General features: G+C 32.8%; 11 protein-coding genes across 11 annotated transcripts in view; 5 read left to right on the top strand and 6 right to left on the bottom strand.

The window, feature by feature from the left end:
- The window catches only part of HELRODRAFT_189781 (hypothetical protein), a gene marked incomplete at its 5' end in the record, with an annotated part of 13,017 nt that extends 12,998 nt beyond the window's left edge, over window positions 1–19 (top strand). Inside the window, one exon of the mRNA XM_009032282.1 lies at window positions 1–19. This exon is cut by the window's left edge and continues 646 nt beyond it.
- Window positions 20–23,925: 23,906 nt separating this feature from the next.
- On the bottom strand, window positions 23,926–27,923 carry HELRODRAFT_165779 (hypothetical protein; the record flags this gene model as incomplete). The annotated part of the gene is made up of 4 exons (XM_009032281.1): window positions 23,926–24,008; window positions 24,151–24,245; window positions 25,462–25,597; window positions 27,872–27,923. 4 exons carry the CDS (start codon window positions 27,921–27,923, stop codon window positions 23,926–23,928), a joined length of 366 nt encoding a protein of 121 aa, XP_009030529.1.
- A 3,604-nt stretch (window positions 27,924–31,527) lies between these two features.
- On the top strand, window positions 31,528–56,420 carry HELRODRAFT_108467 (hypothetical protein; the record flags this gene model as incomplete). The annotated part of the gene is made up of 6 exons (XM_009032280.1): window positions 31,528–31,703; window positions 39,841–39,867; window positions 47,729–47,816; window positions 49,573–49,812; window positions 53,980–54,291; window positions 56,184–56,420. The coding sequence occupies 6 exons, from the start codon at window positions 31,528–31,530 to the stop codon at window positions 56,418–56,420; spliced, it is 1,080 nt and encodes a 359-aa protein (XP_009030528.1).
- Window positions 56,421–59,935: 3,515 nt separating this feature from the next.
- Window positions 59,936–61,797, top strand: HELRODRAFT_108466 (hypothetical protein). Its single transcript, XM_009032279.1, has 3 exons — window positions 59,936–60,083; window positions 60,696–60,853; window positions 61,405–61,797. Exons 1-3 carry the CDS (start codon window positions 60,011–60,013, stop codon window positions 61,483–61,485), a joined length of 312 nt encoding a protein of 103 aa, XP_009030527.1. The 5' UTR covers window positions 59,936–60,010; the 3' UTR covers window positions 61,486–61,797.
- A 2,320-nt stretch (window positions 61,798–64,117) lies between these two features.
- HELRODRAFT_70230 (hypothetical protein) lies at window positions 64,118–82,363 on the bottom strand (the record flags this gene model as incomplete). Its single annotated transcript, XM_009031857.1, has 45 exons — window positions 64,118–64,256; window positions 64,386–64,522; window positions 64,612–64,782; window positions 65,221–65,485; window positions 65,684–65,861; window positions 66,042–66,177; window positions 66,524–66,620; window positions 66,748–66,965; window positions 67,084–67,227; window positions 67,439–67,647; window positions 68,003–68,123; window positions 68,358–68,495; window positions 68,740–68,871; window positions 69,099–69,242; window positions 69,351–69,506; window positions 69,746–69,857; window positions 70,066–70,157; window positions 70,451–70,513; window positions 70,911–71,087; window positions 71,254–71,394; window positions 71,655–71,753; window positions 72,061–72,268; window positions 72,856–73,007; window positions 73,210–73,335; window positions 73,481–73,570; window positions 73,898–74,011; window positions 74,312–74,419; window positions 75,053–75,177; window positions 75,559–75,647; window positions 75,979–76,079; window positions 76,216–76,335; window positions 76,510–76,613; window positions 76,845–76,956; window positions 77,250–77,340; window positions 77,861–77,989; window positions 78,076–78,240; window positions 78,948–79,100; window positions 79,196–79,299; window positions 79,524–79,674; window positions 79,883–80,208; window positions 80,595–80,761; window positions 80,889–81,111; window positions 81,653–81,747; window positions 81,910–82,050; window positions 82,246–82,363. Coding segments are annotated over 45 exons (6,381 nt in total), but the record flags the coding sequence as incomplete, so codon positions are not given.
- A 6,918-nt stretch (window positions 82,364–89,281) lies between these two features.
- On the bottom strand, window positions 89,282–90,385 carry HELRODRAFT_69944 (hypothetical protein; the record flags this gene model as incomplete). Its single annotated transcript, XM_009031824.1, has 3 exons — window positions 89,282–89,478; window positions 89,693–89,831; window positions 90,257–90,385. 3 exons carry the CDS (start codon window positions 90,383–90,385, stop codon window positions 89,282–89,284), a joined length of 465 nt encoding a protein of 154 aa, XP_009030072.1.
- Window positions 90,386–96,008: 5,623 nt separating this feature from the next.
- Window positions 96,009–97,541, bottom strand: HELRODRAFT_165769 (hypothetical protein; the record flags this gene model as incomplete). Its single annotated transcript, XM_009032278.1, has 2 exons — window positions 96,009–96,072; window positions 97,222–97,541. The coding sequence occupies 2 exons, from the start codon at window positions 97,539–97,541 to the stop codon at window positions 96,009–96,011; spliced, it is 384 nt and encodes a 127-aa protein (XP_009030526.1).
- Window positions 97,542–100,111: 2,570 nt separating this feature from the next.
- HELRODRAFT_165768 (hypothetical protein) lies at window positions 100,112–105,573 on the top strand (the record flags this gene model as incomplete). The annotated part of the gene is made up of 6 exons (XM_009032277.1): window positions 100,112–100,265; window positions 100,342–101,625; window positions 102,937–103,031; window positions 103,260–103,526; window positions 103,654–103,978; window positions 104,459–105,573. 6 exons carry the CDS (start codon window positions 100,112–100,114, stop codon window positions 105,571–105,573), a joined length of 3,240 nt encoding a protein of 1,079 aa, XP_009030525.1.
- A 231-nt stretch (window positions 105,574–105,804) lies between these two features.
- Window positions 105,805–109,299, top strand: HELRODRAFT_165767 (hypothetical protein; the record flags this gene model as incomplete). The annotated part of the gene is made up of 5 exons (XM_009032276.1): window positions 105,805–105,871; window positions 106,108–106,871; window positions 107,216–107,347; window positions 108,116–108,175; window positions 109,189–109,299. The coding sequence occupies 5 exons, from the start codon at window positions 105,805–105,807 to the stop codon at window positions 109,297–109,299; spliced, it is 1,134 nt and encodes a 377-aa protein (XP_009030524.1).
- Window positions 109,300–112,501: 3,202 nt separating this feature from the next.
- On the bottom strand, window positions 112,502–115,396 carry HELRODRAFT_189778 (hypothetical protein). Its single transcript, XM_009032275.1, has 5 exons — window positions 115,205–115,396; window positions 114,512–114,653; window positions 114,173–114,359; window positions 113,382–113,397; window positions 112,502–113,285 (listed from the first exon to the last, which is right to left on the bottom strand). Exons 1-5 carry the CDS (start codon window positions 115,267–115,269, stop codon window positions 113,072–113,074), a joined length of 624 nt encoding a protein of 207 aa, XP_009030523.1. The 5' UTR covers window positions 115,270–115,396; the 3' UTR covers window positions 112,502–113,071.
- A 1,321-nt stretch (window positions 115,397–116,717) lies between these two features.
- HELRODRAFT_70039 (hypothetical protein) lies at window positions 116,718–120,379 on the bottom strand (the record flags this gene model as incomplete). Its single annotated transcript, XM_009031839.1, has 9 exons — window positions 116,718–116,979; window positions 117,355–117,430; window positions 117,794–117,963; window positions 118,095–118,321; window positions 118,715–118,818; window positions 118,887–119,081; window positions 119,405–119,578; window positions 119,661–119,793; window positions 120,242–120,379. The coding sequence occupies 9 exons, from the start codon at window positions 120,377–120,379 to the stop codon at window positions 116,718–116,720; spliced, it is 1,479 nt and encodes a 492-aa protein (XP_009030087.1).
- Window positions 120,380–144,179: the final 23,800 nt, after the last annotated feature.

The raw sequence follows: 144,179 nt of genomic DNA, 5'->3' as shown, positions 1-144,179 counted from the left end.
GAATGTTTCATTTATTAAACTCACTGCCACGTCTTATATTGATTCGATAAGTTAGTTGATTCAGTACAGACACTCTAAATCTCCAATTACTTTTTTGTCTCATTGATGATCCAGTTGAATAAAATTTTGTTATTTTATTGTTGTCGAACTTGTTTAACTGGCGAAGAGTAGAGTTGTCATCCCTCATTTGAGTTCTCGTGTCAGCTCTCTTCTTCAAGCTACTTGAAACATTCTCACGGCCCAGCGTTCGAAAGATTTAAAAATGTCCACAGAACAAATGGTCATCGAAATAATATGTATGCCCTAGTTATATATATATATATATATATATATATATATATATATATATATATATATATATAGTTTGGAATCTAATATATGCTGATGATATCGTTTTAACAGCCCCGTCTGAGCTGAGTACAGCACAGATGTTTGAAGATTGGAACACCAGACTCGCCGATCATGGATTCAAAGTCAACATCAGCAAAACCAAAGCAATGAACACTGGTGAACCCATCCAATCCACAGCTACTGGACGATTGCCCTGTTCAGTTTGTAAAGCTGGTGTAGGTAACAATTCAATCAAGTGTCAGCAGTGTAACCAGTGATGTCACAAACGTTGTTCAAAAACAGTTGGTAATTTGTCTAATGTGTCCAATTTTGTTTGTCTTGCTTACATCAATCCACAACAACAAATTCGAAATGGCACTGTTTTTGAAGCCATTAAGGTAGAGAAAGTCACATCGTTTCAATATCTATGGGATGTTCTGGATTGTACTGGAACAGCTGAAGCTGCCGTTCGAGCACGCATACGTGCAGCCTGGAATAAATGGCATCTCCTTGCCTCTATGTTGATGCGGCGTGACATCCCATTACCACAACGTTCAAGATCTTATAAATCTGTGATACGTCCGGTCTTGTTACATGGTGCAGAAACATGGCCAATGACAACCAAACTGGAACAACAACTTCAACGAACCGACATGAAAATGCTCCGATGGATGCAACGAATTAGTCTGAAGGACCACATCAGATCTACCGAAATCCTGCGTCGTGCTGGTTTAGATGATATAAAGGACGAATGCCGGCAACACCGTCTGCGGTGGTTTGGTCATATCAAACGAAGTGGAAACAGTGCCATAACTTCTCTTGCAGATGTTGAAGTACCTGGCACACGTCCCAAAGGCCGTCCAAAGAAGTCCTGGTCGCAAACAATCGAGCAAGACATGAAAGCTCTAAATTTAAATGAAATGGATACAACTGATCGTCTAATTTGGCGCAAAAAGTTGATGGCAAAGAAAACAACGTCCTACCTCATGGAACTGGGTCTCTGGACGTTAAACGAAGATAGATATAGAGTTTTGATTTGATTAATTTTTAATTTTAACATTATAAAAGCTGACTTGGTTAGTTTTTTTGTAGCTGTTATGTTTGTTTTTCTGTTTGCATTTGTTTCGTTACTCAATAATCTTAATATAAATTTGATTGAAAACGATAGTTGCAACAGTCATTTAATCGAAATTCCTTTTTAGAATTTTCCCACTATCTTGAAATTCATGAATTTGAAATAATGTGAACCCTGTAACATTTTCTGTCCCAAATGTTTAGGTCAACAATTTCTTGACCTATTAGTTAATTTTTTGGGCCGCACCACAAATAACCGAACATTTCCTATGCTAACCGTATTTATCTTTATATCATAATTAGGTATATTTATGTTTCACAAACTCTATAAAACGCCGGCATTCTTCTAACAAGATCAGTTAATGTCATAGATATATATATATATATGCATATTACAAAATATTTGTGAAAAAAGACATTGTTATTTATTTATTTTGGATCCCAAATGATCCCAAAAATAATTTTCATTTTCACAAATAGACGCCAAATCTTTTTAGCTCGCAGGCAAATTATTTAAACATTGCAACGGGTAAAAGTTGGTCACTCAGTAAGTGTCCTTTGAATGTAATACTTGTAACATTAATTCTGCGGAGATGCAGTTATGAGATGTAAAACGAAAATTTTGAAAGTTCCTCATCAAAAAGACATCTTAATAATAAAAATTATGATTTGAATAAACATAAATATAATATTAGTTTAATATACAATTAATTTTTGTTTATTCCATTAACAAACGCATTTAATTGCGATTTTATGCACGAACATTACAATATCCATTAACATTCCAAACCCAAACAATTATTTTTTTATTAAAAAGCAAAAAATTGTCAGGTGGCCAGCGTAAAAACGCGGCAGATGTTGTGACTTGCTGCAATGTTCATTCATACATGCTGAAGGTTTTCAATTTTGCGCTGCTGTCTATCTCGTTGGTTTCGTGCGTTACCGCACCGTATATCATGTATTCGTATTTGAATACTGGTTGTAGCATGTTGAAACTGTCGTTTGAGGTTGTTGTTAAATCTCTGCTGTTGCGCTTCTTTGTGTTGGTGGAAGGTTAATGTGTTGATGTACTGGTAATTATTAAGGATTATTTTCACCATCATATCCGTTTTACGGTCTCACATCAGTGTGGTACTTTTGTTTTATAAAGTGAGAACAATTTAAATGGTGCTGGCTGGAATTTATTCGCAGAATTAAAAACAATCCCAATCTCAAATGAATGCTGTTGAATTTTCGTGCGTTACCAGTCAGCTATTTGGTAAACTTCTTTGATAATTGCATTCGACATGACTGTTGCTACTAAACCAAAGCAAAACTCCATCACATGAAATCTGCAGGTTTATCAGCATCAACGTCAGCAGCACCATCAGCGTCTCACATCTTCTAAGCTAATACATAACCAGCCTAAAACTCATTTAGGCGTGCTAACGCCGATGTACGACCGCCCCAAGCCATACAAAACACAAAAACATTACATCACATCACGCAGACCATGAATAGAAGCACAAACTCACAACCCACTAACGCAGGCAATTTATGCTTAGGACGCACTTACCTACAATAAACATACACAAAACGGAACATCCATAGGCAACTTTAAAAAATATTCGCTTTTCCATATAAATATTTACAATTATCGTCAAAAAATCCAACATGGCCAAATTGGTTGCCAAAAGAAAAGCACGCTCGAAATTTAAGAGATATTCATTCTGCTGAAAAATTTAAAGAACACTGGTTGAGATGTGTTTCAATTTTTATTTGGAATCAAATTTTTTTCTACTTTTCAGTACTTGAAATGTAGTATGGGGCGGCGTTGGATCCAGAATCTTTCGTTGGTTGGAAGGGATTATTTTCAAAACTATAAAGTGGATGACTATATTTTTGCTTTTTGCTAATTTTGTTTTAACTTAGAAAATACTACATAAATACTGAATTATCGCATAGTTTTTCTTACAAAACCGTCAATTTTTTTTCTTTCATGGCCTTGTCCTGGGCCCGCCACTGGCTGGTTATTGTACATTTAACCCTATTTAGGTCATCTACATGAACGTGTAACATACGGCATGCATCATTAAAAATTGTGTCTTTGTAATGTTTGTTGTGATTTATAATGCAATTATTCTTATTACGTACATAATCATTGATTCCTTACGTGCAAGCAAAATAATAACTGAACCAGACAGTTCGACGACAACAACGACAACAACAACGACAACAACAACCAAAACGACGACGACAACAACATCAATAACAACAACAGCAACAACAACAACAACAAAGATCAGGTTGCATTCGATATAAATTTCGTTTCTTTTACTTTTTTTGAAAATTAAATTTTCAATGGTTGATGAAAAGATGAAAGAAGAGTGTCGGCGATTTATTTAAAAAACTATCAAAAACTTTTAAAATAAATTTCAATTGTGTTTTTTCTTTTCAACAAAAACGTTTTTTTCATTTAAAAAGTTTGTCTGAATTTATGTCCTACTCTTAAAAAAATATAGGCTGGTGCAACATTGAAACGATGCTGTATGAAGGAAATGGCGTGTAGTCTGCTATTTCCAACGTGCATGTACTTGGAACAAGCAGGCCTAGCAGCATCACATACACGTCCAGAGGAAACGTTCTCAACATGATTTTTTTTTTATTCTTTAAAAATCAGGATCTGACAGACGCAGAAACTGTAACAACAGAACAACAGAGAGAAGTTGAACCTACAATAACGTGCCACACTAAAGTTGTAATGGCACACTGGATAGCGACGCATTATACAGCAACACATTCTAAAGCTAGACGTCATACAACGACTCGATATAAAACTACACACCAAAAAACAACAAACACACCATTCAAGCAATGTCGAAATACGCAAAAAACACGTGTTACAAAAAACATATCATAAAACGACTGATCATGCAACAAGAAACCATGCACCACAAAACAACAACATACCACAACAACACGCCACAACAACACGCCACAACAACACGCCACAACAACACGCCACAACAACACGCCACAACAACACGTCACAACAACACGCTACAATGCAACACAAACATAACAACACACAACATCGCTAACGCCTAACAAAGCATTGCAAACAATTTACAACATTCAACCAACAACAACATATGCGACATGTTGAACAACACGGAATATCGCGCTCTTCCATTATAACTTCAAAGGTTCAAGAAATGGTTTTCCATTAAAAAAAACATCCAAAACTAAAAGAACAGACGTAACAAATAATATATCGCAACTAATTTCGACCATAATGTTACTAACATGACGTAAACTACTACGTTGATACAAACTTCGATATAAACGGGTATTTTCTTCTACTATGTTAACTCCGACGTATCAACGCCATAACCTCCTAGCATAAAACAGCGTATAACACAACGTATAACACAACGCAACGTAACGTAACTGCTGCTTGGTTATAAGTTATTCATCCGATATCTATTATCAAATTACCCATTGTCTTTTAAATCATTATTAAATATTAATCCTAAAAGAAGAAACCAATTACAGAAATGCTGCCAACCACTACTACTGCAACCACTACTGCTACTACTACTACTACTGCTGCTGCTGCTCTTTCCTCGTTTCTTCCACATTCTCCTCCACTACATCCTATTAATTTTCTTGATGCCATCACGTGCCTCATCATTTTCCATCTCGCCGCGTTTATTTCCAAAAGCGTACCTCTATTAACGGTTCATTCACCTACAATTTTGTGAAATTAACGTTGGATATTTTGTAGGGATGTGCAAGGATGTTCAGAGGTTTGTGGCACTTGCAACTCGAAACTAGCACGCTATTCTATTGCTTGTCACATAATTACATTTTTTCGTCATATTCCATAATATTTCGACAAAATTGAAGCAAGTTGCACTTTGTAACAACATCATATCGATACCAATGGAACATTTGGATTAAAATATTATCACCTTAATAATTTTTGTGTTTTTTTTACATGCGAGCATCGCTTTACAGTCAAACTGAGTTACCTACTATATTCACACAATACAGAAAGATATTTTAGACTATTTAACATAAATATATGTGTTATGTTAAAACCTAAAATTTATACCAATTCGCTAAAATGATTTCAATTTTATAAAAAAAAGTACATTTTTAGTTCGTTTTTGGCCTCACTGTTCATTTCATTTCTCTCGCAACCAACCTCTAGTGCTTCTGTTGAAGTTGTTGACGGAAGTGTCGCCCTGTTCTGCCTGTGTGTAGCATCCTGATCATTTCTTGTTTCATTCTTCTTTAATAAAGATCACTCCAAGTTTTGTGTTTATATAGTTTTTTACATTTTTTCGGTAACGGTTTCAATATTTGAAATTTTATACACAATCTAAAATTTGAAATATTTATGTCAATAAGCTTTTAATTTATGTTCGAGCTTAACTTAATGCCTAACTGTTACATTTTGATTATTTTTAAATTATTAGTGCGTGATTTAATGTATAACTTTTGCCCAACTTTGAATGCCAATGTATAAGGGGTAGGGATCGTCATGTTGTTTCATTTACTATGCAGACTGTAATACTTTTGAAATAAATGTTAAAATCCTGTGAAACTAATGAAACGGAAATTATTTAATTTCATGATAGAGTGAAGGAGATTGTAGTTAAGAAGAGTAAGAAAAAATAATACCACACATAATCAAAAGAATATCGATTTCTATTCGTGGGTTCATCTTTACATATAATTAGCGATGTTGCTGTGATGATGTTTGTTGTTGCACGTTGTTGCTCGTTGTCGCAGGTTGCAGCACGTTGTAGCACAATGTCGCAGGTTGCAGCGCACTGTTGCTTGTTTGTTGAAGCCATCCATCACTATTCAACGTTGTATCTGTGCACTACACTGACGAAATGCAATTCAATCGCAATCCCATCTTTCTACATTTCTTTCTCTCTCAAAGAATTTTTTAAATTCTACAAAAATATTCCAACATGAAATTCTAAACACGTTGAAAGTATGCTGGAGTTCCAATTGCTGGTGCTGATATGTGGCAAACGAGTGCATGCGATCTTGAAGTTTTCATTAAATTTGTCTGCCTTCGTATCCATGTGCTTCGTTTAAACGGTTTTGGTTGAAAAATGCGTTATTGTGGTTGATTTTAAATACATATGTTATGTTAAACGGTAATATAATTTTTTATAAATAGCAACTAAATAAGCAATAAAGGTAATGGATAGATAACGTAGATAATAAATAATGTAAATAACGAAAAATGATAAACTAAAAACGAATAGATAAATTTAATAACTCACACATCTCGTCACTTATGTAGATCCAGTTAAAAATATCAAAGGTAGACCTACAAAAAAAAGACAAACATGATGATATGATATCATTGATGAATTAAACCGTAAATTCGATGCGTAGTTGAATAAAAGTCAAAATAAATCAAATTTTTTAAATTTTAATTCTCGCTAAATAATTTTGTGTATTGAAGTGCTGCTAATGAATTTGTTGAACGCATCCAAGCGTTATTTCACCGAAAAGAAACCATCCACTTTATTTTTTTCAATTTTTGTGTGTCTTATCCTTCTTAATTTTTTGCAACCTATCGTAAATAATGAAAAATCTGAAAAATTTTTCTTACATACTTTTATCTATTAGCCACATTAAAAGTCTAAAGTAAAATAATTGTGAAATATTTAAATATTTGAAAAAATTAATTTGAAATTTATGGATCTAGATTGTGATGAAGACGGGAGTGGAAAAAGATCCTATATATTAACGTCATCCAGTCAAAAATATCCCAACTGTACTTTTTAATTTTTACTTGCACCTAAAAACGAACACACACACACACATCACACATACACACACCACACACCACACACACACACACACACACACACACACACACACACACACACACACACACACACGTATATACATATATATACACGTATGAAAAAGTCAAATGAAATACCATGGCAACTTATCTTTTCATTTTTATCTTCAAACATTTCAATTTCATAAATATTGAAAATGATTGAAAATTATTAACAGCTGTTAAATAAGTTTTTAATTTTTAATTAAAATTAAAATTACAAAAAATTTAATAAAAAAGTTGAAAAGTCAGCTTAAAGAGTAAATCTTTTGAGGTAGACTCTTCAATACATAATTTGCTTCAGCTGTTGACTGTGGCCGATCTAGACAACTTTGACGGGAGGAGCCAAAAACTTGAAAATTTTTAAATTTTCACAGGGGTGGGGCAAAAGTTTTTCGGTTAAAGATTTGTGGTAGTGTGGCTGAGGACCTTTTTTTGCTTATTACGTTCAATTTTTGGTCGATTTTACCCATAAAACGGTCCTATTTCTGACTTTTATTAAAAAACTGCTCCCAACGAGGGAGGCCAGCCCGGCTCCTTTTTAGATTCACCACTGGCAGCTGTCAAACACTGCAGTCAAGTCTTACGCAAATTTTAATACAATTACATACTTACATATAGAGGTGCCATCTCCCACTGAACGTTGGAGACAAAATTCCCGCCATTGCGTCAAACTTTTAAATAATTTAGAATAAAAAGGGTGATCCAGTTAACGTTATTAGTAACCAATGATCATTATTTTATTGACATCTACAAAAATTGAAATATAAAACTCTCCCCTAAATTTTAGTGCAGGCAGGTAAGCAATCATTTAACTGTAAATATTTTTCTATAGAAACGTATAGAAAACTAATAAATTTTTAAATAAAATAAACATATGTACAATTGCGATGTACAATATTAAACAAATTTTTTTTTTCGAATTTTAACAAAAATTAAGGACAAAAAAGACCACCTGTTTAACAAAAATAGCACCTGCCATTTGCCTAAATTTCATATAATTGATCAGGTTGTTTATTCAAAAAATTCTGTTATTTGACATTTTAAGAAAAAAGTTGCTAGAAAATTTCAAAAATTTATTTTTATAACGAAAATAATCATAAAAAATTCAGTTTAATTTCATAATTTGGTGAAATAAATTGTGGCAAAGTTTCAAGGCCAGGATGATTGCACGCGAAAACATGAATGAAGATAACAGCTGAAATAAGCTTTTCACTTATATAAAAATTTACTTTTTTATATGGTTGGTAAAATATTGAATTTTTTTATGAAACCAGTTTGATCGCTAATAAGATTTATACATTTAAGTTGTTGAACTATATTATAGTTTTCGTCAGAAATGTCCGATCAATGTTTGAGTTTTCCTCTTCGTCCCGAATTTTGCTTTCGAATTTTACTGGTTTTTTTATTTTTTACTTTCTGTTGTTAAGTCCTGCCAGTGTTTTTTAAGCCTGTGGTGAGAAATTGCAAAAAATGAAAATAAATGAATGATCCCACCATATGGATTGGATTTTTAATTGATAATAATCATATTAAGTGCACGCGTGTTTTTGATCCACATGCAGTCTAAACAAGACCTCCTCGATTTAAGGGGATCAGTGCTACTTCATCATTTTGCCAGCTGAATTTCGATATAAAATCTCAAAGGGGTAACTCAATGTTTCGTTTCGCTAATCTGTTCAATCAAACCGTTGAGTTTTTTAACAGCTGTAACAATTCTTTGAAAATTTGTTTGAATTTGTTATTTCAATCATCAACTTACTAACACACTCAAATATATAAACTTCAGCTGCATTGCAGTTATAATAATAATAACAACAGAAACAACAACAATAATAATGATAATATTTGTAATTTTGCATATAATATTTTAAAACGTGGTTTTTTATTACAAAAATCGGCCAGCGTTGGATACGATGAACGAAATATTTCATCTCCCTTTCATGTGCGTATATTCTGTTGACCAGCAAATTGGCTCGTAGCGTAGACAAAAAATATAAAAATACAAAAATACATTTTGTTTATGTGACTCAAAATACACCCACACTCACACACACACGCACATATACACACACTACACACGCACACATACCTACATATATGTATATGTATATATATACCTTTACACAATACCCGTATACATTGCGTATACATATATCAAATGGTATAAAAATACATGTTGAAAGCTTGCATACAGTAGTACCTAGGTAGATGCAATGTATTGCACGGAGCTAGAGGGAGCACTCCAGCGTTAAAACATAAGCGAACGTGGACGGGAGGACGGTGCATCAGTTGTTGTTGCTGGTGCTCTTTATTGCTGAACGGTTGAAATTGCTTGCTGCTAAACATTTATAACTTTATGTAACATTTCCGATTCACTTCTTCCGGTTATATGCCCCGTACATAAATATTTTAAATGTTACATGTGTATATATTTGCACGTTTATAACTTTATATTAACGATTGTTTGTACTACATATTTTTCTTGCGTAGTACCAAAGTAACATTTAAAAGTGAATAAGTTATTAAAAAATTAACTGTTATAGATTGTGACTCTACTTGAAACATTAGTTAGCGCGTTGGTTGGGTTGAGATTTTTGTCAGCTGGCGAAGAAAACCATGTTTAACTTTATTTCAAATTGAAAGTGCATCGTGCGAGCAGTTAATAATAAACTTTTATTAACTCGGTAAGAAGGTTGCAACGGCAATTAATCCTGGAAAAAGAAGGTTGGTGAAAGTTATTTAATAATCTACTTAATAATTCACACAAAACAAACACAACACATGAACTCATACACATACATGTATTTCCATTCATTCTTTCGCTCGTTTGTTCGTTCGTTCGTTCGTTCGTTCGTAATATATTGTATGCACATGCTAAGAGTTTGTTTTGCGTCATGCTTGCTGTTCATTCATCATTGACACACACGCTTTTTCATTATTTACATCGTTCACTATTTCGTGAAAGTGTTTGTTACAATTATTTTGAGGATATATTTTTTGTTGTGTTTGTAGTTTTTTGAAATGTGATGACAAACAAGATAAAAAGTTTAAACATAAAATTGACAAATGATAAGAGTTATTTAATTATTATAATTGATGTTTCATCAGCATTATTCAACACAGCTGTTTGATCTGGTACAGTTGTACGCTGCAAACAACAACCAAACATATCTGCTGTAAGTAAGTAAACATTCTCATCTGTGCTCGCATGTTGGTTGGTAGGCCAGCAATAATAATAATAATCAATGCTCGTCTCTGAGGCTTCATTTGATCGAATCAAGCTCCACTGATTTGAGATAAATAGATGCACGTGGGTACATTCTTTACGAATGCAACTTCGCAAATACGACTTCGCATTGTACAGTTCATTGATTTATACACATTTACGCAACAAAAAGTTCTAACCCTGACAAACAAGCACATAAACATTCCTGCCTGCCAGTTCGTGTTTCTACGCTGGTTTCTCTCTCTCTCTTTTTCTCCTTCTCTTTCTTTTTCCCTCTCTTTTTATTGAATGGTCAGCATCTTTATTTATAACTTCTGTCCACTTTCTAAGCGCTCTTTCGCCAAGCAAGTCGTACGTTGAAAAAGCGTCACTTCAGCCAACCAATGAATGGAAACGTTGAGAACATGCATTACAGGATGGAGACATCGCAGACGACAACAGAGTCCTAGAATTATTTTGTTTTGCTTTATTTATTCATTGTGCTTTTGATGATGCACTGGACGCGGCTTCAGGCAGTGTGTGTGTGTTAGTATGTGTGTGTTTGTGCAATAATGTATTCATGTTTACATGTATCTATGTATCTATATATTTGTTTACATGTATCTATGTATATGTATCTATGTATCTGGTATGCCCGTTGTTTGTAAGTTGTACTTACGTATGCATGCATGCGACTTGCGACTAAGTAATATAATTATGGAATGGTCAGCAGACCACTTTCTAGAACGTAATTTTTTGATGGTCATTTTGAGCCGCAAGCAAATTTGCCAACCAAACGTTAAAAAGCAGAAATGTTCAACAAATTAATAGAAAAGAAAGTTCACATTTTAAAAGTTGAAGCGAAACGAATAAAAATGTTTCTATTTAGTAATGTAATGAATTTACTTGAATGTTGCGTCGAAGCAATTTGCATCGATGGCATGTTGTTAGTTCCCCTAAGTGCTAAGACGTAACGATTTTCTTCAATTTACAGATTAAATAAATTCACTCTTGACATTTGAGGACTTTCAAATTTTTATAAAATGAAACATTTTTTAAAATTTAAACTTACAAAATCAATATTTTAAGCACATTACTAACATGAGATGTGATAAAACCAACAGACTTAATGTCAAAGTGTCAGTAAGCCTATGTAGGCAACGTTTTCAGACTCAAATTCATAGTGGGCTCGAAAAAACATTACAAAATTGTGATCGAAAGTCGTTAATTTTAAAAACACGAATAACAATGGACTAAAGTATAACATGATTTGCAAAATGAAAAACCACTATTGTTCATGAAAGATGTTAAAAATTAAAAAAAAAGTTAAAAATTGCATATTTTATTTTTTCAAATTGAAAAATTTAAAGATCGACCAGCACCTAGGCACAACTCGCACAACCATTCTGCATTCAAACCACAACAACTCAAGAGATTTTTATTTCAGCACGTGTCGTTTGAACTCGTTTTTTTAAATAAAATAAAATCAATCAATTATTTTCATGCCATTGTCATTTTTTGTTATTAAACATTTTACATGCAAACGCAGGTAGGTACATTTGAGAATAACCAACGAATAAAAGAAAAATCTAAATTTTTTCCCAGCTCTAATTTTCGTTGATATGAACAACCACAAATAAGGATGAACGACTCTAGTTATTAGATGCCATGTAAAAAAAACTTTTTCCTCCTCTTCTTGGGTTTTTGATTTTTATAAAATATTTTATGTATGAACACATGTTGGTGGTTGAAGATGTTATAATATATTTACCTAGTTGAAGATCAGCATTAGAGTTACATCTACTTGATCGTCTATTGTATTGAACTGCCACAATCTCACAGTGACTTTTGACTGCCTGTACCACCTCTATCTCGATGACTCTAGTTAGTTAGCTCTGGTGGTTTTGTGCTTTCGGTTGTGCTAGATGACAAAACAAGAATGAACGAATACAACGAAAAGGTAGTTCTAGTGAAACAAACCCGCACTGGATCCGACATACACGCACTTACACAAATCTATATTTCACAAAAGTTCTCATCATTTGTTTTTATTTTATTTATTTTATGTCTGCATGATGACATGATACACACACGCACACATACACCTACACCTACACACACACACCCGACATACATACACTTACACACACACACACACCTACACACAAACACACACAAAAACAAACACACACACATTTACAAAGTTGCAAAATTTTCTCTCGTATCCCTCTTCAAACAATTAATAATGTAATCACACATTAAGCTACGCATAGACAAACATAGTCAAGCATACTTTTGTTTCGAACGCACTGCACAAACCTGCTTATAATTACTGATAAAGCACACAGGTTTTTTAACATATTTGCCGTTCTACACACACAAGCCACACACACACACACACACAAACACACACACAAACGCATGCACATACACGCACGCACGCACTTGCAGGCGCGTACACGCACGCACACACTTGCATGCAACCTCTTAAGAACCGACTTAGGATTGGAAAATTATTTTTTATCTCATGAAAACTTTCGTTTCAATTTCGAGTACTTGGATTGAATTCTCTCTAGAGTCAAAACAGAGCAGAAAAAAAACGTAATGCTATTGTGATTAAACTGAATAAATTGCAAGTAAAAATCTAAAAATCTTACATAGTCGTATGTTAACATCTCTTATCATCATACGCACAAGCAGTTTTCGGATCTGTTAATAAAATCAACCTCAAAATTATTATTATTATTATCGTTATTAATGTTATTATATGAAATATATTATCGATAACATTTTTTTCCTTATATTACCATAATTGATATTATCACTATCGTCACAGTATCATTGATATCACATCACTGATTATCATCACAGTATCATTGATATCACACCACTGATAATCATCACAGTATCAATGACATCTTTGTAAACTTTATTTTTATCTTTCCATCGCTTACTTGTAAAATTTTTCCGGAGACATTTTGATTTTTATTAACGTTGCATTTTTCCAGTGCCACCACCGCATTTGAATTAATTTCGTTCGAGTTTGTGAATAATGCGGAAAAATTATGAAAATCATTTTTTATGATCTGATGTTACTAGGCTGACTCTGAGGCAAAGCATCACGCCTACAACTATGTCTCGCAACTCCGAACTAGACAGTCTCATTGGTATACCAATTAGGTAGTCAGCATTGAGAGAAAAGTAACTTAGATAGGTGAGTTTCAAATTGGGTATAGGATATTTTGGACTGAAAAATTTAAATTTTACAAATGAAGCAAGTAGAAATTTGTTTTTGAAATAAAAAAAAACTTTAAAACCAAATTTTGTAATATAAGATTTTAAAAATAAACACACGTGAAACAAAATTAAACTACAAAAATCTGTCATGTCATTATTGAATCAGAGAGAAGAGGAGCAATTGACACGAAGATGTTGCCATGCATCAGATGTATAAGGGGGTAGGTTTATTGGACCTGATTGTTCAAAATTTAATTGTTGAAGTTCAAATTCTAATCAGATGCAATAAAATATAAAAATAATAATATTGAAAATGCCCGGAAAAGAACAAATTTTTATCATTTCAAAAAAAAAATTTTATTTTTGATGGGATGAGAGCAATAATGACTAAGCTGTAATGATCAAATTTGCAACAACAACGATGGTGATAGCAAGATGATAACAAGATGATGACGACACTATCAATGTTACTGTAGATGTTAGTGATAATGAAAATAGCGAAATGATAACAAATGCGAGTAAGCTGCTTTTTATAAAAGAGTATGTATGTTGTTCTTGTCTGTTAGGTTTTCNTGAGTCGAACATATGCTTCAATCTCCTAAGAAAACTATGTAAGATGTTAAATGTTTTTTTTTATAAAATGCGAGCGATGCGAAATAACTTTTTGACAATAATGTTTGCTGTTGTACTGTCATTGGTATAGCGTGTGAATTATGTAACAGGTTTGGAATAAATAAACTTTAATGTTGGAATGTATGAAGAAATGGTTGTTGTTGCTGAGTCGCCAAAGTTATTTAAAAAATATAAAAGATGAATTCGCCTTAATGAATAATGTTGATGATTATGTGACTATAGTGATTATGATTGTAGTAATAGTGATTATTATTTTAGTAATAGTGATTATGATTGTAGTGATAGTGATTATGATTGTAGTAATAGTGATTATGATTGTAGTAATAGTGATTATGATTGTAGTAATAGTGATTATGATTGTAGTAATAGTGATTATGATTGTAGTGATAGTGATTATGATTGTAGTAATAGTGATTATGATTGTAGTAATAGTGATTATGATTGTAGTAATAGTGATTATGATTGTAGTAATAGTGATTATGATTGTAGTGATAGTGATTATGGTGAGTGACGACGACGACGATGATGATGATGATAAGGGCGCAAAGATGCAAAAATGTTTGTTGATGTTTGATTGAGGAAATGAAAGCGGCAAAAAAAAAATAAATAAAAGGACGCGAGTTTTTGGTTTATTTTTTTAGGTTGAGGACATTGGCTATGTTAATGTGCGTGTGGAAATAATCGTTTGCGTCAAGTTTTTTTATTTCTACGTCAAGTTTTTCATTTTTGCGTCAAGTTTTTTTTCGATCATAAATAAAAGCAAAAGGTATCCTGACTGTGAAAAGATTGAAATGATTAGAAGCATTCCAAACTCTTCGCGTCCTCTTGACTGACGTTTTAGTGGCTGCTGTCGTTGCCACTGTGGCATTCTTATTTTTATTGTTGTTGGCGTTGTTATTTATTTTTTGTAACATTTTTTAAAGTGTTTTTCAGAAGTGTCAATCAGCAACAAGCATGTAGGTACCACAGCCATATATTTACATGGCTGTGGTACCTTTATATGGCTGTGGTACCTTTGTTGTTTTTTATTGTCGATGTTGAAAACAAGATGACGATAGAAATGTTGATGTTTATGACGTCATCACGAGGTTGACGATGCTAATCATGACTGCGATACAATTTCGAAGATAACATTGCAAATAATGTAGACAAAGAAGACCCAACAAAATGATGATGTTAATGATGATGGTGATGATGATGATGATGTGGATGGCAAGAGTAGTGGCAATTACTACGATGTTTGTGATGATAATCAGGATGATGAAGAAGATGACGATGAAGAAGATGACGATGAAGAAGATGACGATGAAGAAGATGACGATGAAGAAGATGACGATGAAAAAGATGACGATGAAGAAGATGATGATGAAGAAGAAGATGATGACGATGCAGATGGCAGTAGTCAGTGCATCTACCATTGCATCGCATAGATTGTCCTTTGAATAAGTGATTGAGGTTGAAGTTGGTCGAAGGATCGTTAAAACCTTTCACACAAACACGACAGCCTGCCTACTACACAGGAACTTGCCAAATGGAGTCCTTAGGGTTGATGGCCACCCCTCACAACAAAAAATTTAGTTAGGATTAAGGTGAAATTTAACAAAATTTTTGTAAAAGTAAAGTAATATGAATGTGGATGAAGCCAAAAAATACTTCACCACTTTTTTAAAAATCCAATTCCATACAAAATGTTTGGCTATTGTTAGATTTTACTTATTATTTACCTACACTAATTACCATAAAATATTTACTAATTTTGAAAGAGTTACTCAGCAAAACTGCAGTGTCATTGTCTGCATCTTAAATGCTAAATTATAAAAGTTCGTATCTTACTCTCCGACATAATATTCCTTTGAAATTTCTCAATAGACCAAATTTTTTTTCGCATCTTATTTTATTTTCAGTAATAATTTTTTTACCGGTATTTTGATTTGCACGTTGAAAAACAAAATTTCCAGAATCAATACAATAAACTCAATAAGAAAATATTCATACAGCAAGATGGAGAGTGCAGAACAAATGAACCAACCTTGAAAATTAGACATCAAGGAAAAAATTTTAAAGCAAGCATTACGAACATAAACTTTAAAAACTATCGTCGAAAAGAAATAGAAACATAAGAACAAACTAACTAAACGATCCAAAGAAACAATTAAGAAACCAACCAACAAACAGACAGACAGACAAACACACAGACGAACAAACAAACATTGAAAACAAAGTTTGATCCACTTCGCGTCATGTTGCCTGGTGATTATGCTGATTGATAGCAGCTACCAATGAATGGGATCTTGATGACGATGATGATTGTGATAACACTGATGATGATGATGATGATGAATACTATCTTGATTGTGATAATGTGATGATGTGATGTTGGGATCTTGATGATGATGATTATGATACCACTGATGATGATGATGAATACTATCTTCATACTGATGATGTGATGTTGCTTGACGACGATGATGATTATGATGCCGCTGATGATGATGATGAATACTATATTGATAGTGATGATGTGATGTTCGGATCTTGATGATGATGATGCTGATTATGATACCACTGACGACGATGATGCTGATTATGATACCACTGACGACGATGATGATGATGATGACTACTATCTTGATAGTGATGATGTGATGTTAGTTATGAAGAGGAATGTATGTGACCTTGACGATGACGACGACGATAATAATACAATGATAATAATGATAAACAATGATGGTGATGATAGTGAATGTGCTGGTGATGACGCCGACGATAAAGGTGATTATGTATGATGGAGAGAGACAGAAGTGACAGCTAGACTGCAACAATGATGATACGATGTATCTGCGATGCTGATAATACAAATTAAAAATAATGACGAAACTGATTAACATAATGATACAAACATGTCGATCAATACCAAAACAACACTTATCATGTTAATACGTTAACGATGATGATTAGAATGATGAAGCAGTGATGACATGACGAAGCTGATGGGCCGATAATTGATTGGAATGTAGCCATCTGAAGTGCAAATTTAAGTTTATTTGCTGCCAATGTGATTGTGATGGATCTGGCAGCCGATGGATTACAATGATGATGAAGATGATGATGATGATGAGGAGGATAATGAAGAAGATGATGATGATGATAATGATGATGAAGAAGAAGATGTTAATGATGAAAAAAAAGATGAGGAGGAGGATGATGAAGAGGATGATGAAAATGAGGATGAAGATGATGATGATGGTGATGATTATAATGAAGATGATGAAGATGGTGATGTTGGACGAAAATGATGATGAAGATGATGATGACGACGACGATGATGTTTATAATAAAGATGAGAATGACGATGATTATAATGAAGATGAGAATGATGATGATGAGAAGGATGATGATCGATTAATGGCGCGGGGCACTTACTTCCAAATATTCATTACATCAGTTTATTCATCATCTCCATTTTCATTCCAATCATTCCTACAAATCATCATCGTCTTCGTCATCGTCATCACCGTCATAAATTTAATAATCTCGCCCGTCTTAATTATTTTTATACTTATACGTTTCTACATACTGTACTTATATAATTTTATACTCTTACGTTCACCAATTAATTTTCTTCACTTCACTTCTTCATTTACTTCTTTACTTCACTTCTTTACTTCACTTCACTTCTTCACTTCACTCTTCACTTCACTCCTTTTCCAGCCCCATCATCCACGTCTCGTCAACAGTGGCAATGCAAATAGGAGTTTCCATCTGCTGAAGACGATGCTCCATCTAAAATTTAATGCTTGTACGCATTCGAGTGAATGTATTTACAGCATGTGTACACAGGCGTTTGTCAGTGCAGACGTACAACGATTTCCTGTACTGACTGAGTGTACAAAATGAATGAGTGTACACGTCAATCCACACAAACATGCGGCTTAATAGCTGTTGTCCAGAAGAAGCAGGGCGATGACTACATGATGTGATTAGGAATGGTAAGGAGGTAATTATAAAAGAAAAAATTATCACGATGACGCAATATTAAGATGATTAAAAAATTAAGATGGAGGTGTTATTGATGTGATGAAACAGAATGACAGCGACGATGACGATGATGATGATGACGACGACGACGATGATGATGACCTGTTCTGATCATTATAATATCATCGCGCGATATTTTACTGCGCCACTTGATAAATAATTGATAATTATTTACTACCACAATCATGCTGCTGTTTCTTGATGTACTGTTAACGAGGCTGGAACGACAGCCTGATGGAATTAGGAGGATTTCGTGGGGACAGAAAGGTGATATAAAATTCGTCGTAATATTTAGAAATATTTTAACGGCATTGCTTGACGTAATTGAAAAATGACGTTAATACGACATGTTTAAGGTTAGCTGGTAATGATGATTAAGTTGTTTTCTTTGTTGTATTTGTTGACAACATTGTTAGAGTTAGCTGGTAATGATGCTTATGTTGTTGTGTTGTTGTAGAAGATAATGATGTTGTTGCTGCTGCTGATGATGATAGTAGGGATAACAATCAGCGATGATATTGATGATGATAATGATGATCGTGACGTCATCGACCATGTTGATAATGTTGTCTGCAATCCTCCTCTCTACGGAATTCCACGTCATTCACGCTTTATAAATGGGACCATGATGTTTTCATTTTCACGAAGCGACCAAAAGATGAGTGAGTGACTCTGTGCTATTGCTGCAGTGTTGAAAGTATTGATCATTTGATTTATTCTGCCTGCTTGCTTTCAGAGTTATAATGGTGATGGTGAAGAAGATGATGACGATGGTCAGAAATGATGATGAGACGATGAAGCGAATAATTGTCAAGAATAGTTTAAGATTTAAAATTTAGTAATTTCATGCTGATCGAGACACGAATGAATAGTTGCAAAGGCACATATGAATATGACTTTATTACTAAACAAAAATATTCTTGAAACACACTATAATAAAATCTAAAACAAACAGCTAAATTATAAATTTATTATAATCATATCGAATATGACTTTATTACTATACAAAAACATTCTTGAAACACATTATAATAAAATCTAAAACAAACAGCTGAATTATAAATTTATTATAATCAAAAAACCTGGTAAATGGTCAATGACTCATTGACGAGGTTGAAAATTATTCCCAAAAAAACCTTTCAGTTAAGAATCTTCTGAGATACCACGAAAACCTAATTTAAGCATTGCTCCATTCAATCACAAACTTCAAAAGAGAACGAGTTAGAGAATGGTCGCCTCATGTTAAAAAGGTACATTAGCGGATGTAAGTTGTGAGACGCAAGGGAGCAGATGGTGGTGGCAGTAGGTCGTTCATCTGCTTCTAACGTTGAGATGGTTCACCCCATCGGTGCAACAAACCATGAAATGAAAAATTGCCGCAAAAGTAAATGCTTGAAAAATATGAGAATGAGAAAAATGAAAAAAAAGAACTAGAAAAAAAAACAATTTCTCATGAAATTCATTTCTTGTTTGTTTTAACGATTTTCGTTTGATTTTTGGAGGTGCAAAAATGCAAAAAATGAATGAAACGCTAGGTGGATTGTCTCGAGCATCTCTGGAGTGTGATCCGAAAAGCTAAATATATTAAACAACAGAAAATAAATGCAATTCAAATCACGTATGATTCTATAAATTGAAAATATATTTAAAATTTAAATTTAATTAAAAACTTGTCTTTACAAACGATGTTTTGATTTTTCTTAATAAAAAATGGAGTAATGGAGCTTGTCAGTTTTCTCAAATGAATAACATTTTAATTGAAGTTTCGCGAGTATAATGCAAATGCAATGCATTAGATGGGTGGATTGTACAGTAGAGACAAACATTCTGGCTCGGCTCAACTGATAGCAGACAGCCTTTTAGAAACAATATTTTTATTCAGAGTAGAACGCTAATTGATGGCCTAGCGTGACCTTGCCGAAGAATGCACGTGTCATAAGTTCTGATGAATATAAAGTGCCTTCGTTTCACAAGTAAAATTCTTTGACGTATTTTTATAAATGTAATAATATCGTAAGAAAAAAAATGAACTAGAAAAATAAGAAAAAACTCCACCAATACTGATACGTACATTTTAGTGATATTATTCATTCCAGACGTGAAACTTTGCTGTCTCGTGCTCTTCTTTTCAGAAATATTCAAAAATATAATCGGGCAAGATTTTTTTTCTGTTTGCTTAGTGAGATCGATGTGCGGATTTTTAAAATAAAAAAGGTCTAGTTGTCATAATGTTTGGTTGTTTGCTGGAATTAATGATAATTTCATTATAATAATTCGACGTTTATTCATTGTTTGTTCCCTGCAAACATCTTTTAATCATTCGGATTATAAAATCCAAGAGTTCAAGTTCTTAATTATATACAAACATTTCTTTCATTGTTCCTGTTGCACCAATAAATTTTTTACAAATTTTAAAATTCGTTGGAAATTGCTGGACATGTTTTGTGTGTAATATTATTTAAATTAAAAAAAAATCAAAAAGTGGTTGATTCAGTTTAATTACTATAATTAGTAAGCAAATTTCAAAGTGACACATATGAAAGTAGAAATTGAAATGTGGAAGTAAAACCTGGTAGATGATTTATATAAAAACATTAAGTTGCATCTGACTGATAATTATTCCTTGAAACATATTGCAATGTATTTAAATGTTTTTGAGAATTCTAAATCTCTTTTTAAATTTAAATTGTAACGTAAATGCTAAAAAATTTGAAATAAATTCATAATTTTATTAGAAGATAATTTGAAAAGCATTTTGAAAGATAACTTAAAGTGATTTTCAATTTTTTAAAATTTGGTTTAAAATGTAATTTCATGCGATCATCTATTTCCTTTCAACTAAGTTCTCTTGGAAGATTTAATCAAAAATTAAATGATTAATCAACCAATTAAAATAAAATTAAATAATTTATGGACGCGAGAAATATATTTTCAGTAACGGAGAATGTAGAGAAAAGTAGTATTCTTGGGATACGTGATTTTAAGTGATTTTAATTGTTACTTCCCGGCCGTATATCGCATGGTAGCCTATCCTACCGCAGAACTTATAAAGCGCCTCTCCTGAAGTGACTTCAATCAAACGCACTCGCTTCACTTTCTTCGCTGTGGTAGGTTGAATAAATGAATTGTTAGACTCTTTTTGAAGTCACTTCGAATTATAGTTTTAAATTTCTTCAGATCAGCAAGTACATGCAGTATTATTAACTAAACTGAAAAACATTTAACTCATTAAATCAGGCGAATTGCGCAACATAGAGTAAAATAATTAGTTGATAGATGATAATAACCAATGGTAACCACACACACACGCGCGCACACACACCTTCACGCACACAAACAATAAAAAATTAATCCATTTACTCGCCTCAACTTTCAGAAAGTTGTTAAAAATGAATATAATTCAACCCTGGAGGTACATCTCACGAGTACGTGAGTGTAACATCTATACATAGTGAAGTTGATTTAAAAAGCGCTATATAAATGCTTATTATATATGTCATATATAATAACCTATATGTGTATTTATAAATCAATATTAATATTTATTATTAATATATATATATATACATATATATATATATATATATATATATATATATATATATATATATATATATTTATACAATATTCTATAAATTCTACCGAATAAATATAAATTCTAACATTCGGTAGAATTTATAGAATATTGTAAAAATTATGGTCTATTACCAACATATATATATATATATATATATATATATATATATATATAAAGTTATAAAACATGTAAGAATACCAGAGTTAGAAGGCAGTTAAAAATGGAAGAGATTTAAAAATGAACTTTCAAGACATCGGGGGGAATGATGACAATTTATTGAAATCTCTGGTTAAGTCAAAGAATTTAAAATGAATAGATGTGATGGAAAATAAAAGAAACAATATTCACTTTAAAAACTTGTCCCATTTATATTCATGTTAAACATTGGAAATATTTCTTGTCTCACGTCTCCTGTCGTTTTGACCCTAATTTAAAATCGTTACTCTTCGAATTTGAGAAGCAAGCTCGACAAAATGATAATTTTCGCATTGTAGTTGCTTAAATTTTAATAGAAATCGAATGTGAAAATATTTTTGAAGGTGGTCTATTATTTTTGATAAATTGAAAAAATTGACGTTCCTACAATTTTGAACCAATTACAAAACTAATTTTACAATACATTTATAAATACTTTACAATGTGTCTTATAAACTTCACAATGCGTATGACTTGTGAAGGTAGGTTCTTTTCGCATAGATAGATAGATAGATAGAAACGTGCATGCCAGCCAAGAGAACCGTGCGTACGATGGTTGAGGTAACATCTTCCGGCCAGATGCAACATTTGCCTGGCTTCCTTCACTTCGCACCTCCATCACATCTAGAAACATGCTTTTTGTGCTTGCTTTCTATTCATTTGATTAATCAATTCATTCACGGCATTCATTTGTTTATTTTAGTCATTCATTCATCCATGCATGCATCCATCCGTCCGTCCGTCCTTCCATCCATCCACCCACCCAGCTTTGTGCTATTGGTGATTTTTCAGTTGAGATTATATGTCTACATCTATCATTCCTGGCAAATTTAAAAACAAGCAGTTCGTTCGTCAAGACACATTTAAAAAGATCATAAATTAATTTGAATTATTAGATTAAATAAAAAATATAAATATGATAAAACATAAAAATATAAATAACATGAATAACACACACTCTAAAGACTATTTAATTTTATTAACCGTTTATTAATTAATTAATAATTTTTTAAATTAATTCATCACAAAAATATAATACAATCGATCACCATTATTCAATATTGCCATGCCTCGCTGTACAACTACTTGTTCTTCATCATAATTCTCTCGACTTTTTTGCAAAAAACATAAAACTCGTCGTATAGATTATTATTTACTTTTGAGTTTTCATAGTAAAATTTTTAATAAAAAAACACAAAAGTGTGTTAAGTATGATTATTTTTCATAAGTAAATATACGAAATTCATTAATATATTTTGCATTAGCATAACGCGTCATGCCTCGTTATGCCATCCTCTTCCTCCTCATTATCTTCATCATCATCATCGTTGTCGTCTCATCATCATTATCGTCAACATCATCACAGCATAATCGCATAATCGATTTCATCATCACATAATGCGATGCAATCATCAACTTATAAGTTTGCAAATAAAATATTGAAAAATAGCAAAGGCATTTGTTTGTAATTGTTGAATTTTGAATTACATTTTTGTTTCAATTTTATCATTTTAGTACAAGCAGCAGAGTTTTCAACCATTTGCATTGTTTTGATGTGTTTCCTTCAAACAGATGAAAAAATCAAAGTGAATCCCAAATGAAAAATAAAATTCGGGCAATTAAACCAGATGCTCGTGTATTCAGATGCATGCAACATAAAGAGTAACAGAGTGTAACAAACACAAATAATTCACAAAGACATTACAAAGTACCGTTTTGAATATAAAACTTGCTCGCTTGCTAGTTAGATCATAAAGGATACAAATATTTATTTCATCGTATTTTGCCGTCCGATAAGTTTTTAATCACAATCTGATGCTTCATGGGTTTACATGTTCCAATTTTGTACACCAGGCCTGACACAAGTGAAGATGGTTAAATAACAAAACTCCGAGCAAACATTACTATTAAAGAACTCGAATTTGTTTTGATGATTTATATGGTGGAGACCACCGTACGTACGACGTTCGTTCAAGGAAAGATTCAATTTAAAAATACCTCTCAGTGCACACTTGATTTTCATGTTTTTAAAAATTGATAATTTTTCAAGTGCACATCTGCCTGTTAGAAGTGGCAGGTCTATGGTAGGGTGCCTGCAGCAGTGTTTGTATTAAAAGTCACCTGTAAGTGAATGTTATAATGGAAGAAGTGTTGAAAAGTAGCGTTTTTGACGATAAATACCAAAAAGGGTCGTAAGCCTAATCTTAGCCTCCCCGATCAAGGCAGATATTTTTGAAATATCCCACCGGTCAACGTGTTGTGCATGTGACAAATTATAAATTGCCCCTCCCCGTCAAAGTTGTCGAGATCTGCCACTGCCTGTTAGCAGAAAACATTGAAACTATTATATAAAAAATGCAGTTTTCACATGTAACAAATTTATCAACATGTTGTGTTGCTGCCTAGATTAACATTATCATTTTGAAATAAACCTATTATGCGAATTTGTATTTAGTGTTCAATCAATCATAGTGAAACATCTGAAAACTTAGGCTCTGATAGTTAAAAAATGTGAATTTTTTTTTATGAAATCTATCAACAATGAACACAGTGTACGTACTGCAGTAGTTTTGATGTGGTTTGACACACACCTGTGTTCTATAATGAAAATGTCTGCGGCGCTAAGCACAAAGTCAGCAATGATTTTAATGTCACTTTGATTAATTGCAGCAAATATTAAAATAATTTTAGATAGAAGAGTATGCTGGTGTATTTGTTTGGTCGATGTATTTCTTAACAAACATTTGCAAATCAATCACGTATATACATTAGCGTACCGTCTCATATTTTACACCCTCATACCTTCAAATCTCAAGTTTCACCATTTCAACCCATTTTCAGTTTCAATGTCTCGATCATTTTTGAAATATTAACTGTGGCAAACTTTTTTTGCCTAACATTTACGCTAAATAATCATTGAAATTAATGGCCAAATTAAATGGATAGTCAGGCACCGAATTATCAAAATTATTATTATGAACAGTAAAACGTTGTCTACAATTTTTGGCACAAAATAATAGTTCACAAAGTTTACAATCCAATGTATTTTTAGATTTTTATTTCTACACAGAACTTTGAGGGTTGTTAGTTATCTATAGACACGTCGCTTTACATCATCATGATCATCTTTTTCGTCATCTTAACATCTTCATAATCATCATCATCGCCACTGTCGTCATTATTATCATTATCACCACCACCACCACCATCATCATCACCATCATCATCATCATCATCATCATCATCATCACATCACCCAAGACTGTATGTTTACGTAAGAGATTAGGCGTGCTATAGCCACGTTGGTACGTTTTAAACGGGCACTCTTTATATTTTAATGCCGCGTTTGTTAGCGGAGTGTCCTTCTTCACCAGTTCATCCCACACGACGTTCTGGTTTAATGAAGGTTTTATATGGGCGGGAATGTGTGCCTGTACATACACGTCTGATTATGTGATTATATGCATGTATTTAAGTATGTATGTATGTATGGATGTATGGATGTATGTATGTATGTGTATGTGTGTGTGTGTGTGTGTGTGTGTGTGTGTGTGTGTGTGTGTGTGTGTGTGTGTGTGTGTGTGTGTGTGTGTGTGTATTATGAAAAAATCTGTTGGTAATTTTTCAAAATCATTTTGTTATACTGGTTGGTTGTTATATTGGCTAATTGTTTTTGTGTCACATTGATTGATTGTTGAAACTTTGATAACATTGAAACAAACGCAACGAAATCCAAATTTTTATTTTACAACTTTACGTTCCAACTCAACAGAGCATAACAGATATAAATTTTTAAAGCAAACACTTTCTAAGACACTTGAGATTAACAGACCATCACAATCACAGTGTTGTGCAACACCGCGATGACGTCATTACTCCGGCATTTAATTTTTATTATCTTTTTTATTTTTATCATTATAAGATATTTATATAGCGCCCGTTTAATGTATAAATTTTCAATAGCGCTAAAGAAAATAAAACATCTACAATACAAGCCACGTGAAGTTGAAGGGCAATGAAGGCCAGAGCAGGAATAGTTGGAAAGATGCATTAAATAAAATCCAATTAATTTATTTTGCAAATAAAGAAAACGACTTTTTGCCAGTCAATCAATCATCACGGCAGAATGAAAAAATCTAAAAATGTTGTGCGAGATCGTTTTGTCATTGTTGGGGAAAAATTCATCAAACGAGGCAGCACCTGTTACAGCAGGCGGTTTTTCAGGACATTTAGCTCATCAGAATTCAAGACAACAAATTTCTGCTTTGGGGAAATCTATTTAATTTCCATTGAATTAATTAAATAATGGATGGATGAATTACAGTAGATTATCCGATCATTGCTAACAAAATCTTCGAACAACACCATGTTGTTTGGACCCGGTTCGAATAATTCGCTGTTGAAGTGTTTTTGGATATCTTACTACCATCTATTCATAGGTCAATAAATAATTGAGTAAGAAACTCTGTGACGCCACATTCACAGAACATGTTATCATCATGCCGATATTGGATAAACTTATGCTTGCGCTTGATGTGATAAGAAATTAAAGGACGGTTTTTAATTCTTTTAGAAGTTGACGTTAGTAACTAAACTAATTAATAAAATATTATTATCGACAAAACCTGCCTAAGACTTCAGTTTAGGCTGAAAATAAAATAAAACCTTGGATGAAGTTGTGAACTAAAAAACGATCAATTAATGTTTGTTTCACATAGGATTAAATTGATTGGATCAGACAATGGCACAATTATGAACTGTCATTTGCTAATAGTGATGCAATATTCTATAAATTCTACCGAATGTTATAATTACTATAGTTACAATAACATTCGGTAGAATTTATAGAATATTGTAAAAATTATGGTCTATTATCAACATTTAATAGTGATGCATAAACATTCGAAATGTCCTTTTCTTCAAATAATATAATTTTCTAAAATTAAATCTCAAATCTAGAATCAAATAAATGGAATGTTCAATAGCTGTTCTTCTGTTACATTAACTGACATGACTGCGATTTGTAACGAATGTGAATCAGCAGACCATATTGAATCAAAGTTGAATGCGCGCGTAGATATGTACGATACATTGTTTCGTTGTGTTATGCTGTTGTGTTATGCTGTTGTGTTATGCTGTTGTGTTATGCTGTTGTGTTATGCTGTTGTGTTATGCTGTTGTGTTATGCTGTTGTGTTATGCTGTTGTGTTATGCTGTTGTGTTATGCTGTTGTGTTATGCTGTTGTGTTATGCTGTTGTGTTATGCTGTTGTGTTATGCTGTTGTGTTATGCTGTTGTGTTATGCTGTTGTGTTATGCTGTTGTGTTATGCTGTTGTGTTATGCTGTTGTGTTATGCTTTTCATGATGCTAATGTTGCACTATAGAAAATTAAATAAACAGCTTAGAAATCATATAAAAGTTAATAATGAATTAGATTGTAGTTTATTTTATATCCCAATTATATGGTTTTATGATGTAGTAGTCGTAGATCTTTTAGCTGAAATGATTTCAAATTGATTTGATAATCGCCATTTAAAAGAACCTGACATTGATTATAGCCCCATCAATGGCTTTTTAATCAACGAAGAGTCAAAGATACATAAACACATACTACCAGTCATATTACTAACACACAGACAGACACGCACACATGCACACGCACATATATACGCATACAAACGCGTGTTTCACTGTATACATTCATAGCACGTGTTCAACTTCCTTCGAATGTGTCCTTTTTTTTACTCAGACGAAATAAATCATAGTTCATTTTTTAATTTTTTCTCATATATGTTTATGCTTATTGATTTATTTAAATTTATTGCTTTTTATTAATATTTATTTATTTATTTTTTAAACATTATTTTGAATTTTCAAATTTATTTATATTTCACCGACAAGTTTTTTCCACTCCAAAGTTTTTCTTTCCTCGAGCGGTGTTTGTCTTTTAAATGAAGATGAACAGTTGACAAGATTCTTGAACTTTTCCATCTATCATTTTATACCGGGCTTAAATATTATATGCTTTTTGTATTTGTGTGTATAAACTAATAAATATATAAATAAATATACTCATAAATAGATATATATATGTATGTGTTTGTGTTTTTGTGTGTGTGTGTGTGTCAGCTATTTATAATTTTATATTGGTTTGCATTGCTAGAACAGAACATAATGAGTCATTTGTGTGCATTTTTCATTTATTTGTTTATAGTAAACATTCCACTTCATCTTTAAATGCATATTTTCAAACTATTCATTCACATCATTCCAGACAGAAATGCTTTGATTTAATTCTAATAAAATTTAATCATTTTTACTTCATGAATAATAAAAAAATCATTCATCCACATACATAAGCTTTTGTGTCGATGATTATTTGACGCCAACACACCAGCTGAATATTCTACACACCCATTCAAGTAAGGAACGGGGCTAATTTGTCAGCCTTTGTGTTGGTTTGTTAATAATTCGGCCAATATATCATTGATCATTTTCCATGATTTCATTTTATGTCATTCTGTCTACTGGCTAACATCTGAGCTGAGCAATTCACTAGTATCTATATTTACTAGCTGAACATTTTAAGTATCTATATTTAGCATTGATTAAAGTTCAGTATCATAACACACGTAACCACATACACACACACACACACACACTCATGTGCACAACAATGATCAACACAGATGACGATGAAATGTTGTTGTGGTGAGAAAACACCAAAAGACTCAATTCCTCTGTCGCAGGGACTGGATTCAAATGCAAACATATCCTTGTCTATTATAAACAACGTATAGGATGCGTATATTCATGTGTAGATTTTACGTGCATAGTGCTTGTTTAGCATTGCGTATTAGAAAATACCATTACATTTTATTACACACACACACACTTAGATACACTCACTCACTCGCGCGCACGCACACACACAGACAAACACACACACACATACACGCACACATATGAGTGTAAAATTTGTAATGACATTCTTATTATCTTTGAAATTTAGTCATCATCGTGCATCTTTTGGCAGAAGCCAGCCAATCAACCGCAGGGTATATTGTTTCAGAGCACATCTCGCAACATGATTGGTTGCCAGAATTTCAATTTAGATGCACTGGTCGCTGACCTCAAGTTTTTGATGTTATTTTTTTTACAGAATTGAATGCGGGAAGCAAAATGTGAATAAAAAAAAGGGCGAACAAGAAATGTTTTTAATCCCATCAAACAATCAATTGAACATTCTTGAAAACAATTTCCTTGCATGCTTTCGTCTTACGTAGAGCTTTCAACTGAAATCCTATTGATCAACTATCTAACAGCTGTTTGGCATTTGTCTTAATTTTTACAATTATTATTATTATTATTATTATTGTTATTATTTTTATTTATTTGAAACAAAAAATTTTTCTTAGTACATTTAATTACGCAAACAACTCCGAATGAACAGATCTTTCTTCGAGACCATCTTTTGTAATGGAGTGGATGGTGGTGAAAAGTTGCCATTTCAAAACTTTTCAATGTGTTGTCGGAAAATCGTAAAATTATTAGACAAACAAAATTTTAAGCTTTTTTTTGATAAGTTAATATATCACGATTATTTTTCCCAAACATTTGTGTTCGCTTAAAAATTGTTAAAATGTGCAAAAAACAAATTGTTGCAAGTTATCATTAGTTGCAAGCAGCATTGATTGCAGTTAACATTGGTTGCAAGTACCGTTGGTTGCAAAAAACATTGGTCTCACGATGCGCCAAGTTAGGGCGGTGTCGAGAAGTTTCCTCGTTAATGACGTCACGTACTCTTCAGAATTCATCATGGCGTCTGTTTTATCAACATTTAATTGCATGCTTGCTTCCCGCTGCTGCTTACCAGGTCCATTGCAATAAATTTCCTCCTCACTCTTCAGCATGATGCGAATTTTAAGTTGAGCAAATTAAATTTTGTGCGCGAAAACATGCTGTAAAATCGAACGGGAAAGTGTATGCATGTTGCATATTCTTTTTATTCTTGTTAATTAGTTGATAAAATATTTGTTACGCATATTCACATGTGTGTGTGTGTGTGTGTGTGTGTGTGTGTGTGTGTGTGTGTGTGTGTGTGTGTGTGTGTGTGTGTCATTATACATTGAGAGAAAATAAGTAAGCAAGCATTTGTCAAGTGGTATATTATATTTGTCAATTTTTCAATTTTGTAGCATCCTTAAAAAAATTATTTCTCAAAACATATAAAGAGTTATTTAAATAGCTGATTAGGATGTTTGCAGACCTGTTTGCAAAAGATATCAGCCAAGTTTCAAATTTCTTTCGATTAATCAATCAAAGACGAAGCTGCTTGGTTTGTTTGCATGTATTTGTACGTGATTGTATTTGTGACTGTGCTTTTGTGTGTACGTGCGTGTGTTTGTGTACGTGTGCGTGTCTAATTTCATATGATAGTGTGATATATCGGGGATGTATTTCTATGTATATGATTTTCAATGTTATATAAGTCATCTGATAATATTAATAATAATAATGTAAGAAACTTTTTTTTAAACTTTTGTATCATAACTTCATCTTACTATTATTGTTAAATAAAAATTACTTTAAAACACTTAAAATCAGTTAATGTAATTGTTTGTTGTAGTAAATTTTTTTATTCTTATGTTTTCAAACATAAAAAAATCCGACTTCTACATCGGTCCCCAAAAAAAATCTCCAGCGAAAATTTCCGACTACTACCTAATGGTCAGCAGTGTTTTAAAATTAAAAATTAAAAATTAAAATTAAAATGCGGATTAAAATGAAAATCTGACGTCACTTCAACACATTTATGCTACTTTTTATGACAAAATTTTTATAATATATAACATATGATATGTTTGACTCATTTACGAAAAGTTAAAATAGCACAATTTCATTTTTCGCAGAACATTTTAAAAAATATTTCTGGATAAATAAATGTTTGTATGTTTGTATACAGGTATGTATGTATGTTTATATGTTTATTTAAACAAGAGCCATGGTTGGTGTATTATATCATTCCTACAAGAATCAACATGGCCTGTGTTTGCCGATATGTTTGCTGAAGTTTTAGGTGCAAAGCTTGCACCTCCTCTCTAAGTTTTTTGTGTTTTCTTTTATCTCGTTTTTAAAACATTTTAACAGTTTAAAATTACAGAATTAAAAGTTTGAAATGAAGACAAACGGTCATAATGAGACAGCCAACATCAACATTGATATTGTTTATTATTTCATCATTTTTTCAATTTCTAAAAAATGGACATTTTTAAAAATAACTTTATTTTCATCGTTAGTACGATTGTTAATTGAATATTTATTGTATATTTAATTAAAAATTACATGTTGTTTGTTTGAAGGGCAGGTTACGGATGAATAAGCACGAGATCCCAGCTGGTCTCAGTCTGATGCTACGCGACTTCACTGTGGCAGTCCTCAGACAGAAACCTTCCGACCTCTACCTCTTCGCCGCTGACTACTTCCAAAAATTATCAGAAAGAAACAGAAACAACAACATTCCTAGCAACACTAACAACAACTGCAACGAGTCAAACGACAGCAAACCTGAACAACAAGCATTCAAACCTAAGGTTAGGGAAAATTAACCTTGAAGCGATTTTAAAACTTTTGTTGTAAATGATTTATTCGTCGCAAAACATTTCATTGTTCAATATGTTTTGCCACTTCAAAATAATTGTCGATAAGTTTTTATATTTTTGGTTTTTATTTAATTGTTCAATATGTTTTTTCATTTCAAAATAATTGTCGATGTATTTTCTATACTTTTGGTTTTTATTTAAATGTTAAATATGTTTTGTCATTTCAAAATAATTGGCGATACTTTTTCATATTTTTTTATTTTCATCTGGTGGCTTGGCGGTTTAACGACTGTTGAAGACACCTCTGTTGCAGTTATACAGGATTCAATTGATCCATTTATATTCATACACTCTGTGTATGTGTTGTTGACATCTCTTAGTAGAGAGAATAGTGAATAATTATTACTATTTGTAGAACATATTGTCATTGTTTATAGTTGATGTTGTCACACTCTACAAAATTTCCTACACAAATATATTCATAGTAATAATATATATTTTATATTTTTTGTAAAAAATAATTAACAATTGTACAGCAATAAAGACACAAAGCCATGTAAAAAAAATTAAACTGTACACAAAAAATCTTTTCAGTCCCATCTACGCAATGCAAAACATTTTTGAGGAGAGTTTCAACAACATTCGCAACGTCTCCAGCAACAAAACCGCAAAAAACCATTGCTTTAACACTCGACGCAGTTCTCGAGACACCAACAATCTATGAAAACAACAACAACACACAACAACACTTCAACATCTAGATCAACAAGTGAATGAAACCACTGTGCAATTGCATTAGTACCCTAAGAGAACCGCTCTTCAGAAAATCACTTTCGATGTAAAATGATGGGACTGACTGCTGATGCTGATACTTGCGCTGATGTTGCAACAAAATGAATGTTGCGGCAACAAAATCAATGCTGCGGCAACAAAATCAATGTTGCAGCAACAAAATGAATGTTGCGGCAACAGAATGAATGTTGCAGCAACAAAATAAATGTTGCCGCAACAAAATAAATGTTGCCGCAACAAAATGAATGAGAAGTATATATGTCATATTTTTTGTTTTTTCTTTTTTTTTTAAATTTTAAAATTTATTGTTTAAAATAATTGGACAGGATATTGGTAAGAAGAAGGCGGTACATAACTCAAAAAAAAAACAATTTAAATTTGTTAATTTTCCTGATTTTCCAACTTTCGTTGGAAGAGTAATTTGAATAAAAATGATTGATTTCGTTTCTGGTAAATTAACATTTTTTAAAAAAGGACTCTGCAGTTTCATTGAAAAATAACGCAACGTAAAAAGTAAGGATGGATTTTGTTAGCGTAATTACACGGCTGTTGAAAATTTTCTTTCTTTTGCAAATTTTTAAATAACTTTAACACCAGCGTGTGTCTACTTTCATGTTCAAAATCCAATTATTTAAAAAATTATTTTGTCCCTACATATAACTGCAATAAAATTTTATGTTTTTCTCTTTTTCTTATCTCAATTATTCATCAGTACATATAAATAATTTATGTTAAATATCTAGGATGCCAGCTCGTTGTAAACATTGAAAATGTATCGATCGTAAATTTTTGTCTTACATTAATATTAATCACATTAATTTAATTTTAATTTAATTTGATTTAATTTATTTCTTTTTAATCAATGATTAACGTGAAATTTGAAGCAGACAGATCACTTATTTGCTTACATGATATATTAACAGGCATATCTACAGCTGGCAAAATATTTTCATAAATTTTTTTTTTTAGAAAAATTTGGATGAATTGAAGTCATCATTGAAACGTGTGGTTCAAAAAATGGCCGAACGCTGGATCTTGATTAAATCGGAAATAAGCCGGTAATAAATTCCGACATCTTGTGGAAAATTTTGTCTCTTTTTTAAGTTTTTTCTAAACAACAAAAACTCAATTTTGAAATTTTTACAGGTTTCTTTGATTAACTGTTGCCAAACTAAATATAAGTATGTTTAGAGTAGTGTTCATATTATAAAGATATACAAATACATTTGAAAATGTAAATAAAGGTCTTTGATGAAAGGTCATCTGTAACTTTCAAACATACATAGATGCTATAAATTGGGTGTATGTGTTATTAATGCATACATCACATGTGTTGTCAAGTTTTTATTTCTACTGCATTCAACAAGCTCAAACGAAATGATAAATCACGTGATGTTTTTGTTGGTGACGATGAAAGAGACGTTATACTTGTATGTGTGTGTGCGCGTGTGTATTTTTGTATATTCGTGTGTGTGTTTTTGTTTGTGTGTACGCATGAACCTTGTTAGTGTGTGTAACTATTACGCGCGTTATTCATGAACAATTATTTGAGATGTGGTCATGTTCCATCGGTGCACCTGCCCTAATGTTTTCAAATTGCATAAAGTTTTGTCTGATTGGTTGGTTTTGTTATTTTTGTCATTTTATAACATGGGTTTATAGAAATTTTCCTATTTTTGTTGTGAAGACTTGAATATAAGTTATTTAAAAAATTTTTTATGAATACAAATTGATTTTTTGTTTATGCAAAAAATGTGTCAAATCACGAGCAACATTAAATGCAGTTTCAATAACTACAAACAACGCATTTCTGTCCAGACTAAAAAAAACCATTGAATAAAAAGTTAAAAACTGTAGAAATATTAAAATTAAAACAAAAACTACAATGATGAACATAAGATACTATATAGCATTGAATAGTAATTTTTTATTCTGATTAATGTGAACAAAATATACGGTTGTCAATGAGGCGAGAAAGAACACGCTGGAACATTTAATAACAAGAACATTTAAAGAGCAATGCATTGTACGTGGTGATGATGGATGCTTTGTTGAAATCCGCCAGCATTAAATCACCTTCCCTTCCACATAACGTCAACAGCATCTCTCGTCTGTTGAGAATATAAATATAAATAATAATTGCGTAGGACTTTTGATTTCTTGGACAGTATTTGTCCGCTGTCTGCAGTCTTATATAGGGGCAGAAATAGAAATAAGAGCAATAAAGTGTTGTATCGATCTGAATGGTCGGTGCTTGCATTGGTCCTAAAAATGGTCCTGCGAATTCGTGAAGTTATTTCACATGCAGTCGGACCTCTTACATCGTTGTAGGTGGTTCAACATGATGGTTCCAGGATGGTTGTTGTATAGAAGTTTGTTATAACTCCTCTTACTGTATTTTGTTAGTTTTTTTAGCTGATGTTTGTTTGTTTGTGCGAGCGTGCTAGCGAATTTTGCGTTTTTAAAAAAATTTAACAATTAGACTAAAAAAAAAAATTAGCGAATTTTTCGTTTTAAATAACATATTTAACAATTAAACTAAAAAAAATCATGCGAGTACTGCGCTTCATTTATTGTCTCTTCTTTTTTTTATTCAAAAACGGAAAAAAATCAAAAGGATGAATACAAAAAAGTTTTAATAACTTAAATATACAATTTTATTGTAACTTTTCAATTAAATTAATAATAATAAACATAAAATAACAAATTGTTAGTTAGCTAGTAGTAGTAATATAAAAAATTTTATTCCTTCATTTGTTAAATAAATTATAGGATCGATAAAATTTATTAAATTCTTGTTGAAAATATTTTTATTTACTACTTTTATTGTATTAACAACTTTTTAGTAGCAAAAGTAGAGTTAAGAATTTTATTAAAATCCACTTGAATGTTCGAACTGAGGAATAAAATATATGAGGCTCCGTCATGTAAAACAAAAACTTGTTTTCCATTTATTGTAAATGACTATTAAAAAAACATAAAATTATACATTTGAAGAGAATTGGCAACGCTAATAAACAGGTTGATTAACTTCTATATTTTCGTTATAAATGTTTCATTTTTTTATAAATTAAGGAAACAAATGCAACTTTTAAGCCATTTTACTTCTAAATTGACAATTCTTCTTATTTTCTATTTTCTCATTGGTCGGGTATCTTGGTGCGGAGTTGTCTTTGCAGAGCAGACGTCATGGGTGGTGTTAGTCCTTCATCTTGGTACTATGTACCAATCATTCCATTGCACCTCGGTCGCTCGGTCGGTTGCTTCATGTAGCACATTATCCGCACCCGCCATCAACGACAATTTGTCAAATTTTGAAATCAAGTCTCACTCATTCCACGTCATTCCAGTTAGACGCATCCAGAATCGTCATCTTCAGTCCCGATTTTACAATCAATATTTTTTATCTTAATTATTTTTTAACAGATTGGTGAATTCTTTTACTAATATATGTATGTATATGTTTACATATCTGTATTTTTAAAATTACAACCAAAAAAAATGACAAAAAACCTCGTTAACATTTTCATTGTTCGTAAATCGTCTTAATTTGTTGTCATCAATTTTTGACAGACAGGTAAACTATCACGATTTTAGCGCTATAAGATTCTACCGCAATAATTATTGCTCGCCATAGTTACTGCAACTTCATTCAGACGCTGGATAACTTCAGACGCTCTTACTATTAATTCTTATTATTTCAATATATCTCACTTAATCTGAATAAATTATTATAATTGGCAACTTAAATTTTAACAAAATATTTCTTTATTTTCATAACTCGCTAGAAAAACGATCATTGAACTTGTGCATATTTCAGATTGAACTACTGAGTGAATACACTTGTTCATATTTCAGTACTCACAGCCTGAGCATCCATCCACCCAAACACAGAAATGAAGGCAAGTGAAAATATTTATGGAGCCATCATCCCATCTATTCCAGTTATTACCATCATCGTTGTCAGTCAAGCTTCTGATGTGCAGCTTATTCAGCATGTTTTGTATGCATGCATATTTTTATACGTATTTAAATATATACGTTACGCGTATCTATCTATCAATATTATAATCGTTTACATTATTTTCATCTTCATAATTATTTGTTACATGTGCACACAGTCACAAACTAAATGAAATAAAATATACAAAACACATACACGAATTAACACGCGCAAACACTAAACACACTCACAATCACATACAATCACACACAAACACACGATCAAACACGTAAAAAATAGCACGCAAACATGAACACGCAACTACACGGACGAACACATGAAGTGACAATCATTCCACGCATTCATCACCACCATCATCATCTTTAATTTTCATCATCTTCAAATTCACACCTATCTCATCTTAGATGATGCACGGTTGTACACTCAATGTACACGTAAAGTACATATATATATGTACGTACGGTATGCTTGATATACATACATACATAGATACATGCATGTATGTATATGCACATGTGTATATTTGTATATATCAGTGTGTATATACGCACATGTGGTACATTTTCAGTGTATTGTATGTGATATATGGAACGAAAGTGTTCATAAACATATCGATGCAGGCATTGGACGTCTTCATATATGCATGCATATTCTGTAAAATTTTATAAAATCTTATTTATAAATCCCCATTTGTCTTGCCCCATGTGCAAATGTTTTTAAACTGAAGCATCGTATCGCGTTATGGATTAATTCGGAAAAGTGTTTGACGTTTGATCGATTGTCTTTTTAGGTGTATTAATTCGATTATTATTTAAACCTCAAAAAAAACTACTCTGTGTTTTTTAAATTGTAGAAATTTAAAAAGTTAACCAAAACTTGAAGCAATTACATACAACTTGTTGAGTGAAATCTGATAACAAGGCAGTGATGATCTGATAACATCAATGATGTTGATGGGATTTGATTGAGTGATGCAAAAAAATCTCTCATAAGAAGGTTGGTTGGTGACCAGTGCATGTCTGACATTTAGTTAATGTAATTAAATTACAAACTTTTTCCGCGTTATTAAATCAATGTCAATATAATTTATGTAATTCATTTATATATATTTTTATATTTGTATATAATTTATAATAAAATAAAATGGCATTACATTTTGTTATATGTAAAAATAATCCATATGGTTAATATTATTATACTGATTGTTACAATTTTTCTTCTTCTTATTATTATTATTACTCCACTACTTCTACTGCTACTACTACCCATACTACTACTCTTACCACTACTACTACTACTACTACTACGACGACTGCTATTACAGCTACTTCTACTCTTACTACTACCACCACACAACTTCTACTGCTGCTACTACCACACAACTTCTTCCGCAACTACTACTACTACTACTACTACTACTACTACTACTACTACTACTACTACTACTACTACTACTACTACTACTACTACTACTACTACTGCTACCATTAATACTAACTACTTTATCACTTTAATCTTTTAGCTGTTTAAAATTATCTGAAAAACGAGCCAACAGTAATAGTATAAGTATAAATAAAATTATGTATCGGATTCATGGGAATGTACCTACGCGAGGATTATGTACGCGCAGCTTCTAACGAGGCAATTTCAATCGATGTTTCTCACAATTAATTGAATTAACTAATTGATTAATCATTTTATTAATTATTTGATTAATTAATCGCACAATTAATTAATTAACTGTGAAGTTATTTTTTTACATTTATTCTAAATAGACTACATTCTAATAATTTCGTTATATTACATGTGTAATGATACATAGGAAATTTTGTGTCTAGCGACCAATTTTTTCAACCAGATCAGTTTATAAAAACTCGCAAACAATAAAATACAACGTACCGACGTAGTTTAGTATGCTCGAGGATTGCATGAATGTATTTTTAACTTCGAATAGTTGCTTATCTTTATTTGGTTAGTTTATCTGTATGAAAGCCTTTTAATTTGCATCTTCTTTTTTAGAATATAATGAGCCTTGTGTTGAACAAGCACAACACACATGCGTACGCGTTTGGCCGGCCATGTTTTAAACATTCATTGGCTAGGAGGCCTCATGTTTTACAACAAAACTCGTATTTTATAACGCATTTATGTAATATTAACAGTTAGTTATCTCTAATTTTATTCTTTGTATCATCAGAAAAGTAACCTTATTATGGAAAGAATGTTTTTGAGGCCACTTTTGAGGAGTTGTATCGACTGAGAGACTGTTGGTTGTTATTTATTGGGCTGGTATTGGGCTGGTGCTGGTAGCATTGGTTGATGTCATAACGAAGGAGAACTTTTTTTAAATGTTCTTTTTTGATTGCATTCTTTTATTTGTCGGTGATGTTTATTAAAATAGAGAGGCTTCTGATTTTCAAAGTTTCGGACGTTTTTATCAATTTTAAAATGTTCATCGTGTACTCATCGTGTACTCATTTAAATGTATTTTGAAAAGTTTGTACCTATAAATTAATTCGAATGAACGAGTGAACAAATGAATGAATGAATGCTGAATAAATGAATAAACAAATAGAAAAATATTTACTAAGATGAGTGAGTGAATGAATAAATATATATTCTGATGTGATTTTGCAGTGTAAATTGGTGGACGGTCTCAACTCCAGGCTCGAACTATAACAACATGAAGGTCGCAACAAAAAACTGAATGAATAAATGAACGAACGGACAGAAGAATAAATGGATAAATGAGTGAATGGATGAAAAAATGGAGAGAAAAGTGAAAAAAAAATACGAATGGTCAGTCCTCGACCATGCATGAATGCATGGCCAGTTTTATGTTAGTCCATAAATTACTTCCTGTTACTCGTTTGCATGTGGAGGAAACACGCTGACATGAAAAACTGCATGGAGGGGGGTTGTGTACACCCTTTGGATGGTGCCCTACGTACATCCCTGATTATTACTATATAACTTAACGTTAGGTACCTTTTATTCTTTGTCGATCAGTTTGACAAATTTGACAAATTATCAATTTAATATATATACATATATATATATATATATCACTTATTTATCTATATTTTTTATCCTATATATTATATTGTTAGTTAGTTTTGTATATTTGTTTAGGTATTTGTTTATGCGTGTATATTCATTAAGTTGTTTTAATGTGTAGCACTATTTTAAGATTCGCCAAGTCAAGCTTATGTGTGTGTATGTGTGTGTGTGTATGAGTGTGTGAGTGTGTGTATGTATGAGTGTATTTCAGTGTTAGTGTAGACATGGTTTGTGTGGTTTGCTTATTTGCCACGCTGAGTGCTGGCCAGGGATTTGCCGGCGAAGATGGAAAGGATGTCGTTTAATCTTGTTTAGAATACTTTAGGAGCTTCATGTACATTCGCTCACGCCTATGAGTGTTGATGTGTAGTTTGTGTGTGTGTATGTGTGTGTATTGTGCGTGCGTGTGTGAGTGCGTGCGTGCGTAAGCATGGCATGTGCAGATGTGTGAATGTTATTTTACATATACGCATGATTTTACATACATTTGTTGTAATAAGATGACTGCATATGCAAAGTCTCACCGCTTGTTAATAGGGAAGGAAATCTTCTGCAGAACCTCTAGGGTTTCTTCGCTAATAACTTTTCAGATATTCTCTCTCTTACTTATCATTTAACATAAAACTATTTGCTCTCATTTTTGAATTTTAATTAAACAAACAAAAAAGGCATTTAAGTAATGTTTTATTTAATCTAGAATTTATAATAATTAATTTGTGGTAGTTTTTATGCAGTTGTAACTACTGGCATTAATTAGGGCGATGATGACAACAGCAGAATATTGTGGCGATGATTAAGATTTGATCAAAACAAATAACGAAAATGATAGCATATGATGATTAAAATGATTACCCTTGTTGTTATTATGACTGGACTGATAATTATTTATAATTTTTTATTTATTGATAGTTAAAATTGATAATTATTTAATAATATCCTAATAATTTTATTTTAATTTGATATTAAAAAAATTCCATGAGGATGATAAATGTGAATATTTACAATGATCAATGACAGTTCTGTGTGCTAGCTCAAATGAAAATTGGATTAAAGTTTTTTTTATGGTGGTGGGAACCTAAAAAATGATTTTTTTCGTCCGTTGTCCAACTGCATTCTTAAGTGTAAATTTACAAACTCTGTAACTTTTAAGTAAAATGAGATCTAAGAATGTTTATCTTTTTCTTGAATGTAAATGAAACGCAGTAACCTTTTTTAAACATTCAAACTAAGAAGAAATTTAAAAATTATATTATTATTGGCATTAAGGTTGTTGGCATTAGAATTGAAAAAATAATTTTTTAATAAATATACATTATATAACTTATAAATTTATGCAAATTTTCAAGATTTCCATTTATGTAATCATTCATCAATGTACGTAGTACATGTATATCATAGGTTATGCCTGCAACCTAGGTATCTCACCATGTAAATCTGTCTGGGAAATTTAACGTGTTTTCACAAATAGACATAAAAACCATTTTAATTGAGCATCATTTGAACTGCGAATGAAAATTTTTTTTAGATTTTACATAGAAAAATTTAAAAAAAACACGTTTAAGTGAGATTGACGGTGATTTCTAAAGCCGTTAAATGGAAAAGCCTTGTTTAATTAAATCTTTAAAACTGCAAATTCCGTTCAACCGATGACTGGAAAAAATGTTTTCTACTTAATAAATAATTTCAGATAACATTTTTTGTTCTAAATTTGAATGATAAATTGTCTGAAAAATTTATTTTACTATTTTAGTATCGTACTGTGCTAGTGCTAATGTTTTTTTTTTGATGTAATTATCAGCGGTTAATAATTAATGAGGAAAATTTAAAGTTTTGTCCTAATTTTTAAAGTTCGGGCGGTGTGATGGCCTAGTGACTGAGATGCGTACAATGAATAGTGCATCAATATTAAACATTTTTATTTTAAATTCACACACAAGTCTGATGTAGAAAATTATTTTTTCAATTCCACGTTTTATAAATATGTAAAAAAAACATTGCCAAAATATAAAGGTGAAACAAAATTTAGAAAATTTAGAAAAATGTATTTGCTAAACCGACCTGATGGTGGTGCAATTATGAACTCTACCAAATCAACCACTCCAAAACAAAAAAGTAATAAAATCAAACCAACTGTACTGGCAAAACGTTTGAAACTTTTGTTAAAAAAACATGTAGATACAGTTTGGATGATCACCAGTATTTTGATCCTCATTATTTATTGTTCACAGTCTGAATGTTGCGTTGAAGCTCTTGTTTGTTTTGGTCCTCTTGTCGATATTATCAAAACATCACATCACATTAATATAAAAAAAGAACAAATTCAACAATTTACAACGTTAGTTAATGCCATTTCTGTCACATTTATCAACATATTGATGATGTTTGGTGTTCAAATAGCAGCATTAACGTTATATGATGTCATGTTCATCTTGATTGATGTAATTCATTGACAGAAAATAGCTATGTTTGTTATTGTGGACAACGATTCGGAGGCATGCGAGCCAGACCCCAGCTCCTTCCAGCCAAAACCGCTGGAACATGCCAACAACAACATCAACAACAACAACAAGAAATATGTAAACAACAACAACTACGATGATGACGACCTTCAAGCTGGTAGCCAGCAAAAACAACAAAGCGGTTTCCACAAGTATGTATGAATTACCTGTGTATATGTTATGTTTATTTTGACTGTAATAAAAAACCATACAACACACTCATACATACATACATACATACATACATACATACATACATACATACATACATACATACATACATACATACATACATACATACATACATACATACATACATACATACATACATACATACATACATACATACATACATACATACATACATACATACATACATACATACATACATACATACATACATACATACATACATACATACATACATACATACATACATACATACATACATACATACATACATACATACATACATGCATACATACATACATACATACGTCAGATGATACTTTAAGTAACAATCTACTTAAAAAAATCATCCCAGAAATTGTCATCCCAATCACTCATATTTACAATCTTTCCATCGTCCAAGGAATATTTCCACAATGCTTCAAAACATCCAGAGTAGTTCCAATTCACAAAAAGGGGAGCAAATTAGAGACAAGTAATTATCGACCAATATCTCTACTTTCTCCACTTTCCAAAGTACTAGAAAAAATAATTTTTGTCAGAGTCACCTCATTTCTGTCCATAAATAAATTATTAAATGATAATCAGTATGGCTACAGAGCACAGCATTCAACTGAGCAAGCTGTGCTGCAATTAGCACAAAATGTTATGAATAATCTTAACGAAAAGATATTGACTGTAGGTGTATTCATAGACCTCTCAAAGGCCTTTGACGTCATCAACCACGATATACTGATTAAAAAATTAAATTCACATGGAATAAGAGGAAAAGTAAGTGCATGGTTCAAAAGTTATTTAGAGAACAGAGACCAGTATGTGGCAATAAAAAGTCACTCCTCAACAAAACTTAACGTAAGATCAGGCGTGCCACAAGGATCAATTTTAGATCCTCTTCTATTCATAATCTTCATGAACGATTTTCAACATGCAACTGATGCAAATCACCTTCTATATGCAGATGACACTAACATCTTCTTCCCAACTAAAGACCCATTGAAAGAAGTAGAATACATCAATAACAGTCTTCAAAATATATCAACCTGGTTTATCAAAAATAAATTAATAGTAAATTATTCTAAATGTAATTACATTATTTTTGGTCCGAAAATTTTAACAAATATTATACCTAACCTAGACATAAAAATGAACAATATTTCTATTCCTCGCTCAACCAGCACAAAATTCCTTGGAGTAACAATCAAGGACAATCTTTCTTGGGATATTCACATAGATACTATGTCTAAAAGAATATGCAAAACCCTAGGAGTTATAAGCAAAATTAAAAATAAATTAAATAAACCTACTCTAATTGACCTGTATTATTAGTTAATCTTTCCTCACCTCATCTACTGCAACGTAATTTGGGGAAACAGTCCTGACATTCATCTAAAACAGTTAACAAAATGCCAAAACCGATTCATCAGAATATTTAAAAATCTTCATCCTCATTGTCACACAAGTGAATATTATCTCGAGATGAAAATACTCAACATCAAAAACTTGTTCATCTACCACGTTGCAACATTCATTTTTAGATTTCTACGTCAGCAATTGCCGGCATTTTTTAGAAACTTTTTGACTTTTGGAACTTCCATTCATGCAAGAATTACACGCCACACGCCACTTTTCTATGCTCCACCAGCCAGAATTAAAGTACTCTGCATGAGTTTGAAACATACCGGCCCAGGAATATGGGAGACGATACCACAAGAAATTAAAGATTGTAACACTTTGCATCTTTTTAAAAATAAACTGAGAAATTTTTTAATTACGAAAAGTTCTGTTTTTCAAGGATAATAATGTATATGTATATATATGTATATAAGTGTGTACATATTTCATTAACATTGATACATTTTCTCCTATTGACAATTTTATTTTATCATTGAGAAGCAATTTTGAGCTGCACGGTGGCCGAGCCCACAAGAATTAATTTTCTTTTTTTGGTCTCCGAATCATTCATGCTTTTGTTCTGTTTGATTGAATAAAAGTGATTTGATTTGATTTGATTTGATACTTACATACATACATACATACACACACACAAACATACATACCTACATACATACCTACATACATACAACAATAACATATACAAATACCCATGGACACTAACTTAATGTAAGCCCGTTGACATTCAAACGTGCAGACCCACAGCTTAAGAACAGCCATCACAAATACGATCGATGAACTTCGACTTGTTGTTTAATCAATTGCACTAACACGTGTGAGCGTGTGAACGTGTGTGAACGTGAACGTGTGTGAGCGTGTGAACGTGTGTGAACGTGAACGTGTGTGAACATGTGCACATGTGCGTGTGTATGTGTAATTTCATCCTCATGGTGCATTTTAAGCAGAATCTAGCAGACGCAGAAACTGTTACAACATGCAAGGCAATAATATAAAATGAAAACTGGATTACAACTGAAAATAAATAGTTTCTACATTCTTGAACAGTCATCAATCGAGTGTGTTGAAGATTTGAGTGGCGGTAGGATAACGATGATGTGAATGGATGTTATGGAAAACATCGAAAGATACAAGATAGCCAAGTTATTCAATTGGTGGACATATTCACAGTCTGGCATTCACTTTGCCTCTGAAATATTGTTTGAAGATGGAAAATTAAATAATGTTCATTTCAGAGCTATGCGACAAATTAGACCACCATGACACATATGTCGAAATACAACAATATAATGATTTACAGTTGCAGATAATTATATGAAACACACACGCCCAAATACATTTACACATGTATGCAGACTTACACACTGATACATCCATTGTAAGTACATAATCGTCATTGTAACAGGAAAATAAATATCTGTTTACCAACGTAAAAAAAACTCTTTGAAATAAGATCAAACAAGTGGTTGCGGATAAGAAGACTGATTTTTAACAGATATAAATCAAAAATGCAATACGTTTGAGAACCTATGGTTTTATTTTCATGAATTTTTCATCAGCCCAGGCATGATTAATTTATAAATTTCTGTGAAACACCAAGCAGAAGCGTGTGTTGTTGGATGACTAGGCTCATCTTTCCATTTGCTACATCCATATGAAATGTTCGAAAGTTTTGAAGATAAAATTTTCATAATTTTTATGCTTCTCAAAAAATATTGACGTTTTTACGTGAAATAAATTTTAACATGACGTGCAACCGAATCAAAATGTGGCTTTTAATTTTTATTTGTTGTTATTTTGCAAAAACCGAAATGATTTGCCTGCGTTCGACTGTTTGTAAAACATTTGAAAAAGATTTCACAAAAATTTGCACGGCTTGAAACTCTTGCGGGGATTCGTTTTTTGTTGTTGCTTCTTTGTACAATTATGGAAAGCTTATAATCTGAATGCAAAAACACGTTCTGTCATTATATAATACTAAAATAAGATTAGTGGCCAATGTTTATGTCCGATCATCTTTTCGTAACAAATAACCTCCAAGCCGGAAAATAATAATGATAATAATGAGGGTCAGCTGGTCAGAAATGAAAACAATGATGACCAAATAACAGATCAGCTACTGTTACTAACTATAACTTTAATGAATGGATCAGTGGAACAACTAACAACGTGTAAGCAACAACAGCTACAACAGCAGCAACAACAACGCATGTAAATAACATCAACAACACAACAACAACAACAGCGGAAACTACATCTAAATTACAGAAAATCTCAAATGTAGACTTTAATAAGGAGGCATTGAAAGGTTGAAGAAGACATCCATCTCATCCTGGAAGCAATCATTTAAAGAGCAGCCTACCAGAGTGTTGAACACATTCGTTTGCCTTGCCGGCGCACACATCTGGTGACTCGCTTCATTTAACCCTTCCAGCAAATTGCTTTTTTTCATCAAAGTTCACGCCATTCTTTCCAATAAAACAATCTTGTAGTCCTCTTTTTGGTTGATTAGTTGACAGCGACATTAATTTAGTTTATATTCGAAACATGAAAAAATTCGACAGATTATAACAATAATTATTTGTTTTTTTAATTTGGATTGAAATATTGACAAATATTATAGAAGAACCAGAGTAAATATAAAACTGTAAATGTTTCATTTTAATAATTTATATTTTTGTGAAATATTTTAACGTTTTTCACGTTAAACCCATAAAACAGTAAAAAAAAATTCACTTTACTAGTGAAAAATAATTTTGAAGTGAATATGAAGAGGTATCATAAAAGGAAATGAGATGATTCTGCCATGGAAGTCATTTGCTACATTTGCTATATATATATATAATATATATATTAGATCAAAACTGTCAGAAATACAGTTATTGATGAAAATCACAGCATGTTCGGCGTTAGTAACTTCCTGCTTAAATTTTCCAATTTTATAACGGTTGATCGTAAATCATTCTCAAGTTTCTTGGATTCAAGACCAAAATTTTTGTGAAATTTTTTAACATTTTTCATTAAAGTCGATATTTCGCTATATAAAACTGTGCAATACAGTGCACATTTTTATCACACTCACCATCGTTGTAATGATTGTATATCATCATTTTCGCATGATTAACAACTAACTAAACCCCACAATTATTTTCATAATAAATAGAATGACCAGCACAAACATATTATCATCAGCACGTAATCATCATTACAGTTATTGCTACCATTAGTTAGAGTAATTAACACAATCTACAACATCAACAACAACCCAACAAATCTTCACCATCACACTCTTCGTATAAGGGCTTAGCTCACAGCAACACGATATCTATGTATCATCATTTGTATCGTTATTTGTATCATCATTTGTATCACTATTTGTATCATCAATGTATTATCATTCGTATCATCATTTGTATCATTATTTGTATCATAATTTTTATCATTATTTGTATCATCATTGTATCATAATTTGTATCATCATTGTATTATCATTTGTATCATTATTTGTATCATCATTTGTATCATCATTGTATCATCGTCATCATCATTATTATCATCATTGTCGTCGTTTTCACCAGCGTTATCATCATCGCCGTCATAATCAGTTTAGGCATTATTTCCTTATTGAAATAGTCATCTTTGACGTTATCTTCGTCCAAAGACATCATCGTCTGCAATTGTTATGATCCGATCATTCACCCTACGCCCTAATCATCAGCTTATCAATGTTTTATCATTATTTAGTCATCATAGTCATCATCGTTTCTCTTAATACCACCATCAGCACCTCCACCAACACCTTCATCATCGTAACTATCATTATTTTTATCACAATTACGCGTTTATCACTACCACCATCATCATCATCTGTCATCCACATCCTCATCGTCACATCATTATCATCATCACCATCATCATACCATCATCACCATCTGCCAATATCTGTCATCAACGCCATCTATCATCATCGTCACATCACCATGATAACTACCTACATCATCCGGTCATCACCATCACCATCATCATCACCATCATCATCATCATCATCATCATCTGTTAGAAATTTCGGGCGCCGTAGATCAGTAGCGGCAGAACGTTACGACCCGGAAGAAGATGAGGATGATGACAACGATGATGCCAACAAAAAAGTTTGTTGTTGTTGTTGTTGTTGTTGCTAATGTTGTTATGTTGTTGTTGCTGATGTTGTTGTTGTTAATGCTGTTGTTGTTGCTGTTGTTGTTACTGTTGTTGTTGTTGTTTTTGTTGTTGGGATACAGTTGCTGATGTTGTTGTTGATGTTGCAGTCCTCATATGAATAATGTTTCATTCTTTTGTTTGCCTTGAATTTTTCCTCCCAATTTCTTTTACTATTGAAGTTATGATGTAATTATTTTCTGTCTATTGTAAATGTATGTCGTTATTCTTAACTAATTTGTGAAAAACCTAACAAATTTATTTTCCTAAAAATTTATTTGCTTTATAATTTATCATTCATTAATCAAGTACATTTTCACACGTACCAAAGAAATCATCTTAGACAATTTTGACAAATGTCACACAAAGTTTACGTTGCGTTTGAACCAGGTTGCTGCAACACGAGGCATGGCGCTTCTACTATCTTTACCTCAATTCCGAGAACAATTTCAAAATTTTGTCAAAAGTATGGCATCATTTAATTAAGCGAATTTTACGGAGAGAGAAAAAAATTATCAAACATTTTCAATCTGCCACTTCGTGTACGATCATACTACCTTCACTGTTCCATTCATTCCTGGATCCTAATTAGACATCAGTTTTAATTAAGTGGCGTAAATTCATCCTTAAAAAATCGATTAAATACATTTCTAAATTAAAGCTCGAATGGCTGACACTCACAACGCAACAAAACTACACAATAATATTATAACAGGTAGACAAAGTATTGACATTTTAAAAGACGAAAAAACACATCAACACAACAACAACAAAACAATGACAACAAAACAATTTATTAATAGAAACAACCTAACAACAAACCTCCAACTACGCAGTTGTTGAGCAACACTCAGTAACGAACAAATAAAACAGGGCTATGTGGTTTGCTGTGTCTAAACTAATTTCAGATCTGAAAAAATGAATTTGATGGAAAAACAAAAAGATTGAATTAGACGAACTTTTATTGCATTACGTCAAATTTAAAAACTATATATATATATACTTAAAAATGAGAGCCACTAAAATCTCGATTCATTTTTTACCCTACCCTAACTCAACATTTCTGGTAAGATGAATTCAAAGAAACAAAACGAAAATACGCACCCCATGTTGAATTAAACCGATATGAATATTTAATAGTTTTTTAATTAAAAAAAAGAAATTCAATAGTTCCTCCCGCAACTTTTCAGACAACCAGTTTTATTCCCTGTAGTGAGATCAGACCAACTGGCTTGAAACTGTCATATTCTCTATTCTCCATTATTTATTTTTTACGTTCAAATGAGTCAGTTGCCAGCCAGTGATGTGCATATAAACATGCCAGGTTCACAGTGCAATAAAGTGGCAAAAAAGACACGTACCTTCCCAAACAATCCCTGCTAACGAGCAGCAAACATTACATGCATGCTCCGGGAATGCAGCCGAACGATACAAACATACACTTCTACAAAACGGGTGACGCACTCTAAATAAAACAAACATACACAGGCACGCGCACACACATACACAGGTACGCACACATATACACAGGCACGCACACACATACACAGGCACGCACACACATACACATGCAAGCACACACATACACATGTAAGCACACACAAACACACGCACTCACACAGAAATACACGCACATATATGCAGATAATACATTCAAATAAAACAAATACACACGTACGCACACGCACACACACACACACAAATTTGCAGGTAATGCATCCAAAGACAGACGAGCAGCGCAAACGTCTGAAAGAGGCGGTGCAAGGCATCCTGCTTTTCAGATCTTTGGCTCCTGAACAAATGAATGACGTCATCGACGCCATGTTCGAACGTAACGTAGATCCTGGAGATCATGTGATTGAGCAGGGAGACGATGGAGACAACTTCTACGTCATCGATTGTGGCGTTTATGACGTCTACGTGAAGAATGAGGTGAGTCGTTCGTTGCTGGTTGTCACGTGGTTGTTGTAGTTGGTCAGTGTCAGTGGACTACTTGCGGCTTAACGAAGTTATTTGTGCTGCAGTAAGAGGGGGTTGATTATTTTTCCCAACATTTTCATCATTCGCTCTTTTATGCTAAATTGATTGACTTTGCGTCATACATAATTCAGTTGCAAATTAGCAGATCAGACGAGAAACCATTAAACCAGCCATTACCTAACTTAATGCCTCAAAGAGAGTTTGTGTATTGAAATGTTTCTAACGCAAAATTTTAGATGGTATTCATGTTCCAGAAAAATTTTTTATTAACATTGTTTTCTTCAAACTTTGTCTAGATGTTTGTTAAAACACAAAAAAGCTCTAATTTTTAAAAAATATTTACAACTTTTTGGAAACAATTTTAAACTTAGATTGTAGTTTAATTTTTCAACTTTATCATGGCAAGGAAGTTATTAAGTAGAAATGTTTCAGCCGTCGTCGTTGTCAGCGAGCTTATTATCAAATGCGTTTTATGCAATTCACTTTATCATTAAATGAAGTTAACTCAATTTTCATGTCAGCTCTGAAATACTGGGCAATGATGAAATTAAAACTGTTTCAATTCGGTTTGGTTTGTAGAATATCCTTCAACAACTTCGTCTAACAACCTTGGTCGGTTGACAAATTTTCGTTTAACATTTCAGCTGATGTTACAAATTTCTCAATATAAAAGTGAGATTAGAGACATTTTTAATGAACTGCGGTAGAAGCCGTCATTAATTTTTCCACAACCGTTCGAAACAAATTTGATTCTCAAATTATTTTCAACGAGAAAATTTTAACAAACGTCTCAAGATGGTTATAATGAGTTAGCCGTTTAAAATTAAATTTTTTAAATTAATGCCTTTTCTTCAGACTGATCATGCCTTGGAATTCGTGTGCGTGTTTTGTGTGCGTGTTCCTCTCCTCGTGTGTACGTTCGTGTGTTAGTACGCTATGTTTGTCTGTTTGTTTGATTGCCACTTTTGCTAATTACATGTTGAACTTGCACAAAAACATGAGCCAACAGTTTTTAGTTTAATCAAAATGTATCAATTATATTTTATTTACATTTTACATTTGTAAACAAGGACGTTGCGTTGAATCGAATAAAGTAACAGCACGTGGGAACATCAAAAGTTTGATTGAAAGATCTAACCAACTGACCAGCCATTAACTGAATGCTGTTGACGTTGAACATCATCGTTATCATAACCATTTATCAGGCCGCCACGCAAACAATCGCAGGAAGGACAATTAGGCAAATGGTGTGCACAAATGTGTTCGTTTGAAGCTTAGCTTGAAGCCCGCGTGCACACGCTCCATGTACTTGCTGCTTTATAGCGTAAATGTAAAACATGCTCACAAACATTGTGGAAGTGTGATGCAGTTTGTCATGTAAAAAGGCAGAAGGTAATGTAGGTAGGTGAAGTGATGCGTGTCACAGAACAACAATAATAGCAACAGCAACAACAACAACACGGAACAACAAAAACAACAACACAGAAAAACAAAAACAGCAACAACAGCAGAAGCAACAACAACAACAAAAACAACAACTGGATGTAGTAACGTGCTTCGTGCACCTTTATAATGTTGCATGCAATCAGCAGAAACATAAGAACTGAAATCTCCAGCCACTCCATCTGCACATTGTGCTCTACGTCTGCATGTTATGTCTTCTCATTAAACATAAAAGTACACGTTGTATCGATATATAACTGGGTTATAAGATTGCATTAACATCTTATCAGGAAAGGCTGTATGATTTTTTGTGAAGTAGATGTCTATCAAAAATGAGACTTGAATATTTCAGAAGCAGCCAGCCAGTTAATTTTGCAGTGATGTAAAATGGATGACTTGAGTCAATGTCAATTTCTTCAAGTCAATTAAATTAAAATTGCTTGAATAAATAATCACAGAATTATCGCTGACAATTGATATTGTAGTAAACTAATAAGATGTGATGTGGTTGGTCTGATCACGAGCAGGTAAAATGGTAGAACAATGTGTCACGTTTGGCAACAGCGTTTATAAAATGTCATAAAATTACAATTTTCCGGCTTCGATCTTACAACAAAAGTTTAACTGAACAAAGCTTGATCAGTTTTTCCATTATAGATAACATTTCGTAAAAAAAATAAGAACGCAAGTGAGTTTATCAGAAAATTTGTTAGACACAACAAAATTTCACTAAGTTATTTATGACGCCAAAATTTTCTTAGCGGTTTTTTTGCGAAACTTCCAAGTTTTTTTAGATATTTTAAAATATTTTGCTAATTATGTCTCTAGTTTCTTTTAACAAAAAAGTATTTTTTCATGGAATTTGTAAAGAAAAAATGCTATGTAAAGTTGGAGAAATGTGCAAAATTTTAAACATTTTTATAAAAAGTTTTAAAATTGAATTTGACCATCAAACAAATTTAATATTATTTAATAAAATAACAATTAACTAAATAGTAAATTACAACACGTGTCTTTAATGTGTTCTGGTTTCACTGTTACTGTATTTGAACCAGGTTAGTGCATAACAATCTACAAAATGTTTAGTGAAATCTAGCCAAATTATCAAATGTTAAGCAGTGCACAACACAAGCCCAATGATAAGCAAACAAATTTACACTTACGATATTTTTGTATTTCCATGTTTTCAACACTCCTTCATATTCATTTGAATAAAACTACTTGCTGTTACTTGTTGCTGTGTTACTGCTTGCTTTGTTGCTGCTTGCTGTGTTACTGCTTGCTGTTTTGTTACTTGCTGTGTTGCTGCTTGCTGTGTTACTGTTTGCTGTGTTACTGCTTGCTGTGTTGCTGCTTGTTGTGTTACTGCTTGCTGTGTTGCTGCTTGTTGTGTTACTGCTTGCTGTGTTGCTACTTGCTGTGTTGCTACTTGCTGTGTTGCTACTTGCTGTGTTGCTACTTGCTGTGCTGCTACATGCTGTGTTGCTGCTGGCTGTGTTGCTGCTTGTTGTGATTCTACTTGCTGTGTTACTGCTTGCTGTGTTGCTACATGCTGTGTTGCTGCTTGCTGTGTTACAACTTGCTATGTTACTAAGATTTCTGAGAGCACACACGTCCATAAAGATCAAATCACATGCAAGACAGAAATATCCAAAGTTTTCTATTGACCCATTGCTTTCAACTTCGCATTAAATTATATTTTCATGCCTGTTGTTTCCGTCATAAAGATTGAAGAATATCGACAAACTTTATAACCTGCTTCGGAGATATCGACAAGATCTTTTGAAAATTTCAATTTCTATCAATATTTATATACACGAGCAGTTTAATTTAATTTTAATTTATTTCATACTCATCTCCATTTGCCATCCGTAATTTTTGATCTGTATATTTTGCACGGGTGACTTTGCGGAAAAAGTTGACGTTGAAAACCACTACGGTTGATTAAATCCAAAGGAACTGCATCTTACATAATATTTATTTATGTATTTATTCACAAAACTATTCTCATTATCATTTTAAATTTTCTAATTAATTCTATAAAATTATAAATTTTACATAGCAAAGTATTACGAAATTTTATACGTAGTGCATGCAAAGGTGAAAAGTGGCCCTAGCTCATCAAAAAGTGGAAAATATATTTTACTATTTTTAAATTTTGAATTTATTGCATGACGAGTTGTGAGGAAGCGTAGGTGTGGCCAGATTTTTTCAAGGAAACTGAAAATTTTTATGCAGATGGCTTTTTGAATAATTTAACATTTCTTTCTTTTAAAAATATTCAACATTATAGAAAAACGTCTTGCCACCAGAAATCATATGCCACCCACCATGTCATTCAGTATCAGCTATCAAACACTAAAATGTTTTTACGAATAGAAAATTTTCTGCGCACCAGCGTTGAAAAACTTGCCCCAGCCAGCTGAACTAGTTATTATACTATAAATAAATATAGATTACTTTGGTTCTAAACAAAAATACAGTTTGAAATTTAAAAATTTTCTCTAAACACCGCAGACGAGTCACCAGAGTGCAGCACAAGCACAACCAGTACCACAGACTTCATCGAACCAGCCAACATCCTCCTCCTCTTTCTCTCCATCATCATCCACATCATCGTCCACACCTTCATCGTCAACATCATCGGCGACAAAGGACGCATCGTCTCTCAACAAATTCGTTCATCGTTTCGAGCACAGCGGAAGCTTCGGCGAGTTGGCTCTGATGTACAACATGCCACGATCGGCAACCGTGGTTGCAGTCACGAAGGGTCGTCTCTGGGCCATGGATCGCAAGTCATTTCGTCGCATCGTCTTGCGCAGTGCGTGCAAACAGCGCAAGACTTACGAGTCCTTGTTGGAAAAAGTTCCAATGTTACAGCATCTGGACCTCTACGAGAGGATGAACCTGGCCGATGCTCTCACACCGGTCTATGTGAACGATGGAGAGATGATCATCAAGGAGGGAGATGTGGCGGATGGCATGTACTTCATCGAACATGGCGAGGTCGGTTTCTATCAATGTTGCTCTTGCTCATTCGTTTTTTTGTCTACATCGGGAGGTATTTGTATTTTTATTAGCTCTTGTAACTTTGTTTGGTTTTGTTGTACCTTTGTTTGGTTTTGTTGTAACTCTTTGTTGGCCCGTACAATTTGTTGTGATTGTTTGTTTCTTGTTATGTTGCTAGCTGTTGTTTTTATTTGCTTTTAACAACCATTTTTGATTGCAAGCGCTGTTCTTCGGCCTTTAACGGGTGTCAGTCCGGATTGCTACTTTTATGCTGTAATAACAAATTAGAGCTTTGTGGCCTCAACGACGATTTTATTGCTTTCATCCTGTCACATGCTGACATTGTTGGTGTGTTTGCCTTGTTTTAATGCCACCGCGCTACCCATAGATGGAAGATGCCAGCAGGTTGACGGGGGGATATCAGCTGGTTGATTGACGTAAACGCTGACGTCATTATTACATCCGTTGTTTTTACTGCTCACGTCATGACTTTCCCTATTGCCGGTTCTGCGTTTTTATTGTCCGTTTCTTTGTGAATGTGACTTGTTTTGTTACTACTGCTGCTGCTGTTGTTGTTTTTGTTGATGTTTTGCTTAATTTGGTTAATTTGTGTTGTTGATATTGTTGTTGTTGTTATTCTGTTGTCTTTATTGACGTCGTTATGGTTGTTTTTCGGATATTAACTGGTCCGCGAATGTAAATGCAAATGTTGCTCGTCCTTTATAAAGAGAAATAAAAAATGTGGTCCCAGGGATCAAACAATCTGCAAAAAAGAAAATTGGAGAGCAGGTTTGAGTGCATCAAGTTACATAAGAAGATCCTTTCAATGCATGGATTTATGGAATTAATACATGTTAAATCCATGCTGATCTTTTCATTTAATTGTTAATGTCTTCGAAGTCGATGTATTTTTTGATGATGTTGTTGTTGATGTTGTTGTTGATATTGTTGATGTTGTTGTTACTGATGTTGTTGATGCTGATGTTGTTGTTGCTGATGTTGTTGATGTTGTTGCTGTTGATGTTGCTGTTGTTGATGTTGTTGATGTTGCTGTTGATGTTGTTGATGTTGATGCTGTTGATGTTGTTGTTAATGTTGTTGATGTTGCTGTTGATGTTGTTGATGTTGTTGTTGTGGTCGATGTTGTTCAAGTTGTATATTGTAACTTTTTTTTTCAAAGTTATTCTTTTGCCGTAGACGTCCTGCTGACGTTCTGGTAGCTACTGAAGCTGCTGTCGATGTTAAACGTTTGTTGTTGTGTTTGGTTGGAGTTGCGGTTTTTGTTGATTTACAAATTGTTTGACTGTAATTTTTTACAGAATATTTGTTTTAACAATCTTAATAAATTATCAATTGTTTATAAATTCTTTTATAATATTGATAATAATTAAATGATAATTTTGCATTGATCTAAATGTTTTTACATACGTCTGAAAATGTGTCTCACATTCTTTTTGAATTTTTATATATATATATATATATATTATAACAAACTGACATAGATAACTTCGAATTAGTGTCCTGTTACAAAATATGTTTTGAAAATGTTTGAAATTAAACGAAAAAAATTATCAAAGTCGTTAAAATATCATATGTTGATCATATTTTATAGGATCAATTGTTCTAAAATTATTTTATCAGTAATTATAAAACTCTTTGAAAAAAAAAATGCAATAACCAACCCAGAAAAACAAACAAGTAACAAGTAGCATGGATATTATTTAATTATCAATACCATAAAAGTATTATAATATAAAAATAATATAATATTAAAATAATATAATATAAAAATAATATAATATAAAAATAATATAGTAAATAATTGTAACATGAATAACGCAGTAAATTTTTAATTAAATAAGTATGATAAAAATTCGAAACCCTAAAAGGTTAAGGTCACCATCACACGTAACGGAGTTGAATGTGAGGCAGCCCGAATGCAGGCTGGGGACTACTTCGGGGAGATGGCCCTGGTCGAGAAAGCCCCTCGTTCGGCCTCGGTGTATTCGAGTGGAGGGGGAACAACGAAGTTGGCCTTTCTGGAGGTCGACTGTTTCGAAAGACTGCTGGGCCCATGTCTGGAAATCATGAAGAGGAACATCACCAATTACGTTAAGAGTTCGTAATGTCATCTTCCGCTTTGGCTGAAGTTTGGGGAGTTGAATGATTGCTGATGTTTGCTGGATTTGACGGTTTTGTTGTGATGTATGTGTCTGATGTTTGATATGTTTGTTAGGTATGTTAGTTGTTCCATATGCTTCTGTCATGTCATGCATATGCATGTAAGCGCTGGTAGTATGTATTGTTCTCTTATAATATATGGCTTGAATGTTATATAAAATTGATATGAAATTTGAATAAACAATATACATAAATATACAAACCTATATATATATATATATATATATATATATATATATATATATATATATATATATATATATATACGTATGTTTGACGATGTCATGTCAAACTCGTGGGCACCATCATATTGAAAACAAATATCACGTTATAGTTATAAATAACCTACCTGGTTATCCAGAATGTGAACATCTTCATCCGATCGTTTCAACAAGATGTATTTTTTTACACAGACCTTTTACTTGTGCATATGTAATCTCAACAGACAGAATTAATAATATTTTACTACCTTTGGTTTGTTGTTACAATAATTTTTGGTATTTTAGTCATTTAATAAACTTTATTTAATTTAAAAAAATTTCTATTGAACCATTTATTAACAACTGAAAGAATTTACCACTGAATCACAATGTGATGTCCTGTCAATGTTCGTTGCATCATTTATCATCTGCTACAGATGGTTGTGTGCATGTGTGTGCGCGTAGCGTATGTGTGTGCGTGTGTGTGTGTGTGCGTGTGTGTATGCGTATGCGTGTGTGTGTGTGTGCATGTGTGTGGTGTGTGTGTAGTGTGTATATGAGCACATCCAAAGTACAAGAAAAACATTTTTAAACTTGAAACTTAAAATACGTATGACGATGTTTAACGCGTTTATAGCTGGTTTTTTAATGTATCTGCTTAATAAGCAGTGTATGCGTGACAGAAAGCAACACTGAACGAGACGTCAGCATGATTTTAAAAAGTTAATTGCCAAGCCCTTAATGACATGATTCCACACAACACACAAAACTAATTTCATTTCGTGTAAAGCATTTTGATTTCAAATAATTAATCAGTAATGACTGCATGTCTACCTCAAGATGTGCCCGTTAAACAAAAGGTAGTTTTTAGACTATTAGTATATATATATATATATATATATATATATATATATATATATATAAACATATATATATATATATAATTTATTTACTTGTCTTTTCAGTAATCTCATATTTTAAATATACTTAATTATAATTAATCAATCACTTAAAAAAATGTTCGCTCTGTAATGATGAGACAGCTTGATTGGTGCAAGAAGATGAATCATGCCCCCATTACTAACCTACATGTTTCCAAATCATGAACGTGTCTGTCTTATTTATCCACTGTTGTTTCTTTTACTAAGAGAGAGAGAAGACACACTCGCACAAGAAATACACACGGCCACAAAAACACGCACACAAGAAGTCACACACACATACATTCACACACATACATTCACACACATACATTCACACACATACATTCACACACATACATTCACACACATACATTCACACACATACATTCACACACATTTTTTTGTCGTCGTTGAATTGAGTTTAGAGTAGCTTCACTTTGTAACTTAATGTTGATGTTGATGTTATGTTTTTTCGTCACGTGTTTAAAACTTGTTCAATAAATATGGTGCAAAATGACTTTTTCATAATCACACACACACACACACACACACACACACACACACACACACACACATACAAGTCTACATATTTATATAATACACACTTACATTAACACATACAAGCGTACACACACACATCCACATGCATTCCTAGGTTCGACGTTAATGTCCTTCGCTGTTTCTCATTACAACTACACGTACAAATATTTTTTCAAAATTTTTACACAGAAAATGTTTATCCAATTAGAACAACCATTACAAATTTGTAATATAATTAGTAGTGCTGGAAGCAGTGCTTAAACACGCATCGATTTCATTGTAGTGGCAGTAGGAGTAAGAGTAGTATATATATACATATACACCAATTGTAGGTAATAAAAATTAAGCAGAATTTTGCATATTAATATATTCGTTGTTTTTTTAATTATGTTATTTTCTTTGTTGTCATTATACAAATTATTCAAAAACCTTTAATTAATGACAACCGTCATCTTTGTAGTGAGTGTTGAATAAAATTGGAAATCATGACGACCCTGGCGTTTCTTTCTGCGATAGCAACAGCCGAACCGACCACTTTAAATCAAACCTATGTGAATGGTGCGAAATAATTTTGTTCTATAAAAAAAAGTTTGAGCAAGTGAAAAAGTGAAATAAACTTGAAATTCCAAATCTTAAACTAAGATCTGAATTTCAGTCAAAAAATCGTAATTATTATTTTATTTTTATTAATTTTTTTGTAAGCGCCCTTTAAAAAGATCTCAGAGGCTCTAACGACTATAGCAGTACATCGTGTGGTTCTTTATTAAGGCAATACAATTAATTGAAAAGCATTAGCACTGGTGAGCTTGGACTGAAAGATATTGTTTCAACACTCTACAAAATTGAATAACAGACAGTGCAGGATCGCGAAGTTACCTAGGCAAACCATTCCAGACAGCAGGACCCATTTCGAAGAAATTCCTTCGACCAAAAACCAAGTTTGTGTCAGGTGCCAACAGTAAACCTGAATTGTCAGAGTTCAATGTTTGACTCAGCAATGGCATTGTTCTAGAAATGACTCTGTCTGTTAAATATAATATTTAGGGGCGACTCCCTTAATACATTTAAAAACCGTTAAACATATCTAACAAATTGCGTTATTAATTTCACGGCATTTTAACAAAATAAATCGTGAAATTGGGCATTATCAATCATTATCGATAACTAATATAATGTCTGTTGATCGCATATGCTTAGAATATCTACAGATCTACAGAACAGATATGAACTTCCGTGTACGCATAATTAAATTTTATATACATATATTCCAATTTATTTAGGGAAATTTTTAATCTGAAATTTAGCCAAAGACAAATTGACTGAAGTATGACTTATGGAAGGCGCTCGTGTGCAGTACAGAATACTTATCCGGTGGCAGTTTAAATATTTTATAAGAGATGTAGTTCAAATTTAATTGCAATTACAACTTCTGATGGTTTTGTGATATATGTGAAAAACAAACAATGAAAATATGGACACAATATGTTAAAACCACCAAGTTAAATTCATTTTATTCTCCATATAGGGAAAAACTGTGTAAAAACGATGTTGTTAAAACAAAATATGTAAAAATTCAAATATTTTAGTTATTTAATTTAAATTATTTAATTTAAATTTTAACAACTCTTAAAACGTTCATTAATTGTAAAGTTTTTATTGTTTTGTGTCGTGTTGTATTCCAAGCATTCCAAGTACCGTACATGATGAAAGGTGAGAAACATGGATATATATCCACAATGAGATAAAATGTTGATGAAAATTATTTATTCTTTGCCGTTTGTTTACTTTTCTGACCTCGAAGATACTTTTCATTCATTGACATTCGTTCATTTTGTTTTCTAATTTCCACAAAGTGAATTTTAACTTCTGGAAATGAACAGTTCATTTTCGTGGGCGGTGAGACGATACAGTCAGAATTTGGCCGCCACTGCAGGAGGTCATGGAGGTATGCAAACAATTTACACTTCTTTTATATCGCTCATTTTCAAAGTTATCATCCTCATTTATTCCATGTTCATTTCATTGAAAAGTTCTTCAAATATTTTACTTGAAAATGTTGTGTATGATAAATATATGTCATGCGATATTGAAACTTGCTGGGTAGGCTAATTCATTAAACCCCAAAATGAAAGTAGTACTATTTAGTCTATCTAAAAGTAATATAAAAAAACTAGCAAGCTTTATGTTTATTAGTAATCTTAATTAATCCTTAATGCTTAATGACTTAATTTAATGCTTAAAAAAAAGTTAATTTTGTTAATTCTAGTTATTTATTTGGTTTAATTTGACTATTTATTAGTAGAAATTAGTATTAGACATTGAGATAAGTAGGAGTCATTAAAAAAGTAGAAGTCACAGTCATGAAGAGAAAAAAAAGAAAGATAAAAATTACTATAAATTTTTAGTTTTAGTAGATAGAAATTATAAATTTTTGGATGCTCTTTTAGTTTTAAAGGAATAACCTAAACAATCTGAGTTTCATATTCGTTGATGTTTAATTTAATTATTTAATTAATTATAAATTTTATATAATATTCAAAACTTTAACCTCATCCAGGTGGATCAAGCCGATGGAGGCTACTGTCATTCCTTACTCTAATCCCCATTGGTGCCTGCTATGTTAATGCCCAGCAAATTGAGAAGCAGGAACATGAGCATTGGGAGAAACACAAGCCCGAGTTTATCCCATATGAGCATTTGAGACTTAGATCAAAAGTATGTTTTCATCTATTTGTTATTTTTTTAGCCATCATTAAAACTATATTATTTTAATTAGATAGGTATATAAATAAGGAGTTTTAAAAAATTCAGTAAATTGAAAAGTATAGTCATATATGTTTTTTGGAAGACATATATTTTTTTAATAGAGCTATGAAATATTTACCAATGTTGTGGGAATAACTATTAAGAAGAAATTTAGCAGGAAATCTTTTTTGAGCTATTTTAGGTTTTTACAGTAAAATCATAGCTGGACATGAGAAGTTTGTGGTCAGGGCCAAAGAAAATAAATGATAAAAATATTAGGAAAATAAATTGAGATTCTTGAAAAAAGATTTAAAAAATGGAAGGCACTTTGATATGGATCAAGGCTGTACAAAACAGGTGCTAAAATGAATTTACAAGGTGTATGTCATCTGGATTATTGAAAATAAAAATATTTTTTTTGGTTTCACTATAAATATTCTTAAAGTTGCTAATAATTTAAATCATGATTACATTTAAATAAAACTAAATGTGTTTTTTTTTTGATTGCTTATGAATAAAAGAGGTTTCCATGGGGCGATGGAAACCACACACTGTTCCACAACAAGAAAATTAATGCCTTACCCGATGGTTATGAGGAATAAATCACATCAACATCATTCTGCTACTAGTACTTCATTGAACATGATCATTTAATCATTTGATGGACCCTCTGATGATGAATTTTCGAGTTCCTCAATTAGTTTTTGATTTATTATGAAAAATTATGTTCAGTGGTTTGTTGGTTTTTAGACATTTATCTACACAAATAAAATTGAATTAAAATATTTTTATAAGATTGAGAACAGTTGAGAAAAAAAATGTAGTTATTTATAATGACAAATACTACACAATTCGGCACAAAAAACATTTTCTTTCCGTTTATTCAAATGCTAAAAATAATGAAGATTGAAGAATCAAATTTTTGAAAAGTGAGTGTTCAATTTGGATGGTTGTGTGTATATATATATATATATATATATATGTGTGTGTGTGTGTATGTGTGTGTGTGTGTGTGTGTTTGTGCAGTTATCAGTAACATTCTTTATAAGAAGGTCCATATATAATGTAATGTAATAATAACGTATGTACAAACAAATGTAAAAAGAAGTGCATTCAGGGTCATTATTGTCAAAAATTTTATCAAGGTTGAAGATGTGCGATCGTGAAAGAATTCTAAACTTCAATGAAGCAGAAGTACGAACAATTCTCGAAATAATGAAAAATAAAACAGTAGAAATGACAAATTAAATTGCTTTTACATTAACTTATATGAAATAATCGCTTATTATTTTTAAAATGTGGCACAGCAGATCTCGTTGCATTGCTGTTTGGTTTCCTGGACAGTTTTGGGTGCGTGTTGTGTACATTGTGTTTCAAGAAAAAAGATCTAGAGAATGTTTCAGAATGAATTGTAAAAGTAAGAAATAGATGTGTACTAAATAATGTGTATAGATGATGATGATGCATGTAGCTGCTGGTTCATTAAGTTAAGATGAAGAAAAAAGAAATAAGAAAACCTGTGCGAGCACATTTGCGTTAAATTATTTTAATCCTTCCGCAGCAAAGAAAATCCCAGCTGTATCCACACTGTACAGTCGACAAAATTAATGCAATTAATTAAGTGCCCAAATAAATAGAATATATATAAATGCAGCAATATTTATAATAACGCAAGTTTCAGTTGCACCAGAATGCAGATAAATATTAGCGCAACATTTGACGAATGATCTGAAAACATCTTTATAACATTAACAAAGATGAACTTAAAAATGAGAACAGAGAAAGAAATGAATGAATGGTGAGGTCAGAGTAACTGGTTTCTTCGATAACATCATCGCTTGCTACCATCATAATATAAATGATGATGCTCCATTTACATTTGTAAGTCGGTTAATTCTGAAATGTGCTCATCGTTGAGCCGTTGTGAATGTACGAAGAAGATGATAAAACATTAAAATAACTACCGGGACAGCATTTGAGAGCTGATGAGTCCAAAAGTTAATTTTAACCAACAATAAATAAACAATGAGCCTATAAATACATTTAAGTTTACAAAATATATCAACAAATAGAAATGCGTAAAAATTAAATAATCCAAAAGTTTGATCAATATGTAATACAATAAATTAATACATAACAATCATATAACAGAAATTCAAATGATAAAAACAAAATTCTTCTAAACACATAAAATCGACAACTGTTAATTTTCAGCAAACAAAGGCTAGACGAAGATCAGCGTTTCTTTATGTTTGGTGTACCTTCACATAGATAGATCAGAGGAGAAGGAACTGGTTTTGAATTTTAGAAGGAGTCTGAACCATTAAATGGAAATTACATCCTCAACAGGTTAGATGAGAAAACTTCATTCAAAGAGGAGTTTTCGTTCTAAAGCGTGAAGATAAGAAAGAACTTTTTCCATTTACAAAAGGATTGTGGACGCTTTGAAGAGATTTGTTTTAAGGGAAACTGGAACCTAATTTCGTCGAAAAATTCTAAAACACATTTACATGATTTTCAGTAGATAATACTGAAAAAATAATTAATTATCAGCAAACCAGACAATTTGAGAAACTTAGATGTAGATTAATTTATAACACCAGAAACTGCCAAGCGTTCAACAGCAACATGCAACCGCAACATGCAACAGCAATATTCATTCAGCCTGGTAAACAACAGGAAACAAATAACCATCACATATACTTTATATAACATATCGTATAATATTTTGGAGTTGTCCAAATGTTTCACCATTCTCCCCTCTCTCTCTCTCTCTGTCTCTCTCTCTCTCTCTCTCTCTCTTTCTCAATCAATCAATGTGTTGCATTCGTCAACCGCCCTAACAGGTTGAAGTGTTCGCCCCAAATGTATCTAACAAAAACAACAGAAAAAAAAGCAAAGTACAAACTCACCTACGACCGCATCAAACAATAAACGCATGGTTGAAAATATTGCATCATAAATAACGCATAAAAAGTCTCGATGAATCATTGGCATTTTTTCAAATTTGATCTCGCTTGTCTCATCACCGTCAATGGAGTAACTCAAAATCTCAAAACATCAACGTTATCGTCAGTGACAAAACCATTATCGCCACTGCCACTAGGAATATATCATCAGTGCTATGTCGTCGTCGTCGTCATCAACGCATTGTCATCCTCAATGCGTCAACAATGCATCAATGCAGCATCATCATCATCATCATCATCAGTGTATGTATCAGCATCGCCACGGTCAAGTTCTTTTGTTGGATGGAATGTTTTGATTTGCTTTGGAGAGCATGTTAGCGACGTCTGTCCTCTGTGTGATGGTCAGATCTTGGACGAGGTACGAGAAACATTCCATCGTCAACTCTGGACTCTCGCTTACGAGACTGTGTGTATGTACGTATGTGTGTTTGTGCGATTGTGTGTGTGTTTCAAAATTTATGAGTGTTTAAATGCAACTGCGTGTGCATGAGTGAATGCTATATTTAACCGTGAAGAAAAGACAATTGATGTACCTTCTGATCTGTTCAATTAATTTGTCCCTCTTAAAACTTCGGATGTTCTCACTGACAATCGACTGTTCTACATTTATGGGATCCATCTGCTCAGTCAGCCATTCAACGACCGCCTTGTTATCATCCCACAGGTGTGCCTAACATTTTTTTTCACAAGTATTGGAAAAAAAATAATCTAACAAAACGAATTAAAATTTTTAAAAACAAAAAGCCACGAGAAACTAACCATAACTGTTCCCTTTGATTCAACGAACCACCTACTCAGCATGGATTTGATCTGACCACCCTTCAATTCAGGATTAATCTGCCTGATCTTCTTCTTCACTGTCTCCTCCATCAACAACCTCCTCAGTCTCCAGTACAGAAACTTGCGACAGTGCTTCCACACTAAAACATCCTGTCATCGTAACATTTAATACAATAACATCTTGTCATCGTAAGATTTAATACAACAACATCTTGTCATCGCAACATTTATTACAATAACATCTTGTCATCGTAACATTTAATACAATAACATCCTGTCATCGTAACATTTAATACAATAACATCCTGTCATCGTAATATTTAATACAATAACATACTGTCAGGTTTGGCAAAAAACTCGGCGAGAATATCTATGCAATAATGTAACATCAACAAACGACGTAACATCAAAATCAATAACAACAATGCAACATCAACAACCACAAAAATGCAACATCAACAAAAACAACAATACAACGCAACATCAACAACAACAACAATGCAACATCAACAACAACAATGCAACATCAACACAACAATAACAATGCAACAACAACTAGAGAGCAACAACAACATTAGAAGAACTAACGTGAATGCATCCCTTCTCGTGCATCCTGGCGGCAGTGTCGTGCAAGTCAGCAAACATAACCGCCACCTGGTGGTACATGGGAGTCAGCTGGGATTCCCGGTCCATCAATTGCTTCTCCAGTTTCGTCTTTTCCGGCGGAGGAATTTCCATGGAAAGTTTATCTTTTAGTTGTCTGCAGAGCGGATCAAGTCGGTGCATCATCTTCATCAGGTCTTTCATGCGGAATTTTATTTCAACAGTACCTTCTGCTTCCAAGATTCCACCTCTATAACGGACAGTTGACAAGAAACGAATGAACAAACGATGAATGAATGGATGAATGAATGAATTAATAAATGAATGAATGAATGAACGAACAAATGATGAATCAATGGGACTAAAGTGAACAGATGTAAATCCATAGACAGCTAGATAATAGATAAACAAAGTAAATGGATAGACAGATAGATAGATGGGGGCCAACCTGCCCTCTTTGTCCGCGTACATCTCAATGTACTCAGGATTGATCTTGGTGTCAAGGACGGCCCAGGCTCCCCCCCTCAACTCCGCATTGGGAGGGATGTAGATGATGATCGGCTGGCTGTACTCACGTAGGCCATCGACAATATATGATCCAAATTTCAATATTTGATCGAACATGTCTGTACGGAGTGAATAATAAAATGATTGATTAGTACCAAAATGATTAATTGAAGACGAGCTGTCCAAAGAATCCATTAAAGAAAATTACGAATAAAAAATAGGAAAAAAATTAAATTCATTTAAACATCCGTTGATCAAAGCATCTTTCAAAAAGTTTGGCGGCTCTTCTTTCCATTAACCTTTCATTCCGCCAGAAAATCCTCTCCAGTTGGCAAAGATGATGAGAGGAAGTTGTTCCCTGTGGAAGTATGTGATGGCCTGTGCAGTTTTGTAAGAAGAGTCTGGAAACCAGACCTGACCTGCTTGTGGGATCACCTGCCATACAAAAAATTTGGGTGACCAGATGGTTGGTTGACCCACTGATAGAAAGATCGTAAAAGCTTGACAAATGAATGTAAAGATGAATGGATGAATGAATTTTGAATGGTAAAAAGATGAATAAACAATTTATTTATGCATGAAAAATGGATAGATGAATAACACGTTAATGATAAATCCAACTGATAATGAAACCTGAAAATAATTTGACGGTTGGTTAAAAATTTTGGCAACTTTGAATGGTGCAATTATAGTAACAGTCATTTTCAACACCATCCTCTATTATTTTCATCATCACTCTTATCCTCATCTTCATCATCATCATCATCATCATCATGGTGACCTTGACTTCGGAATCTAGATTAGCAGGATCAGCAGGAATGGTCATCTCGATAGTCCTCGTTTCCGTCACGATCACACCAACCGGAATGCCTCCCAATCTGATGAAGGTTATGATAGCGATGATGGGCATGATCTTGACGATAATGATTTTAGATGATGATAATGATGACCACGACCAATTCTCATCCAATCATCTGCCTCTACCAACCAGCACTAGCAACCAACCTGGCTCTACCGCAGATGACCGTTTGTGCCCAAGGTGCCATGATTTCCATCCAAGAACCCTTATCAAAAAATCCAGACTGCCATTCTTCCAGATTTTCTGGATGCGGTCTGCCATCCAACATGAATCTCGGATCATATGGCGCCTTTGTTGGAGTGAATTCAATAATCCGATCTACTGGGTCTGTAGGCTCAACGGTGGCCGATGGACCATCCTTATACTGTTGGTATTTGAAGGAAAAAAAATTCCAAAAATATAGTAATTACCTACTCCAAAACAAAAACAAATAGCAAAAAAACAAAGAACAACAATAGAAATAAAAATGAACGCTACGAAACCTTAGGCATGTAGGAGAGCCACTTGAGCATGGTGAGTACGCCATTGTAATCATCAGAAGATACAGCGTGTGAAACTCCGTTGTTGTACATGATCTGTATGCCTCCGATCTGATTGTTACTCGTGTACACTTCTCGTCCAAGAACCTGTTTGTATGTGTTTGTGTTTGCTAGTGTGAAATTTTGTGTTAGTCTGCTACACTGATGATAATTTGTTTTCACCAAGGTTAATTCAAAGTTATAAAATTACAATATTGTATAAAAGGAAAAAATTTTAAACACAAATCACGACAAAATATCCACTGCTATTAATTTAAACAAAGAATGAAGCAAATGGTGTGAACATAGATGAATGAACCTTATTGAGGGCACCAGCGCCTGTGAGAATGATGTGCGAGTTTTCCACCTGTACGACCCTGTGACCCAGCCTGACCAGGTAGGCTCCAATACCGACCGCCCGACAGGACACCAGACTCATGGTGATGATTTCGCTGAATGCTGCCGACATCTCACCTGCTATCATCCCTGACCCCATCAAACATTCCACACCTATGCCGTCGTCCTGACCTGAGTAGCCATCATGTTACTAGCCATCAAGGTGGTCATGATGTGTCAGTGAAGGTTACACCTCTTACGGTGATTGAGAAAGTGATAAAACTGAGAAAAATACAAGATTTGTTGAATACAGTGACCAATGATCAAAATACAAATGATAGAGCTGACGGGTTGGCTTAGATAGCTCACCAAATTATCAAAAAATAAAAAATCTGTAAAAGCATAAATTAGTGATGTTTGATAAAGAGTACCGACATGATATTGCAAACAACAAGCAAACAGCAAGCAATAAAATAGAGAAGAAACATCGCACTGAGTCACAGTGCCAAAGAAATGAAGGAGTGATCGGCGGATGAAAGAAACTAACCGATAACAGTGGTTATCTTGTACCTAGTCTCTCCCTTGTCTTCAATGAGTTCTGCCTGTATGGAGTTCTTCGAACTTACCTTCTTGTACTCATCAGGCGTCAGATACAAATAATTGAAGCCCTGATCATTGTAATAATTCAAGTTATTAGTTCAAAGAACAAAAGACTAAGTGATATGGAGGTAGTTGTTGAATATATTGCGAGCAGTGTTGACATTGTAAAATAACGAAAACTTTGAAACATCAAAACAAACTTCAGCGACAAAAGAAACAACAACGGTGTATTCATCCACATATATTCACTCGATTCATCCGTCCATCCCCAAAATCATCCAACCTAGCACAACGACCTTCACCTTATCTGGATCATCAGCATCGATCCAGGCAACGTGGAATAGATGTTTGATCTCCTCAGCCAATCCGATGCGAGCACCAGAATTTGCAGACAAGTAGATGCACGGAACTTTCAGTTGGCGGGCCAGCTGCATAGCTTTCTGTTAGGTCAGTTTTTATGGTCGGATTATAGGATCTTTGGATTAATAGGACACTGTAATATTGCACAGAATAAGCTGAAATAAGAACTTCTCAATTCAAAAATTTGCAGGATATATGAATGATAAACATGATGGTTGTTGACACAATTTTGTATTTATTGTTGCTTTAATCACAATGCTATGCAATTCGAACACCCCATCATCACCAGGATCACTCGACGATTGCTGATTACTTCATTATCACCTGAAACAATACATCCTCCTTAGGACCGAACGATCCAATCTGGAAGGTGATGTCATTCCCGATGACGATGACGTCACGACCTTCAGGGAACTCAGGGGTCATCAGGTTCATCTTCCAAGCAACCATGCCAATCTGAAGATACATTTTGATAGTAATCAAGATGGTGATGATGGTAGTGATGGTGATTACAATACTAGGTTAGCGACGATTCAGATGTATAAGATAACGTACAGTGATAAGGATGATGATCATAATGATGATGATAAATCAAAGTAAAAATTTAAAACATCAAAACAATTATATTAAATTTTAAACTGGCAATAGAAAAAGAAGAAAAATAGTTCAAAAAACGGACAAACATTATTTTCTCCTGGCAGTCTGTTCATCTGGACCAGTTGTTCAGTGTTGTCGAGGACCAACTCAACAGTGGAGAGTACAGTGCTTGGAAGGTTGAACGTGCTGGACGACCTCAGCTGGGTCTCCCTCCATAACGAGAGCAGAGCCTGTAGGAAACATACCAAACATAAGAGCCCAATGACGAAGATGGAAACATACGAAATATATTTCTGATGTATCCTCGCTTTATCAAGACATTGATGCCATCATCAAACCTGTCTAAACATTTCAGGAAAGTCGTATATGTAGGTGGTACCGTTGGTTTGTGCCTGGAACCTTTTCAACTGCAGATGATCTTTAGTGACGTAAGGGGTGCTCAACAACAAGCCATGCAGGGGTCCATGTCTTGAGCCATACGCCTCGTATTTTATCTGCAAGTCAACATTCATTAACTCATTGTTAGATAAACCGACAATTTAACAAAAAATAAACATAACAAAATTAATATTGAAAGTTCTTCATTTAATTTTTCCATTAAATATGAAAAGAAAACAATGTGAATAATTTAAAAAATTCGACTTTGATCACAAAATTCATTCATTCATTTATTTATCCATCCATCCACTCAGTTAATTCATTCCTCCATCTAGTATCCAACAATCAATTTTACCTGTCCAACCCTCTCATCGAGTACCTCCTTGTACATAGAGATGTCTAGGTAGTACCCACTTTCGCTACTAAGGTACAATCGAATGGGGATGCGAGTCACGCTGTTCACCAATCTGGTTGGTGTATGAAGAATATCCAGCATGGATTAAAATTATTTTCCACACAATTATTTTACAACCTAATAAACCTTATATAACATTCATCCAGTCGACCTCATTGCTGACGATCTACAAATCCAATCGACAGACAACAATAAAACTGACCAAAAGAATAACAGTAACGCATAATAGAAATGCTAGCAAGCCTAGAACAAAAACAAACTTGATGGTCATCTTGATTTCACTCTGCATGACTCTCAGCTTCCAGATCCTACTTCCATATTTCATCACCATCGTTCTCACCGTATCTTCCAACTGTGGACACAAAACGTTTTAGACATTAATAAAGTATAACTGAAATAAAGTAGCACAAAGATGACACAACTCCTCATTTTCAAAGTCGTGAAAATAATCTAACAAGGAGGCTAATGAGGATAAGATATGCTACAGCATGACCATCTTTTAAACTTTTAAATAAGTAAAATATTTTAGTATTTTTTTTAGCAAGCAAACACACATCCCTAAACACACACATACACACAAACACACACACACACAGACAGATAGATACGTAGCAAATAATTAAAAAAAAAATTAGAAATAAGAACCTTGGCAAGATCGGACAGTGTGAGAGTTGGTACAAAATTCAGAAATATGTGGTTGCAATCTGTCTTCTTCGTCTTTGTGATTTGATTATTTAATTTCAACGCGTTATATAACATGAACTAACTTATTTAATTTCAATGCGTTACACAATTTCATTGACTTGATTGATTGAGTTAAAAACACGCACATAGTAAAATCTTAAAATAAAAAAACATCAACCAATCTGAACACAAAAACATTCTAATAATTGTGTAATTTAAACATTGGCATCTTAAAATCTACAATAAGACATAAGATCAGAAAAATTTAAAAAAAAAAAAAAACAACATTGGCCAGAACATTTACAAAAAACAATAGAAACAACATTTCAACAAAAAAAAACAGTAAAGACATGATCATTCGCAACAATTAAAAAAACCCACCACCAACAGCCACCAACAACCACAAGTCACGATCACCAACAAGATGAACCTGATAATGTGATGATGCGACTTCCAGTGCATCCATGGCTTCGAGTAGCGTACGTTCGCCTTCGTTTCTCAGGTACTCAAATGAAGCTTCCTTCGTGACCAGGTCCGAATGGCGAATGATCGATCGAACGAAGAAACGATAATCTGTTACTTCTTGACCTTTGGCCGACTGTGGTAATGATGAGTAGGAATGATGATGACGATAACGACGATGATGAGAATGATGAGTAGGATGATGAGTATGATGATGAGTATGATGATGATGATGATGAGTATGATGATGATGATGATGAGAATGATGATGATGAGTATGATATCAACAAAATGAAGGTAACGACCTTAGCTTTTCCAAGATAGAGATGCATTCTGTGGTTAACTATTGGCATTGCCTCCAAGTCAAAATTACTCATTCTGTTGATCTCAAGTTGAAACGCCAGAGCTGGCTCCAAGTGTCGGTAGATCCGGTCCTCTGAAAACTATACCGACGATGATGATGAAGGTTGATGATGAGATGATGGTCATGAAAGATGATGATTACGGTACATCTATGCTGTTAATCACGTTATAACGTTGAGGGTTGTATTAATGGAATGATAGCAGCGCCAGCACTACAATAGCGAAGATGATGTCAGTCAGATGATAGGATGACGGTGATAAAGATAAATGTAATGATACTCCCCATGACTAAATATGATGAAATATTATCATGCCAAAATATTTGTCCACTTCAACTTACCTGCTTCTTACTTCTGAAGGTAAAATATTTCGGAAATTCCCGTTTATGGAGTACCAGGAATGTGATCCGCCTGATACCGTACGTGGCCAGTTCATGGCGCTGAGAAGTTTGTTTCAAAGTATTCAGTCACTAATTACAAAAGTTCTTCGTTCGATGTTTCATGTTATCGTTCGGTTTTGAAATGAAATCAGAGATAATATGTTGTCTCAAAATTCTGGCAAACTCAATTCATTTATTTCCATTACCCCATTTCACCGCTTGATTGTTGCTTATCTTTAATATTATTCAGTGCATTAGACCACAAATTCAGATCAACCATTAATTCATTTCCCAAAGAATCCTCCATTTTAAAAACTGAGACAAACACACACTGGCATACAACAAATCGTGAATGAATAAAAGTAACCTTCTCCAAGCAGAATCTATTGAAGACGAATGCATAACTCTCATCATCTTCCTTGTTCGCATACCTGATTGCAATGTTCATGATGTGCACAGGTTCACTCACTCTACTCTGTATGATGAAATGATTAGATTCACTCACTGCTAGCGTAATTAGACAACTTATTAATTGATTCGATCCGACAAACACAGACATGCTTAAAAATAATTCTCTATCTGTTGCATGCAGCAAAGGTTTTTGTGCCATGAAACTTGTACAGCGTACGAGGTACGTTCATTTTTTCGTACGTAGACAACAATCAACTCGTCATACACACCAAACATGTGACTGACTAGGGATCTCATACGGAAGTCATTTGAAACCTGTTAATTATCCATCAAATCTTTGACAGTTCTTTCACAGTAAATAAATAAAGATGAAACAATAAGGAGAAAAGCAACTAACGGCATCTCTTGAGCAGACTTCCAGATCTTTGGTTGGAGTTTTGAAGCGCTCCATTATGAAATCAAAACAACTGCAGGGACAAAACATCGAACAGGGAAGTGGTGAATGAACAAACTTGATTTTAAAATAAAACAATTGGTAGCATTTTTATTAATAAAATGTCTCTGAATTTGCTAATACACTTGTAACATGAACCGTTATGAAAATATATTTCAAAGACCAAAGACAAATAAGAATAGTGAAGACACTTGAAATACTACTACAACAATAACAACAACAATAACAATAATAACAATAATAATAATAATAATAACAATAACGTAAATCAAAGAAACACAATAAGAAAGTTATTACGAAGTGAATTCGTAGAAAGACTCGAAGGCGGCCATGACGCCCATGCGATGGCACTGCACGATATCCTGGAAGAGGTTGTTCATCGAGTCGTCACTGAAGCTGGCTATGCGTGGCAGGCCCAACGGCTGTGGGTGAATCATGGTCGTCGAGTTCTTGCGGTTGATCAGTCTGTTCATTTGTTTGTTGGTTTGTTTGTTTGTCGGTTGGTTCGTTGGTTGGTTTATTGGTACATTGATTTGGTTTTCGGTTAGCAATAATTATTAACAAACATTCTAGCTTTGTTCGTTTTAAACACTACCCTCCACTCAAACATTTATTTTTTGTATCAGTTCAACAAAACAGACAGAGAGACACACAATACCTATTTGGATGGGTGCTGGGCAGCAAAAACATGAACTCAGTTACAATATGTCCAGTATTTGTGGGTATCTGATGCATGTAACTTATCTCGTAAGCAGTGTATGCCCTTTGTATGTACACCTGATAGTAGTAAATAAACTATGCAAAATCATCAATACCAACAACCAAGTTAACGATAGCATTATCAACAACAACAACAGTAACATTATCCACAGTACCAACAACAACAACAAACATGAACATAAAATATATATATTAAACCAACCTCAAGAGCGGCCTGCTTGACAATATCATTAGAGTGATAGAAGAAATCTTGCAAGACGTCATAAATGCTGGTCTCAGATGTTATCAGCTTCTGCGATTGTTTCATTTGGAAGGATGTTGGCGTTTCATTGTGATGAGGTTGTTGATGGAAGTTGTATGCGTTATCATTGGTGATGTTTTGCAAATAAAAAGGTGGCTTTAACGACAATTCATCAAGAATATTTAACGAAGTTTATTTAATATTTAAAGAAGTGCACTTGTGGACGATAAATACACGTCCACAATTGCACTTCATATAATTCACTCACTCAAAATTTCTACCATAGTTTTGAACCTTACAACTTTATTTGCCATTGTCATTATCGCCTAATAATTTCATCAACATCCTCATCCAAGCAAAACTCTCAATAAATCTTACTTTTAAGTTTTCAGGACTGAAGTTGTGGCCGAACGTATCGATAGCAGAGAGGAAGATGGACTCAACTTGGTTGTGTCGAAGTTCGTATGGACTCTGGTAGGCTGTGATCAAGATCTAATGGTCGAGCGTACGGTTGGTTAATCGGTTGGTTGGTTGGTTGGTTAGTTAGTTGGTTGGTTGGTTGGTTGGTTAGTTGGTTGGTTGGTTGGTTGTTTGGTTGGTTGTTTGGTTGGTTGGTCGGTTTTACGGTTGAATGACTGATATCGCGAGATTCATGACATTAAAAAAAACCATAGCACTGCAAATTATTGTACGTACAGCATCACAACTGAAACATCAAAAGTTTAATGATACTGCATTCGATATCATTATCAACAATATCATTCTCATCATCACCATCATCATCATCATAACCTGTCTTGCTCGTAGTGCAACTTTTGCATTTTCAGCTTTGTTGAGTTTGGTCAGTTCCTGTAGTAAAGAATAAATGTCCTCCGACAGGTCTTTGCTGTAGAAGTTGTCCTGTCGATGAATTCAATCAATCAATCAATCAATCAATCAATCAATCAATCAATCAATCAATCAATCAATCAATCAATCAATCAATCAATCAATCAATCAATCAATCAATCAATCAATCAATCAATCAATCAATCAATCAATCAATCAATCAGTCAATCAGTCAGTCGGTCGGTCGGTCAGCCAATCAGTCAGTCAGTCAGTCAGTCAGTCAGTCGGTCAATCAATCAATCAATCAATCAGTCAGTCAGTCAGTCAGTCAGTCAGTCAGTCAGTCAGTCAGTCAGTCAGTCAGTCAGTCAGTCAGTCAGTCAGTCAGTCAGTCAGTCAGTCAGTCAGTCAGTCAGTCAGTCAGTCAGTCAGTCAGTCAGTCAGTCAGTCAGTCAGTCAGTCAGTCAGTCAGTCAGTCAGTCAGTCAGTCAGTCAGTCAGTCAGTCAGTCAGTCAGTCAGTCAGTCAGTCAGTCAGTCAGTCAGTCAGTCAGTCAGTCAGTCAGTCAGTCAGTCAGTCAGTCAGTCAGTCAGTCAATCAATCAGTGTGATATAAAAGTACACAATGTAGAAAGACAAATACACAGAGATGGAAGATATAGAAAGATGAAATAACTATAGATATGAATATACAAATGACAACAAACAATGAGCGAGATGATGAGTAGGTTCTTCTTGGCGACTTGTGAGTGTGAGAAGATGAACGGAGTGACCAGGGTCATGTCGTCTTTGTTGGCCCCTCGAAGCAGGGACACACATTTGTCGTATGAACCTGACACGTCATTATCATTATTATTTTTGTTATTATTAATCATTGTTATTATCATTATTATTGTTATTTTATTATTATTATTAGTAGTAGTAGCAGTAGTAGCCGTTGTAGCAGTAGTAGTAGTAGTAGTAGTAGTAGTAGTAGCATTAGTAGCAGTAGTGTTAGTGGTAGTGTACAAGTAGTACAAACAATACTGACGCCAACAGTAACGATATAGAGCTAATTACTATTGTTAGGTAATTATTAGATTAAATGATATGTAAAAAAATACTGTAAACAAGCTGATGATGGTGACGAGAATGACGATGATGAAGATGATGTGACTGAGACATTGTTTATTGTTGAGTGCAATCAAACCGAAATGTGAATAAATAAACAGACCATGTTGGAATTGCGTTTCAATTTTCAGATAGTTCCTGATGAATTCTTGTATGACAAGTTTCGTGTGCCCTCTCAACCCGTTCCTAAATCTGTTCAGTTGAAGTTACAGTGGAGACTGATTCCTTCTAGCGGGAGCCAGCAAGTCGTCGTCATCGTCATTGCGTCATTATTATTTTTATAACGTTAAACATGTTGCCTCCTACAATGAACATATTGTTTGAAAATGTAGAACGTAAGTTTTATTTTACTAGTTTACAGGTCAGCTAGCTAATTAATATGAGCAACTCAACTGACCAAAATAGCCTAATCGAATAATTACTAATTAAAATTATATAATTATGCGGGGTTTGATAGTAACTATTGAAGTTTGAAAGAACACATGTAGAAATTATTACAAAATCTTGAAACAATAGTAGAAACTTTTTGACGAATTGTCCGATGCCCTGAGTTGCGATGAAGAAGACATCCTTCTCAGACCTCTTGGTGAGGGAGGCAGCATGCGAGTCCAGGATGTTGGCAATCTAATTCAATGGGACACACTTTCATTTATGAATCCTATATCATTAATATTTCACCGTATCAAAAGTAATTTGGTCACAAAATTTAAAATTGGAATCCCAATTTTTTCTGCAATATATTTTTATTCTCTTCAAATACCTGTTGACTAGGAAACTGGCACATGACTGAAGTGATGTTGCTCGCATATCCAGCCATCAACTGGCGCAATGAAGTTTCCACTTCCGTCGGAATACGACCTGATATGCTCGAGATGATCTCCTAATAATGGAACAAAATGACGACGCCATCACATCACGTGATAACAACTACCACACACACACACATACATACACACACACATACACACCACACACACACAGCAATATACAGCCAAAACAACAAACGATAATGAAGAAGAAACAAAGCTAAACCAAATGAAGCCCGACAGCAAACCTGCAACTTAAGAAGTGGTAAGTGTGGATCTTTGAGACACTTGGAGAGGGTTTCCAGGTTCTGGTCCAGGCGCTGCTTGAAGTACGGGTCAGGTAGGCAGTATCCTGAATGAAACAAAAACCAATTTTAAATGCTACGCTAATAATAACACGCCTTTATCCTTGGCATTTTGTCAATTATTACCATCAGAAATATCACAGTCACTATAATCATGATTATTTAAGTAAAAAAAAGTGCATCGGCTCATTTTTCTGAGTCGGTTATCATCATCCCCAGCATCAGCATACCCACTGAATAATAGGATAATACAACATAGCAAGCAGCATGGCGAGTACCTTCGAGAATTTGATCGATAGATGATTTGGTGTTATCGAAGATCTGATGCAGCTTGTCTCCGAGATGAATGGCCCGGTCTGTCTTTGGGAATTGACCCTCGTACGGTTTCGACTGGTGGTCGGTAGTGAAGGGGTCGAAGGGATGAAGAGAACGATCGAAAAATGAATAAATGAATGACAGAATTATAAAAATGGATGCATAGAAAGATGCATGTGCCAACGTAATGATAAGTACGTTTACAGGGAGATGTGTATACAGAGAGACGTGATATATCAGCAGAGAGTATGACTACGTAAACCATTCTATAAAATGACATCAACACATTTTAAAAATAACAACAATAATATCAAAATTTACTCATAAACACAACATCAAAACAAAACCCGAAGGCAACAAGTAAAGACCATTTGAACTTTGGAAGCATCATCGAGGGTCAGGGTGGCAATGACGGTGCCTGCATCCAGGGAAGCACCTGGCCTCTTCAAATAGTGGATGCTGGTCACGTTGATGGCAGATTAAAAATATAAACACATGAAATAAAAGTACAAATAAATATGTAGTCATAACAATTAATAAAGGGTTGGTGTTATTGACAAAAAATGAGCACCGATTGAAAGATCGGCACGGTACTAAAGCACGTGTCGGTAAATCGAACGAGGGCTAGATCAATGACCCTTAACCCTCTAATCAAATTAAACCTGACGCTTTGAATCATGTTAACTTGATAAAGAATATAAACTCATACACATGATAATATGCAGTATTGGACAATTTTACATCGCAATAGTCTTGAAAACTCTTTAAACTGCAGTGTATATGAAAAAACATAATGTTGAACGTTATACAACAAGTGTGCTACCAAATGAACGCTGGTGCAAGTATATTGGTTGTTAACTGCTTTTAAGCCCAAGATAAGCTCTTCAGTCTCGTAATTATCATCACCCCTACTAATATCATCAACACAAAACAATCCTCATCATCATCGTCACCATCATCATCGGGACAACCAACAAACCATCCACTGTGAGCAGCTCTGAGCTCCATGATCATTTTCATAACTTCGATCTCAGCAAACAAGTCACCAGCATTCACGTGACCACCTTCCTCAATCAAATATCCAACCAGCTTCCCTGTCGACGGGATCCTGTTGAGACGTGATGATGGCGTCCGTCATATCTTAACTAGAAAGTCCATAGATTAATCAATCAATCTTTCAAACAACCAATCAACAAACTAATCAAACAATCAACCAGCCTAAGTTGAGTAGGGTCGTTATCTTTCTCAAAGACACAAGTTTTGTTTCCGATGACTATCCTGTATTGGCTGGTTTCCTCCTTCATGTACGTCGTGTAACTTGAGCCATCTATCGACACCAGCAAACCCCCGTCCGTTAGTCTGCGTGAGTTGTTGATAGGTTGTTGTAAGGTTGTTGTTAGTTTGTTGTTAGGTTGTTGTTAGGTTGTTGTTAGGTTGCATTGTGTCGGCTTTATGTTATTCTATTGATTGAGATGGTATAACAAGAGTCTACAAAGCACCAACAGTGATCATAAACTGGCTGAAGCTATGTGCTCCAACCAAACTCTTACTCCACGGATTTTTATATGTACGGAACTCGTCCGACATCCTATTCCGACCTCACCATTCTTCAAACTCGCAGAATTTAAAATCATTTAACTAATAATGTAAAAATCATTTAACTAATAATATGCCGCAAAACCAGCCCACCAGATGCGTTCAAACAACACAAACGGTAAAAATACAAAACGGTTTAAAATTATATTGAAATGCGGAATTTATAATCTGCAGAGTGAATTTAAAGAAGTTCGAACTTTTTATATTTTGATTTAAATCTATTTTCGTTTGAAGATTCATGACCTGTATCATTTTATGGCAAGTTAACAAAACTCTGCAACTAGATAATCTTGTACTGTTTATCGTGAAAGTATAAATAAACCATCGTACACAAATTCACTTGGCACGTTTTCTCAACGAAAAGTAGAGAGATCCCCAATATAACTAAACATATTTAATTCCTTTTCTTCTTGCAATTTTCAGATGCATAATAAAAATAAACCATTACAACTGAACCATGCTCTAATTACCTGTGTGCCTCGACCTCAACAAACGAGTTGTTCATGGATATGAAGTACCCGATAGGGCTGGACTTGGTGACCATGACGATGTACTTGATGCCCTCGTGGATCAACTCCACGGTGATCGTGTGCTTCAAGAAACTGGCTGGCAACACTTGACCCCTGGAACAGTGATGAGGACGATGATTAATACTGCTAGTGGCTATCACTATAACGATGAACATCATAATATAAGTTTCTAAATGAATAAACAAAACCTTTCCAAGGTGGCTTGGAAGTTTTGAAAATTTCTGAGCAGCAGTTGGTCGGCAACATGAAGTGACCCAACCACTACAGCCAACATTATGTCCGGCTTCTCTGCCTGTGACAAGTGCAAGTTTAAAAACTAACGAATAAAAGTGTAGAGTAAACAAACCACAAACTATATTCACAAGTACAGCGTATGTTACTATCAATTCAACAATAAACAATTACAGATCTTAAAAAGAAACTGAAATAAAAAAAACTATCAAAGTTGAATATTGATGTTGTCAAGTCAACGATGTAGTTCGTTCCAGTGTGGGTGACGCACTTCCCGCTACTTACCTGCACCTTGTCAGTGATGAGCTTATCTAACCAGCCAGTGTCACAAGTGTTGTTCTGGAAGCTTTCAGTCTCAATGAGTTTGATGAGGTACTCCACTGTGGTCCTGAAGTCACCTCGGATGGACAGTTCCTTCAATGCAACTGCCATGTTTCTGGAAGGATGTGTGTTTGTGTGCATTAATGTAATTACAACGCATGATCGCACAGCACATTAATGTAAACGAGCAGATGAGAAATTTCATAATAATAATGGGAGAGTCAACCAGAGTAACTGCAAACAAAATGAGTATGATGTAAAGTTTGAACGACGAACACGCGGAGTAAAGTAAAAATTTTACTAAAAAAATGACATAGACTCACTCCCTAGCACTCTCTCTATCCTTGCCCCACGAGAAACAATGACCAAACTGTGAGTCAGCAAATTCGTGCAGTCCGCCAGAAGCTACAACACTGAAGTATCCCCAAATGTTCTTGCTACTTCGAAAGGTCAGTTCCTGTACCGTTCCCGAGCTTGGCTTGAAACCCTCATCCGGATTTTCGCTGGTGATGCGAGCTGCTATCACGTGACCTTTGGGGATGGGCTTGTGATGAGGAGTGAGGAAATCGATGATGGTGTCTCCCCATGGTTCCTCGCCGTACAACAACCGAATTTCTTTGATTCGGTGCAAGGGAACTCCCATGGATATCTGAAGAAGTACAGGCAGGCGATCATTATATTCAAACAAGTTTTCTCATTTAAAACCAAGTGCAACATGATATATTAACAGAATAACAATACGAATGATTCAGCACGAGTTATATGATAAAAACAGAACACTTAACATTGAAAATTAATTTATCATAGCTTATTGTAGTTTAATTTAGTTGTATATTCTACTGGTATTGTCCCAAATGTATGTTAAGTTGAAATAAATTGAAAGGTTATTGAATTGTAATGCTTGCCGTTGATATAAATTATTAGAAATTAAAGCTAAAATGTGATACATTGGTGAATATACTGTGTGCACTGTGCAAGTGATGTATATTGTGTAAAATTTAATAAATTTTCATTGAACAACATTCTACGACTCACTTGCAACTGGACAGCAGGCAGATTGATGTCAGCCACCATCTCAGTACACGGATGTTCAACTTGCAACCTGGGATTCAATTCCAGGAAGTAGAATGTTCGATCCTCCTCATTGTATAGGTACTCTACGGTACCTGCACTCTCGTATCCAACCATGCGAGCTAAGTTCACTGCAGCCTGTGTGTTTGTTCATTTGATTGTTTGTATCACTTTCTGTTGTTTAGTTGTTTATTTGTTCAATTGTATTTGACATGTATAGAGAATTGAGGTGTAAGAAAATAATATCCGCGATACAACAAGGGAGTAATGCCTTCTCCATGGCTTCTTGGATATCTTGTGGAGCAACCGTGACAGGTGCCTCTTCAATAATCTTCTGATGCCGCCTCTGGATGGAACAGTCCCTGCCAAACAAGGAGATGGCATTTCCATATTTGTCAGCAAGTAGCTGAACTTCCAAGTGACGAGCCTTCTTAGCGAGTTTCATAATGAATATTGGAGAACCAGGAACCTCTGCCTGCACCTGTTTCAAATACATTTCATCAAACAACTTAGACAACAAAAATAAAAACAAAAAAAAAACAAAAAAAAACGACCAAATAAATTGGTATCAGTAAGTAAATGAAACAACTTGCAAAATATAAAAATCGAACAAATTTTCAAAATGTGACCAGTAGAATGTATTGTTAACCAGAAGCATATAAACTGCAGTCGGTCATACAGAGCGATTTTCATAGATGAAAAGAAAAGTAAATGTCTCAGGACAGCCTCGCCTGTGATTATTTTCAACTCCTTAGTCAGTTGCAGTTATTTTTAACAAAGTGAGGCAATTGAAGGACTAGGTCTATAATTGAAACGAATTTAGAATTTCTAAATAACTCTAAATTAACTTCCAGATAACAGTAAATCAAACATCACAAACAAATGCAACAAACATTCTCGGCATATGAAAACTACGCAAATAAAACTAAACAATAGACATTATCTAAACAAAGGTCACTATCTTATCAATCAGTTCATCTTTAACTAATGCACACGTGAACAACTGGACCACCATTATATACCTGTCTGAAGAGATTAGGCATGTCATCAACACTCAGTGACTTTCGAATGCCTTTACCTCCTCCTCCTTCTGACGCCTTGATCATCACCGGGTAGCCTATCAGTTATCAATTTAATTTGACAATTGAGGGAAATATTAAGTTATGTTACCAAAAAACGACAACGCTGCAGAGAACAAAAAATGATGACCAACCATTGCAATACACTTCACATTGCATCACTTGAAACAACAACAACCATAACAACAACAACAACAAACCTATGATGTCAGCAGCTCTCAATGCCTCATCAACCGTAGTCACAATCCCCTTTTGGTACATCTCGTATGGAATGGTGATGATATTCTCTCGTCTCTGCCCCAACTGCTTATATAAGTTTGAATCTATATCCACTTTTAAACCTGAATGAACATATTGAAAAAAAAGTTTAATAAAATCGGCGTTGTGAACCAAAATGTTGGTCTCATTTCAAATATTAAAGTAATTAACCGACCAACATTATCTAAAGTTAATCAGACGGTAAATACATGATACATGCCCATGATAAGATTTATACCGACCAAAAGTATTGAAGGCATTACAAAAAAAAGCATTACCTGAACCACTCCAAGGCAAAGTGGGAACTCCAGCAGTTTGAGCAACAATCGATGATGCAATCTTGTCTCCGAGGGCCCACATGGCACCTTCAGATGGTCCTGCATTGAGTGAACCGTTTGCAAGGAATGAACCATTTGGAATTAATGAACCGTTTGCAATGAATGAACCATTTGCAAGAAATAAACCAATTGCAAGGAATGAACCATGTCCAATGAATTAAACACATGTGTGTTGTTTAAACTTTTCTCTTTCTCATTATAATGTCTTAAACAAGGAACATTCACAAACATTTTTTATGTATTTTTCGCGTTTTAAATGCGTTTTTAATAGCTCGTATTGTCTGTATTTTGCATCATTTATCTATTCAATTCTTTTATTGCTGACGTTTGAAAGAGGTTGAATTTTTATAAAGAATAATAAAACCAAATTTCAAATGGGGTGGGATGGGGTGAGAAATTAAATTGATCAAAAAGAACTACAAAGAAAGCATAAAATATAACGATTATAATACAAAAATTACATAAAAACACATGAAAAAATGTCTCAAAGAGTTTGCTGCAAACGACAAGTTGAATGAGTAGAACACAAAAAAATATTTGTACTTTCTACCTCAAGTGAAATAAATCTTAGAAAGCTTTGAAAATTTTGAACTGTTGGCCCACATTTTGGTTGCAATGATATTTAAAGCTGTATTCACTATTCATTCCAAATATTGACATTCTTGTTTTCACATTGGTTTTATAAAACATTTTTCATGTCAGCATGTATTTCTTATTTTAACTAATGATTTAATATTAACTACTCTTAATTTCTTACATGTATATTTTTAATAAGTTTGTTTGATTTTTGCTTTCAATAACTTAATTCTAAATAGCATGCTCGCGTTTTTATGTTCGTAAAAATTCTTTGTAGCACTGGAGGTCACACTTTATTAAAATCCTTTCCTAACGCTTTCTAAATTAAAATTACCAATCAAGCAATATTCAATAAATTAATTACCATTAGATGTGATTTTATAAAACTGGATTTGGAAACAGATAAGTTTATCTTAACAACATTTGCTCCAAAAATAGTTTTCATTGCTTAAATTATTATAGCACAATAGTTCGATGCAGTCGCATATACAATGCAAGATGTAATGTAGACATATGTTGGTATAGATAAAGTAGTAAAACACGTTAATCAGAAGAATATTTTTGGGTGTCAACAAAATAAAGTCAGTATGTGAAAATAAAAAGTGAATAACAACATCTTTTAATGAATCTGATGATCTTTTCAAACAATGATAGTTCGTCGTCTCATCATTTCTTATTCTACATAATCAGGCTGTTTAAAAACCTATTTGATATATCCTAACAACATTTTTGTTTAAAATTATTTCATATATTCTTCACAAAAATAAAAATCTATACATATTTTAAAACTTTGAAAAACAGACGTAACATTCGAAGCCGAACCAAAAATTGACAGATTGAAGATGAAAGATGAGATTGCTAGTTAATAACAGGATTCTTGGGTTGAGCGATATATGGTTCAGTTGTTTTCCCCTAGCTCCGAATTTCTTAATTTAATTTTTCCTTAATTAACGAATTTTTAAAATTTTATTTTTTATTTTTTTTTTTAATATTATAAATTGCATACTTGCACGGAACCACCAAAGGTACTGGTGGGCCAGTCAGGCTGGCGCCACGCTACAAAAGGGCCAGGGTGGTTACGTCGCCAACTATAATATCATCACCACCGAAGATGGACAGACCAATGTTTTTTATCATTGAACCGCTAACACTGGATAATGACCACGACTTCCGAAAAATGTCAATATTCAAAATCTGTAAATTCTTCCAAACCACTCTAGGAGAATTGAATTTCATTAAAATTCAACCAAGTTAAAAGTTAAGTTAAAAGAAGAAGAAACTCAACGAGATAAATTATTAAAAATCAATTCTATCTTGAATGAAAAAGTTAAATGTTATCCACACAAATCTTTGAATATAAGTAAAGGAGTTATCAGAACAACAATTTTTAAATACTGCTCTGAAAGTGAAATAAAGGAAGAATTAAAAAGTCAAGGTGTGATAGATATTTACAATATAAAAATAACCAAAAATAATCAGAAAATTAACACAAACACCTTCATTCTAACATTCAATAGTCCCCAACTTCCAGGAGATTTAAAAGTTTGTTATCAATCAATCAAAGTTGAAAAGTTTATACCCTTTCCAACATGATGTACAAAATGTCAGAAATACGGTCACCACCATAAGATTTGCAAGAGTAAAGATGTTATTTGCTCAAGGTGTGGAATTATAAAACATAAGCCCACATGGGAAATCCCATGTCAAAATACCCCAAAATGTTACCACTGTGGACATAACCATGAAACCTTTTCTAAAGAATGTTCAAAATTCAAATTGGAAAAAGAAATATTAAAGACAAAAGCTGAAAATAATGTATCATATATCCAGGCGAGAAATCAGATATATCAGCAGAAAAAACCATTATATTCCCAAATAATTACAAAAAAAGCAATGGTAAATAAAGAAACCCAATGCAATCTCATAAAAGATCCAACAAACTACTGCATGACATATTTAAAGAAAAAACCATCTAATACTGATAAATCTCATAAAGGAAGAGGGAAAAAATTGGAATCAGATCATGATGATGACGACAGGAGCAATACCAGTAAAAGTAACTAATGGTAATAGTGTTAATAAAATTGGTAGTCATAATAATGGTAATGGTAATAATAATGGTAATAATAGTAATGATGATAATAATAAGAATAATGATAATAATAAAGGTAATAATAATAATGGTAATAATAACAAAAAAAAAATAAAGATCCATATTCATTCTCTACTGATGAGGATATGAAAAGTAGTGATGATAATGAAGTATTTTGTAACAATGATGATATATATGTAAATAATATCAAAAGGGTTACAAAAGATAACAATGAGTATGGCTTCTAGTAAAAAAAATGCCAACAATAGACATACAAACAAGGGATAAATCAGACATACTAAGCAACAATGATGATCATAAACCAATTAAACGTCAAGATGATATAATGCATAAAAATCCCAATAAGATTAGAATCCTGCAATAAGAGGAATGAAAAATAATTTTCCAGAACTACAGATCTTAATCTCCAAATATAATCCTCAAATCATATGCCTGCAGGAAACTAAGGTTACTGATGACAAGCAAATAAATTTGAAAAACTTCAAGGCTTACCATAAATCAGCCATACCAACAAAAACAAACCCATCGGCAGGAACATCAATTTACATCCATCACGATATAACACAATCTCCAGTTAAAATAGAAACTAATAAACATTTTATAGCAACAAGAATAACAATCCACAATAAATCCATAACAATATGCAATGAGTATATAAAACCAAACTCATTGATCAAATCACAAGAGTTAAAACATTTAATTAAACAAATCCCTAAACCATTCATATTATTGGGAGATTTCAATGCTCACAACAAAATCTGGGAATGCTCAACTTCAAATGCTCAAGGAATACACCTAGAAAAAAACAATAATAGAAAGCGATCTCTGCCTAATCAAACCAACAAAAGCAACAATGTATCATGATCATACAAATACTTCATCAACAATAGATCTAGCCATGACCACTCCAGCCATTTTTTAAGATATAGAATGGGATGCAGAAGACGATTTACATGGCAGTGACCATTATCCAATAATTTTATCCATCAAAAACATAAGAAATTATGATTTGAAAAGAATAAATTACAATAAAACAGATTGGACTGCATTTAAAAACATGACAGAGGAAAGAATGAAAAATGTTAACACAATTGATGATGAATCAATGAACAAATGGATAAAGATTATAACAACAATCATAGACCAGATTACACCAGTTATAAAAAATAAAAGTGGTAAAATATTAAATCCTTGGTTTAATGAGAAGAGCAAAAATGCAATCAAGCAAAACAAAAAACATTCAAAATATTTAAAAATAACCCTACCCAAGTCAATCTCATAAACTATAAGAAATTCAAAGCAGAAGCATGTAGAATAGTGAGAGAAGAAAGGAAATTCTCCTGAAGTTCATTCGTCAGTAATCTCAATGTCAACACTTCAGCAGTAAAAGTATGGGAGATGATCAGAAAAATTAAAAACAAATATAATACCAACAAAAACAGCCATATTATTGCTAACAATAAGGAATATATAACTGACCAAGATATATCCAATATTTTGGCCAACTACTTCCAGCAAAATTCAAAAAATTTAAACAACCAATTTGCAAACATCAAATCAACAGAAGAAAGTAAAGATCTGGATTTCAATTCAAAAAATTTAGAGCTATACAACTCTCCTATATCAATGAAAGAAATGATGTATGAAATTAACAATAGCAACGATTCCACTCCAGATCCAGATTTAATTACTTACAAGATGCTTAAAAACTTGCCACAAAATGCACTAATGATACTATTGAAAATTTACAATAATATTTGGTACAACTCAAGTCTTTCAACTATATGGCTCCATGCAACAATAATTCCGATAAATAAGCCAAATAAGACCAAATTACAACCTGAAAACTATAGACCAATATCCTTAACCTGTTGCACCTGTAAAATAATGGAAAAAATAATTAATAAAAGATTAAATTGGTATCTGAAAACAAATAAAATAATATCAAACTCTCAATGTGGTGGGATTAAAGGAAGATCTACGTTAGATAACATACTATAACTAGAAACCCATGTCAGACAAGCTTTAAACAACAATGAACAGACGATAACAATCTTTTTAGACATAGAAAAAGCTTATGATAAAGCCTGGAGGTATGGAATTACTAGAGTACTACATCAAGCAGGATTAAGAGGAAACCTACCCAAATTTATTCAAAAATTTTTAATAAACCGATCCTTTCAGGTAAAAATTAATAATATATTTTCTGAAGTAATGCATCCAGAGTTAGGCATCCCTCAAGGAAGCATTTTGTCACCAAAACTGTTTTGCTTACTCTTGGATGGCATAACAAGTATAATTCCAAAAAAAGCAATAGCTTCACTGTATATGGATGACATAACAATAACTTTTAGAAATAAAAATATTGAAATAATGAAGGAAGAAATAAACAGATTTTTGATTTCATTAGAAAAATGGGCAATTAAACATGGAATAAATTTTTCAGAATCTAAAACAAAAGCCATCCTATTTTCAAAAAAACGAAAAAAAATATACCTAAAATTAAAATTTCAAGAAAATTTCATCGAATTTACTCAGCAATATAAATATTTGGGAATAATCTTAGACTCCAAACTTAATTTTATTCCGCACATCCAACAGACCAAAATAAAATGTTTAAAAGCACTCAACCTTCTAAAAGTTCTATCTCATCATACCTGGGGTTCAGACCAAAAACACTTAATGACAATCTATCAAGCAATAATAAGGTCAATAACAGACTATGCTAGTCCTGTCTACGGATCAACAAGGAAATCATATCTGAAAATTCTTCAACCAATAATGAACGAGTCATTAAGAAAAGTCTTGGGAGCTTACAGAACATCGCCATCTAGCAGTTTACATGTTTTGTCTGGGGAGATGCCTTTAACATTTAGACATCAAAAGTTAGCATTGAATTATTATTTAAAAGTTAGGTCTCAGCCAGAAAATCAGAACTACAAATTTATAAACCAGAATCATCAAATAAAATCAAAAGCTATACAAACATTCCCAGCAAGACTTAATGAATATATCAAAGGTCATAACAAAACTAATATTTTGAAAGAAATGGATTATGAACACCCGCCTTGGCTATTGCTGTATCCAGATGTTGATATCAGTATAAATAGAACAGTAAAATTTTATTTAGAGAAAAAATCCATAAAAATCCCAATTCCACAAAAATTTATACTCAAAAAAGGAGTTCGCAATGACAGCAGCAATAGTTGTTTACCAGCAATCAAAGATTATATATAAGCTCATGAAACATCTTCCAAACTATATATCAATTTTTACAGCAGAGATCATTGCTATTGAGATGGCGATAAGCTATGTATCTAAATTCAATAATAACAAATTTTTAATATTTTCAGATTCATTATCTGTAATCACTGCACTTAATCAATATAGCCCTCAACATAATCTGATAAAGCAAATACAAAATAATATACATAATAACTTGACTAATAATAGTAATAAAATAGCTTTGATGTGGATTCCCAGTCACTTAGGAATTCATGGCAACGAAGAAGCAGATCAACTCGCATCACAAGCCCATGCTATCCCAATATCAAATGTACCAATTCCATACAGTGATTTAAGAACTTGGACAAAAAAAATTATGAATGAGAAATGGCAACTTGAATGGAATAAGATTAACAATTATCTTAAACTATCCATGCCAAGTGTTTATAAAAAAAATCCAGATGAATCTAAGGGTTTAAACCGTAAACTGAGGACAATTATTAATAGGTTAAAAATAGGCCATTCAAAATACACTCATTCTTGGATAATCAACAAAACAAATCCACCAGCATGCAACTTTTGTGATGAAAAACTTTCTGTACAACACTTGGTGGAATGCAAAAACCATGATGATATTCGGAAACGATATCAGATCCCCTCAGATATTGAAAAAATTTTCAAGAGAGAAAACATCAATAATCTAATAACATATCTTTAGGAGATAAAAATACTCGACAGAATATAGAAATATTTGAAAAAACTCAAAAGAACCCTAAGACAATTTTGTTTCAAAAGAAAAAAGGGCGTAAAGATAGCCAGTAGCGCTGAAACGCCGTTAAACTGCATTAATAATAATAATAATAATAGTTAATAACATGAATGTAATTTAGTGAAGCATTAAAAAAGCAGCAAAATTATTAGTTGTAGAACAATAAAAATGTTGACTTATAATCAAAATGACTAAAGCAAAAATACAGATAAAAAACTATTCTCTATGTGAATGTGCACATTAACGAATATGGTCATACATAAAAATATACACTATATAATGAAGGTATTTCACTAGCCCATGAAAGAAATGTCATTTTTGTGAAGGAGTTCGGGTAACTTTGGATTCTCTGAAGCGTGGCCCCAACCCGCCCACACTGCCTGAACCTTTGTCCTCTTGGCGATGTCAAGGATGAGTTCAATGTTTGCGTAGTTGTTGTTGTTGGAACCACCTGGGACAGGCACATATTGATCTGCTAGCCTGATGTACTCTGTTCATCATGAGTGAGTGAGTGAGTGAGTGAGCGATCGAGTGAGTGAGTGAGTGAGTGAGTGAGTGAGTGAGTGAGTGAGTGAGTGAGTGAGTGAGTGAGTGAGCGAGCTAGCGAGTAAGTAAAAAGCTAATTGATAAACCAATGATCACAAGAGAAAAATGATGAATTGAAATATAAATTGACGAAACAGCTGATTCAAGTAACTGCCAACCTGCATTAGCTTTCAGGTCTTCGGGAGTTACCATGACAACAAACCTAACAGCTTTCTCATTTTTGAACATTTCATAACTCCACCTCCTGATTGAGCGGATGCACTTGACAGCTGCTATGCCATTGTTTGCAATGAGGACCTTCGAGAATGAAGCAACACTCATTCCTCTCCTCTCACTCAACTCACTCCATCAGTTACACCATTCACTTCATTTCAGTTATTAAACAAAATAATTGAGAGTAAATTATTTAAAAAAAAAAATTTAAATCAGTTAAACTATGTAAACTTAAAATCTATAAGGAAATTTTGTCTAAGAAGTCATACATATAAAAATATTTTCTCAGATGCAAAACACCCTACGTGATGGGATGGGATGTTGTTGAAGGATATAAAAATTAAAATCGTTCAACCAAAATTTCTTAACAGAGTATTGAAAGAATTTGAATTCTCCACAAAAAAATTGTAAAATCAAATAAATAAATAAATAAAATAAGTAGTTGTGGAAATTTGTTTTAACATGACAGCAGTGAAACATAAAAAGAACAAACAATTTCAAGGACAAACCTTGTCGACCACTCGATTGCCCCCGAACCTTTTAACAAATTCTTCAGGGGTGGCCACCGTGAAGTCCTTGCAGGAACCTTTTGACTGGGTCCTTCGGTGGCCTAGGTGGTCCAGGTGCTGCCCCGACATGGTACGACTGTGTTGGAGGTGGGGAACATTCATTACTTATTTGTGCTCAGTGCTAACACTCATGGCAAATATATATATATATATATATATATTTATATATATATATATTTATTTATTTATTTATATATATATGTAAACAATATTATTTCCAAAAGCAGTTATCATGCAATAAATTGAAAGACACGTTACTATGTTAAAATTTATCAACAGAAAATGAAGAATAAAAAGTAGATGTTATTTACTGAGTATACAATCTCAAAACTCACAAAATATCAAATAGCCGAACTTAAATAGCATGTGAACAGCCATCACTAACAAACACTCTATTGTCTGCCCTCTATGAATGGCAGCTATAAATATAATAATACAAAATCTATGAGCAATTGAGATAATTATGTCTGTCTTAGTTCTGTGGGTGTGTGATCACTGTGTATGTTTGCAACAAAGTGAGTGTGCGTGCGTGTTTGTATGTGTGTGTGCGTGTCCACATAGCAAATATCATAGCATAACAGCACTGCATGGGATTATAAGCACCAGCGTCATAATACCCCAAAATAATATGATTTTATTTACAATTGTAAAGACAAATACTATTAAAGACACGGTTGCACTCTACTACTAAATTGATTTCAACTGACTAATGAAGTAAAAAAATGATAATAAAAAAATTAATAAAAACCGTTCTTAATAAAAGCAACCCCTAAAGAAAAATCAATAAAGATGGAAAAGCAATAACCAATCAGAGGAGCAATTCATCTCAACATTATTCAATTAGAATGTAATTAACCAACTCATAACATTACAAAAAATCACAGCAGGTTCATCGAACCAGACAGCCAAATGTCACACATCCAACAAGATGCTTTCTTCTGTGTATGTTACAACAGCATTAAACCATTAACCATCTCAACTCCTAGGAACTGATCCATCAAACTAAACAACTGAACGTTAAATTTTGTTGCATGCATCAGACACCAATAAAATTATGCTCCTTATTTATAATTCGTTGTTTATAACTCATCGTTTATAATTCATTCATTCACTATTTACAACTCATTAACGTTCACTTTCAAAGTTAAATGTTAAAATGTATAACAAAAATGAGTGAACATAATGAACAATTAATTATGCTACAACTATTAATTAATTAGAATTTAATTAACATGCCATCAAAACATAAATTCCTACACAGTTGATAAATAATAATTACATAATTATCCCATAATTAAATCATTGTTATGGATCCAAAATTGAAACATAATAAATAAGTTAGTGAGCGCATAGTAAATGAATAAGATACAAACAATTGATAAATAATATATAGTAATACTATTAATTAATTAATTAATTCATTCATTCATTCATTCATTCATTCAATCAATCATTTATTGAATGAATAGATAAGTGAATGAATGCACGAACGAATGAACTAACAAACAACAAAACGAACGAACAATTGAATGAAAAAATGAATTAATTGAATGAATGAATAAAAGCATGAATGAATAAATAAATAACTGATAAATAAATAACGAAACCAAGAAAGATATATACTAGATATGATAGATGGTAATTGCTAACTTTTTGTAACAATGACAACAACAGTACCCATTCCTGGCGTAACAATCAACGTATTTATTACTACTAGAGCTGCTGTTATCACATTCATCGCGGAGGGCGTCGCTAGACTTCACGGCAACCTGAAATGGACTGGTCTCGAGATCAAAATCACTCGAATTTAAAGACATTACCAACGAGCCAGACACTGGACTTTATACGCTACATGAGGAGCCCAATGAAATTGAGAAACTTGGGAAATGGAAAATGATAAATTGGTAGAAGAGGTTTTGTTCTAAAGTTGGTGTGAAGTGAACTGTGAAGAAAACTATGTGAAGAAAACAACGCAACCAGCAATATCCTCCAGATTAATAGTAAATTAATTATTCAATGGAAGATGTTGCCTTCTAATTTAGTTTTTTTTTAGAATTTTAACGTCATTTGAATTGGAAATCAATTGTTAACAACATTACAACTTTTGAAAATAAATGTTATCCAGCATTATTATTTACATATTTGAAACTGAAACATTTACATAACTGAAATATTTACCTTTAACTAGCTATAAAATCACTGGTATTTATGTGTATTTATTTATTCATTTAATTATTTATTTATTTATTTATTCACTTAATTATTATTTAATGAATTTATTTATTTATTCATTCACTTATTTATATATATCAGCAGAAACATTGCCGCAAGTAACATGCAAACAAACAAACAAAAAGCACCACCATGGTAGAGAAGCAACACTCGCAACAACACTTCATTTCAGCGAACAACAGGCAGGCCAGTTGAATTGAACTCAAGTACTAAGTTAGGAGTGTACAGAATGTCAATATTTATTATTTCATTCAAACTGTCTATATCACATATCACACATGACATCATATTTTGTAATTGTGGGTATGATAGATGTAAAAAAAATATATAATAGCGCCTCAAAGTTGAGGCACTTAATAACTCTAAGCAAGGAACATCATACAAAACAAAATACATGTAACCCACACATGTACGTACAATACATACAACACATACACATGCATTGAATGCCAAATGTGTTTATTGTATTGTGTTGGAATTTATGAAGAATTATGTGTAAAGAATTCACAACAACACATCAACACCTGAACAGAAAACGCACACCCATAAAAACCTGTAAGCAATGAAAAAACATTTATACACACACACACGCGACACACACATGCAAACATGTGGAGTAATAAACATAAACAAAATACACTCTTTTACCCAACAAGCATAACCATATATAAAGAATCCTAGACCATTAAATAAACTTTAAAATATTGAGTTCACACATAAAAACAAAGGGCACAAAATGTGAACACTCAAAAAATGTACAAGGATTGCACAAAGGTAATGCAGCTGAATGACCTAATAAGTACAGCCACACATATATAAATATATATATATATATATATATATATATATATATAATATACTATATTGTATATAAAATTTGGTAGAAAAACAAACACAGGTAGATTGGAGAAACCATTAATCAATGCCAAACATTTCTACCTATTACATCAAGTTGATAAGTTGAGTTGATAAGTTAACAATCGCCAGGATTGTCAACAGCACAAACTACATTTCTTAAAAGATGGATTATAAACTGATGGCATGCGAATGAATATAATCTCAAATAAGAACAGTCACACCACTGAAATTTGGGATCATTTGTGTGTCCGTAACTTTGTATGTGTGTGTGTGTGTGTGTGTGTGTGTGTGTGTGTGTGTGAGTGTGTGAGTGTGCCATGTATTTTTGTGTTTCTTTGCGTGTCGGTCTTTGTTTGTCTGAGTCTGTTTGTTTGTCTGCGTGCAAATATGTAACATTAAGAAACAAGATGGTCCAGTTATTAAACGTTATTGTGTTTTATTCTTGCAGTTTCATTCTTGCCTGTGTTTGCTGCTTATTTATTATCATTTAATATCATCATCATTATAATCATTAACGTTACAATAATTTTTATCGATAGTTTTATAAATTTATAAGCAATGCGAAATCATTTTATCTGAAATGATCACGTGGTCATGATCAGTTCTTGAATGGGCTGACGATATGCAACAACCGAACACATTGCTTAGACCAGCAGTATTTGTATATCTAATTATTTATTTAATATGCCTCCAAACAATGGAAATGTGTCAAACAACAAAAAAAGTGGGTCACAAAAACTAAAAAAAAAAACTCCAAATAGGAAACATAAGATAACAAATCACGAAATGAAGAATGATCATTGCATAATAAGAACATGCCACCTCGTGATGATGCAACAGTTCTGCACGTTCTCAACATGATCACCAACTGAGTTTTCCATAAGACCATGTGATATGAAGTATGTACGTTTGATTGTTTGTATATATGTTTGTATATATGTATGTATGTATGTATGTATGTTTGTTTGTTTGTTTGTTTGTATGTATGTATGCTTGTTTGTTTGTTTGTATATATGTATGTATGCACGTATTATTATAATTATTATTATTAAGAATTTATTTATTTAGTACTAATTAAAAAATGTTCTCAAATTGTCAAAAATTGAATCATGCTCGTGATTGATAGCATTTTAATATGTTGCTTCATTGTGAGCCTGTTATCCAACCAGACGCCCAGGTTCAGCGCAGTTGAAGCAAAGGTTAAAATCAACTTCACCAACTCTTATTGAACTTATGTTAAACTTTGACAACTGTTACTTGGTCCCCACTGGGAGCAATTGAGTTTTAGAACGATTTAACCTCAGATATTTACCTGACATCCACTGTACAATTACCAGCAAACAATTGGCCAACGCTTAGAAAGACTCATTTTAGCAACATCTGATGTATATAATAAAAAATGTATGTATGTATCCATGTATGTATCTATGTACATAACCTATAACATCCAGTACATATACATGTAAATAATATACACTTAAGTGAATGTATAGATGCATAGATGCACGTACGTACACAAACAGATGCACATACACGCACACACAGATACACATACACACAGATACACATACACACATACACAGGATATATAACTAAATTCCTAGCCACACAGTCTCAACGTGAACTGTGATACAACGTGAACTGGGAGACAAAGATTAAAGGACATTATTTTTTATAACCTTAACCTTTGTCTTCAAAAATCAGATAAAAAAATAAGGAAATCAAAAAATTTAAAAAACCTGAAGAATAACTTTGAAACTATAGAAAAAAATAATACTCTAAAAATAATATTGTAAATGTCAGTGACAGTAACAAAATTTCAAAATTTACACACACACGACACACACACACACACATATGCATAACACAAGCACACATAAACAAACACACACGCATACATTCAATAAGTAAATATGGAAATTGTGATTTCTGTGTACCAATCCAATCCACTGAACCAAAAAAAAAACAAATAAATTCAATAACTTATGAACAACATGAAGGAACATGACATGGCAGTGATTGGAAAAAAAATATTAATGATAATACCATAGTAGTAGGCAAATGCAAGTAAAAAAAATTATTGTGTTAAAGTTAACAGCTTATATTAAGAAAGAAATAATGTTAACAAATAAGATTAACTAACAAACACCATTCAAATCAAATTAACAAAGAGATTTTGGATACTTTTGAAAGTAAATTTATCCTATAATATAATATAACATCCCCTAATTACATTAACATTCACTTATATTCATAACACATTAATGTCATTGATGGGATGATGATAAAGACGATAACATTGATAGTTAATTACAATAATAACGGTTAAGAAATAAAAAAATTGAGACCATTTATTAAATAAATTTATTGTCACAATTTGGTAACATGCATTTTAGCTGGCAGCAGTTTGAAATAACAGTTATGGAGATAAATAATTATTAATGCAATAAAATTGTGATGATGAAGATGATGATGGGATGAAGATGATGATTATGATGGTGGTGGTGATGATGAAGGGATGATGATGATGATGGTGGAGATGATGATGGAATGATTATAATTACGATGATGTAGTGATGGCGTTTCAAGTGTCTATATATGCTCACCAAAACGATTTACTATTGTTTCTTTGATCAAATGTTTTCAGCTGAGAACACAGATCAGTTCTGCATTGAGAATGAGAAACAATCAAAAAGTTTATCATTAGCTTTAAGATGAAACCTTTTAAAGGTTGAAATTATGGTTGGTAGGTAGGTGTAACATAAACGTTAACAGCATCATCCTACCAGCAGTATTAATATTTAAAATTCATTACAACACTATTGCTTGAACACCCATGTTCATCTCTCCTTTAAATTAGTACCCTATATGTGTATTGTGCCTTGCCTTGGCTCAACATCTCTCATACTTCATTATGAGTTTATGTGACCATTAAAAAAATTAATCTTCAGTTATATATTCATCAACATGAGGAGTAAGACAGGTCGCAGATAATGTATTGTTATAACCGTGCTACCGAACGCACTAGATTCTAGCGTATTCTAGAATGTTCTAGTGACTGGAGCATTCTGGAGTATGCTAGAATCCGACATCTAGAAGAATCTAGAAACGACGCTTGCGAAGAGTATATAAGCGCACGTCGCAAGTGATTAGTGATATTCGTGATTAGTGATATTCGTGATTAGTGAAATTCGTGATTTTGTGAATAGCGATTCGGTGAATTATTTAAAGCATATTTGATTTGTTTGTTGACGTTGTCATAGCGATAGATTTTGAACGATTTAAAAGTTAATTGTTGGGTTAGTTTGAATTTACTGGAAATAAACGATTAGTTGTTTTCTTCTGTAAATAAAGTTTAATAACTAATAATAGTTGATTTCTTCTGTAAATAAAGTTTAATAACTGTTTGGAATATTTTATTCAATCGAGGATTTGAACCCGTCGCATCGTAAATCGGTTACGACAGCGAGTATTATAACAGTATGATTAGCTCATATTTTAAGAGATCCCCTCACATATGTATATGTACAACCCTCTCTCTTTCTCACTACTTACAATGACTAGATTCAAATTTTGAACTGCAATTTGAATTTGAAAGTCAGAATGCATGGACATAAACAATGAAAACTACATTAAACCTTAAGAAGTATTTTTAAAAAAATGATCTAAATAATAAATCATTTTAACAAATTAATTAAATCAGTTTTCAAAAAATTTCTGGTGCTATTGTTAATTTAAAAAAGCAATAGCAGACCTTAAAAAAAAAAGAAAAAAATAAGCAAAAATAAGCCGAGCAAAAACTTGGAAGAACAAACTTTTCACAGCTGTCTGGACTGATGATGCAACCATCACTGTTGGAATGAAGGGATGGTTTAAAGGTTGCAAGCCTGTCATTCACCATTCCATTACTAAGTTGCTCTTCTGCTTGTGTGACAGCACCATTGGCCTCCTCACAGACCACATGACCATTCAACTCTGCGGATGAGTTGCTGGCCACATTTATAGTGAGTGGACTCCTTGAGCAATCAACATTTTCATCTTCGGCCTCTTTGACGCTTTCACATGATAGTGAAAGCACAACTTCTCCAGACTCTCCACACAGTAACTTTTTCTTCCTCTTCTTCTGATCATTCATATCTGAAAAAAAATTTGGAAAACTTTATTATTAAATAATTTAAATGATTTTTCCAATAAAATCAAGATCTCTTTATTAATTGCATCACATATCAGGTATCACAGACATCAATCACATCACCTTGTTACTGATTTGATTTTCCTTTCTAGTTTAATTATGATTTATATTTATATTATAATTATATTATTACAGAAATTATAATTATGGTTTTTTATGACAACGGAATTAACATAGGACAAAACATCAACTTTGAAGTTTATCAACTAAAACTAAATTAAAAAGACAAAATTTTCCTAAATAAAAGACAAATAATAACTTAAAATCTATGTTTTAGATTAAATAATTTTTAAAATAAGAACCATTTGCTAAGCTAAGGACTAACTAACAAGGCTATTGCTATTTGCAATTGTAGGCAAATGCAACAAAAAAAACTTTATTTAATTTAAAAATTAAAGTTTTAAAAATATTTTAGAGAAAATATATTAACCTAAAAACTTATTTTAATTGCCGATCAAAGTGAAAAAGGCAGACGACATGTTCAAATACAAAAAACCCGACAGTGCAAGACGACACCGATTTGATAGTGCCCTGTGGGTGATAATAGGTCACAACATTGGTTTCTTTTAAATCATAGACTTGATATTCTGATAAACATAAATAATTTTTTTTATTTTTCTAAATAAATAGATATATCACGTTTCAATATAATTTTTGCCGGGTGCATAACGATAAAACAGTTTTACTTTTTTAATAACATCTTTAAACGCTTTCAAATTGGAGATAAAATATCACAAAGGGCGGAGTCTGTGATATGATGTGACATGGTTCGATTCAAGCCTCTCATCATAACATCACGTGAACAAAAATTTTTAGAATCCACAAATGTATAAAAACATTATATGAAAATTTTTCAAATATACATATATATGTGTGCGTGAGTGTGTGTCTTGGATGTGTGTGTGTGTGTGTGTGTGTGTGTGTGTGTGTGTGTGTGTGTGTGTGTGTGTGTGTGTGTGTGTGTGTGTGTGTGTGTGTGTGTGTGTGTGTGTGTGTGTGTGTGTGTGTGTGTGTGTGTGAATGGAAGGTTGCATTAATGTAATGTAATGTAATTCACTCACATTTTTATCTTCATTCGTACGTTTTAAAGTTCAACCGTCTTTCAACAAGAAATTCCTTCATCATATAGACGTTTTATTAATTTATTTTATTTTTTAAATTTTTGTTTTATATGATTTGACGAAATAAATATTTGAATATTTGCCTATTGCTTAATTTGCTCCAATGGATTTTCTTAAAATTTATGTAAAATACTAAGCAATTTTCAGCGTTAACTTTTTAAAATAATTTTTTAAAAACATCCTCACCGTGTCCACAAACTCTGATTTTACGGTTTAATTGCTTTCCAAAAAGTGTCAGTGAATGCGAAGAGAAATCATTCCAATTATTATTACAAAGAAACGTCAAGGACATTGTTCTATCAGTTATTTTAGCGAATGTGATTTGAATTTAAATGCTTTCCATCCAGTTTCCAATAATTATCCATAAAAATTACAAAAAATGAAATAACATAATTTTGCTATAAAACTTTAGGAAGATTCTTCATATCTCCATTACGTTTTTCAGACCCATTAATCATTACATTTGCATATTATTAATATTATTTCTCTCCTCTCGAGCACACACACACAGCGCATTGGAATGCAGCAATGCATATGAATCCACGCAGTCACAACTCACAACAATAGAAGGATAAAGGTGTCCATCATCCAAATTGATTTATTGATTAATTGAATTGATGAATAAATGGATGAATGAATGGATAGATGGATGGACGAATGAGTTAATGAATGTTGGTTGTATCAATCGAACGATAGATTTATTTATTTAATATTGTAAAACTTGAAATCATAGGAATAATAGCGATTTTGAATGTTACATAGTTAATTACTTAATAGTTACTTCGTATGTTGTGGTATCTTTTTTTTAATTCCATTTATTCACAAAAAAAGTAAAAGAGTCAGCCTAGCTATAAATGCTTATCTAGGGTTGACTCCAGATAAGCATTGATATCTTACAATACGCTTTTGATACACGCTCCTAGTTCTAAAGCTTTTGATGTATAGCCTTATATGATTGATTGATTGATTGATTGATTGATTGATTGATTGATTTAATTATTGATTTAATTATTGATTTAATTATTGATTTAATTATTGATTTAATGATTGATTGATTGAAACCAGCACGAAACCGTATTTAACAACTGAGCATAGAAATTTTAGTTGAATGGCTAATTGGTTAACCACAATAATAGTTCTCATTTTTTCATTATCTATGCTAAAAATCAAGTTAATTTTAAATTGTTTTGTGTAAATTCTTCATTTTTGCAGTTTACGTAATGCGCTAACTGAAATTTATTAAAAATTTTTTAAATTAATTTGTTGTTGTTGATCTTTTCATGTTTTAACTCGCTTATCTTAGCTAAGGGAACGATAATACGATTGTTTTTCCTAGCCCTCATCTCATCTTCAAGCCATCAACCAATTTTTATTTTCAGTATTGTTTGCAAAATGTCGGAAATGGACAGTTTGAAATTGCTTCAGTTGGAAATGCTGGCAAATGCCGTTATTAATTCGCCATCTGAAGTGAATCAGTCAACGACACCAACCCAATCTAACTATGGCAGTGAGAAACACAGTCCTTCAAACCTTGATATTATGAATGGTTTGGTTATTTTTGCATTTTTAATTATTTAATGGTAAAAAATTAATTTTGTGCTAATTTGTTTATTGAATTCCAGATGAAGGCTTTTCAGCAGACGAGAATAAAATTGTTAGTAACAATGTCAATTGTAATGGGGAAGATCATGAGGTTGAACCAGCCTTCATGTATGAGCCTCAACAAGAAAATATTTCTTCAAGATCCTTATTTGAGTCACCGAGAAATCTCTTTTGTCAAAATGAATTGGTAATCGTTGAAAATGTAAAAACTGAACCGCCCGACCTGGGCTTTTCAGATGATGAGACTGGAGAGCAAGGCAAGATAGAATCAATTGAGAATGACATTACAAACACCATATCTCAGCTGGTTGATAATATCAATGATGATCAGTTAGAGACCAATGAAACTGCTTATGAAGAGAGTGTACGCAGCAGGCAATATGTTAATAACGTTGAAAATGGAAATGTTTATTATGAATTGTCAGATTTATTAACAAATGATGAAAAACTTAGACAAAATTGTTTTGTAAAGTTGGTTGATTGCAAAGGAATTTTAAATTTAGATAAATTAAATTTGATTCCATTGTGTGTTGAAAAAAAGAGAAAACTTATGGACAAAGCAACTTTGGAGTCAAGCGATAAAGTTAAACAGTTTAAACTTAGCAATGATTTTAACACAGTGCAAAATGAATTAGATAATAGAAGTGTTATTCAAACAAAACTGAATGTAAGTTGTGGTGAGAAGTTGAGCACTGTAGTACCATCTTTTATTTCAACTATCTCTACGATGACAAGTTCATCTCATCTCTTATCAAACAAGAAAGTTAAAAAATTTAGTTCTGAGAAAAGTGATTTGAATCCATTGAAAAATAGTAACAAAGTAATAACCTCTTTATCAACATCATCGACAGTATCGTCAAGTATTGGATTTGTAGTATCATCGCCATTATCAACTGCATCAACTACATCAACTACAAAAACATCACTTGTAACATCCACACTACATTCCACCCCCTTCAAATCTCGTTCAAATATATTTTCTATATTAACCCCTGCAAAAGAGATAGAGGATTCTAGCTATGCAACAAATTGTATGGAAAATATGACAGTTTCATCAACATCTCTGTTGACCTCCAAAAGTTTTTCATTTTCTGGTTGGTCATCTTTGAGAACGACACTGCAAATGTCATCAGCAAAATGTAACAAAAAGAAGTACCAACCTGTTGTCAGATTGAAAAATTTGACAGATTTTGATGTAAGTAAAATATGTCAGCAGCTGAAAAATAGTCCTAATATATATACTGACAGAAATGACTCAAAACCATTATCAACATCATCTTCGTTTAGTGAGGAACTAAAAACAAGTATTTGCTCAAATTTTTTAATTTGCTTACGTAATGATTGTGTGATTTGTCCATTTAAAAACAACTGTTTCAACAAAGAAGATAAATTAATATAAAAAAATTCTGTTTTTTTCATATAGTGTGAGGCCATCAATTGGCTTTTGAATGAAAACCAAGCTTAAGAGAGCTGCTGATTATGATTACAACAGCTAATTTTTACTAGGGGCATTAGCATTTCTTTTTACTCTTGCATGTTGTTATGGGTTATTTTGACAAAAGTTTTATAGACAGAAGTGCTCTGAAACCTAATGCTGTGAAATTGCTCTATTAATTAATGTGAAAGAAGAATGGTCTTCATTGTTTAATAATATTGATCTTGATTGAATTAAGTGAGAAATTCTTAATAAAAGAAATCTTGGCAAGTGCTGTCCAGGGTGTTAAAGGAGGAAGCTTGTAGCAAATTGCTGAAAATGTAGGATTTACTCACGTCAAGGCATATTTTTCCAAAGATGTTATAAATTAAGATATAAGTTTCAATTGTAGAGGGCTGCCTAAAAATTGCAACGTTATTGTGTTCTGGTGCTGTTTCTTATTCTAAAATTGACTGTCCATTGTTTTGAGAATATAGCTCATATTTAGTTACATCAGTCTGAATTCATATTTTTCCTAAGCTGTTTAATTCCTGTACTTTGATCTGGCTTACTATCAACATGATCGTGCATCATTAATTTCTGTCTATGGTTCCTCTTGCTGTTTTTTCCCTGCTTACGTGTAGTTAAATTTATTCACTTCATTTATACCTGAATAAGATGAGATCAAGCTACAGTGGAAAGAATATTTCAATCATCTGTTAAATGAAACAAATCCCATCAATGTCAATTTTGACGCTCCACCCATCGAAGGTCCAAATCCAGACATCACTGTAGAGGAGCTTACAGAAGCTCTGAAAGCTATGAAGGATGGAAAGGCAGCAGGGCCCTAAAGTCTAGTGGGAAAATCCCTAAAAATTAACTCAAGGATTTGAAGAATTCATCCATAAAAAATAGACCTTGTAATTTTTGCCTTTATTTCATAGTATTGATTTACTCTTTGATTAAGAAATAATGCAAAGTTTTTGAGATAAATTACATTGCACTTGAGTGAAAAGTTAAACTTTGTCAACATTTCTTTCATCTTTACTAGTCATGATCAGGTTTAAGTGGCTTCTGTTGCATTAGAATGTAATTATTTATTTTTATATTGCTGTTCCTTAACTCAAGTATTTGGTAGATACTATTGATAAATTTAATTGTGTTTGGTTCAACAGTAATATATATCATCTATTGTATAAAGGTATAATATTTTCAGCAATCGTTTCCACTACGTCAAATGTTGATAATTTTGACAAAAATTCTCATTTGAGTAAGAAAACTGACACATCTAATAAGGTAGTTTTTTGTTTATCTTAAACTGTGTAAAAATGTCAAATATGTTATCTTCAATTTTAACATGCTAGTATTGCTACACTCAAAAGTATAAATATACAATAAATGTAAAATACTTTGACCTAGATTTTGATTGCTAGAATCATTTTTTGGTATAAAAATTACTTTTCCAAAAATAATGACTAAACATTAATTTATTTTCAATAAATTCTTATTATTTTTCTTATTAAGCCAAAGATCAATCCACCCTCACAAACACCTCAATCAAAGCATCCAGAAGTTGAAAGTACGAAAAAGCAGGACAAGAAGATGAGGCCATCTTTAGATAAGAAATCCAAATATTCATCTATATCCTCATCCAAGTCAAATAGGAGAGAAGTGAATGAAAAGAAAACAAAGGAAGAAGAAGTGTTAAAGAAGCTTCAAGACACCATACGTATTAAACCCGTCAAACAGCAGTCGTCCAACCAAGTCAAACGAATTCCGAAGATTAATCAGGTGACATTCTTAATATTGAAATTAATTAATTTTTTTTTTTTATTATTATTATTATTATTATACGAAATTAGTAGAATATTTTTTTATGGTAAATGAATGAACGTCTTGTTTCATAATTAATTTACAGATGCTGACAGAAGAAGATAAAGCTCGTAGTGTGCTAGCTAAAATTGATACAGCCGAACCATTAGAGTTCAACAGTAAATACCAGCCAGCAATAAGAGGTAGAGTTCAGAGCTATGGCCAGGCAAACAACTACCAGAATACTGGCTACAGGGATAGATTCAATTTTTACAAGAATGGAGGAGATGGAGATCGGTCATCTGGTTGGAGGAGAAACTACGACAAGTCCAGAGATGATGATGGCAACAAACTCAACAAACGTTTGAATGATTTGAGTGCAATGAACCGACAGTACATTAATAACAACAGATTCAACTCACGTGACAACTGTAAGTGACTGTTGTTTTTATTATTATTATTATGGAGAAAATAAATTGATATCATTAATGAAAGGCTGATAAATTAAGAATATATGAGATGCAGTGTGAAAATAAAGTAACAGCCACAACAATATTATTTATTCAAATTTGAGAAGCTTCAGGCTAGGTATAATAAATTGAATTACTTCAATTGTTACAACTGTTAAGCTTAAAATTTGTAAACCCTCTAATGTATATGAAGCAAAAAGTTTTGTTTTTGTTATTTAATGAAAGCCTTGATAAGGTTACATAGATCTGAATAAATTTATAAGGTTAACTTTTTTTTCTCAGTGAGTTTTAGAGTATGATATTCATAATGCCACCAAACATTTATGTTAATTATTCAGTTGTACCAGACCCTTTCATACATTACATATCTGATCTTACACTTCACTCATAGTTTGAATCTTCTAAACTTTTTGACTTTATTTGTTGAATAATTTACTGCAGCAACGAGCAGCAACAAACCACAGCCATATAATTGGTTTGATGATTTGCCATATGGTGATGGATGTGATGATGATGGTGACCGTGATGATGTCGATAACAATAAGAACAGCAGTACGAAATCGACTGTCAGTGATAACAAGAAATCACAGAGATATAATTGGTTCAACGATTTATCGACTGATGCTGGGTGTGATGATGGCGAAGCAGACTATGATAATGCGGACAAGAATAATAATAAGAGTAGCAATGCTGTCAGAAGCAACAATAACAGGATGCCAATTGAAAGTGATGACAGTACTAAGGTGAACACTATTGACAACAACAAACCACAAAGATATAATTGGTTCAGTAACTTACCATTTGATGCTGGATTCGATGATGGTAAAGCTGGCTATGGTAGCATCAACAAGAATGATAGCAGGAGTGGTTCCTATGGTAACAACAATAAAATTGTTACTGCCAATAATAGCAATAATAATAAAATTAATGCTTTAAAGAATGAAAAAGATGATAAAGTGAACTCTGTTGATGATAACAACAGCAGCAGACCTCAGCGATATAATTGGTCCAGTGATGCCTCTTTTGACATTGGATTTAATGATGACAGGGCTGAATATGGTGCTGGCAACAAGGATAACAGCATGCTCATGAAGAACAATAAGACAGGCAGCATCAGCAGTAACATCAACAACAAAGCAAATGCAATCAATAATAACATCAACAACTATGTGAATCCTGTCAACAATAACAATAAACAACAGAGATATTATCGACTCAATAATTTATCGTCTGGTGTGGAATGTAATGAAGATAAGGTTGACTACAGTACTTTCAACAAAAATAGCAGCCCATTTAGTAACAACAGTAAGATGAGTGGCATCAACAATAAGGTCGATACTGTTCACAATAACATTAATAGCCATCCTCTTAAAAATAATGAAATCGATTTAGATAAATCTCTCAAAAGAAAATTTTTAGATGCATTTAAAGAAATTTTAAAAAAAGATGATTCTCTAAACTTCCATACCAGACGGCAGGTCTCAGATATCTGTCTCCACATTCAAGAACAAATCAGGTGTGCCCTCATGTTTGATTTATATTTTACTTTTCTTTGATTTTTTAGACTGTCAGACAATGGTCCAACAACACAAATACATTAATCTACTTGTTATTTGTGATCTATAAAAACAGTTGCTAAAATTGAACAAATAATTTTCTTAAGTTTTTTTTTAATCAGTAATGTTTAATTTACGTGAAAGTTCAATTAAAAATTTGACAGTAAACCAAGCAGCTCCAAATCCTTTAATCGTAATAAATATCAAAGTGATGAGAATGATGATGTACAAATGACCAACATGTTGGACATTCTTCGACCTCTAGTACCCAACAGCTGTTATCAATCTCTTCATCAAGGTATGTTTTCAAATTTAAATTCATGTCTAAAAAAATAAACGTTTTTTTAGTTTATTCATGATTTTTTTATTTTTTAAAAATCAGTTTTTTTAATGCTATTTTATATGATTTTTCATTTATGTAACTGAAAACTGTTGAAATGCAACAAATGAATAAAATTTATTCAAATTCAGTGTGATTAAATATTATTCAATTTTATGTAATCTTAGTCGGATTTTGATTTTTCCTTCAATCAGAAATGATCACCAATAAGAAGAACAAGTCAAAGGGTCTGCTTCCTCTTCCTTCATCGCCATTTCAATCTCCAACATCTTCTTTACCATCACCACGGCCATCGTATTCAAGAACAAGTAGACCAGCATCCTCACTTCTACCGGATCCTGTTCACATCAATCAGCAAGACAAAACTTGTAAAAATGCTCTCCTTCCCAACCCACCATCATCAGATTCTCTCAGTTCTCAAGATCAATACCGTCGTGCAGATTTCAATAAAATGAGTCAAACTAGTAAGCCTCTGCTGTCCACTCCAGCTGATGCTGCTGTATCTGTTGATCTAGATAAGGATCGTATTGATGATGAGTTATTGAGTAGGAAGAGAGCTGCAATGTTAAGTTATGAAGAGTATAAGAAGTTGAAGGAAGAAGAGTCATCAGTTTTGTTGAAATTGGAAGAAGAAATCAAAATTATGGAAATGCTTATAACCATTCAAAAGGAATTGCTGGCTGAGGATGAACAAAACAAGTCACTTGATGAGAGCAATGTTGAAGATGCTAGTATTAGTTGCACCAAGACAGCAAATGCTAATGACACAGCAAATTTAGCAGTCCATAATGACTTTCAAGTTGAAATGTTAAACAGAACACCATGCACTGCAAACTCTAATGATAACAACACTTGTGACAACAGAGTGGTATCACCATCTTCATCAACACCATCATCTGTAAAAACAATGAATGAACACGCAAATAATGATAAAACAAATGTTTTACCACCTGATAAGGTTTGTTTGTTTGTTCGTTCAAACCCAACTTTTTTAAAATATTTGTGTCTGATTTAAAATTGTTATGGTGTGAAGAGCTGAAGGAAGAAGAATCAGGTGGCTGATAAACAATAACCTTGAAAACCCTAGCTATTTTTCCGCTTTCATACTAAATTGGTTGATTAAAAAAACATTCAATTTATTTAATTTTCATTCTTAAATTTACTTTTGCATTTTTCCTAATGCAGCTCCTTGTGATAAATATTTTTTCAAGTTGTTTGAATCACATTTATGGAATATTTATAAAACTCAATGATTTGAATAACTTTTTATAAATGATTATAACATACGACTCTCACTAATAGCAACAATTGGATGCAAAAGCCTTGGAAGACAAAATTATAGTGTACTCAAGGAACGCCCTGAAATCCCATTATCATAAGGGAGCGGTTACTAGTCAAGAGTTCAAGGTCATTATGAGGAAAGCCATCACCAAGGTATTGTTGTTTGTTTCGTTGTCAACTTTACAATTTGTTTGTTTTGATTTAGGACGGGGCAGGTCTCGGGCCTCCACAAAATTAAAATAATTATGAACAGATAAGTAAAATATTTCGGCCTCCATTAAATAATTAGAGGCCTCCACTTTTCCGTTGCCTCAGAGTCTCCACACCTGTAAATCAGTCGGCACTGATTATAGGGGCTGCAAGTTATCTGAAAATTTATCAAAATAAAGTTCATATCAACATGTAGTACACTAAAAATTTAATTTTCAAATAGATGTCCGTGTTATCTGTTTTGTCAGAACTCAAACACATTCCCAATAATGCACTATTGTTTTTAAGTTTCAAATCTTATGCATACTGCAATCCAATAATTAACTCGGCTGTATATATAGACTGCTTTTTCATCTATAAGTAACGGTTTAAATATAAATAATAATAAATAAATAATTACAGTTTTAAATCAACAGAACTCTCACTTAGAAGTGTTTATTCATTTTTTTTTAATTCTTTCCATGGCAATTTTTTAATTACTGTCAAGTTGTATTGCAATTTTTGTAACACTCTAAGTCTAAAAAATATATTAAGTGTATATTATTTACAAACAAGCTGCATTTGATGTCCAACCCTCAAATATCTGCTGACCGATAACGTAATTTATATTGGAATTAATATCACAGACATTTAAATTAATGAAAAAGTTTATCGAATATATTATAAAAGTAATTTATAAAATCTTTTTTTTGATGTCCTGTTACCAAAAAGAGTCGCAAGTTTTTAGAAACTCCTTATGCAAATATTTATGAAACTCCTATAGTAATTTCAGTAAGTGCAAAAAATAGACACGGCCTCGTTATCGCTAAACACCGCCTCACTATCGCCTTACATTTGTTCTATTTCTTCACCTATTTTCGAGTCCTTTAAAATTTTTATGATTTTTTAGGAAAACCATCTTAAATTTTCGAATTTATAAGTAAAAAATCAGAACGACTAAATCTGGTGTTTTAATTTTAAAAAATAGTTTTAAGTTTGCTTCAATGATATCCATAATTATGGCGACGTGACGGCCTAGTGGTTAAAGGCGCCTGGTCCTATTTTGCAGTGCGTGAAGTGACCGGAGATCCCTGTCTATCACATGCTTTGTATGTGGTGCGTCGTTTAGCACGTATTCTTATACGTTGTTGTGCGTTGTTGATTCCTCTGAAATTAGGAAGGAATGATAAAACCTTTAACTGTTTTTTCTAAATTCTTTTTTGTATGAAATCAACTTTAAAATATAAGGCTTAACTAAATTTTCAACGTTCCGTTGCTTTAATCTTTTCAGTGGTGGCGAGTTGAGAAGAGGTTGTATTGAAAATTTGGTGGCCATGTGTTAATTCTTTAGCTCATTAGACAAACAATTCATATTCAATATATTTTTTCACCCATTTACATGTGCCTTTAAGCAACAAAATTTAATAACTTCTGTTTCAATAGATGATTTGGAAAACTGTACTATATTTTTTTCTAATTTTTACGAAAGCCACCTTAAATTTTCGAACTTAATAATGTTTTTCATATTGCATATATTTATACATCATTTAGAATTGGAAGTTTAAATATATATACCAGAGGCAGATATGAGTTCAACTTTTAGCAATAATACAACATATGCTTAACCACGTGTTCTAAACAACGAGTCATAGGTATGATAGGCGAGGATGTTTTTCACCAGAACGCGATTTTGGATATGCAGTACTCGATAATTTCTATCCTATCGTATCTCTCCGCCTAATTTAGACGATTAATTTCATCGGCTGTAAAAAGTTTCATTTTAAAATATAACTTTTAACAAACAGATATCAGAAAGCAAGAGCAAGGACATCACGCAAGCAAGGGTGTCAAAATTTATAGACGCTTACGTTGAAAAGTTAACAGCTCAAAGAAGGAAAACAAAATTAGGATTGTGATTCACTTGGATTAGTTCATCTTTTCTCATGTAATTTATTCGATAAGAAATTGTTAATAAATTGTGGTCGTTTATTCAAATTTTATAACTAATTTTTTTACAACTTTGTTATAACGTGCTTGGGTTATTCTTAAAACTTGGCGGTCAAAATTCAAAGTAGAATAGGAAAGTGATACATTAAAAATAAATTATATTAAAAATCTGTTTCCCATCATTTTTTAGACTGATCTTTCTTTAAAACAATTTTTATTTAATTTTATTTATAGTTAAAACTGTATAATGCCTTGACAAGTTAATCCTAGCAGCTCGTTGGTAACGTTCGACATTGCTCTACGACGAACGTTATGAACAGATTGAGTCTTATTCGTAAGACTTGTCAAAATTATAATCGTTTTCTAAATTAAAGCTAAGGAATGGGTGTATGAACGGGTGTGGTTAAATAAAGTTCTGGTGTGTGTGAATGTTTTACAATGCTAACGTTGGACATAGTCCTACGGCGAAAACAGTGAAGAGAGCGCGTCTGAAGTCAGCTCATGGGAAGCGCTGTGCAAGTTTTGCGATTGGATTCGAAAGATAGTTATGAAATTAGACTGCGGTTTTGAATAGTGTTATATTGCCATTAAAAAATTGTAAAAATAGCAATTGTTTCAATAAACTTTTTCGTAGGAAATCTTAATGTAGCTGGAGTAGTAAATCGAAAGTGTCAAAATCATGTCGCTCGTTAACCCGTTCGTGAGAATTTGTTATCACTGGTTTTCGTCTTTATGGATCTCGCTGTCAAGGAAAAGGTGCTCTTACATATATATATATTATATATGTAAAATTACCATTATATATATTTACATGTGCTTTTTTGGCTGTTGTGTAGATGTCACACTTTTCTAATAAGATGTCACACTTATCACTTAAAAAATATATAAAAAGTGATACCAAATTAAAGTATGAAGATTCCTGTACAATGAATATGGAATTCTGCATTACTGACGCTCATCGCTCAGTGCATGCTTGTTACTTATTTGCTGAACAGCCCATCGAATTTGGGAAATATCTCAACGAGATTAGCTCTAGAAATTTGTGAAAAATAAAGGCCTGAAATTTTTTAAAGTTACGTAATACACGAAATACAAATGCATACGCGAAATCATTAGAATTGTTTTCCGTACTCTAGTTTGATAGGCGTCATCGTTAAAAAATGTTCATCAATGAAGCATTGTTGAAGTTGGGCATATTGCACATTCACAAATATGAGCTTATAGGAGAATGTAACTAAATCGTGGCTAAGCAAACGTGCTTTCTTTCCCACACTTTATAAAATAACACCGTGACCTTGTCCGATGATAAAAAAAAATCAAAACTTTCAGGTTCTATGCGATAATCGGCATGTTAAATTCGATAGAAGTTAGCTGATTGTTACGCTTCTTTTTCAAGTTTTCAAACTTTCTTATCGAAACTTGAAAAAGAAACTTACGTAACAACTTGATAATATGTACAAAATAAAATATTCTGTTTAAATTTATTTCCAGCCTATATATATATATATAGATACATATATATAGAGAGAGAGATACATATATATATAAATATATATATATGAATTCGGTAGAATTATTGGCATTAATCAATTTAAAGTTTGTCTTTTCAATTTTACTTACCAGAAAGAATTAATCAATTTAAAGTTTGTCTTTTCNATTTTCCTTACCAGAAAGAAAAATTCTGGTAAGGAAAATTGAAAAGACAAACTTTAAATTGATTAATGCCAACAATACGGTAGAATTCATACAATACTCTATAAAATATGGTCTACTTCCAACATATATTTATATATATATATATATCTACATTTATATGTAGATATATATACAAAAAACCGCCGTACAAAATCTGAGATTGATACGATGTATATATATTTACGTTATTCTCCCTATTACAGCGTAACGAAGGAACCAATGAGCTATTTTTTTATATGGCGGTTAAACTTAACAATACACTTTTAGCTCATGAACAATAGCAATTCAAGTGTAAATACATTCTCTTAAAAAGTATCGGCTGCGATATATGAGGAAACAAATAAAAAGGAACAGGGTATTAGAATGGAAAGCTTCATTTGGAAGGTATTAAATGTAGATGGGAAGTCCCAAATAATTACTTTCAACGATGTAGGAGAAAAACAAATGATCTCTAGACTAGCCCCGACATGCACATAGGACAAATTTTAAAAATTGTAACGGTCTTTCTTTATGAAGAAATTTAAACGAGTGAATATGAGAAAAAAGTCTGAATTCGATGACCTTTCACAATACGTCGATAAATGTTAACCCTATCATTTGTTAATGTCAGAAGCAAGTTTAAACAGAAAACAGAAAAAGTCAACTGGTGTTTCAGAACAATGAAGGCAAAAAGTTATGAATTTTTGTGAGGCAAACAAGCTTGTCGTTTAAAAAAGCAGGGTAAGTCCGATTTCCGCACCTAGGCTATCCTAACATAATAAATCGGATCTATTTATTTATACTTGAAAAAGTGGATGTTGTTAGTACAAAGAACTCAATACAATGCCCAACAAATAAATTAGAGTGGCCTACGTGGTTGGTTCAGCGTTGGAACGCCACCGAAAGCTTTTTCATATCTTAGTAATCCTCAATGAAGCACGTTATAACAAAGTTGTAACCTTTTCTGTTTCTTCTAAGTCACATATTTCTTATTATTAATTCATTTTTATAAATATACCTAATTTAAAGAAACAAATTCCAAGGTCCAAAATTTAATTTTAAATATAATTTTATTTTTTTAGTTTTTTAAATGTTTAATTTATTCATTTTATATGGATGCAAAATTATTAAAATAACTATGTACAGTTTAGCCGACAAAAAAAGGATAAGATTTTGTTTTGATTGCTTTTGTAATTATCATTGTAAATTTATTTTAAATAATTTATTCCATTCATTTGAAATTTATTTATGCAATTTGTTCAACCTTGTTTCATCTTTTGAAATCTTTTTTCTCTTTAATTATATTTAGAGTTTTTATAAGAATTAACTGTGATATAGACAATGTAGTTTCATGACCTAGCCTGTAAATAAATGAAACAATATGTATGTACATTAAACGTCAGTGTTCAATGCGAAAATTTTGTCCGTTCACCGTTATGTACATAACTTTCATAGTTACTTTTATCAACAACTTCTTGATATTATTGTTTTGTTGCCATTATCATCATTAAGATTTTTATCAACCTAATTTCAGATTTATTTTTAATTATAATATTTACTTTTATTCATTTATTTATTTATCAAACTTCTTAATGAAAATGTACATAAGATGCCATTTTATAAATATAAAAATACACAGCCAGTCAGAAAATTTGCTGATTAAATAAAAAAAAATCATAATTGAAACAAATAAATAAAGCAAACTTTTTTATTGAGTGTTTTTGAAATTTTTGTGCCAGAGTAATGAAAAAGTTTGAATTTAATTTCTTACATTTGAGCTATGCTTTTCTGAAGACAAACAATGCCACCAGAATATTAGGTCAGCTCATAAGATGATCTAATTACTGATAGCATCAGTCAAATGTTCTAACAAAATAATTAACTACGAATATCATATACATGAAATAATCAATTTCTAAACAAAATCTTACCACCATAGGCCCAGAAAATTTTTAAATGAGATTTGTTACAAATCTTTCGACATTTACATAGAGACAAAAAACTTTCAATATACAAACGAACGACACAAAAATACTTTGAAGAATTATACATGTTGCTAGATATGAATTAATTGGTATGAGACATGTAAGCATCTAATTCTGTATCTAACTGATCTTTTGTTACTTCAACTTTGTTGTTTGCTCTCACACCATTTGCACCACCTCTAGCAACACCACCACCTCTTCCTCTTCCTCGTCCTCCTCTACTGCCTCCCCACGGTCGTCTGACATATGGCGTGCTGTTGGAGATCGGGATGAAACTCGTGTTTAGTCTAGCACCTCTGAAAAATTCAAACGTTCAAATTAAAGATTGCTACATGACAAACTGATAAAATTATAGGGATTTTTGAGTTTCGTGAAGAATTTAAACTACTGACCTGAAGCCTCTTTGACCTGGAAATAAAAAAATATTTCTAATTATGATTAAAATCAATTTTTCTAACACTTTCATGTAACAACAAAATAATGTAACAGAAGTATCAGAAAGCAGGGTAAGTAACATAACATTCAGCTATTATGGAATTTACTGTATAAATTTAATTCAATTTATATTAATGTTAGGTGAAAAAAGAAAGCTTAAGCTAACAAATTATTGAGTAAGTGCTATTATAAACTTTTGTTTCCCTTTAATGAGAAATGTGAGAAATGCGAGAACAAAATCCTTTTTATGTTTACTGAATACGTAGTTTGATTTTAAAGACCAAATCACCATATCAGTGCAGACAAAATTTGTTCAAATCTGATTCAGCAGGAGTTTTAATTTAAGATCAATTGAAATAGACTGCAATCATTTATAAGAAAAGCACTCAGAATAGAAATAATGAATATGGAGCAATCTCTTTTAATAATGTTATTATTAATCTGCATGAACGTTAAATGATGACACACTCAATCTTGCAAAAAAGCAATGTTCACAGGCACTCACTCGTTTTTCTGCTTGTTTTTTTATCCATAAAATATACATTAAGTTTGTTCTTATTTTTTGCAACCAGATTCAAGTTGGTTTAAAATTTTTGAGCAAGGATTTTAAAATTTTTCACAAAAATAATATCAACATTGCAATATAATCTACTTTACAAGTTAGTCACATTAACCCATTTAATGATTATAACTTCGAAAATGTTGAGACAAAACCAAGATAAATTAATTAAAAGAAAGTCACTGAAACCTCTTGTTTGTCCTCTGCCTTGAAAAAATCCTCTCATTGGCCTGCCTCTGACAGGAGTATATACTGGAAAGTCATTTTGTCCAAGCAGACTTCCAATTATTTGTCTTCCCCTTCTAGGTTCAAAACCTGGTTTGAATCCTAATCGAGATGCTATGCCTAAACGACTTTTTATAGGTGGCTTCAACTGCTGCAATGTTTTTAATAATAAAATAAATTCATCAAACATTAGACACGAGAAAATATATACTGTTGAACACAAATTATAAACTTATTAGCTATCAATCTAATAAAAAACATAATAAATAACAAATAACATGGTAATAATTAAAATATACTAACATCATTATTAACATAAGTCTGGTTTCTGTTGGCCATTTGTTGGGATAAACGTCTATTTTTGATGGCAGCTTGGTGTTGATTTGCCATGTTCACTGTGACAGTCTGTGCAACAGGCGGTCTAACTTTATTGATTTTCGTGAATCTGAAAAATTGGTGCAAACGGTGATTATTACTCAAATTAATGGCTGATTTAACAACATTAATTACAAAAAGTATTATTTGACTTCAGATTGCTAAACCCAAAGTCGTGCCTACTGCTTTTTATGCCCTGCTATCTACTTATTCATCATTTATTACTTTAAAAACATAAAACACAAAGTTAATTTAATTAATGACGACATAGTAGCGACTACATTGAATACAATTGAAAATTTTAAATGGAAATCCCAATTTTATTTATCAGTAAACAAATAAACTTATTATAATAAAAATAAATAAGGAATATAAAATATAAAATAAGTAAATATAAAATTAAAACAGCCAATAGTGAATGGATACAACAATACATGAAATCTTGAAAATGAAAATAGCGAAAATTAAATAAGCTCGCTCTGAAAAAAGTTTTAATTAAAAATATGTCACTAAAAACATGTCATAAAATAAATATAAATAAATAAACAAAATCAACACAAACACTACACACTAAAAAAGCAATGGAATATCACACTGTGCTCACTGCCAAATAAAACGTACCTGTCATTTAAACTCATACTTGTGCTGTTTTTGAGCACGATTTTCTGAGGAACCGGCATAGCCATCTTGCTGAAGTAGATGCACAAATAAATAAATTTATATTATATTAAATAAAATTAATGCAAACACAACGACGATTCTACCAAACGAAACACGATTACAGTATCGTAAGGCAAATGAACGCCAGTTAAATAGGATCAAAACAAAGAACAGTATTTAACCCAAGTCCAAAGATAGAAAATTCAAACGATTTCTTTACGATACTCTATAAAATATGTTCTCCCAACACCATACCTGCCACTACAGGCAGGTAAAGTGCACCCTCTCTCACCCCGACTAAAGGGGCACTATTGGGAACACTAAACTTGTTCTAGGCGAGCTAGACACGTTTCGTCCCAACTTGGCGCAATTACTATCTCATTATACAATATTGCTGCAAACTAAAATGGTTATTTAAGTAGTTAACAAAAGTACATTTTGTTCGAGAGGGATGGACTGTTGCTCTGCCAATTAAGGGAGTGTCGACTTGAATCCACAAGTACGTTAGTATTAATAAAGATGAGAATTTGCCGACTTGCTACTGCTCATATTATTTCAAGCGCTTCAGAGCTGGATCGCATGCAACTTGGTCACGGAGTTAGCTCAGTCAGTAAAAGTGCCACGTCTCGCGATGCTGTTACGTGATGGCATGGTTCGAATACTGTCTGTCCGAAACACGAAGACCATCATACTCGTATGATGCGCTGCTTGTGCGTGCATACATAATGCGTACCCTATGTGCGTCGTGTGGTGTGAATAGTGTACAGCCTTTGTAGCACGACAGTTTAAAGAGTAACACGTAAGCAGTTGACAGAGTTGCATTACAAAGAATAAAAAAAATCATCGATGTATGACGATCTCGAACTCTTTTCAATCAACCCAGATAGGTCGAAATTGATTGTTAAGATTGGTTTAATCTAAGAAGATTGGTTGACATCCAGGCAGCAACATTTCTCACTCAGCCAAACAGCATAACAGGTGTACGCGGTGCAAAGCAGCGGCTCTTATGCAAGCCATATATAAAATATTAAGCCGATTTACAAGAAACTCATACATAAACTCATGATGCCGCACGTACGCAACGTGTTGCCCGCATGTTTCCCATAATGTCACATATGACATGCGATTAAATCATTAATTTCCAACTGAAATAATTACTAGAAGCTGTTCATTTGAACGTCATCAGTGTATGCATGAGCATGTCCTATGAAACCATATGACTGAATAATCTCCAAGACTTCAGCAGTTTACGAAATAAACGAAATTGGACCTAGCAGACTTCTTCGGTACACCAGATAACAAAAGGGCAAAGTCAAATTTATGATTATGGTAAACTTGATAGATTCGATTGCATAAATAAATATACATGTATATATTTCCGATATATGCTCATAATAACTTTAACAACCTATTGTAAAATCTTTGAATGAATGAATTTTGAACTAAACATTATAAAAACCACGCCAGTTGAATTCTAAATTTTATTATAAAGTTTGATTTTTTCAAGCAAATAAATCTTTGTTCTAAATTTTATCTCAATATAAGGAGGCCTTTTTAGAAGTTTGACGCCGTCTACAGCCAGTATTTGGTCGCTAACTATATGAGTTCTCTCGTAATATGATATGCAGGCTATATTATCGGCATGGTCCGATGCTGGAGCATCATCACCAATTAACAAATGAGTGAATGATAACATTTCATCTGATCCTTCAACTAAACCTTCTGTTTTGTTGTATCTGAAAAAATGTAACATGGAAACATTTCAGTCAAGTTTTGCACTTCCAATTGTTGAATGGACCTATCATTACTAGCTGCCTAAATATTAAACACCTTTAGTATTAAAACCTTGGCGTACAGATCCTTCCCGCTCTCACATTTTTTCCTTAACACCAGGTTGACTTATCACTCCAAGTGCTAATTTACGTAATATTCGAATACTATTCAACCTTATTCAGCCCACTATACAGTATTAAAAGAGTGAATAATTTTTTTATATTCTAGAATTATTAATTTAATAATATTAATTCTGATTTATAATTATTATCAGTTTATTTATTATCTAAAAAACACCAAATAAAATGAACTTGAGGAAGTAACTAGCTTAAACTAACATCCACTTTGGATTAACTTGGAGAAACCTTGTAACTCCAGTTTGAGCTGTCATGACATCAATATGGACGCGCACATCTGTTTAATATTTTTTGACGTTTTCACATTTTCATTAAATGACAATAAAAACAATGTCACTAAAATGAAATTATTCATTTTATTTTATAAACATAAATTATTCCTATAATAAATTATTGATTCTATAACACTGACTATAAACTAAAATTTCTACCAAGAAACAAAATCAACATGAAATCAAAATTAACTTAAAAGTGCATAACAAAAATTCCGTAATGAAAAACTCAAAATTGAAAAAGTTGAATGAAAACACGTTGAAAATGAAGTTATAATGAGAAATGTAGTATGACATCAGTGACATGTATAAGGATCTTACATTGATACATCATTTCAGAAATATAAAAATATCTTTATTATTCCAACCTTCATCACTTGCTTTCAATCGTTGCAGTGACAACAAAGCTACGCCACCTGGATAGTTCCAATGTGAAACAAAAAGAAACATGCAGCTCATGCAAACGGTAACACCAATGAAGACCACAGAAAGTGTGGAAAATAATTTTCTTACTGTGCCATTGTTCCGAGTCAACCAGCTTTTGCGTAAAGTGGAAAAACAAAATAAATCGAGATTCATACAATGATAACAATCAAATAAACAACCCAACTCCAAAACATTCCTTAAACATTATCATTGAATATTGAACCCAGCAAAAGAAAAGCTAACAGTTTGTGGCAGAAGGCAGCTGATGAAACATTGAAGAGAGGGATGACGTAAACAATGAATCTGAGCTCCTTGTGTGGAAGGAATGAGTAAATGAAGACAAATATGAATGACGTCAGCGTAAGTGGGATGACGTCACGATTGTAATATAATCCAAGAGGTACCAGAATATAGAAAGGGCCTAAACACCTTGGCAATGCTGAATAAAAATACCACAAAAACGGTGAGGTCTGTACAATGAAAGGTTAAGAAAAATGGAAGCAACAAAGAACATCTAGAACGGTTATGAAATGTTTTTTACATGCTATGCTGCCATTACAAATGATTTAGTTATGTTATGTTATTAACATTAATAACATTACAAATGATTTAGTTATGTTATGTTATTAACATTAATAACATTACAAATGATTTAGTTATGTTATGTTAGTAATATGCTACAGCATATTACTTTCAGATATTACACAGGCTATTGAGTTATTAAGTAAATGAACAATGAAAAATTAAATTTAATAATTGTGATAAATAAGCGTTGAGTCTGTCGAGTGTGTATATCTCAATTAAATGATGTATGTTGCATGTTGATGAATGCATTCATTCACGGATGGCAAAGTTAAAGATACACCCCACTGATGGCTTTTATTCAATGCAGTGTTAAACCAGAAGACCTCAAACTCAGGCCACAACCATCTTCTCCAGAAATATGAGTCCACCAAAACTGTTAGCACTGCCATCAAATAAAAAGCAGTTTTAAAATATTGTACCATTTAAAAAAAATTAATTATGTAAAATTACTGATTGCTATTAAGCTTGCCACCAATCCATGAAGGAGAGTTCTTCCAAATGAGATCTTCCTTCTAATGATGTCATACAGGATCATCATTCCAAGCAATATAACAAGTTCAGATCTGAATATGACACAAGTGAATGCTGAGATCCATATTGTTAAGGCTGGTCTGTTTCTAAGCCAGGAAGATGTGGCCAGCATAGCTACTCAAAAAATTTATGAAATGAATTAATGTTCATATAACTGCGTGAGGATGATTGTCATTTTGGTCAATTACATTTGTTTTAAGTAATGTCAATTTTTACCATACTTTCAGAAGAAGGAAAATAAACACTATTATCTAAATGATATGATAAAAATATCTTCCAAAAGCACAAGTCAACATGCAGTAAGGAAATATAATGTACTATTGCTGTTGATGAATTATTAAAAAATTCACATAACAATTCATATAAATTTGTATAAAGTATAACTAATAGATATATATTTATAAGATAAACAAAACATGAGATAAATATTTTCCGACCTCCAATTAATGCAAAGGTGTTTGGTAACGTTCTAGTTGCATAAAAATTGAAATGAAATTGAGCCATAGATATGATGCACATCCAAGTTGAAATGCCTCTTCCGAATTTGTTGGCAACTCCTTTTTTTAATGTTAAGAAAGAACAAAGAGTAAGCAATCCAAGACAAATTCGACCTATAAATATGATTTCTATGATAAGAACTGATTAAAATTTTTACAAATCTTTTTAGAAAATAATTTAAAAAAAATTACTTACATAGGTACTGTTGAAAAAATTTATCAGAGCCAAGTAATGTGGTCAGTTGGACATAGGGCCATGTAGAAAAGGCGATGATGAGAGGACCAAGAAATGTTCTTGGGACAACACCAGGAAACTCAAGATGATCATACTAATCACAATTTCATATATTTTTATTTGGCATGGTTTAACTTTAATATTAGAACATAAAACAAAACAGGAAAAGAATAAGTCTAATATTTCTTTTTATATCAATAATTTAATATTAATGTTAAATTATTATTAATTATTTAATGTAATTATTAATGATTTATTAATTATTCAAATAATGTCAAGATAAAAAAGATAATTAAAGACTAATCACTAAAGTTTATTTAATTAAATTCAAGTAGCATGCTGCCTGGATAAAAAACAAACACCCAAGTAAAAGTTTAACATGTACTGAACCAACAAAGAACGAACCCAACCAAACCAAACCAACGCCAACCAAATATAAAAGTCAAAGCCAAAAACCATAACGAAGTAACTTAAGTAACCTCCTACCTAATCTAATCTTAATGCAGATCCTAACCAAACCATTCAACCAAAACCAAACCAACCATGGACAGATTGGAACCATGATGAAGAATGTCGTGAACAGCCTGAATGTTGAAACTTTCCTCAACTTTTGTGAACGGGCAAACATAAAGGTGAACCATGATAACAACTCCGTAACAAATTTCTAACAAACGTGACATTTTAATCATTAAATGATTAAACTAAAACTTTTCGTGAGACCTTAAAAATCTTTTTAAAAGTGATTACTTTGAATAAGGATAAATATGAACTTATAACCAAAAAGCAAAAATTGGTTGGGTTCTGTCTATTATGATCACTTTGATTCTTCACAATTTAAGCTTTAGTTAGAAGCAAAACCAAATTGTCGTTACGCACTTATTATAATTTGGAAGGAGAATCATCAACTGGTACATAAATATTAATTGTGGTTGATTATAAAATGACACGAATGCTTCCATGTCATGTCAACTTTAAATTCAAGTGCCATAGTTATATTTCTATACTCAAATCCTATAATTGTGAGTTCTGACTTCTGACACCATTATCCCAAGTCGACTTACCGGTGATCAGATGATTGCTTCTTATGATTTGAGCTCTCATGGGTGTGTTTGTAACAGAAACAAACCCTTCTTAGTCTGAGTATGCTGACAAAGAACATGCCTGCCTCTCATAGATGTCTATCTTTAAAAATATCATGAAAATTTCAATCTTTTTCAAACCAAATTACTAACAACCCCGTTCACAAAAAGAACGCTTCAATCAATCAATCGATCAATCAATTAGCTTGTAAAGCGCTATTTCCGCGATGTTCAACAACGCTCTTTAGTGAATTTTGCAAACAAATGGGTCTTTCGCACTGAACTTCGTACGTGATGGAAAAGTAGTCAGAGAAGAAGGTAGAGAGGTAGAGAGTTCCTAAGAAAAAGGCCAAAAAACAAATGCAGATTTATCAAAAGAGTGAACGTTTCTGTTCTGTTTTTCAAATGATGTTTTTCAAAAATGTTTTAATGTTTTCAGTCAACAAATTGTGCATATAATAGTTTATTTAATGTGCATTAATAATTAATAAGTTTACGATATTCACAATGCAACGAAATTAATACCCACTAAAGATAATAAAGTGATGACGTGATGACATAAAATCTCCGCGTTGTTTCCATTCCAATATTTCCATTCTTCTAGTTCATATTGAAATAATATATATGTATATTATATATATTTCAATATGTTTATGACTTTCCATAGTTTCAGACAATCTTATATTATTGCTAACTTGACTAACTTGCACGTGTATGTTCTTCTTTTCGCTTTTTGTTGACTAACGTGTCTTCTAATATTTCAATTGACGTTTCTTTAATAAACAATTATATTAAAAACAAAGAGGTTTTTTATTTTAAACAGGTTATGAGCCCAGAACGCTTAATAAATTGTTTTGAGAAAAAGTTTCAACAAATCAAGAGATTTCACTAAAAGGACAAAACCAGTTGGTAACTGCAACTATTGCCATAAACTTGGACACTGGGTTAAGCAATGTAGAAAGTGGGTCAGTGATGGAAGATCTTCTAAAAATTCCAAAAATGTTTCAGCGACACCAAGAAAAGCATATGATGAAACATCAAATGTAGTTTTGTGCACGTCAGCCAGTAATCAAACACTGAGAGACAACACTAAGTGGTATATTGACAATGGAGCAACAAAGCACCTAACGAACAATCCAAATAATTTTGTTACTTTTGAGAAGTTTGTCGCACCAAGTTCTGTTCAAGCTGCAGGAAAAGAAGTTCTTGTTGCTGTGGGTAGAGGCGAAATAAATAACAAACAACAGTATATAAAACTCTCAGATGTCTGGTATGTTCCAAATATAGGTTCCATATTAGCCGCACAAGATAAAAATTCAAAAAACAGCAAGTTTGAATCTTATGCAACCAAATGTCAACTCAGTATAAAGAACCGAGTGGTAGTACAAGGGACAAGACGAGTAGATGGTTCCTTGTATGAGCCAAACTTGATTTCATTAACTCCAGATACACCGGCTGAAGTGAATATAGTCAGTGAAAATTCAATAGTGCAGCTCTACCATGAACGTTTTGGTCATCAAGATAAACGTCACATAAAGAATGTTATAGAAAAGGAGTTAAACATTAAAGTTCATCATGTCTCTATAGTAAAGTACATCGGTTAAAATTTGGCAAGAGAAATGCAACCAATAAACCAGGTGAACTACTATCAGCAGATGTTTGTGGTCCTTTCAGTACAGAATCATTTAATAGAAAACGATATTTTGTTGTTTTCTAAGATCATTACAGCAAAATGAGGTTCATTTCTTTTCTTAGACACAAAAATGAAGTGAAACAGGCACTACAAAATAGGTCATAAAGTAAAAGAATTTTTGAGTGACAATGGGGGTGAGTTTGACAATGAAGAAGTTCGAAATATCCTGCGCAGCCATGGAATCACGCAAAGACTAACAGCACCATATACACATCAACAAAATGGTGGTAGTGAACGTGAAAACGGAACAATAGTAGAAATGGCACGCACATTGAAGTACTCAAATCCAGATTTTGAATTTCCAGTCGCTCTGTGGGCTGAGTTATGTTCAACTGCAGTATATTTACTTAATCGAACAGGCAAGTCGTCGATTGAAGATAAAAGCCCATTTGAAATTTAGACAGGTAAAAAGCCTAGAATTAACCATTTGAGAATAATTGGCTCTACATGTTTTGTTCACATACCTGATCAAAAACTTCAAAAAATGGATAAGAAAGCCATAAAAGATTACCTTGTTGGTTACGATGGTGACGAACGCTATCGTATATGGCTCAAAAATCAATATAAAATGATATTCTCTAGAGATGTAGTTTTCCAAGAAAAATCTATGAAATGTACAACATCATTTGAACATCAGACTCAAAAAGATTTTACAACAGATCCTCAAATCAATTGCAAATCAGAAAATGACTCGAGTAGTAGAAATGATGATTCAAAAGAAGAAATTACAGATGACACTAAGAAGATTATAGATAATTCAGTTAAAGTTCAACTCAGAGATAGGTCAAGCTTGCAGAAACCTAAGAAGTTAGATGATTATGTGATGCAGGCTGAGACATATTTATTAGATGTACATGAACCAGATACATACGAAGAAGCCATTCAAAGCAGTCAGACTGAAACTCCTGTGTGGACATATGGGACTAATGTCATAAAATGTTTTGAAACAAGGGAAAGTATTGAAATAATATATATGTATATTATATATGTTTCAATATAATTATGACTTTCCATAGTTTCAGACAATCTTATATTATTGCTAATTTGACTAACTTGCACGTGTATGTTCTTCTTTTTGTCGACTAACGTGTCTTCTAATATTTCAATTAACGTTTCTTTAATAAACAATTATATTAAAAACAAACAAAGAGGTTTTTTATTTTAAACAGTTCATAATGCAAATAATTTCGAGACATATCACTTTACTGTTGTCATAAATAGTTGACATTATCGCTGTACATTTACTATGCAGATAAATCTAAATTGAATATTTGTATACATCGGATTTCTCGAACGAAAAAGATTGGGCAATCGATGTTGTGTGCTGTTCAACAGCCTCAATTATTTTAGTTGTTCTTTCCGTTGTAAGGTGTAGAAGCCACGTAAAAATTATACTAAACATTTAAAGACAGAGTTATAATGTTGAACCAAAGCATGTGTTGAGGTTATATAAACATATATATAGAATATAATGAATATTTCTTTACGTTTTTATCGACTATACAGAAAAAGACAAACTACACATAATACAAAAAACTACACATAATATTTAACAAAAAATGAAAAATTAAAGTCATTTTAAGTGAAGGAAGGAAAATTCTAATTTAAAAAAATTTATAGAAATTACTTCTAGTTTCAAAAATTTTGTGCCGCTAACAGAGGAGGATGTATTGAATAATAGCCATGGATATGTATATATATATATCAATGATAATAACCATGGATATCAATGTTAATCCATAATACGGGATTTTTTTTAATTGAAATTTTCCTGCCTTCATTTAACGACTTTAACTTTGCTCCGATGTTATCCTTTTTTGTTAAATCTATTTATGGAATTATTCTTCCGTGTAATTTGTCTCTTTCCGCATTGTCATTGGAATTGTGAGAACGTAATGCGGGCACGTTATATCATTTGCTTTTCAGGTTATGAATGAATGCAGACAAAGGTGTTTTTTGTAAAATATTTTTTTTTGTTTCCATAGAGTTTTAATATTTTTTTTATAGATCTAAAATAATTACGCGTTTTGAAATGAAAATGTCAAATAAAACGGCCGAAAGATCGAACTATATTCAGAAGAATCAACAATTCAAATACTTTGTTCAATCAAGCCAACATTTTAACCACACAATTTACGATACATGCACAAGACATCAACGTCACACGACAAAACATCAACGTCTCATCAGAATCCATAAACAAATCAACAAAGCATCAACAACATAAACAACCAACCACCACGATCATCATCCTCTTCTTCACTTCATCCAGTCAATCCACACACCAGCAACATCCACCTAACACGTCCATATAAACCCATCCACAGCATATTTATTTCAAACAACCACAAAACAACACCACATGACAAAATATCACTTCGAGTGTCTTCCCGCTTATCTCGTGAACATCCAAACAAACAAACGAGCGAACATGCTCACAGACAAACGAACGAACAAACAAACGCAGGAACGAACCGGCCGGCCATAGGACAACAGAGATTGACGTGAGACGTGTGTGCGTACACATGTTTGAGTGTACGTCGATGGTGCACGCCAGATGGGTTTCCTGCGTGTTGCACGCACGCACGCACGCATACGTCGTACATAAAGGACGGAACATTGTTAACATGCGAGTTCTATAATTTGCACGTTGTAGACTGCGTTTTGTATGAATGTTGTAAAGGAGGATGCTATGTGATGGAATGCTTTGTACGTGTGGATGTGCAAGGTATGATGCAAGGTATTTTGTGATGCTTATCGATATCTTCTATGTATGTATGTTCATGTAAATAAATAAATATATATATGTGTGTGTGCTTTTTTTATTTATGTGTTTGTGTGTGTGTGCGCGCGCGCTCGTTCGTGGGTGTGTATGTGTGTGTGTAAATTATTTATACATATATGCAATTTATAATTTATGTATTTGTGTATGGAGAGTGCAGTGGCAAATAGGGATGCATCGCCTGCCAATGAATGATGCTTCATAGAAGTGCCTATCTTGCAACAATATGCACTGATGACATTTCGTTGTTGTTGTTGCTGTGTCGTTGTTGTCTGCTGAATGTACTACTACATGTATGTAGTGTGCTTATGATGTTGTGTACAAAACAACAGCATACGCAACTAAAGTTCGTGTTGATGTGTTGGTTTGTGTTGTTTTGCTTATCCCGGCTGGATTTTTGTTTCCCAATAGGAAGGATGCATATTATAAGCATCGAACCAACCAACGTCAAACATTCCATATTTAAACATCAGTGCATCATCGGTTCTTAACAAACATAGCACAACAAGAAATACATTTTACATGAAATATTCTTCAAACTTTAGTTAAAGAGATGTTTCGACTAGATGAAAAATAAAACAGCATTTGTTTCGATCTGATGCTTAAAACAGGACAGCATCTGAAGGTGTATGATACCAAGCAAGGATTGATCACATCTAGGAAATAACATTGTTTTTATATATTCGTGTTAAATTTTTGAGACATCTATATTATAACGATGGTGACACATACAAGAGCTCGCAAGGACGAACAATTTCATTTACATTTATTTTATTAATAAAAATCGATCAGCAAATCACAAAAACTGAAAATGATTCGCGAAGACGTCTGAGACTCCTGGCAACTAATTTCATCATTTGACTAGAACGAAGATTAACTTTTGTTGCATTGAAACTAGAGGTTCGTTTTGTAGGCTAATCTTTTTCATAATATTTCATGTACTTTTAGTTTTTAAAACAACTTTTATTTTACAGCGTTGGAAATTATATACTCTCATTTCGTTATTGATTTCATTACCTATTAATTTTAAAAACTCTCCAATCAATATTTCTGCAAATGAATGTCTCAGAAAATATAAATGTCTATGTATTTTTTGAGTCTGCAATCAAGTTTTTAAATATTGTAACTAGATATAATATTAATGATAGGTTATCAAGCTAAACACATATAAAATGTTACATATTTTAGTTATTATCAAACACCATATCAAAATTCATCGGATAGTACTTTCGTATCTATGTACTTATCTTAATTATCAAATATTATTACGTTTAAATATAAATAGTGTATATGTCGTTTAGGTATTCAGACTTGCAAAGCGATAGAGTCTTCTGTAGTTTGAATAAAATAAGTAACCAAACAGAACAGTTGCTGCAGTTGAACACATGGATATTCTATTATATATATCTATGGTTGAACATTAAAAAATTGTATACATTTTGATTTTAAGTTAACAATACAAAATGAAATATAGAAGAGAGAAAGAGAGAGAGAGGGAGAGAGGGAGAAAGAGAAAGAGAGAGAGAGAGACAAACAGACAGAAAAAAGAGATAGAGAAAGAAAAAGTGTTAAAAAAGAAAAAAAGAAAAAGAAGGATTTATAATTTTAATTTGACATCAGACAAAATAAAACGTCTCCGAGTTCATTTTATTAATGTAAGCAAAGTAACCACCCCCGTCATCAGCCCTTTTAAAATACAGAACTTACACTGTACACAAACACATCACAACACACAAACACACACACGAGTGGTTGTGTAAGCTGTATAAATGGATGGATGAAAATGTTGATATGTGAATGTGCGGTTTTGTGCGGCGTTTTTGTGCTGCAGCAGTTCCATCATATTGCTGGAATGCCCAGAATAATTGTTCTAACCATGTATCGTTCGTTCGTTCGTTCGTTCGTTCGTTTGTTCGTTTGTTCGTTCGTTTATTTGCTTGAGCTGATAAGATTCGTGAATATTTTCTGTATGTAAAAGAAATTCAAAGTTTAAAAAACATTAGTTATAGAGTGGATTGAATAAGCCTTATTTGGTTAGCACCATATGTTATCGATATGAAAGGTGTCAGGCTTTTAAAATTTGTAAAGATATCTGTTATCAATATTGCCATCATTTTCTCAACACTTCTGTTAACTTTATAACTGTTGGTAACATTATAGTTGTTTTTATTGTTCGTTATGTCACCATAAGCACACAAATAATTATTCATGGTATACACAAAACACGATTGAGCAATAAAAATATCGACAGATCAAAAGACATACGTGCTTAAATGCACACATAATCATGCATAATGAATACACACACACACCACACACACACACACACACACACACACACACACACACACACGACATTTCATGATTTGTTATATGCAGTAAACAGGACAGAAATAAATCCTATTTATATGCTGAAAACGAGTTTATTTAAAAATTACTTAATTGCATTGCGTTCAATTGACTCTATTATTCTGTTATTATAGAACCTAAAACGTACAAAGGTTTATGCATATATATACATATTGATATTTCATATATATTGTATATATTCGTACATACACTCATGAGTGTGTATATGTGTGTATGTGTGCGTGCGTGCACTTGTGTATGTATGTATATACACAAATCTCTAAATGTAAAACGTTTTTGTAAAGCAAGTTAAATTACAAATATCCTATCGATGCGAACGTGTGTGTGTATGTGTGTTTGATTGTGTGTTTGCGAGTGTGTGTGTATTTTTGAGACATACCAAAACTTATAAGCACCTTTTTGTAACTATACAAAACTCATGATTTAGAAAAACCTAGCTAACAGAAGAATCCAATTAAAAATCTTTTTCAACATGCACGTGTTGGAACGCATCTATTGGTTTTGACAAGATAAATACAATTAAAATGATATGCAAATAAATGTATGCATATTTACAACCTCATATATATATATATATATAAATATATATATTTATACATACATACATACGTGCATACATACATACATACATACAAACAAACAAACAAACAAACAAACATACTTTATATAATGCACAAGTATTGACTGTAGTTACATGTGCATAATACAGACGTTGATGCAATTATAATGGCTAACATACATACATATATACATACATACATACATACATACATACATACATGCATACATACATACATACATACATACATACATACATACATACATACATACATGCATCTTCATGTTCAATGTATTGGCATTCTCAATAGTTGAACATTAGCAGCGTCATTGATATTATATAGATTGCAGTTAGAAAGTATAGATCTGAGCTAGTTATGTAGAAAGTTAAAACACTTTTTCAACGTTATTTGTCAATAAACTCATTTAATGGTGATTGTTGTTGTTGACGAATTCAAGTTTTTGATTGTATGTAATTTGTATAGCGCGTCTTTTGAAGAACTTCAAAGGTAGTTGGAGAATGGGATGGATAACATGGGTTGTGTATTTTTTGAATTGAATTGAATTGAAACAATCTTTTATTCAGCAAAATATCACAATAATAAATGGATGAATGAAGTGTATGAATGATATGACAGAATGATCTTCACGAACAATTATAATATGAAATCAATGTTAACACAGGCACGTGTTTGTTGATGCGATGCTATAATTAAGACGTTAGCTGTTGCTATTGGTGTTATTTATGCTATGATAACATGTTGTTATAAAATGATGTTACCTGAGTGTTGGCAAGTGATGGATGAACGAGTGAATGAAAATTTTTTTTTTTTTGTTAGCGTGTGTTGTCGTGCCTATATTGTAATAGTAATCAATAATAACATAACGATACATAACATATAACAATGTATAACATTGTCCTAACAATATATAACGGTACATAACGGTAATATAGCGACACATAACAATAAAATAATGATAACATGGGATAACAATAGTGAAATAACATGTTTAAGATTAATTAGTTAATTAATTAATTAATTAATAATTTTATAATTTTAAATTCTTATGTTAAGGATATAATTAAAAAATGTTTGATGATGAATTTAATAAATTGAAAGTTATATGTATATTAAATAAAGAAACGTTCATCGAATCAAAAGTAGGTGAATTTATTTTTCGTTGATACTGTTAGTTGATTGAATGGTTGATTGATTGATTGATTGATTGATTGATTGATTGATTGGTTGATTGATTGATTGATTGATTGATTGATTGATTGATTGATTGATTGATTGATTGATTGATTGATTGATTGATTGATTGATTGATTGATTGATTGATTGATTGATTGATTGATTGATTGATTGATTGATTGATTGATTGATTGATTGACTGATTGATTATTTACTGAGCGTGTACCTAAATTAAAATTATTATATTATTGAGATTAGTAGATTACATTTGTCAATGGGTTGATTAATTGATCGATTGATTGATTAATCGATTAATTAATTAATTAATCAATTAATTAATGGTGTAAATACAAATAACCATTAATCAATTAAACAAATAAATTGACTAAAAGCGACAACAATTTTTTCCAAACAACATCCCAACACAGTTCACAACAATTAATTAATCAATGTAATGAAATAACCATCATCATCAAAGCCATCAACGTCTTCCCCTTCTTTACCATCTTCACCATCATCATCCTCATCATTATTATTATTATTGTTATTATTATGTGCTGTTTTTGGTTTAAATCACTGCCAATAAATAATAGACTAGTCGTCGTCATCATCACCATCATCATCGTTATCACTCTTTTTATCGTCTCATCATCATCATCATCACCATCATTTCAATACTTCTTAACAGAGCCAACAAACATGCTTAGTATCAGACGCACATTCGGACAGACACACACATATATTCAGACAAACAAATACGGGCACACACACACACACACACACTTACATACAGACATATGCAGATACACACATACATATAAACAAGCAAACACGTACAAACACAAACAGACAAACACACACAAACACGTAGATATAATTTTTTTTTATAGGAACATAAACAACAAACCTAGGTTGAGATTTCGTGCGTTCAAACATCATTTGGCGTGCAAGCAACTTTAAATTATTATCATTATTATTATCATTATCATTACTGTTATTATTATTATTATCATAATTATTATTAAATAACAATAATACTATCAACTTTTTGGAACTCAGCGATTTGCCACGAAACAAACTTTAAAAAATTTAATTCTAAACAATGCAAGAATCCTCTGAATGATTTTAAACAATTTAATGATTCGATTCAAACTTTTGAAATGTCACCAATGTGTTTTTACAATCATTTTTCTTTGCCTCTTATGGTCTGATCAATATCCGAGTAACATTTTAAAAGCGTATCGCCATCTTGGGCTATTTACTGTGGCAAACAGAGTCATTATGTGTCAGCAACTTTTGTGTCGCTCCAGCACCATTACCATATATCTCTGTGTACCTTTGTATTTATATCTATGTTTGAATGTGTATGTATGTTTCTATCTTTGTATGTATGTGTTTGTGTGTGTGTTTGTGTGTGTGTATTCTTGAAACATGAGCTTTTATGATGGCTAGTTAGTTTATTTGTTTAACTAAGTATTTTATCCTACAACTTCTATCTGTATTTATTAACCTTGAGTTATTTTGGTTTAACTTGATTTTAGAATTTGAAAAGTGATAAGAGTTCACGATTTTTATTTATATTATTATCGTGTTTACAATTATATCATTATTGCAATTACTTTTATTATGAATAAATGATTATTATTTTTACATACAAACAAAAATAAAGTAAAATTGACGCACAGATATACAAGAAATCAAACAAACATACATACAAACATGCAAACAGACATGCACAAATACATACATACAGACAGACATACATACACACAGACATGCAAACAGACATGCACAAGTACATACATACATACATACATACAAACATACATACATACAGACAGACAGACAGACAGACAGACATACATACAGACAGACAGACATACATACAGACAAACATACATACAGACAGACATACATACAGACAAACATACATACAGACATGCATTCAAACGTACAATGATCGCACTACATTGATTAAAAATTTAATTTGCAATTAATTTACAGTTGAAACCAAAATGCATGCGCCCAGGTTTTTTGCCATCGTAAATTATTCGTACGGGACAGAAACACATAGACGCAAACCCACACGTATATACACATACACGTACACACACACACACACGTACACGCATACACATAGGGTAGGAATGCATTTATACATATCATACGCACATGCACTATATTAGACACATGCATGCACACACACATACATGCATGCACACACACACATACAATACACACATATACATTCATACATACAAAGATAGAAACATACGTGCACATTCACACGTAGATACAAATACAAACATACATAGAGATATATATATGGTAAATGTATTTTGTACTGAAGTATTTAATTGTGAACATAAAACATTCATGATGCATGCATGTACGAAACGATGATGATGATGGGAGTGGGTTCGTTTTGTTGGTTGGCTGGATGGTTTGTTGGTTGATTGTTTGGTTGGTTGATTGGTTAGATGGCTGGTTGATCGGTTGATCGGTTGGTAAGTTGGTTGGTTTATTGGTTGTTTAGTTGGATGTTTAGTTGGTTAGTTGGTTGGATAGACGGTTGGTTGGTTGGCTGGTTTGTTTTTTGAATGGTCGTTTGGCTGGTTGATTGGTTGGTTAGTTGTGTTAAAGTTGTTTGTTGTATCTTCCTTCATTTCATTTTAATCAAATTTCAATTTAACTTATCAGTTTTTTATTTGTTTATAAAAGAAACTCTTGCAACATACATACCTATGTACTTATGCATATATAAAAAGCATTATCATCATCACGATTCATCATCAACAAAACCCACATCCTTAACAACGCTATCATCATCGTCGTCAACAACATCATCATCATCGTCATCATCGTCATCATCATCATCATCATCATCATCAACTTTATCATCAACAACTTCATCATCATCAGCAAACCATCATCATCAGTAATCATTTGAAAGTTATTTAATTCATTGCATCGATTACACTCTATTTTTCAAGCCGTTGTTAAATCAATTACAGATGTGAATGAATGTACGAATGTGTTTTTGTGAGTATAAAAGTATGTGTGTGCGCGTGCGCGCGTGTGTTTGTGTGTGTGCGTGTGTGTACGTACGTATGTCGTTCGTCCTTTAGGTACTTGTGTATGAGTATGGAGGCATATGTTGCGTGTAGTGCGCAAATACGTACAACCTAAATGTATGCTGCTTTCAACATCTGTGCGTGAGTACGTGCGTGCGTGCGTGCACTGTTGTTAGTAACGTGTGGGTTTTGTAATGATTTACTTGCAGTTTCTCTGTTTTGAATCGTGTAATAAAAATTAATTAATATTCTAATCAAATAATGAAAAATATCGGGTTATCGAGTGTATCATGCATGCATGCATGCATGTATGTGTGTGTGTGTGTGTGTGCGTGCGTGTGTGTGTGTATAATTTGATCGTTCTTTACGGTCATTACTGTTGCCGGCGTATGTGCGACTAAATATGAAGAACTTGTAATTTAACGTTTATTGGTTTGGATCAACTCTTCTTATGGATAGCCACATTTAAAATAATTTCTTTTAAGTAAAGAAATTTCTCATTTAGGTTCCAATAGACCCCATCCACACCATTAACCATATAAAAACCACATTAAAACCACACAAACATACACACACACACGCACACACACAACTTACATATCGCAACTGGCACAAACAGACTCATACAACCAAACACGCATCTCATAAAATCGTCTGGCATACAAATCATAAATAAAAATGTTCACCGCATGGAAAAATTGAAAAGTGTGTGTGTAAAAATGTTTTAAATTGCTGGAGTTTGCATGTAATTGTATTTACTGTTTGCTAGTTTTTGATATCTCAGAATGTTTGAAAGAGGCAATGAATCATTTTGTATTCTCTAACCACACCACTGATAAATTTGTTCCTATAAGATTACCGCGAAGCGCGTCTACACATATGTGCCTATGAAAAGTATGAAAGGTAGCGAGGCGTTAAACAAGCGATACGACACGCACTTGCATGTACGTACATCACATTCTGCAATCAATCAAAGTGGTATTCGTCGGAAATAAACTTTTTTTCATTTCCTCGATCGTTCATGACCCGAAAGACAAGAGAGGATTTCTTTGCAACTCGATCATATAAGGCAGAGCTGTCTAATTAAGTTTTTTTTATTTTGCTTTGTTAATTCTCTTTTTTGCAAAATAAAATAGAAAAAGAAATTCTTCTCACAGCGTTTGAAAATTTTTTAATTTAATTTATGATTTTTGTAAAAGTAAGGACTGGTAAAGAATATGGTTCGCAATGACCATTATTTTGCTTTCTGCTTTAATTGATCACATGAAAAGAGCAAAAATTAAATAAATTTGTTGTTTATTTCATTCCATATAATTTATTATATCCATATTTAATGAGTTACTCTCTCATTTTTAATACGTTCGTAAAAGTTTATTGAAATATGGCAGATGTTAACCACATTGTCATATTATTTTATCCCATTACGTTAATAACATCAAGTTGTATGTGATTATATTTGTGTTTGTTGTTCTCAATATAATAAGCAATCAATAATAAATTGTAAAAATAATAATAATAAGCAATCAATAATATATTGTAATAATAATAACAATAGTAAATTGTACTAAATTGTACAATGCTTAAAAGCGAAGCAAAGTGAAGATTTAAATTACACAAATTCACTACAATACACTTAAAAAAAAGTGAAAAAGCACCAATAAACGTGGATGAAAAAAAACCTGCACACAAATGCAGAAGCTGAGAAATAAAATTACAACAAGCATAGATATAATGCAAACATAGATACGATACAAACATAGATACGATACAAACATAGATACGATACAAACATAGATACGATACAAACATAGATACGATACAAACATAGATACGATACAAACATACAAACAAATAAAATTCAAGCAGACATTCAAACATGCATCGAGATATTTATGAAACTAGAAACATCTAACCATAATAAGAGCAATGGAAGGTCATGCTGATATAATCATATTTTGACGCGAGATGAAAAAACTACCATATTCCTATACGATTCTACTTTTGTGTGCGCAAACGACCATATCATCATTTAACAACATTAAGCAGCATTAAATATTACGCAAATACAAAATGCCGCATGAATAATGGATAAAAAGTTGCTTGCACATGAATACAAACAGACATTTCCTTTAAGTTAAAATGAAAGCAAATAAAGATGAATTGTCATGCTTTCAAACAAGCATCCAGCTTCTCTCTTTTCATTGCAAAGTATGCACACAAGAAGATGCTCGCGTGCGGTCTTTATGGCTGAGTCCGCGTGTCCAACGTTGGCGCAACCTACGAATCAACCTAAACAGGCTTTAGTTGCTTTGGCAGAACGACTAACGCATCCCAACTTTATTTGCACACATCCATTATATAATATACCCATCTAGTCTGACATGACAGACGTTCCTTCCAATCAGGTAGGCACATTCACTTAGAGGGAAACACATACTTAGATGCACACAAAAGCAGGCACACATCTATTGAGACTCACAGACACATACAGATACATTAATACATAGATGCACACACAGACAGACTTGCACGTACACACAAATAAATACACACTTAAGGACATTTAAAAAATCTGTGATATTATTGGACTTTGAACTAAAAAATTGATACTCGCATCGCATACAGGCCGCACAGAAAGTTAGGTACACACACACACACACACACATAAACACACACATACGCAGAGAAAGAGACAGGCGCAAACTTATACACGTGTTGAAAGCAAAACACTGGTGAATTATATTAAAACAAGCACGCCAATCAGCCGATCGTGTGGCAAACAATTTGTTTTTAATTAATATTTTTCAGTCAATTTCAGTTCGCCTCCTCACTTTGTGCATCTATCTCTGGAATCCACGCCGATAATATTGTAAAAATGAGAACAACAACAACAAAATGTATAAATGATGTTCGTGTTTTATGTTTAACATGCAAAAATGCTTGCTATTTATAATAATGTATGTGTGTATGTGGGGGGGATGTCTGTCTGCTATTTGAATGTTTACCCCGTGTTGTGTGTTGGTTGTTGTGGTGTGTGTGATGCGACCTACACAGCTTGTTGTATTTGTTGTGGTAATGATGTGTTGGTGGAGTGTTTTCCATCGCATGCAACATGCGTTGTTTGTGTTCTGTTGTTGTGTGCGGTTTTATTCCACACATGCTTTGTGTTAACTATAACACAAACAAGTTGTTGCAGTGACATCACTACATAACAAATAAGACGCAACGAAACAAAACAACAACAACAACATCGAATCAATCAAACGCAATATAACTAATTCGAGGATAACAGCCCATTGTAGCACGTTCTTACACACATGCAATCTATGCATACTTTCATAATATGCTAATGTCTGTACAAACATGTTGTGGTGCACTTGTGTAGCTAGTTGTTTGGCTGGTTGGTTAGTTGGTTGGTTGGTTGGCTGATTAGTTGGTTGACTGGTTAGTTGGTTGCATGGTTGGTTAGTTGGTTGACTGGTTGGTTGATTTGATTGGCTGGTCGATGGGTCGGTCGATTTAAATCAACTTGGTTAATTGGTTAACATAAAACTTCAAATATTTGCAAACATCTCTGCATATAAATCACATATATATAAATGCTTTGCTGATCGTCACACATTCTAAATAATTAAAAATATTTGCGAATTTAGCATGCGCACAAAAATGCAATACAATAAATTTTTGCCATATTTCCGTATGAACACATAGGCACGTTTGAACACATTTGGGTGAACTCATTTGGGTGTACGACATTTGGGTGTACGACACTTGGGTGGACACATTTGGGTGTACGACACTTGGGTGGACACATTTGGGTGTACGATGTTAATGTTACGAGCGCGCATTTGTAAGTTTTGGCGGTCTGTAGTTTCGGATGTAACACTGAGAAGATAGGCTCGTTACATCTGTTGTTGATTGATGGCTGTCGATATCTTGTCTTCGTATCTTGTGTAATAACATACGCGTATGCAATGTAAGTACATGCAAATGTTTGTGCATAAAAGTGTACATAGTACTTGTACAACATTTTTACGCTCGTTCGTTTGTACGTACGTTTTCAGATCAAGATTTTGAAATTTTATTGCAAACAATTTAACTGCTGTAAAATTAAAAACAATTTAAATACTTGTTTTTGTAAGTGATGCTCACATATTTATCCAAATGTGTGTGGTGATATGTGTTTGTATGTTTGTGAATGCGTGTGCGTACGTTTGCGATTGATGAATGTGTATGTATGTATGTATGTGTGTGTGTGTGTGTGTGTGTGCGCGCGCGTGCCGACAGAAGTGTAGATTGTGGATGAGTGTGTGCAGAAGAGCTCTGTGTGTATAATGGTGTTAGTTGTTAATACATGCTCGCTCAGCTCACCTCACTTATTTGCTCAAACATGTTTTTACTTACAAAATTACATGAATTCCTACAAATCACAATAAATGTTGTGTATATGTGTTACATGTGTACGTGTGCGTGTGTATGTGTGTGTATACATGTGCGTGTGCGTTTTGTATGTATGCACGTATGTATGCATGCCTTTATTATGTGTGTGTGTGTGTTTTGTGTGTGTGTGTGTGTGTGTGGTGTGTGTGTTGTTTGTTTATATAATTTATTATTTTCATTTTATGACTTTTGTTTGGTCTATCTCTACTATGTTAAGCGTTCACCACATTGTTGTGGCTGTAGTTTTTTTTTTATAATTGTGTATATTTGCTTGCTTCATATGGCTTACATCATCATCATCTTCATCGTCGCCATCATTCTCATTTGATTATTATCAATCATTATTATCATTTTTGTTGTCATCATCATCCTCCTCATTTTTATCATCATCATCATTATCTTCTTTTTCTTCTTCATATTCATCATCATCGTCATCATTATCATATCATCGTCGTCGTCATGATCATCATCATAACTTCCATTATTTTCCCGCCCTAGTTTATCCTAGTTTTTGGAGGAGTTTCAAATCTGTTTTGTTTGTATTCTTGGGACTGCTGATATGCTAAAGATGATGTTTTTGATGATGTTGTTGTTTTGATGATGATGTTTATTGTTGTTGTTTATTGTTATAAATGTTGTTGCAGTTTATTGTTTTTGTTGTTGTTGCAGTCGTTTATCGTTGTTGTTGTTGATTATTTCTGCTGTTATTGTGGCTGTTGTGGTGAGTTGACTTTTTTTTTATTATCGCCTACTAATTAATATTTGTCTTTGGTTTTATTACCGCCCCCTAATTATTATTTTTCTGTGGTTTTATTATCGCTCACCAATTATTATTTGTCGTTGGTTTTATTTATCGCCTTCTAATTCTATGTTTCGTGATTGTCTGAGAGTTGAAAGCAGTTGAACAACGCCAGCTTGTTATGAGCAAGGAACAGACATCAATCATCAATCATCAATCAATCATCTTCATCATCGTACACTCCAAACTCGCAATCGCAAGTACAGCCTTCTCTTCTCTTATTCCACCAATAACTACTATGTGGTGTTTTACCTTCTCCACTATTGTTGTTGTTGTTGTTGTTGTTGTTGTTCTTCTTCTTCTTCTTATTATTATTATTACAAACTACAACTACTGTCACTATTATTACTACTACTGATACAACAACAACTACTACTACTACTACTACTACTACTACTACTACTACTACTACTACTACTACTACTACTACTACTGCTGATGCTGCTACTGATGCTGCTGCTGCTACTGCTACTACTACTACTACTACAACAACTACTACTACTACTACTGCTACTGAAACACGCAGGCGAGCAAGGTGATAGATGGTTTATTGAACTGTTTTTGTTTTGGTAGGATTATTGTTATAGGGTGCATGCATTCGTAACGTACGTACGATGTATGTATGTACGTACATGTTGGTGAATGTTGATGAGGAGATTGCATAATGTGAGATGTGACATGAACCCTAAATAAACACAATACAATACAATACAATGCACTGCAATATAATACAATACAATACAATACAATACAATACAATACAATATAATACAATACAATACAATGCACTGCAATACAATGCAATACAATACAATAAAATACAATACAATGCAATACAATACAATGCAATACAATGCAACAACAACAACTACTACAACAACAAAACTAACGCATCAAACTACGAGCAGACAGAAAGTAAAAAGTACACAATATAGGAACCCGACGTAATATCCAACATTTCTTCGCAGCATCTCATATTTTTACTTGTAAAATGGAACGGCAAGCACTCTTACTTGTTAACATACTTGCATGTGCACAATTGAACATGTACTGTACATGATGCACTATTCTAAAGATGGTTCGTGAAATCAACGTTTCCAGGCACATTTTCCGACCAGCGAATGTCGACAGATGTAGTTAAGCATAAATATAATGAATACACACGCGCGCACACTCATACTCACACACATGCACACACACACACGCACACATACGCACGTAAAAATAAAGTATGATCATCATAGAACTAGAAAAAACTCAGATGCATGCAGACAGACACCTATCACGTATACGTTTTCTGTCAGTTACCGATCAAAAATTTATAAAAAAAAAATACATAACAAGCAACAACTGTGAAGTAACAGAACATAATTGTTTTGGAAAAGTTGATACAAGTGAGCACAGCACGTACATTGTAGACGTGCCTATACAAGGGTTCAAGGATATACACCCATACGCGCGCACATACACAAAACACACACAATCACAAGCAAACACAAGCCCAGAAAAATGAAGATGAAGAAAAGAAAAAGTGGAGGAAAGGAATGGACGGAGGGAGATTGCGAGAGAAGAGCTGATGCAGCGTTGTAAAATAAATAATGATCAACCAACACAACCAGCCAGCCGAAAGAAGAGCCAGCCAGCCAACCAGTATTACAGTCCCGTCGTACGATTGCGTACACGCATTCCGCTATCAACTTGCGCGTACACATCGATAATGCTTTGCTCGTTACTGTGGTTGGTCACGTGCGTTAACATGATGGAATGCACTGGTGTGGTGGAATTTCAGGCATACAAACATATGCGGGCACGCACATGCAGTCACACATGTATGTGTGTTGAAACGTAAACGGGTGTTTGCATTTGTATCTGCAAACAAACAAACACGCAAAAATGTACAGTGCGTACAAACAAGTTTCCGTCCATCCATCCATGCGTGCGTGCGACTATGTCCACAGAAATGTTTTCGTGACTGGGCATTTGCCTGCGGTAATGAATGTTTACATTTTGTGTACGCACGAACAAGCATTTAAGAAGCGTGTACACTCCAACATACATGCACACATACATACGTACATATATACATACATAGACTCACATATGCGTAAATCTTCACATACACGCACGTACGCACGTACAATTGTGTAAGTATATTTTTAATAATGTGTGGTTTGCATGTCCATTTTAAATATAATATCAGTTTAAATTAGGTAGAAAGTTACACACACACACATACACACACATACATACACACACATGCACACACACACACAAAACAAATTTTGAATGCTTTTAGTATCAATAAAACAGAAAAATTATAATCTGACCAATGACAAAGTGAACCATAAATCACAGACTCGTATGTAATATTCATACCTACAATGGTACTGCGTGTATTTGTTATACTGGTGGTACTGGTATGTTGTACTTAACTGTTTGCAATACATGCTGCTGATATGGGTTATTTTAATGATTAATGTATTATTTATAACATGCATAGGGCATTATGCAACTGCTTCTACTGCTACTACAACTGCTACTAAAATTGTCACTATACTTTACTAATACTACTACTACTATTATTACTACTACTACTACAACTACAACTACTACAACTACTCCTACTGCTACTATTCTATTACTACTACTACTACTACTGCTAATGCTGTTGCTGCTGCTACTACTATTATTATTAATAATAATTATAATATTATTATTATTATTACTACTACTACTACCACTACTACTACTGCTACTACTACTGCTACTACTACTGCTGCTACTACTACTGCTGCTACTACTATTACTACTACTACAACTACTATTTATAACATTTTCACTCATCCGCTAACATAATTTTTGATGCAAAATTAATGTAGTATGATGTTAAGTGTTTGATTGTAGGGTACACATGTGCTGTGCTTCTGCTTGCTAACTGACTGACTGACAGCTCTTCTGGCGATAATAACTTCAATGTTGACGTCAAATCATTGGGCACTTGAGACAAGTAACAACTAGATTAATAATATAATAATAATAATAATAAATTAATAATAATATTATTATTATTATTATTATTGCCAAAATGAAAAACATATCCTAAATATGTTCAGAGATGAATCTTATTTTTGGTGGCATCGACGTATTTACAAATCATTTTATCTGTTTGTATGTCTGTCTATCTTTATGTATGTCTGTCTATCTGTATGTATGTCTGTTTGTATGTCTGTCTATCTTTATGTATGTCTGTCTATCTGTTTGTATGTCTGTCTATCTGTTTGTATGTCTATATGCCTGTCCGTCCGTCTGTTTGTTTTCTGTCTGCAAGAGAGTTTGAGTGTGTCGTTATGTGTTTAAATTTATTCAAGTTTGTTTATTTGAATAAGGACTGATTTGAAATTAAACAAGTTAACGGTTGAACAGAAGAAAAATAATTATAATAATTGTTTTAATAATAGTTATTTTTATTATAAATGCCATGAATAATATTACTAACACAATGGTCGGATGGATTGATGGATGGATTGGATTTATTCATCTTTCAATCCTCTAATTTTATATTTATTTTTTTATCGCATTAATTAATTAGCACATGTGTCTTTTTGATCTTTTGATTTTTCACGTGTTAGCAATTGTTCGAAGAATTCGTTCACACACTCACACACACACACACACACACCACACCACACACGCACACACACAGATTAACACACACATAAACACACACAAACATACAGACACTATGACAATAAGTCGCTCATTAAATTAAGAAATGATAAACTGAATAGACAAATAATTGAATGAAAGAATAAAATAATGATGGATGGATGAAAATGAATTCTTTCGCATAGCAAACAAACACCTCACTCACATTTTTGTAATACTTGTTATGAAGTTTTTTGCTTTTTACTTCTGTATTTTGATGATAAAAACATTTAAAAGAAAAGAACAACAACAATAATAATAACAATAACAATGAAGTTATTACACACACACACACACACAGAGATAGATAGAGAGAGAGAGAGAGAGAGAGAGAGAGAGAAAGAGAGAGAGAGAGAGGAGAGAGAGAGAGACATATCTACCATTCGGAAATCATCTTTGAAACACGTCGCTAAAATTATGATTAATAGAAAATAATAGTTATAATAATGAGAATTATTGGATCCTTCAACATAAATTGTAACAGTGATTTGGTAAATATGGTCTTTCTTAATTATAATAATTTATTATTAGATGAATTTTTCCAAAATAATCAGCAATTTAATTTGGGTCAGCCTTCGTTCTTGATAATGATGTTTTCATCGGTGATACACAACAACACACAATAGCACAACAACACACAACAACATAACACACCTATTACACCAAACAACACACCAAACCAAAAAACGCCAAACAACACAACTCGTTAGTTCGTACATTTGCCTGTAAATCGTTGTTTTAATCGCATAGCATAAAATAACTTGTTTATGTATCCTGCTCTGCTACGTTTCTTTGGGTTCCATTTCCACGCCTGTTTTATAGCATTCCTCCACACGCATGTAACGTCATTACAGCATGTTGTTGTTTCTCCACGTTTTGAAATTCTTTTTATTGCGTTTCGATAATTGAAAATTTCTTTTCTGTTTTTTTTTTTTCCTGATTCTTTCGCATTAAGCTAGCTCTTGAATGTTGTCTCTTTGTATGTTGTAAAATTTATCAATGATATTATTTCGATTTGTATTATTTTATTTTATGTCCCTGTTTTTCGCGGAAGAACCAGCGGAGAGCACGAAGACGCACACGCACAATAACACGCACGCACACACGCACGCAAACTCTTTCTTTCATAACGTAGATTATGTTGCATTGCGATGGTATTGCAATGAGAAAGCACACGCACACTTGTCGACAGAGGGTACGGAATAATAATTTCCAATTAAAAATATACGTGATGTGTTGAATAATTGAATGAAATTAAGTGTAAGAAGATGTACAACACGCTCCATCCCGGCGCCCATCAATTTATTTCCTTTCAGTACATCCCCACAACCGCTTTATGAAGCAAGTTAGTTCTCTTACAGCCGTACATAAATATAAATTTCTAGTGCAAATACGCATGCCGTTATAACCACACATTGACACACACACACTCACATGCACACACACACATAGACGCACACACACATGCACACACACACACACACATGCACACACACCCGCATACAACATCCATAACATACTCAACTTACTCTTTTATTTTTAGTTGCATAGCGGCTCTAAATATCAGTAGTTTTTAAAATGTACATATGAAACAATAGCGAGAGAGAGAGGAAGAGAGTGAGAAAGAGAGAGAGAGAGAGAGAGAGGAACTTTCAACATTATCATTTCACTATCATGCCTACTAAGAAGTAACGCAAGAAAAAGTCAGTACAGCCAGTGAATGAACTCGATGCGAGGAGGAGAAAAAATGTAGGCAGCAGTATGAAGATTTGTGTGTTGGTAGATGTTATTGATGCAAGTATTTGAAGAATGAACATAGGCTAAAGAAGAAAGAAAAACAAACAGGTAGAAGAAGGATAGACGAGTTAATTTTGGATTAGAAACAGGTAAGAGAAGAATAGATGGATGGATGAACAACAAATACATGCATTCAAGAACCTGGATAATTGCGCGGTGGAAAAGAACGAGAGGCAGAAAAATGAAACAGAAAATTAAAAAAGATGAATAACAAATGTAATGGAAAAAAAATATCAAATAATATTTGAACATGAAAATTTGGTAAAGACAAGAGAATAAATAACACAAAAATATTAGGAATCAACAAGTAGGCTTTTTAAAAGCATCTGAACGCCAGCGGAAGAAGAAATCGGTTCCGGTGACAAAAATGCGACGCTAGCTTTAGAAAAGAGAGGTGGTTGTCTGCAGGAGAGGATTGAGGTGAATGCATTGGATTGAATAAATGTTCGAACTTCAAGTTTAACTGGAGATGCACTTGTTAGTATTCTCCTGCAAAATTTTTTCTTTGCAGGTTGTGTGAAGATGAGTGTCAATGTGGTGGATTGGACGTTTCAAGCATACTAACTCTGAAAGTTTCAATAGAGAGAATATTTTGACTTGCTTTGTTATTTCTTGGTGGGAGAAATATTGTTCTCCTAAATCTGCTTTTATAAACATGCAAACATTTACAAACATGCGAACATTTGCAAGTGAACAATAAGTGAACCCATATACGAACATGCAAACATGCCAATGAACAATACGAACGAGCACTTACGTACATATTCTCTAAAGCAAAAAATGCAAAAATCGAAGAAACGCACATCCGTGAATGCCAAGCAAATTTGTGTGAACAATCTGCATGTATGTTGTATATTGTATAATCTATATTGCTATTTGAGGAATGCAACGTACTTTAAAGAGCAGGCTTCGTGTCGTTACGTTTTGCACTGCATATTACTTTGTGGTGAAATTTTTATTAATTTAACGCATCAAATTGTATAAAAT

The sequence above is a fragment of the Helobdella robusta genome, assembly GCF_000326865.2.
Source record: "Helobdella robusta unplaced genomic scaffold HELROscaffold_8, whole genome shotgun sequence".
NCBI classification, from domain to species: domain Eukaryota; kingdom Metazoa; phylum Annelida; class Clitellata; order Rhynchobdellida; family Glossiphoniidae; genus Helobdella; species Helobdella robusta.
The sequence above is the reverse complement of the archived record's forward strand: the minus strand, read 5'-3'. Positions and strand labels throughout refer to the sequence as shown.

Excerpts from the sequence above, each read along its gene's own strand:
- HELRODRAFT_108466 (XM_009032279.1), top strand. The coding sequence starts at position 60,011 with ATGAACAGTTCATTTTCGTGGGCGGTGAGACGATACAGTCAGAATTTG. Across the intron at positions 60,084-60,695 it reads CACTGCAGGAGGTCATGGAG|GTGGATCAAGCCGATGGAGG; the intron begins GTATGCAAACAA and ends AACCTCATCCAG. Across the intron at positions 60,854-61,404 it reads ATTTGAGACTTAGATCAAAA|AGGTTTCCATGGGGCGATGG; the intron begins GTATGTTTTCAT and ends TATGAATAAAAG.
- HELRODRAFT_189778 (XM_009032275.1), bottom strand. The coding sequence starts at position 115,269 with ATGGCTATGCCGGTTCCTCAGAAAATCGTGCTCAAAAACAGCACAAGT. Across the intron at positions 114,654-115,204 it reads AGTATGAGTTTAAATGACAG|ATTCACGAAAATCAATAAAG; the intron begins GTACGTTTTATT and ends CCAATTTTTCAG. Across the intron at positions 114,360-114,511 it reads AGACTTATGTTAATAATGAT|CAGTTGAAGCCACCTATAAA; the intron begins GTTAGTATATTT and ends AAAACATTGCAG.